Here is a 114,483-nt window from a genome sequence, read left to right as displayed (position 1 = left end):
AAACCAGCCTCCCATCCATTGACCCTGTCTACACTTCCCGCTGCCTTAGACAAGCAGCCAACATAATCAAGGACCCCACATACCAACCGACACCAGAACAGCTTCTTCCCTGCTGCCATCAGGCTTTTGAATAAACCTACCTCATATTAAGTTGATCTTTCTCTACACCCTAGCTATGACTGTAACACTACATTCTGCACTCTCTCGCTTCCTTCTCTATGAGTGGTATGCTTTGGCTGTCTCGCGTGCAAGAAACAATGCTTTTCACTGTAAACCAATACATGTGACAATAATAAATCAAATCAAAATCTTCTGACCCCATCGTGATTTCTCATTGAATGCACCCCTCGCCTCTGCAAAACCCAAGGAGGGGATTCACCATCGGCAGGACCATAAGAACCCACCAGCCCAAGTGGCCAGAAAATTCCACCCAATGTTTAACCAATTTATTGGAGTTGATGAAAGAAGTAAAATGTGCCGTGAATAAAGGGGAACCAGTGGATGTACGGTACTTAGATTTCCAGAAGGTATTTAATAAAGTGCCACACCAAAGGCTGTGGTGAAAAACCGTTCTAAAATAACTCCCCCTCACATTAGTTCTTCCAAAATGCATCATTTCGCATTTATCTTGTTTAAATTCCATCTGCCATTTCTCCGCCCAATTTTCCAGCCTATCTATATCCTGCTGTATTGCCCGACAATGTTCATCGCTATCCGCAAGTCCAGCCATCTTCGTGTCATCCGCAAACTTGCTGATAACACCAGTTACACCTTCTTCCAAATCATTTATATATATCACAAATAGCAGAGGTCGCAGTACAGAGCCCTGCGGAACACCACTGGTCACAGACCTCCAGCCGGATAAAGACCCTTCGACTGCTACCCTCTGTCTCCTGTGGCCAAGCGAGTTCTCTCCCCATCTCGCCACCTTTCCTTGTATCCCATGAGCCTTAACCTTCTGAACCAACCTGCCATGTGGGACTTTGTCAAATGCCTTACTGAAATCCATATAGACAACACCCACGGCCCTTCCTTCGTCAACCGTTTTTGTCACTTCCTCAAAAAACTCCACCAAATTTGTAAGGCACGACCTCCCTCTTACAAAACCATGCTGTCTGTCACTAATGAGATTGTTCCATTCTAAATGCGCATACATCCTGTCTCTAAGAATCCTCTCCAACAACTTCCCAACCACGGACGTCAAGCTCACCGGCCTATAATGACCCGGGTCACCCCTGCTACCCTTCTAAAATAATGGTACCACATTCGCTATCCTCCAATCCTCAAGGACCTCTCCTGTGTCCAATGAAGAGACAAAGATTTCCGTCAGAGGCCCAGCAATTACATCTCTTGTCTCCCTGAGCAGTCTAGGATAGATGCCATCAGACCCTGGGGATTTGTCAGTTTTAATGTTACCTAAACAACCTAACACTTCCTCTCTTGTAATGGAGATTCTCTCTAACGGGTCAACACCTCCCTCTGAGAAACCCGCAGTCAACAAGTCCCTCTCCTTTGTGAATACCGATGCAAAGTATTCATTTAGGATCTCCCCTATTCCCTTTGGTTCTGAGCATAATTCCCCTCCTTTGTCCCTGAGAGGTCCGACTTTTTCCCTGACAACTCTTTTGTTCCTGACATATGAATAAAATGCCTTAGGATTCTCCTTAATCCTGTCTGCCAAGAACATTTCGTGACCACGTTTTGCCCTTCTCACTCCCCGTTTGAGTTCTTTCCTACTCTCTCTGTATTCCTCCAGAGCTGCCTCTGTTTTCAGTTGCCTGGACTGAACGTACGCCTCCCTTTTCTTTTTAGAAACATAGAAAGCTAAAGCACAAAACAGGCCCTTCGGCCCCACAAGTTGTGCCGAACATATCCCTACCTTCTAGGCCGACCTATAACCCTCCATCCTATTAAGTCCCATGTACTCATCCAGGAGTCTCTTAAAAGACCTTATTGAGTTTGTCTCCACCACCACTGACGGCAGCCGATTCCACTCGCCCACCACCCTCTGTGTGAAAAACTTCCCCCTAACATCTCCCCTGCACCTTAAAGCTGTGTCCTCTCGTAGCAGCCATTTCCACCCTGGGAAAAAGCCTCAGAGTCCACCCGATCTATGCCTCTCAACATCTTATATACCTGTATTAGGTCTCCTCTCATCCTACGTCTCTCCAAGGAGAAAAGACCGAGCTCCCTCAGCCTATCCTCATAAGGCATGCCACGCAATCCAGGCAACATCCTTGTAAATCTCCTCTGCATCCTTTCAATCTTTTCCACATCTGTCCTGTAATGAGGTGACCAGAACTGAGCACAGTACTCCAAGTGGGGTCTGACGAGGGTCTTATATAGCTGCATCATTATCCCCGGACCCCTAAACTCAATCCCTCGATTGATAAAGGCCAGCACACCATACGCCTTCTTAACCACCTCCTCCACCTGCGGGGCCGATTTTAGAGTCCTATGGACCCGGACTCCAAGGTCCTTCTGATCCTCGACAGTACTAAGAGTCTTTCCCTTTATATTGTACTCCTTCATCCCATTTGGCCTGCCAAAGTGGACCACTACGCATTTATCTGGGTTGAAATCCATCTGCCACTTCTCCGCCCAGTCTTGCATCCTATCTATGTCCCTCTGTAACTTCTGACATCCCTCCAGACTGTCCACAACCCCACCAACCTTCGTGTCGTCGGCAAACTTACCAACCCATCCCTCCGCTTCCTCATCCAGGTCATTTATGAAAATGACAAACAGCAAGGGTCCCAGAACAGATCCCTGGGGCACACCACTGGTGACCGACCTCCATTTAGAAAAAGACCCATCTATACACACTCTCTGCCTCCTTTGGGCAAGCCAGTTCTGGATCCACAGGGTCAGTCCTAAATGGCAGAGCCATCAAGAGTATAGAACCACAGAGGGACCTAGGTGTGCAAGTCCACAAATCCTTGAAGGTGGCAGCACAGGTGGAGAAGGTGGTGAAGAAGGCACATGGTATGCTTGCCTTTATCGGATGGGGTATAGAGTATAAAAGCTGGAGTCTGATGATGCAGCTGTATAGAACGCTGGTTAGGCCACATTTGGAGTACTGCGTCCAGTTCTGGTCGCCGCACTACCAGAAGGACGTGGAGGCATTAGAGAGAGTGCAGAGAAGGTTTACCAGGATGTTGCCTGGTATGGAGGGTCTTAGCTATGAGGGGAGATTGGGTAAACTGGGCTTGTTCTCCCTGGAAAGACGGAGAATGAGGGGTGACCTAATAGAGGTGTACAAAATTATGAAGGGTATAGATAGGGTGAACAGTGGGTGGGAAGCTTTTTCCCAGGTCGGAGGTGACGATCACGAGGGGTCACGGGCTCAAGGTGAGAGGGGCGAAGTATAACTCAGATATCAGAGGGACGTTTTTTACACAGAGGGTGGTGGGGGCCTGGAATGCGCTGCCAAGTAGGGTGGTGGAGGCAGACACGCTGACATCGTTTGAGACTTACCTGGATAGTCACATGAGCAGCCTGGGAATGGAGGGATACGAACGAATGGTCAAGTTGGACCAATGAGCGGCACAGGCTTGGAGGGCCGAAGGGTCTGTTTCCTGTGCTGTACTGTTCTTTGGTGCGGCCGCATTTGGAGTATTGCGTACTGTTCTGGTCGCCACATTATAGGAAGGATGTGGAAGCATTGGAAAGGGTGCAGAGGAGATTTACTAGGATGTTGCCTGGTCTGGTGGGAAGTACTTATGAGGAAAGGCTGAGTGACTTGAGGCTGTTTTCATTCGAGAGAAGAAGGTTAAGAGGTGACTTAATAGAGGCATACAAGATGATCAGAGGATTAGATAGGGTGGACAGTGAGAGCCTTTTTCCTCGGATGGTGACAGCTAGCACGAGGGGACATAGCTTTAAATTGAGGGGTGAGAGATATAGGACAGATGTTAGAGGTAGGTTCTGTACTCAGAGAGTAGTAAGGGCATGGAATGCCCTGCCTGCAGCAGTAGTGGACTCGTCAACATTCAGGGCATTTAAAGGGTCATTGGATAAACATATGGATGATATTAAAGAGGAGATAGCAGGGCATCTGGATAGAAATGGTTCGATCAATCAGACGCAGAATGGATTCATGAGGGGAAAGTCGTGCTTGACGAACATGTTGGATTTTTATGAAGATGTGACTAGTGCGGTTGATGGAGGAGAACCGGTGGATGCGGTGTTTTTGGATTTCCAAAAGGCGTTTGATAAGGTGCCCCATAAAAGGCTGCTGAAGAAGATTAGGGCACACGGAGTTGGGGGTAGTGTGTTAAAGTGGATTGGGGACTGGCTATCTGACAGGAAGCAAAGAGTCGGAATAAATGGGTGTTTTTCCGGTTGGAGGAAGGTAACTAGTGGCGTGCCGCAGGGATCGGTACTCGGGCTGCAACTATTTACCATTTATATAGATGATCTGGAGGAGGGGACGGAGTGTAGGGTAACGAAGTTTGCAGACGACACAAAGATAAGTGGAAAAGTGAATCGTGTGGAGGACGGAGAAGATCTGCAGAGAGATTTGGACAGGCTGAGTGAGTGGGCGAGGATATGGCAAATGGAGTATAACGTTGATAAATGCGAGGTTATACACTTTGGAGGAAATAATAACAAATGGGATTACTATCTCAATGGAAACAAATTAAAACATGCTACCGTGCAAAGGGACCTGGGGGTCCTTGTGCATGAGACGCAAAAGCCCAGTCTGCAGGTACAACAGGTGATCAAGAAGGCAAATGGGATGTTGGCCTATATCGCGAGGGGGATAGAATATAAAAGCAGGGATGTCTTGATGCACCTGTACAGGGCATTGGTGAGGCCGCAGCTGGAATACTGTGTGCAGTATTGGTCCCCTTATATGAGGAAGGATATATTGGCATTGGAGGGAGTGCAGAGAAGGTTCACCAGGTTGATACCGGAGATGAGGGGTTTGGATTATGAGGAGAGGCTGAGGAGATTGGGTTTGTACTCGTTGGAGTTTAGAAGGATGAGGGGGGATCTTATGGAGACTTATAAGATAATGCGGGGGCTGGATAGGGTGGAGGCGGAGAGATTCTTTCCACTTAGTAAGGAAGTTAAAACTAGAGGGCACAGCCTCAAAATAAAGGGGGTCGGTTTAAGACAGAGTTGAGGAGGAACTTCTTCTCCCAGAGGGTGGTGAATCTCTGGAATTCTCTGCCCACTGAGGTGGTGGAGGCTACCTCGCTGAATATGTTTAAAGCGCGGATGGATGGATTCCTGATCGGTAAGGGAATTAGGGGTTATGGGGATCAGGCGGGTAAGTGGTACTGATCCACGTCAGATCAGCCATGATCTTATTGAATGGCGGGGCAGGCTCGAGGGGCTAGATGGCCTACTCCTGCTCCTATTTCTTATGTTCTTATATTGGAATAGTGTAGGTTCGATGGGCTTGAGATTGGTTCCACAGGTCGGCGCAACATTGAGGGCCGAAGGGCCTGTACTGCGCTGTAATGTTCTATGTTCGATGTTCACTACCCCCCACCCCCCCCCCCCCCCCGCCCCCTCCAGAGGAACATCTGCCCACCTCCTCCTCCCACCCCTCCCCCAACCAGACAACAATCTGGCCTCACTCCCCTCCCCCCTCCGCTCCCCCCCCCCCAACCAGAGAATGATCTGACCCGCCTCCCTCCTCCCCCCCACCACTGATCTGAGTCAGGGAGCCGTTGGAAGCTCGGAACGCGCTCTTCAGCAGCTGGAGCGCCCGATTCAGACTATTATTTAGCAGGTCCATTAGGGCGCGGTTCCGGATTGGCAAACGCGGTGGTGAAGGGGGAAATGCTGATAAAGTTGGGCGGGTAGTTCATTAATTCAATTTAAATGCATGGAAATGCGCCCGTTTTGGGCGCGAATCGAATTGCTGCCATTCCCGGGTTTCGGTAAAGTGGCAATCTGCGCGGATGTGGGCGTGGATCGCGTTAATGGCCTCACACCCGACTTTACCAGGTTTTCGCGCCCAATCAGGCCCTATGTGTCTGCGTGTGTGTTTCTGTGTCAGTGTGTGCTTCTGTGTGCCTCAGTGTGTCTGTGTGTGTTTACCTCTGTGTCTGTGCGTGCCGCTGTGTCTCTGTGTGTGTGTCTGTGTCAGTATGATTCTGTCTGTGTGTGTCTCTGTGTGTGTGTGTGTGTCGCTCTGTGTGCATGTCTCTCTGTTTCACCGTGTGTATCTGTGTGTGTGTGTCTGTCTGTGAGTGTGGGGCTGTGTGTGTGTCTCTGTGTGTGTGTCTGTGTCAGTATGATTCTGTCTGTGTGTGTCTCTGTGTGTGTGTGTGTGTCGCTCTGTGTGCATGTCTCTCTGTTTCACCGTGTGTATCTGTGTGTGTGTGTCTCTGTGTGTGTGTCTGTGTCAGTATGATTCTGTCTGTGTGTGTCTCTGTGTGTGTGTGTGTGTCGCTCTGTGTGCATGTCTCTCTGTTTCACCGTGTGTATCTGTGTGTGTGTGTGTCTGTGAGTGTGGGGCTGTGTGTGTGTATCTGTGTGTGTGTCTGTGAGTGTGGGGCTGTGTGTGTGTATCTGTGTGTGTGTCTGTGAGTGTGGGGCTGTGTGTGCATCTATGTGTCTCTGCTCGTGTGTGAGATTGTGTATGTTTCACTGTCTCTCTGTCCCAAAGTGTGCTTCTCTCTCCACAGATACTGTCTGACCTGCTCAGTATTTTTTGCATTTACGACCCCACTATTGAAAATAATCTTTTAACTTGCGTGTAATTTATCACAGAACACGGGCAGCATGGGCTTATCGAGAATGATGGGAAAGTGTTGGGGTGGAGAAGTTATTCCTTCAAGTGGAAATCAGTGTAGTTTTGAAATGTGTTGAGGGTTTCTGCCTCTCCCCATTCAACCCTCCCCAACCTCTCTATCGAGGCTCCTTATCATTTCCTACCCGGCAATTATTTGTGTTCTAGAGAGGGTGCAGAGCAGATTCAAATGAAACAGACAGACAGAAATGTGATGCATTTTGGACAATAAGTTGAGGAGAGAAAATCTAAATGAAATGGGAACAAGTTAAAATGTGCAGCAAAAGGGAGACCTTCTCAACCTCTCTCAATCTGTGTCTCGCTCTTTTTCTCACTCTCTGTGTCTGTGTCTTCTGTCCCTCTCTCCATCTCGCTAGTTTCTGCCTCAATTTAATTGGTTTTTTTCATGGTCATTTTAAACGATGATTGCTGTGACAATGTTAAAGATCTGTCCTGTGTCCAGTTTTAATGCTGCTTCTTGTAACCGTTTAAAAATATGTTTGTTGTTTCTGCTCAGCTGTTGTTTTGTCCTTTTCTGGACAATTGAATGAGAGTTTGTTGTGTTAAGCTGTGATGATAAACAGCATGATCATTCTCAGAGTTATTAGTTCTGTTCAGTTTTAGTGATATTTGCTTTCTACAACTGAAGTGATGTGTGCTGTGACAATTCTAAATGACATTTGTGGTGCACGTTTCAAACAATATCTGTTGTGTATATTTTAATTGACCATAAAGGGTGTAGATACGCAGAGGGACCTGGGTGTGCAAGTCCACAGATCCTCGAAGGTGACGTCACAGGTGGAGAAGGTGGTGAAGAAGGCATATGGCATGCTTGCCTTTATAGGACGGGGCATAGAGTATAAAAGTTGGGGTCTGATGTTGCAGATGTAGAGAACGTTGGTTCGGCCGCATCTGGAATACTGCGTCCAGTTCTGGTCGCCACACTACCAGAAGGACGTGGAGGCTTTAGAGAGAGTGCAGAGGAGGTTTACCAGGATGCTGCCTGGTATGGAGGGGCTGAGTTATGAGGAGAGATTGGGTAAACTGGGGTTGTTCTCCCTGGAAAGACGGAGGATGAGGGGAGACTTAATAGAGGTGTATAAAATTATGAAAGGCATAGATAGGGTGAACGGTGGGAAGCTTTTCCCCAGGTCGGTGGTGACGTTCACGAGGGGTCATAGGTTCAAGGTGAAGGGGGGGAGGTTTAACACAGATATCAGAAGGACATATTTCACACAGAGGGTGGTGGGAGCCTGGAATGCGCTGCCGGGCAAGGTGGTGGAGGCGGACACACTGGGAACGTTTAAGACTTATCTAGACAGCTATATGAACGGAGTGGGAATGGAGGGATACAAAAGAGTGGTCTAGTTTGGACCAGGGAGCGGCGCGGGCTTGGAGGGCCGAAGGGCTTGTTCCTGTGCTGTATTGTTCTTTGTTTTAAGAACACTCTTTATTTTAAATGCTATTTAATTTTAAAATTTTTGACTGTTATTTTTCTGATGTAATTAATTTGTACCTGCATTCCCCATTTGGAATTCAATTTGTGTCCATGTTGTTATGAAGTTGCACAGATCAGGTTAAACATGTGGTGTTTGACAAATGTACAGATTGAAAAGAAATGCTGAAACCAAAAGAAGAAATCACACAGCATTGTCTCTTTAAAAAGCCTGTGTCTTTGTGCTGGGGATTTTAAACTGCAGAAAGCAGGGCTGCAGAAGACAACTTTACAACATTTGTGTCCAGAGCAGCATCCAGAGTCCCAGCAGAACAAAACAGGCTTCTGAATTTGGAGCAATGAGTTTATAGCGAGGACTCAGAGACACGGAACCAATTGAATTCAAATCTGAGTGTTATTGACAGCCTCAAGCCTGTCTCACTGTATTTCTCACTGTATCTGCCTGTGTCTCTATGTATAAATACAGAGAAACAGTTTCAACAACACCAGGTTAAAGTCCAACAGGTTTATTTGGTAGCAAATACCATTAGCTTTCGGAGCGCTGCTCCTTCGTCAGATGGAGTGGAAATGTCTCTGTGTGCACTGTTTGAGAGCACATTTCCACTCCATCTGACGAAGGAGCAGCGCTCCGAAAGCTTATGGTATTTGCTACCAAATAAACCTGTTGGACTTTAACCTGGTGTCGTTAAAACTCTTACTGTGTTCACCCCAGTCCAACGCTGGCATTTCCACATCATAAATACAGAGAGGCAGGAGATACACAGAGAAATACAGTGAACAGGCAAACACAGAGATAAATACAGTGAACAGGCAAACACAGAGAGAAATACAGTGAACAGGCAAACACAGAGAGAAATACAGTGAACAGGCAAACACAGAGAGAAATACAGTGAACAGGCAAACACAGAGAGAAATACAGAAAGACTGGAAGATACACAGCTTACCCAAATCACTGATGTATTTTGTGAATAGCTGGGACCCAAGAACTGACCCCTAGTTATTGGCTGCCACTTAGAAAAATATACATTTATTCCTACTCACTTTACAAGGATGTTGCCTGGATTGGGGGGCATGCCTTATGAGGATAGGTTGAGGGAGCTCGGTCTTTTCTCCTTGGAGAGACGAAGGATGAGAGGTGACCTGATAGAGGTTTACAAGATGTTGAGAGGTATAGATCGGGTGGATTCTCGGAGGCTTTTTCCCAGGGCTGAAATGGCTGCTACGAGAGGACACAGGTTTAAGGTGCTGGGGAGTAGGTACAGAGGAGATGTCAGCGGTAACTTTTTCACTCAGAGGGTGGTGGGTGAGTGGAAGCGGCTGCCGTCAGTGGTGGTGGAAGCAAACTCGATAGGGTCTTTTAAGAGACTTCTGGATGAGTACATGGGACTTAATAGGATTGAGGGTTGTAGGTAAGTCTATTTATAAGCCTAGGTGGGTAGGGACACGACTGGCGCAACTTGTGGGCTGAAGGGCCTGTTTGTGCTGTATTTTTTCTATGTTCTATGTTCACCGTTTCCTATCTGCGAACCAATTCTCAGTCTGTGCCATTATATTACCCCCAATCCCATGCACTTTAATTTAGCGCACTAATCTCTTATGTGGCGCTGCTCCATCCATTAGTGTGCAGTGTAGATTTATCAGAATGATACCAGGATAGCACGGGTTAAATCACAAGGTGGTGAAATAACACATCGAGGATTGTAGTCCCCGGACAGACTGTTAACTTCAACGCTGAGAAACGTGATGCATTTTGGACAATAAGTTGAGTAGAGAAAATATAAACAAAATGGGAACAAGTTTGTGAAGGGCAAGTCGTGCCTTACAAATTTGATTAAATTTTTGAGGAGGTAACTAGGTGTGTTGATGAAGGTAGGGCAGTTGATGTCATATACATGGATTTTAGTAAGGCGGTTCATAAGGTCCCCCATGGTCGGCTTATGATGAAAGTGAGGAGGTGTGGGATAGAGGGAAAGTTGGCCGATTGGATAGGTAACTGGCTATCTGATCGAAGACAGAGGGTGGTGGTGGATGGAAAATTTTCGGACTGGAGGCAGGTTGCTAGCAGAGTGCCACAGGGATCAGCGCTTGGTCCTCTGCTCTTTGTTATTTTTATTAATAACTTAGAGGAGGGGGCTGAAGGTTGGATCAGTAAATCTGCTGATGACACCAAGATTGGTGGAGTAGTGGATGAGGTAGAGGGCTGTTGTAGGCTGCAAAGAGACATAGATAGGATGCAAAGCTGGGCTGAAAAATGGCAAATGGAGTTTAACCCTGATACATGTGAGGTGATTCATTTTGGTAGGACTAATTTAAATGTGGATTTCAGGGTCAAAGGTAGGGTTCTGAAGACTGTGGAGGAACAGAGAGATCTTGGGGTCCATATCCACAGATCTCTAAAAGTTGCCACTCAAGTGGATAGAGCTGTGAAGAAGGCCTATAGTGTGTTAACATTTAGTGTGTTAGCTTTTATTAACAGGGGGTTGGAGTTTCAGAGCTGTGGGGTTATGCTGCAACTGTACAGGACCTTGGTGAGACCACATTTGGAATATTGTGTGCAGTTCTGGTCACCTCACGATAAGAAGGATGTGGAAGTGCTGGAAAGAGTGCAGAGGAGATTTACCAGGATGCTGCCTGGTTTGGAGGGTAGGTCTTATAAGGAAAGGTTGAGGGAGCTAGGGCTGTTCTCTCTGGAGCGGAGGAGGCTGAGGGGAGAGTTAATAGAGGTTTATAAAATGATGAAGGGGATAGATAGAGTGAACGTTCAAAGACTATTTCCTCGGGTGGATGGAGCTATTACAAGGGGGCATAACTATAGGGTTCATAATGGGAGATATAGGAAAGATATCAGAGGTAGGTTCTTTACGCAGAGAGTGGTTGGGGTGTGGAATGGACTGCCTGCAGTGATAGTGGAGTCAGACACTTTAGCAACATTTAAGCGGTTATTGGATAGGCACATGTAGCTCACCAGGATGATAGGGAGTGGGATAGCTTGATCTTGGTTTCAGATAAAGCTCGGCACAACATTGTGGGCCGAAGGGCCTGTTCTGTGCTGTACTGTTCTATGTTCTAAGTTAAAATGTGCAGCAAAAGGGAGACCATCTATACCTCTCTCAATCTGTGTCTCGCTCTTTTTCTCACTCTCTGTGTCTGTGTCTTGTGTCCCTCTCTCCATCTCGCTCTCCCTCTCTGGGAATCTGGGAAAAATATCCACAAACATCAGTCAGCCATTTGGCGTTTCTTCACAGTGGCCATTTTATGTGAACGCAGCACTGAGATATTTCTGACAGAGTTGTCTCCTCACTAAGGTAACGTTAGGACTTTAAATGTGAGAGAGAAGCAACTTTGGAGACAAAAACGAGGGTTGTATATCTCTCTGTGTCTGTGTGTGACTATGTATGTGTGCGTATCTATGTGTATGTTTGTGTGTGTATCCGTGTGTATGTGCCTGTGTCGCTGTGTGCATGTCTCTCCCTGTGTCTCCGTGTGCATGACTGTGTGTCTGTGTCTCTATCTTGTTGTCTCTGTGTGCGTGTCTCTGTGTGCCTCCGTGTGTGTGTCTGTTTGTGTCTCTGTGTCTGTGTGTGTCCATATCGTGAGTCATGATTGAATTTTCTGTGGGGTGTTTTACTTGCAATTTGTTGTGTTTATTTGAATTCAGATTATCTGTGAGAGTTACTGTGGCCGTTTAAGGCGATGTGCTCTGTGGTCATTTTAGATAATATTTGCTGTGTTAATTTTATATGAAAATGTAATTTTATTTGTTCCGTCAAAGTCATAAGATGTGATCATTGATCATATTTTCTGTGTTCATGTTAATGGATAGTGTTGTGGATTACTGCATGTTTTCTCTTTTGCCGTTTTGAATAATCGTGTCCACCTCGATCAGGCCCCTCAGTCTTCTCTGCTCCAACAAAAACAACCCAAGTCTATCCAACCTCTCTTCATAACTGAAATGCTCGATCCCAGGCAGCATCCTGGTGAATTTCCTCTGCACCCCCTCCAGTGCAATCACATCCTTCCGATAATGTGGCGAACAGAACGGCACACAGTACTCCAGCTGTGGCCTCACCAAAGTTCTGTATAACTCCAACGTGACTTCCCTGCTTTTCAAATCTGTGCCACAATTGATAACTTCCTCTGTAAATTTAGAAACCCGACAGTGCAGAAGGAGGCCATTCGGCCCATTGTGCCTGCACCGACAACAATCCCACCCAGGCCCTATTGCTGTAACCCCACATATTTACCCTGCTAATCCCCCTGACACTAAGGGGCAATTTACCACGGCGAGTCAACCTAACCTGCACATCTTTGGACTGTGGGAGGAAACCGGAGCACCCGGAGGAAACCCACACAGACACGGGGATAATTCTCTCTGGACACTCAGTCCAGGTCTAAATAGTGTTTGATATAGCTCAAGCAGAACCTGCCCTGCTCTGGTATTCTATACATCGGCCAGTAAAGGAAAGTATTCCATCTGCCGGTCGAAACCACCTTATCGAGCTGTCCTGTTACCCTCAGGAATCACTGGACACTCACTCTATGATCCCTCTATTCACACACACAGGGAGATCGTATTAGAGAGAGAGGGGGGGATTGTTATGGGAGATTGAAAGGCCCAATGTGTCATATGGTCTCAATCTGATGTCTCTCTGCCTCAGAATTATTCAATACCGGCTCGGAGTGTGTGCATCACCAGAATCAAACACACGCCGCTGTTCTTTACATCCAACTCTGTAGCTCGGCCTGGTGTCCCCTTTGCCACATCAGGGTGTGGTGTGAGTTTGGATCTCTCCATCATATTGGGAGTCACCGGCAATGTCCAATTTCAGAATAAACTTCAACTTTGTTCCAATGATGTTTAACCTTGGACTGAGCCATTGTTTTAATGTGGACCTGGTCACCGACCATCCCTGAGATTGACCTGAACATGTCAATAAATGTTCCATTGTTTTGTAAATAGAGATTGCGACATTTGCAGCGTCTGTGCCTCTGGTTTGTGTCTGTGTTGGTTGTTCACAGTTGGCGATGGGGCAATGTTAAATGGACAGTTTAATGGGATTGGAGAACCATTTGGATTTATAAAAGTGTTGCCCCGGGGCTGGGGAATGGCGGCGATGGGGAAAGATTGGATTGGCCAGGGTTGTGTTGCTGGGAACACAGGAGGCTGAGGGGTGAGTGAACTGAGGTGTCCAGAATGGTGAGGGTGGGAGACAGGGTGGAGAGGAAAGGGCAGTTTTATAGAACATAGAACATAGAACATTACAGCGCAGAACAGGCCCTTCGGCCCACGATGTTGCACCGACCAGTTAAAAAAAAAAAAAAAAACTGTGACCCTCCAACCTAAACCAATTTCTTTTCGTCCATGAACCTATCTACGGATCTCTTAAACGCCCCCAAACTAGGCGCATTTACTACTGATGCTGGCAGGGCATTCCAATCCCTCACCACCCTCTGGGTAAAGAACCTACCCCTGACATCGGTTCTATAACTACCCCCCCTCAATTTAAAGCCATGCCCCCTCGTGCTGGATTTCTCCATCAGAGGAAAAAGGCTATCACTATCCACCCTATCTAAACCTCTAATCATCTTATATGTTTCAATAAGATCCCCTCTTAGCCGCCGCCTTTCCAGCGAAAACAATCCCAAATCCCTCAGCCTCTCCTCATAGGATCTCCCCTCCATACCAGGCAACATCCTGGTAAACCTCCTCTGCACCCTCTCCAAAGCCTCCACATCCTTCCTGTAATGTGGGGACCAGAACTGCACACAGTACTCCAAGTGCGGCCGCACCAGAGTTGTGTACAGTTGCAACATAACGCTACGACTCCTAAATTCAATCCCCCTACCAATAAACGCCAAGACACCATATGCCTTCTTAACAACCTTATCTACTTGATTCCCAACTTTCAGGGATCTATGCACACATACACCTAGATCCCTCTGCTCCTCCACACTATTCAAAGTCCTCCCGTTAGCCCTATACTCAACACATCTGTTATTCCTACCAAAGTGAATTACCTCACACTTCTCCGCATTAAACTCCATCCGCCACCTCTCGGCCCAACTTTGCAACCTGTCTAAGTCTTCCTGCAAACTACGACACCCTTCCTCACTGTCTACCACACCACCGACTTTGGTGTCATCAGCAAATTTGCTAATCCACCCAACTATACCCTCATCCAGATCATTAATAAATATTACAAACAGCAGTGGCCCCAAAACAGATCCCTGAGGTACACCACTTGTAACCGCACTCCATGATGAATATTTACTATCAACCACCACCCTCTGTTTCCTATCCGCTAGCCAATTCCTGATCCAATTTCCTAGATCACCCCCAATCCTGATCTACTTCACTCTCTCTGCGGCTGGAGCAATGTCCAGCAGGCAGCAGAGGATGGCAGTGTATCACTGTCAGCACAATATAGACAAACAGCCTTTAGCAAGAGAGGCTTTGACCCTTTTTCAAACCAAATCCCCAATTTGATGTTTCCAGCTGCGCTGTTTACAATGCTGCTGAATATTGTGTGTCTTTGGTAAACTGGGATGTGTAGCATTCAGTCACATTAAGTGGTGAATAAATACGTCAACACTGTGTATATCTTTCTGTGTGTGTGTGTCAGCGTGCATGTGTGTCAATGTATTTAAATCTCAAAGGAAAATAGGAGCAGGTGTAGGCCATTTGGCCCATCGATCCTGCGCCAGCATTCAAACAGATCATGGGGCACGTACGCACACAAAACACGCACACACCAACACACACAAAACACGCACACACACAAAGCACGCACAAAAAGCACACACACAAACACAATAAACACACACACAAACACACAGAAACACACACACACACATCAAACACACAGCATTGCTGCCTCACAGCGCCAGGGACTCGGGTTCCGTTCCCGCCTTGGGTCACTGTCTGTGCGGAGTTTGCACGTTCTCCCCGTGTCTGCGTGGGTTTCCTCCGGGTGCTCCGGTTTCCTCCCACAGACTGAAAGACGTTCTGGTTAGGGTGCATTGGCCGTGCTTAATTGTCCCTCCGCGTCAGAGAGACTAGCTCGGGTAAATGCATGGGGTTATGGAGATAGGGCCTGAGTGGGATTGTGGTCGGTGCAGACTCAATGGGCCAAATGGCCTCCTTCTGCACTGTAGGAGTCTAGGATTCTATGAAAACACACAGAAACAGATATTCTCACCCAGTAACACTCACACGCACACAGTAATAAACACACACGGAAACATGTCCACGCACACACACAAACACGCATGCACACACACACACGCACACAAACACACACACACAGATTCCTATTTTATTTCACACAATCGATTTGCGTCTTGAACATGCTGAATGACTGGGCTTCCACATCCCCCTGGAATAGAAAATTCCAAAGATTCACCACCCTCTGAGTGAAGAAATTCCTCCTCATCTCAGTCTTCAATGGTCTGCCCCTGATTCTGAGATTGTGTCCCCTGGTTCTAGTCTCACCAGCCAGGGGAAACATCCAATCTACATCCACCCTGTCACACCCTGTAAGAATTTTAAGTCTGTTTCAATGGGGTCGCCTCTCATTCTTCAAGGGTTCAAGGCCGACTTCCGGACTTGATGGCCATGGAAGGTGTGCTCATAACGGGGCCAAACAGCTGGATTATCAAACAGTAAATCCTGCCGGGATCATGTATCAGTAAACTCTGCCCCAAACCCCTCTCAGTTATTACAATCTGGGCCTGGTATCAGTAAACTCTGCCCGAAACCTCTCTCAGTTATTACAATCTGGGACTTGTATCAGTAAACTCTGCCCCAAACCTCTCTCAGTTATTACAATCTGGGACTTGTATCAGTAAACTCTGCCCCAAACCTCTCTCAGTTATTACAATCTGGGCCTGGTATCAGTAATCACTGACCTAAACCTCTCTCAGTTATTACAATCTGGGCTTTGTATCAGTAATATCTGCCCTAAACCTCTCTCAGTTATTACAATCTGGGCCTTGTATCAGTAATCTCTGCCCGAAACCTCTCTCAGTTATTACAATCTGGGCTTTGTATCAGTAATCTCTGCCCTAAACCTCTCTCAGTTATTACAATCTGGGCCTGGTATCAGTAATCACTGACCTAAACCTCTCTCAGTTATTACAATCTGGGCTTTGTATCAGTAATATCTGCCCTAAACCTCTCTCAGTTATTACAATCTGGGCCTTGTATCAGTAATCTCTGCCCGAAACCTCTCTCAGTTATTACAATCTGGGCTTTGTATCAGTAATCTCTGCCCTAAACCTCTCTCAGTTATTACAATCTGGGCTTTGTATCAGTAATCTCTGCCCGAAACCTCTCTCAGTTATTACAATCTGGGCCTTGTATCAGTAATATCTGCCCTAAACCTCTCTCAGTTATTACAATCTGGGCCTGGTATCAGTAATCTCTGCCCCAAACCTCTCTCAGTTATTACAATCTGGGCCTGGTATCAGTAATCTCTGCCATAAACCTCTCTCAGTTATTACAATCTGGGCCTTGTATCAGTAATCTCTGCCCAAAACCTCTTCTCTTAACTCTACTCCTACACCCCCTATACTCTTCAAGAGATTCACTTGATCCCTTCATTATCTTATATGTTTCTATAAGATCTCCCCTCATTCTTCTGAATTCCAATGAGTACAGCCCCAGTCTACTCAGTCTGTCCTCATAAACCAACCCCCTCAACTCCGGAATCAACCGAGTGAATCTCCTCTGCACCCTGTCAATATGTCCTTTCTCAAGTAAGGAGACCAAAACTGTACACAGTGTTCTAGGTGTGGCCTCACCAGCACCTTATACAGCTGCAACATAATCTCGCTGTTTTTAAACTCCATCCCTCTAGCAATGAAAGACAAAATTCCATTTGCCGCCTGAATTACCTGCTGCACCTGCAAACCAAATTTTGTGATTCATGCACAAGGACACCCAGGTCCCTCTGCACAGCAGCATGCTGCAATTTTTTACCATTTAAACAATAGTCCATTTTGCGGTTATTCATATCCAAATGGATGACTTCACATTTACCAACATTGTACTCCATCTGCCAGACCCTCGCCCACTCACTTAGACTATATATATATGCCTTTGCAGACTTTCAGTGTCCTCTGCGCACTTTGCTCTGCCACTCATCATAGTATCATCTGTGAATTTTGACACACTACATTTGGTCCCCAACTCCAAATCATCAATGTAAATCGTAAACAATTGGGGTCCCAACACTGATCCCTGAGGCACATCACTCGTCACTGATCGCCAACCAGAAAAACACCCATTTACCCCCACTCTTTGCTTTCTGTTCGTTAACCAATCCTCTATCCATTACATTACACGTAACACCGCACACCTTTATCTTATGCAGCAGCCTTTGGTGCGGCACCTTGTCACATTTCTTCTGGAAATCCGGATACACCACATCCACAGGTTCCTCATTGTCCACTGAGCACGTAATGTTCTCAAAGAATCCCACCAAATTAGTCAAACGTGACCTGCCTTTCATGAACCCATGCTGTCTTTCCAACGGGACAATTTGTATCCAGATGTCTCGCTATTTCTTCCTCGATGATCGATTGAAGCATTTTCCCAACTACAGAAGTTAAGCTAACAGGTCTACAGTTACCCGCCTTTTGTCTAACTACTTTTTTTAGACAGTGGCGTCACATTTGCTGTTTTCCAATCTGCCGGAATTACGCAGAGTCCAGCGAATGTTGTTAAATTACCACTAGTGCATTTGCTATTTTCCCCACCATCTCTTTTCGTACCTTGGGATGCATTCCATCAGAGCCAGGAGACTTGTCTGCCTGTAACCCATTAGCTTGCCCAACACTACCACTTTTGTGGTGATAGTTTCTAGGTCCTCCTCACCTGCCATAGCCGCCTTGTCATCAGTGATCTGGCAGCTATGTGCCCTGCCAGGTGTCCCTAAAATGGGAGAATGCGATATCTGCTTGAAACATAGAAACTTTCCTTACCTGGTGGGGACTGCGGGGACCAGACAGTGTTTGAACTCATTTCATCATATTTTGCTTTGTTTAACTTTTCTTTGAGATTCTGCTCATTTTTAAGAAGCCACATTTGAAGTTATCCCTTTGTTAATCTGGTCTATTTTGTTAAGATGCATGTTACAAGATGCAGAATATCACTGGCATTTCAATCTCTGAACTTTTCCCTCATGCCAGCGCTCCACAGTCTCAGTCACCTTGCAGAAATATCTCCCTCATTTTAGCAAAGCGCAGAAGGTTTTCCTGTGTCAGCAGCTGCTGCACCCCTGGGAGGGAGAATAGGGAGAGGGAAAAGGTGGGAGAAGAAGGGAAACGGTAAGAGGGAGTGAGAGGTGGAGGTGGGAACCAATTGTGGTTTTGAGCGGTTAGAAAAAACAAATTGTGCAAATTTATGGTTTCTGAAATTTGTAATAATTTTCAGCAAACTGAGCAGTGGATGTTCGGTGAATTATCAACCTGGTAGATTGTGTTCAGTAACGGGTGAACAATCATCTCATTGAATGTTCACTTACTCCTCTTCCTGTAAGTTTGTAAATACCTGGTGTGGTTCCTTGATGGGGTGAGGTTCCTCAATTAACTCCTGCTGATGTTGGAACAGAGTCTGATCAATGAAAAGTAATGTTGTCCCTCACAATTGGTCAGAGCAGTGGAGAATAGGAAAAGTGAATGGGGAAGATTGAAGAGAGAGGGAGGGAGTCAGTCACAAGGTGTTTGGAAGGAAAGGAGGGAGGAACTCCTTGGTGCCATGGACACCAATGGATCTTGGCACAAGGACAGTGAAAAGGTGAGGCTTTATCAATTTCCGTTTCACACTTTCCTCTTTGAACTGTTCTCTCTCTATCTCTCTCTCTCCGCCGGAACTGTTACTTGTTTCTTTCTCCTATTTTTTTTCTGTTTTTGTCTCTAATATTTTCTGGATTTTATTTTGTGTCAGTCAGTGACCAGAATGAGACTGAGCTTCCTCGCTGTTTAAGGGAGGGTGATTGACACCTAGATCCACCAATCAGAGAAGGGGAAGCATCGAAGCCCCGGCCTTGGTGTTAATGGATGTGCACGGACCATCATGACCAGCACTATGCGTGTGCATGACCAGAGTGCGGCTCCTCTCTCTGCGCATGCATCGGCCTGCCGCCTGAGCGCAAGAGGAAACAGTTAGAAAATAGACACACAAAAAAAGAACAAAGAAAATTATAGCAGAGACACAGGCCCTTCGGCCCTCCAAGCTTGCACTGACCATGCTGCCCATTTGAACTGTCCCCATCCTATTCATGTATTTGTTAAGACGCCCCTAGAAAGTCACTGTCGTCTCCGCTTGAACTACCTTCCCCGGCAGCGAGTTCCAGGCACCTACCACCTGTGTAAAAAAAAAACTTGCCTCGTACATCTCTTTTAAACCCTGCCCCTCGTACTGAAAACCTATAGCCCCGAGTAATTGACTCTTCCACCCTGGGTAAAAGCTTCCGACGCAGCATCAACACTGAGTATATCTGGGTGATTATAGAATCATAGAATCCTACAGTGCAGAAGGAGGCCACTTGGCCCATCGAGTCTGCACTGACCACTATCCCACCCGGACTCTATCCCCACAACCCCATGCATTTATACAAGCCAGTCCCTCTGACACTAAGGGGCAATTTAGCATGGCCAATGCACCTCACCCGCACATCTTTGGATTGTGGGAGGAAACCGGAGCGCCCGGAGTAAACCCACGTGGACACGGGGAGAATGTGCAAACTCTACACAGACAGTGACCCAAGCCGGGAATCGAACTCTGGTCCCTGGCACTGTGAGGCAGCAGTGCTAACCACTGTGCCACCGTGCAGATTCTGGTCTGAATACAGACAGCATTATTCCAGAGTACATCTGGGTGATTCTAGTCTGAATAGGCACAGCATTATAACACTGAGTATACCTCCTGTTACTGTTACACTTTTCAAACACACGCTGTTTCTGCACATCTATCCTCAGCTCGGAGAGCAAATAGCCAATTTCCACTTTTCACCCAAAATGTGAACAGACCCGGGACAGAAAAATGGGGAAAGTAGTAAAACATCAGGCAGTGTGTAACCCGGGGATGATGGAGTCAGTGAGATCAGACAGTGTGTAACCCGGGGGGGGATGGAGTCAGTGAGATCAGACAGTGTGTAACCCGGGGAGGGAGCCAGTGAGATCAGACAGTGTGTAACCGGGGGAGGATGGAGTCAGTGAGATCAGACAGTGTGTAACCCGGGGAGGATGGAGTCAGTGAGATCAGACAGTGTGTAACCCGGGGAGGATGGAGTCAGTGAGATCAGACAGTGTGTAACCCGGGGAGGATGGAGTCAGTGAGATCAGATAGTTTGTGAACTTGGTTAATATGTCGAATGTTAAGACTGTAATTGAAACATTTCCAACACTCCTGCTTCCCCTTCAGCATCTTTTGATGTTCGGTATGTGGCTAAATTGTCATTTTGATTCACACTGGCACTATTTGACTCTCTTTCTCTTTTGGCATAATCAGATCTCCGGGGGAGCGCTGGATTAATTGTGAAAATCCACAGTTGCAATTCAGCAGGGATTGTGACCTGAAGAACTATAAGAGGTGAACCAGCACAGTATTGTGAGAGCGCCAGCCCGAGAGAACCCTTCACATTCAAACAGCTTCCATATATTTTCTGGAGAGGAAGGTAAGAGGAAGTTCCATTTACTCTGGTCCTGTTGCAAGTACAAAAAGATGATAAGGTGAGGTTGGAAATGCTGAGTGAGATATGGAGTGTGTGAGCACCAAGCACCATTATCCAGTGTAAGGCTGTGTGATGTACCATGAAGTTGGAGCAGTTTGTGTCTCGTGAAACACCGTGCCTGAATTTCACAAGCCCCGACAGTGTCACGTTTTGGTCCGTAAAACACGCAATATTGGAATTGCAGTTTCATTGTTAAACAGAACTGGTTGACTGTTCTGGGTTAATCTTCCTCTGAACTGAACTGAGGGTGTGTTGTGGGAAATTCACCACTTCGGAGTCAGACTTGGAGGTTCAACAAACAGTTTTATTCAGACAAAGCTTTGGGAGAAGCGCTGGCACTCCGCAGTACAGGCACTCACCTTCTCAACTATACAATGGTAGATGAGCATCTTTTATACATTGTTAGATAATAGACAGTGTGGACATTAGCCGTTAGCACATCGTTACAAGTTGAGTAGACGGGTACGGACATCGACAGTTAACACATGGCGAAACATAGAGTAGATACATATCTGCAGTTATGTCTTCCATCAATGGCTGATCTTGTTATATACATTTATGCATTTATGTCCCTCATCAATGGCTGATCTTGTTATCAAACTCATTGTTCTGGGTCTGCTTTTATCTCGAGTTTAAGGTGCCTCAAGGTCTGACCTGTTTCCTGCAGTAATTTAAACACTAAAGGTTTTAACTCTTTAGGTAATGTCTGTGCCCAAAGTCAGTGCCTCTTAATGTCTTTTCCCAGAGTCCATTTTGTGTGCCGGGTAACCATTTTGTCTCCTTTACTTTGATTGCTCTCCAACAGGGTGTGTGATGGTGGTTTTGTTATTTCCGTTTTCAGTTATTTTTGCTGAGCGATTTCCTGTGTTGCCAGGGTAACGATCTGACTGATCTCAGTACCAGAGGCAGAGGTGTGGACACCAACCGGTGGAGAGAAAGCAGCTGGGTGGGGGGCCAGGCGAGGGGATCAGTCCGTGTGAGGCAGATTCTGGAGATAGACAGAGGCGATGAGATATGTTAATCAGAAAGGAGAGAGAGTCCAGGGGGAACCGACACTGAGACAGACGGGGGTCAGGGAGAAGAGGAAAAACAGTGAGCTGGAGAGAGACACACTGATACAGACGCAGGGAAGATAGAAATTGAGATGGGAAGTGAGGAAGCAGCAACGATAAAAAAACAGGGAGCCAGTGGTGGGGCAATTTGTGTATATCAGAGAGGGCATTAGTAGTGTCGTAAGAGATGACCCTTAGTTCTTGAAGATCAAAGTGTAAAATCAGTTGGGTGGCCCTGAGTAACAGCCAGGGACAGAAACCATTGGTGTGAATTGCTTGTGCTCCCAATTTCCTTCCAACAAGCGCACAGGTGAACTCATCCTATTGGCAAACCAAATAAATCAGATAAACTGAGGGACAAAATTAAAGCAGTGGCCCCTTAAAAAGTCAGGAACTGCCCTCTGCCAAATAAAGCAAAGTGTAAAGGAAACTTAAAATATCAGATCAGCACGTGATTAAAGGGATCGATAATGGACGCCAGCCCCCGCCGGGACTCAATGGTGCTTGTGGACTAAGCATGCTCCCTCTCCAGGGACACCCTGCCACGTATGTAGCTCCAGTCGAGGGGAAGACAGTCGTGTGGGACGATCATTTTGGTTGCCGTTTGCCTGGGCCTAATTATGGCCAATCTAGCCAGGCCCTGGAGCAGGTTCACAGGGAGGTCCTCTGCCTTCCTCACCCCTACCCCTCCGTACCAGGTGCCCGTAGATCAGGAGCGTGGGACTGAAATGCAAACAGAACATCAATGAAAGTTATTTGGGGGAACCAAAAGGGAGTGCAGCCGAAGACATTGAATGTAGACGTGGCCCACGGACTCCACAAGATCCCAAGAAGGGCAGGTTTCTTGTGAGCCAGTGAATCAGTACAATTTACGGTTGCGTGGTATCGCTGCGTGCACCAGCTTCCACCCCAGGTCCCCAATGTATTGGAAGAGGATCCCTTCAGAGGGGGACCTCCACTGGGAACCTCCGCCGCCAGACAGCAACAAGGCGAACCAAGGCGTGTGCGGGTGATGGGTGAGGATACAGTAGTGGAAGGTGTGCAGCAGCAGCCCAGACAGGAAACCCTTTGTGCTGAGGCAAAAGGCATGGAGGGCATTTCTGCAAGGCAGCTCAAACTATGGGGTGCAGATCCAGGAAGTGAGGTCTGGGTTTCGGGTCAATGTGAAGTTCCGCCCGAGCAGGTACATTTAGACGGGATCCCATCACGCAGTTGTGCCTCCTCGAGACCACGTGTGACGTCTTGTCCGAGCACGACTGTTCTCAGGTCATAGATTCCATTGGCCATGAGCTGAAAGTCCTCCACCACATACTCAGCAAGCTCGTGGGGTGTCATCCAGTCCACTCCACCACCAGCACGTCCTTTACCCTGTCACACAGCAGTCAGTCTTCCTCTCTGCCAGCCAACTGAAATGGTATTGGTGGAGGAGCAGATTCCACAGCAGCGGCTTCCGAACGACAGCTGCTACTCCAGACAGGGGAGAGATGTACCTCGAGGTGACCATGACCCAGACTTTCAGAAGGAGGGAGAGTAATTTCACACCTGGCGGAAGACGTACATCGCCAGGGCACACCATTGAGGAGGGGATTCAACGAGGAGGTATCCCTGCAGGGTCTGAAGGTGGAAGGTCACCAGTGCCTGATCACCCTCCCTCAGCAGGAGACTCCGAACCACAGCAGTGACCCAGTGCGGTCTTTTCTCCCAGAAGAACTCTACGAGTGTTCTCTGGATGTTTATGACAAAGGTGGGGAGGGGTCGAAGTGACCAGCCGGTACCACAGCATGGAGGCAATCAGCTGGTTTATGACGAGAACCCGCTCCCTGTAAGATAGCACTCAGAGCAGTCCTGTCCAGCTGTTCAGACGAGCGGAGACCTTGGCCTCCAGCTCTTGACAATTCGCCAAAATGTTATTCAAATATGTGAAGCCGTGTTCCATCTTTGGACGTGACTTATCAGGTGTTAATATCAAGTGGGATCGTAATGCTGTGATCATGTTGAATTCCAGAACACTTCTGAATGGCCCACGTCTGTTTAAAGTTGATTTATTAGTGTCACAAGTAGGCTTACATTAACACTGCAATGAAGTTACTGTGAAAATCCCTGAGTTGCCACGCTCCAGTGCCTGTGCGGCTACACTGAGGGAGAATTTAGCATGGCCAATGCACTGGACCATCATGTCTTTCGGACCAGGGTAGGAAACTGGAGCATCCCGAGTAAACCCACACAGACATGGGAGAAAGTGTGGACCCCTCACGGACAGTCACCCAAGCCAGGAATCGAACCCGAGTCCCTGGCGCAGTGAGGCAGTAGTGCTAACCACTGTGCCACCCGATTTGCCCCCTCTCCTCCCTCCCTGAGCCATTTGATTTATTATTGTGACGTGTATTAGTATACAGTGAGAAGTATTATTTCTTGCGTGCTATACTGACAAAGCATACCAGAGAAGGAAAGTAGAGAGTTGGGTGTTATAGTCATTGTTAGGGTGCAGAGAAAAATCAACTTAATGTGATGTCGGTTCATTCAAAAGTCTGGAGAGTTTAAAAGAGTTCGAATAGAGTTTTAGAACCATAGAGTGAGAGGTAGAATTAGAGTGTAGGCTGTGCACAGCTCGCAAGGAGTCTGTCGCACCATCTTGGATGAATTTTCATTTGCTCTTTCTCCTCCCTACCTGAAGCATTTGCTCTCTCTCTCTCTCTCTCTCACTCCTCCCTCCCTGAACCATTTTGTTCTCCCTCACCTCCCTGAACCAGTTGCTCTCTGTTGTTGAACCATTTGCGCTCTCTCTCTGTCTGTCCCTCTACTATTCCATCTCTTCTCCTTTCTCTAAAATAGCTATCACTGTCACATGACATTCTGAACTCTCTCGTTTCCTTCTCTATGAATGGTATGCTTTGTCTGTACCTTGTGCAAGAAACAATACTTTTCACTGTGTGCTCATACATGCGACAGTAATACATCAAACGTACTGGGTTTCTTTCTATCAATCAGTGACCATAATGAGGCTGAGCTCTCTATTGGCCAGGGACAGCTGATTGACATCTGGCTCCATGGATACGAGGAGGGGGGCAGCGTAATTCCTCCCTTGGGCTTCTCGCATGCCCAGGGACAGTCATGACCAGCAATGGGCCTGTGCAGAATCAAACTGGAAACAGGGCGCGGGACCACTCAACACGCATGCATCAGCATGCCGTCTGAGCATGCGCGAGAGGAAATGGTGACCGAATAACGGTGAGAAAGTGTTTGAAAAGAAACAGCCTCAGCACTGAGAAAATCTGGGTGATTCCAGTATATACTCAGTATTGATGGTCTGAATACAGACTATCAATACTGAGAATATCTGGGAGATTCTAGTCTGAATACAGACTATCAATACTGAGTATATCTGGGAGATTCTAGTCTGAATAAACAGCATTATAACACTGAGAATATCTGGGAGATTCTAGTCTGAAAACAGATCATCAATCATAGAAACCCGACAGTGCAGAAACAGGCCATTCGGCCCATCAAGTCTGCACCGACCACAATCCCACCCAGGCCTTACTCCTACCCAGGCCTTACTCCCATATCCCTACACATTTACCCACTAATCCCTCTAACCTACGCATCTCAGGACACTAAGGGTCAATTTTAGCACGGCCAATCAACCTAACCCGCACATCTTTGGACTGTTGGAGGAAACCGGAGCACCCGGAGGAATCCCACACAGACATGAGGAGAATGTGCAAACTCCACACAGACAGTGACCCAAGCCGGGAATCGAACCCAGGTCCCTGGAGCTGTGAAGCAGCAGTGCTAACCACTGTGCTACCGTGCCGCCCCATCCTGAGTATATGTCTCTCCACTTCCCTGAATTCTCATTCTATCCCTTCCTCTCTCTCCCTCTATATCTCCCTCCTCCTTCCCTGAACCAGTTGCGCCCTCCCTCTCGCTCCCTCTCTCTTTCTCTTCCTCTCCCTCCTCCTTGAACCACTTGCTCTCTCTCTCTCTCTCCTCCTTCCCTGAACAATTTGCTCACTCTGTTTGCTCCCTCCCTGAGCAATTTGCTCTCCCGCCTCCCCTCGATTTGATGTGTCCCTTGTCAATTATGAGGGCTCGGGTCAATTATGAGGTCTCCGTATCTCGGTTTGCAGGTGTACTTTGATAATATATTTCAGACAAGTAGATAAAGTTCCGCTAACCAGGTGCAGAAAGCCACCCGGAATGATCCGGTTATGAGGCAGGGAGTGCAACTTGTCCAGAGAGGGAGGATGAGTAGAAAGCACCCGGAGTTACGGCGATAAGTGTGGGGAAGCTGGGAGTTGTCGGTGTTGCTGGATGTTTATTCTGGGCTATGAGAGCCTCATTCCCCCATCATTCAGAGGAAAGGTGCTGGAATGGGAGCACCAAGAGCACCCGGGGGTGCTGCCATTGGAAGAAACAACAAGAAGCTGTTTGTGGTGCTGCCCAAATGGAAGAGAAAGTGGGATGGTGCGAATGCTGCGCTTGGGGACGGAAGGTGCCGCCCTTGCTGCCTCTTGCTGGCTGGGATTGTCCCCAATGGCAGTGAATCCACAGCGAGTCGCTGCTTCATCACAATCTGCCCGACTCCACCCACACTGGCTGTCAATCATTCTGCTGGAGCGGCTTCCTATTGGCTGTGTTCAGCTGATGGACAGCAGAATGCACCAATGGAGAATGAGGGTGCAGTGATGGATTGTGCAATGAATCAATGAGGCTTTTGACAAGGTACCACATGGCAGGTTGTTGCACAACCTCCATCATGGGACCCAGGGTGAGGTAGTTAAATGTGTACAAAATTGGCTTGATGACAGAAGCCAGTGGATGGTTGTCCAGGGTTGTTTTTCAAACTGGAGGCCTGTGACCAGCGGTGTCCTCTGGGATCAGTGCTGCGCCCACTGTTATTTGTCATTTATATTAATGATTTGGATGAGAATATAGGAGGCATGGTTGGTAAGTTTGCAGATGACACCAAGATTGGTGGCATAGTGGACAGTGAAGAAGGTTATCTCGGATTGCAACGGGATCTTGATCAATTGGGCCAGTGGGCTGACGAATGGCAGATGGAGTTTAATTTGGACAAATGCGAGGTGATGCATTTTGGTAGATTGATCCAGGGCAGGACTTACTCAGTTAATGGTAGAGTGTTGGGGAGAGTTACAGAACAAAGAGATCTCGGGTACGGGTTCATGGCTCCTTGAAAGTGGAGTCACAGGTGGACAGAGTGGTGAAGAAGGCATTCGGCATGCCTGGTTTCATTGGTCAGAACATTGAATACAGGAGTTGGGACGTCTTGTTGAAGTTGTAGAAGACATTGGTAAGGCCACACTTGGGATACTGTGTACAGTTCTGGTCACCCTATTATAGAAAGGATATTATTAAACTAGAAAGGTACAGAAAAGATTTACTGGGATGCTACCGGGACTTGATGGATTGAGTTCTAAGGAGGAGTTGGATAGACTGGGACTTTTTTCTTTGGAGCGTAGGAGGCTGAGGGGTGATCTTATCGAGGTCTATAAAATAATGAGGGCACAGATCAGCTGGATAGTTCATGTCTTTTCCCAAAGGTCGGGGAGTCTAAACCTTAGAGGGCAGAGGTTGAAGGTGAGAGGGGCAATTATTTCACACAGAGGGTGGTGAGTGTCTGGAACGAGCTGCCAGAGGGAGTAGTAGAGGTGGGGACAATTTTGTCTTTTAAAAAGCATTTAGTTAGATGGGTCTAGAGGGATATGGGCCAAATGTGGGCAATTGGGACGAGTTTAGGGGTTTAAAAACAGGGGCAGCCTGGACAAGTTGGGCTGAAGGGCCTGTTTCCCTGCTGTATGTAAATCTGAATGATGACGCAATGAGGTTCCGCCCACTCAGTGACGTGGCTGGAAGCGGCCGTTAAACGGTTTCCGCGCGCGGCTGGAGGGGGCGTTCTGACGTCACTGCCGACGCACAGCACGTGACCTGGATCTGGCCAATCGGCGAGCGGGACAATCAGCCCAGTGCGGAGTTCAGGCGCCGCGCCGTTTCTCACTGCGTGTGCGGGGCTTTCCCAGCGGCTTCACACCGAATCTTTGAGTCACGGTAAGGAATTAAATAAGAGAAAAAGTCTCCGCTTCAGCGGCGCCGACTCTCGCTGACTGGGATTGTCCCCAGTGGCAGCGAGTCGCTGCTTCATCACAAGCTGCCCGAGTGCGCCCGCGCACTGGCTGCCAATCATTCTGCTGGAGCGGCTTCCTATTGGCTGTGTTCATTTGACGGACAGCAGAACGCACCAATGGGGAATGAGGGTGCGGTGAGGTCCCGCCCACTCAGTGAGAGCGGCTCGCGGTCACGTGGCGCGGCTGGAGCGGGGGGTCTGAAGTCACTGTCCGCTCACAGCACGTGACCGGGAGCTGACCAATCGGCGAGGCGGAAACCAGCCCTCACCGCCCCGCGAGTGCGCCTGCGCCAACTTCACTCCGGGAAGGTGCGGCCCGCTTCCTACTGCGCGCAGGCGCACTGCCGTTTTTCGCTGCGTATCCGGGTATTTCCGGGTTTGTGAATCACGGGGAGGAATTAACGGCCCAGAAAAAGTTTCAACTCCAACAACATTCAGCTTGAGGATTAAAATGGCGGTTTCCTGTGTAAATACAGCCTGTCTTTGTATCATATTAACAGAGCGGGGACGGTCAGTTACATTGTGGGCGGCGCGGTGGCTCAGTGGTTGGTGCTGCGGTCTCACAGCGCCAGGGAGCCGGCTTCAATTCCCGGCCTTGGCTCACTGTCTGTGTGGAGTCTGCACATTCTCCCCGTGTCTGCGGCCCTTTCCTCACACTCTCCAAACATCAGCGGCACAGGGGCACTGGCCAGGCTCAGTTGCTGCTCAGTGTCAGGGGGGATTAGCAGGGTCAACACGGGGAGAGGGTCTGGGGGGGATTGTGGGCGGTACAGACTGGATGGACCAAATGGCCTCCTCCTGCACTGCAGCAATTGGATGATTCAATGTTTCACAGAAAGATCTGTTATTACAATCCAGGCCGTGTCTGTGTAAACACTGCTGCAGCATCTAAATTACTGCAATCAAGCGCTTGTCTGAGTAAACACAGCACCAGATCTCTCTTCATTATGGGCCCTGTATGAGCATCTGACAAGGTGATGCATAACAGGATGGCGCATCACAGTAAAGCCCATGGAATTGGAGGAAGTGCGTTAGCGTGGATTGAAACTGTCAGGCAGAAAACTGAGTTGGAATAAATGGCTCCTTTTCAGACTGGAAAGGTATAACTAGTGCAGCACCGAAGGCATCAATTCTTGGCTGACAATTGTTTTGTGACCTGGCAGAAGGAGGAGAATATAAGGTTTCCAAATTTGCCGATGAAACCAAGTTGGTTGGAAGGGCATGTTGTGATGGGGATATTGTGAAGCTGCAAAGGGATACAGATAGACTGGGTGACTAGGTGAAAATTTAGCAAGTGGAATTTAATGTGGGCAAGTGTGAGGTCATGCATTTCAAGTAGGTGGAATCAAAAGGCAGATTGTTGTCTAAAAGGAGAGAGACTGCAGGTGAGTTAAGTACAGAGAGATCCAGGTGTTTCATTGCATGAATCACTAAACGTTAGCTGGCATGTCCATCAAGGGGCAACACGGTTTTGTTTTGATTTATTATTGTCGCATGTATTAACATGCAGTGAAAAGTATTGTTTCTTGTGCGCTATGCAGACAAAGCATACCGTTCATAGAGAAGGAAACGAAAGAGTGCAGAATGCCGTGTTACAGGCATAGCTAGGGTGCAGAGAAAGATCAATTTAATGCAATGTAGGTCCATTCAAAAGTCTGATGGCAGCAGAGAAGAAGCTGTTCTTGTGTCGGTTGGTACATGATCTCAGTCTTTTGTATCTTTTTCCCGAGGGGAAAAAGGTGGAAGAGAGAATGTCTGGGGTACAGTGGGGTCCTTAATTGTGCTGGCTGCTTTGCCAAGGCAGCAGGAAGTGTAGGCAGAGTCAGTGGACAGGAGCCTGGTTTGCGTGATGGATTCGGCGATATTCACGACCTTTTGAAGTTTCTTGTGCTCTTCGGCAGAGCAGGAGTCAAACCAAACTTTGATATAATCAGAAAATGCTTTCTGAGGTGCAATTGTAAAAATTGGTGAGAGTCATAGCTGACATGCCAAATTTCCTTCGTCTTCTGACGAGGTGTTGGTGGACTTTCTTAACTATAGTGTCGGCAGAAGGGAACCAGGACAAGCTGATCTGGACACCTGAAAAATTGAAGTTCAGGATCCTTTCTACTTCGCCCCCGTTGCTGTAGACAGTGGTACATTCTCCTCTACGCTTCCTGAAGTCGATGACAATCTCCTTCGTTTCGTTGACATTGAGGGAGAGATTATTGTTGCTGCACCAGTTCACCACATTTTCTATCTCATTCCTGTACTCAGTCTTGTCATTGTTTGAGATCCAACCCACTGCGGTGGTGTCATCAGCAAATTTGAAAATCGAGTTGGAGGGAAATTTGTCCACACAGTCATAGGTGTAAAAGGAATAAAGTAGGGGGCCAAGAACACAGCCTTCTGGGGCACTGGTGTTGATGAAGATCGTGGAGAAGGTGTTGTTGCCTATCCTTACTGATTGTGGTCTCTTCGCTCAGAGGTTCAGGATCCAGTCGCAGAGGGAGGAGCGGAGACCCAGGCAACTGAGTTTGGAGATGTGTTTTGTAGGAATAATGGTGTTGGAGGCTGAGCTGTAGTCAATAAATAGGAGTCTGAGAAATATTCGTTATCTAGTGTTCCAGCGTTGAGTGCAGGGCCAGGGAGATGGTGTTTGCTGTGGACCAGTTGTGGTGGGAGGCGAACTGTTGTGATCCACGGAGTCAGGAGGCTGGAATTGATTAATGCCATGACTCGCCTTTCGAAACACTTCATAATGATGGATGTCAGAGCCACCGGATAATAGTCATTAAGGCATGCTGCTAGGCTTTTCTTTGGTATTGGGATAATGGTTGTTTTCTTTAAGCAAATAGGGACCACAGATTGTTGTAAAGACATGTTGAAAATGTCTGCGAATACCCCCACCGGCTGATCTGAGCATGATCTGAGTGCTTGTCCGGGTACCCCATCCGGGCCAGTCGCATTCCATCAGTTGACCATCGAGGAAGCTGCTCTCTAATCTGCAATGATGACCTCAGATACAGGTGGTACAATGGTTATAACACTGCTGTCTCATAGCACCGAGGAACCAGGTTCGATTCCCGGCTTGTGTGACTGTCTTTGCGGAATTTGTACGTTCTCCTCGGGTCTGCATGTGTTTCCTCCGAGTGCTCCAGTTCCTTCCCACACTCCAAAGATGTGCAGGTCCTGTTGATTGGTCATGCTAAATTGCCCCTTCGTGTCAAGGGGATCAGCAGGGCAAATACGTGGGCCTGGGTGGGATTGTGATTGGTGCAGACTTGATAGGCTGAATGGCCTCCTTCTGCGCAATTAAGTGAGGAGTTAAGAAGGAAAATGGCATTGATGCCTGTATTGTAAAGAGTTTGTTTAAAAATAGGGAACTTCCACTTTCATTCTGTCTAAGGTGGAGTGAGCAAGATCAGACAGTGTGTAATCCGGGGAGGATGGAGTCAGTGAGATCAGACAGTGTGTAACCCGGGGAGGATGGAGCCAGTGAGATCAGACAGTGTGTAACCCGGGGAGGATGGAGGCAGTGAGATCAGACAGTGTGTAATCCGGGGAGGATGGAGGCAGTGAGATCAGACAGTGTGTAACCCGGGGAGGATGGAGGCAGTGAGATCAGATAGTTTGTGAACTTGGTTAATATGTCGAATGATAATACTGTAATTGAAACATTTCCAACACTCCTGCTTCCCCTTCAGCATCTTTTGATGTTCGGTATGTGGCTAACTTGTCATTTTGATTCACACTGGCTCTATTTGACTCTCTTTCTCTTTTGGCATAATCAGATCTCCGGGGGAGCGCTGGATTAATTGTGAAAATCCACAGTTACAATTCAGCAGGGGTTGTGACCTGAAGAACTATAAGAGGTGAACCAGCACAGTATTGTGAGAGCGCCAGCCCGAGAGAACCCTTCACATTCAAACAGCTTCCATATATTTTCTGGAGAGGAAGGTAAGAGGAAGTTCCATTTACTCTGGTCCTGTTGCAAGTACAAAAAGATGATAAGGTGAGGTTGGAAATGCTGAGTGAGATATGGAGTGTGTGAGCACCAAGCACAATTATCCAGTGTAAGGCTGTGTGATGTACCATGAAGTTGGAGCAGTTTGTGTCTCGTGAAACACCGTGCCTGAATTTCACAAGCCCCCGACAGTGTCACGTTTTGGTGTTTAAAACACGCAATATTGGAATTGCAGTTTCATTGTTAAACAGAACTGGTTGACTGTTCTGGGTTAATCTTCCTCTGAACTGAACTGAGGGTGTGTTGTGGGAAATTCACCACTTCGGAGTCAGACTTGGAGGTTCAACAAACAGTTTTATTCAGACAAAGCTTTGGGAGAAGCGCTGGCACTCCGCAGTACAGGCACTCACCTTCTCAACTACACAATGGTAGTTGAGCATCTTTTATACATTGTTCGATAATAGACAGTGTGGACATTAGCCGTTAGCACATCGTTACAAGTTGAGTAGACGGGTACGGACATCGACAGTTAACACATGGTTATACATCGAGGAGATACATATCTGCAGTTATGTCTTCCATCAATGGCTGATCTTGTTATATACATTTATACATTTATGTCCCTCATCAGTGGCTGATCTCGTCATCAAACTCATTGTTCTGGGTCTGCTTTTATCTCAAGTTTAAGGTGCCTCAAGGTCTGACCTGTTTCCTGCAGTAATTTAAACACTAAAGGTTTTAACTCTTTATGTAATGTCTGTGCCCAAAGTCAGTGCCTCTTAATGTCTTTTCCCAGAGTCCATTTTGTGTGCCGGGTAACCATTTTGTCTCCTTTACTTTGATTTCTCTCCAACAGGGTGTGTGATGGTGGTTTTGTTACTTCCGTTTTCAGTTATTTTTGCTGAGCGATTTCCTGTGTTGCCAGGGTAACGATCTGACTGATCTCAGTACCAGAGACAGAGGTGTGGACACCAACCGGTGGAGAGAAAGCAGCTGGGTGGGGGGCCAGGCGAGGGGATCAGTCCGTGTGAGGCAGATTCTGGAGATAGACAGAGGCGATGAGATATGTTAATCAGAAAGGAGAGAGAGTCCAGGGGGAACCGACACTGAGACAGACGGGGGTCAGGGAGAAGAGGAAAAACAGTGAGCTGGAGAGAGACACACTGATACAGACGCAGGGAAGATCGAAATTGAGATGGGAAGTGAGGAAGCAGCAACGATAAAAAACAGGGAGCCAGTGGTGGGGCAATTTGTGTATATCAGAGAGGGCATTAGTAGTGTCGTGAGAGATGACCCTTAGTTCTTGAAGATCAAAGTGTAAAATCAGTTGGGTGGCCCTGAGTAACAGCCAGGGACAGAAACCATTGGTGTGAATTGTTTGTGCTCCCAATTTCCTTCCAACAAGCCCACAGGTGAACTCATCCTATTGGCAAACCAAATACATTAAGTCTGATAAACTGAGGGGCAAAATTAAAGCAGTGGCCCCTTAAAAAGCCGGGAGTCGCCCCAAACAAAATAAAGCAAAGTGTAAAGAAAACTTCAAACATCAAATCAAAAGGTGATTAAAGGGATGGATAATGGATGTCAGCCCCTGCTGGGCTTCAGTGATGCCCGTGGAGTTCGCATGCTCCCTCTCCAGGGTCGCACTGCCACACATGTAGCCGCAGTAGAGGGACAGACAGTCGGGTGGGACGACCCTCTTGGTTATCCTCTGCCTGGGCCTGCTTATGGCAAATCTAGCCAGGCCCGGGAGCAGGTTCACAAGGCGGTCCTCTGCCTTCCCACCCCCACCGCTCCGCACCAGGTGCCCGTCAATCAGGAGCGTGGGACTGAAGTGCAAACAGAACATCAATGAAATATTTTTTGGGTAATGAAAAGGGAGTCCAGCCTAAGACAGTGAATGTAAACGTATCCCACAGATTCCACAAGACTGCAAAGAGGGCAGGATACTTGGGAGCCCGTGAACTGGTACAATTTATGGTTGCGTGGTACTGCTGCGGGCATGAGTCTCCACTCCAGGACCCCAACGTATCGGAAGTGGATCCCTTCATAGTGGGACCTCCATTGGGAATCTCCGCCGCCGGACGGCAACAAGGCGCTCCAAGGAATGTCTGGCGAGGGCCAGTAGTGGAAGGTGTGCAGCAGCAGCCCAGACAGGAAACCCTCCGTGTCGTGGCAAAAGGCACAGAGGGCATTTTCACAAGGCAGCTCAAACTATGGGGTGCCAGATCCAGGAAGTGGGGTCTGGGCTTAGGGCCAATGTGAAATTCCGTCTGAGTACGTGCATGCTGAGATGGGATCCCACCGCAAGTGTGACGTCGGGTCTGGGCACGTGAACAGACTGGGAATAGAGGGATACAAACGGATGGTCTTGTAAGGAACACATGATCGGTGCAGGCTTGGAGGGCCGAAGGACCTGTTCCTGTGCTGTCCTGTTTTTTGTGCTTTGTTCTTTGACGGTTCTAAGGTCATAGATGTCATTGGCCATGAGCTGAACCTCCACTGGTGCATATTCAGCTAGCTCATGGGGTGTCATCCAGCCCACTCTGCCACCACGCAGCACGTCCCAGACCCTGGAACCCGGCAGCAACAGCCTTCCTCTCTGCCAGCCACCTGAAATGGTATTGGTGGAGGAGCAGATTCCTGAGCAGCGGCTTCCGAATGACAGCTGCTACTCCAGACAGGAGAGAGATGTGGAACAAGGTGACCATGACCCAGACTTTCAGAAGCTCCTTGTAAAAGATGGGCAACACTTGCAGGGAGCCAAGGAGACCGCTCAGGTCTGTGAACGGGAGCTGCATGTCATAGTTCAGGCCATGCACCTGGCGGAAGAAATACATGGCCAGGGTACACCATCGAGGAGGGGGTTCAAAGCAGAGGTTTCCCTGCAGGGTCTGAAGGTGGAAGGTCCCCATCTGGTTGTGAAGGCAAACCAGTGCCTGATCGCTCTCCCTAAGCGGGAGATTCAAACACAGCAGTGACCCAGTGCAGCCTGTTGTCCCAGAAGAACTCTCCGAGCGTTCTCTGGATCTTTGTGACAAAGGTGGGGAGGGGTCAGAATGAGCAGCCGGTACCACAGCATCGAGGCAATCAGCTGGTTTATGACGTGAATTCGCACCCTGAATCGCCCACTTCTGTTTAAAATTTATTTATTAGTCTCAAAAGTAGGCTTACATTAACACTGCAATGAAGTTACTGTGAAAATCCCCCAGTCACCACACTCGGGCTCCTGTTCGGCTACACTGAGGGCAAATTTAACACGGCCAATGCTCACAACCAGAATGTCTTTCGGACGGTTGGAAGAAACTGGAGCACCCAGAGGAAACCCACACATACATGGGAGAAGGTGAGGATTCCTGACTAACAGTCACCCCAGCCAGGAATCGAACCTGGATCCCTGACGCAGTGAAGCAGTCGTGCAAACCACTTGCCACCGTGCCATCCGATTTGCTCTCTCTCTCCTCCCTCCCTGAACCATTTATTATTGTTACATGTATTAGTGTACAGTGAGAAGTATTCTTGCATGCTCTTTGGACAAAAGCATACCATTCAGAGAGAAGGAAAGTGGAGAGTGCCGTGTTATAGTCATTGTTAGGGTGCAGAGAAAGATCAACTTAATATGACGTAGGTTGATTCAAAAGTCTGACGGAGACTTTAAAGGAATAGGAGTTTTAGAAGCATAGAACGATAGTGAAATGTAGATTTGGAGGGTTTGCTGGGCACAGCTCGCAAGAGGTCACCACACTCTGGCACCATCTTGGATTAATTTGCATTTGCTCTTTCCCCCTATCTGAAGCATTTGCGCTCTCTCGCTCTCCTCCCTCCCTGAACCATTTGCTGTCTCTCTGTCCTTGAACCATTTGCGCTCTTTCTCATTCTCTCTCTCTCTTTCTGTCTGTCCCTGAACTATTCTCTCCTCCTCTCTCGAAAATATCTATGACTGTCACAGTACATTCTGAACTCTCTCGTTTCCTTCTCTATGAATGGTATGCTTTGTCTGTATCTTGCGCAAGAAACAATACTTTTCACTGTGTGCTCATACATGTGACAGTAATACATCAACCTTACTGGGTTTCTTTCTATCAATTAGTGATTATAATGAGGCTGAGCTCTCTATTGGCGAGGGACAGTTGATTGACATCTCGCTGCATGGATACGAGGAGGGGGTCAGCGTAATTCCTCCCTTGGGCTTCTCGCATGCGCAGGGACAGTCATGACCGGCAATGCGCCTGTGCAGAATCAAACTGGAAACAGGGCACGGGACCACTCAATGCGCATGCGCTGGCATTCCGTCTGAGCGTGCGCGAGAGGAAATGGTGACCGATTAACAGTGAGAAAGTGTTTGAATAGAAACAGCCTCAGCACTGAGAAAATCTGGGTGATTCCATCCTGAATGCAGACCATCAATACTGTGTGTCTCTGGGTGATTCTAGTCTGAATAGACACAGCATTATAACGCTGAGTATATCTGGGTGACTCTAGTCTGAATAGACACAGCATTATAATACTCAGTATATCTAGGTGATTCTTGTCTAAATACAGGCAGCATCAACACTGAGTATATAAAGTTAAAGTTAATTCATTTGTCACAAGTAAGGCGTTGCATTTTAAATTCTACAAGAACAGTTTCAAGCCAGTATTTCTATTTCCCCGTTGAACTGGTGTTCCATTATAAAGTATCAAAGACTGATTCAGACCAGTATTCTTATTTCATCGTTTGAGTGGTTTTGCATCTTCAAGAATACCTGACAAGTTCAGAGTATTCTTATTCCCCGTCTTCCTGCTCTCCTTCTGGGTTAGGTAGAAAGCAATCAGAATTTAGGGAACTAGGTGGAAAATTAGCAGACAGGACCTCGCGTGTAATAAGACCAGGATTACCTGCGAGGGAGTACAGAAATAGCGAAATAAGACAGATCACCCTGTTACTCTTTATCCATCCAGCATGGCTGGAAAGATGGTGCAGGAGGGAATGCTTCAGATTTCAGGGACAGTGGGACTTGCTCTGTGGGGGATGGCATGTGTAGAAGGGGGACAGATTGCACCTGAATATAGTTGATCCCGAGTTCCTTGAGTGTCTTGCCAGTGTTGTTGTGAGGGCTTTTTCCTAAGTCATCTGGGGTATGAGAAATATGGAGGAATAATAGCGTGCGCAAAGAGACTGTGTCCGTCTCTGTGGCTTGGGAGGGTAAGGGGCAGAGCGGGAGGGCAATAGTTATTGGGGACTCGTTAGTTAGAGGGATAGATAGGAGGTTCTGTGGCAGCAAAAGAGACTCACGGATGGTATGTTGCCTACCAGATGCCAAGGTCCGTGACGTCTCAGACCGTGTTTTCTGGATTCTGAAGGGGGAGGGGAAACAGTCACAAGTCGTGGTACACATTGGTACCAATGACATAGGTAAGAGAAGGGACGGGGATTGAAAGCAGGAATTTCTGGAGCTGGGCTGGAAGCTGAGAGCCAAGACAAAACATGTGGTCATCTCTGGTACGTTGCCGGTGCCACGTGATAGCGAGTTGAGGAACAGGGAGAGAGTGCAGTTAAACATGTGGTTGCAGGGATGGTGTAGGAGGGAGGGTTTCAGATACGTGGATAATTGGAACACATTCTGGGGAAGGTGGGACCTGCACAAACAGGACGGGGTGCACCTGAACCAGAGGGGCACCAATATCCCAGGAGGGAAATTTGTTACGGCTTTTCAGGGGGGTTTAAACTAATTTGTCAGGGGAGTGGGAAAAGGAGTTGTAGTCCAGAAGTCAGTGAGGGTGGTGAGGTATTGGGGAAGGTATCAGGGTCAAGGGTGGGTACCGGTAGACAGGAAGGTGGGTTGAAGTGTGTCTACTTCAATGCAAGGAGCATCCGGAACAAGGTAGATGAACTTGGGGCGTGGATTGGTACTTGGGACTACGATGTTGTGGCCATTACGGAGATGTGGGTAGAACAAGGACAGGAATGGTTGTTGGACGTTCCGGGGTATAGATGTTTCAGTAAGTGTAGGGAAGCTGGTAAAAGAGGTGGAGGAGTGGCATTGTTAATCAAGGATAGTTTAACGGCTGCAGAAAGGCACTTCGAGGGGGATCTGCACACTGAGGTAATATGGGCTGAGGTTAGAAATAGGAAAGGAGCGGTCACGTTGTTAGGAGTTTACTATAGGCCCCCAAATAGTAATAGAGATGTGGAGGAAGAAATTGCTAAGCAGATTATGGATATGTGTGGGGGTCACAGGGTAGTTGTCATGGGGGACTTTAACTTTCCAAATATTGATTGGAACCTTTGTAGGTCAAATAGTTCGGATGGGGCAGTTTTTGTGCAGTGTGTGCAGGAGGGTTTCCTGACACAATATGTGGATAGGCCGACAAGAGGTGAGGCCACATTGGATTTGGTACTGGGAAATGAACCGGGCCAAGTGTTAGATTTGGTTGTGAGAGAGCACTTTGGAGATAGTGACCACAATTCGGTGTCTTTTGTTATTGCAATGGAGAGGGATAGGGCCGTACGGCAGGGCAAGGTTTACAATTGGGGGAGAGGTAATTATGATGCGATTAGGCAAGAATTAGGGGGCATAAGTTGGGAACAGAAACTGTCAGAGAAAGGAACGAATGAAAAGTGGAACTTTTTCAAGGAACAAATACTGGGTGTCCTTGATAGGTATGTCCCTGTCAGGCAGGGAGGAAATGGCCGAGTGAGGGAACCATGGTTCACGAAAGAGGTGGAATGTCTTGTGAAAAGGAAGAGGGAAGCTTATGTAGGGATGAGGAAACAAGGTTCAGATGGCTCGATTGAGGGTTACAAGTTAGCAAGGAATGAGCTGAAAAAGGGGCTTAGGAGGGGACACGAGAAGTCCTTGGCGGGTCGTATCAAGGAAAACCCCAAGGCTTTTTACTCTTATGTGAGGAATAAAAGAATGACCAGGGTGAGGTTAGGGCTGGTCAAGGACAGTAGTGGGAACTTGTGTATGGAGTCAGTAGAGATAGGCGAGGTGATGAATGAATACTTTTCTTCAGTGTTCACCAAGGAGAGGGGCCATGTTTTTGAGGAAGAGAAGGTGTTACAGGCTAATAGGCTGGAGGAAATAGATGTTCGGAGGGAGGATGTCCTGGCAGTTTTGAATAAACTGAAGGTCGATAAGTCCCCTTGGCCTGATGAAATGTATCCTAGGATTCTTTGGGAGGCAAGGGATGAGATTGCAGAGCCTTTGGCTTTGATCTTTGGGTCCTCGCTGTCCACGGGGATGGTGCCAGAGGACTGGAGAATGGCGAATGTTGTTCCTCTGTTTAAGAAAGGGAATAGAAATGACCCTGGTAATTATAGACCGGTTAGTCTTACTTCGGTGGTTGGTAAGTTGATGGAAAAGGTCCTTAGAGATGGGATTTACGACCATTTAGAAAGATGCGGATTAATCCGGGATAGTCAGCATGGATTCGTGAAGGGCAAGTCGTGCCTCACAAATTTGATAGAATTTTTTGAAGAGGTAACTAGGTGTGTTGGTGAAGGTAGGGCAGTTGATGTCATATACATGGATTTTAGTAAGGCGTTTGATAAGGTCCCCCATGGTCGGCTTATGATGAAAGTGAGGAGGTGTGGGATAGAGGGAAAGTTGGCCGATTGGATAGGTAACTGGCTGTCTGATCAAAGACAGAGGGTGGTGGTGGATGGAAAATTTTCGGATTGGAGGCAGGTTGCTAGTGGAGTGCCGCAGGGATCAGTGCTTGGTCCTCTGCTCTTTGTGATTTTTATTAACGACTTAGAGGAGGGGGCTGAAGGGTGGATCAGTAAATTTGCTGATGACACCAAGATTGGTGGAGTCGTGGATGAGGTGGAGGGCTGTTGTAGGCTGCAAAGAGACATAGATAGGATGCAAAGCTGGGCTGAAAAATGGCAAATGGAGTTTAACCCTGATACATGTGAGGTGATTCATTTTGGTAGGACTAATTTAAATGTGGATTACAGGGTCAAAGGTAGGGTTCTGAAGACTGTGGAGGAACAGAGAGATCTTGGGGTCCATATCCACAGATCTCTGAATGTTGCCACTCAAGTGGATAGAGCTGTGAAGAAGGCCTATAGTGTGTTAGCTTTTATTAACAGGGTTGGAGTTTAAGAGCTGTGGGGTTATGCTGCAACTGTACAGGACCTTGGTGAGACCACATTTGGAATATTGTGTGCAGTTCTGATCACCTCACTATAAGAAGGATGTGGAAGCGCTGGAAAGTGTGCAGAGGAGATTTACCAGGATGCTGCCTGGTTTGGAGGGTAGGTCTTATGAGGAAAGGTTGAGGGAGCTAGGGCTGTTCTCTCTGGAGCGGAGGAGGCTGAGGGGAGACTTAATCGAGGTTTATAAAATGATGAAGGGGATAGATAGAGTGAACGTTCAAAGACTATTTCCTCGGGTGGATGGAGCTATTACAAGGGGGCATAACTATAGGGATCGTGGTGGGAGATATAGGAAGGATATCAGAGGTAGGTTCTTTACGCAGAGAGTGGTTGGGGTGTGGAATGGACTGCCTGCAGTGACAGTGGAGTCAGACACTTTAGGAACATTTAAGCGGTTATTGGATAGGCACATGGAGCACACCAGGATGGTAGGGAGTGGGATAGCTTGATCTTGGTTTCAGATAAAGCTCGGCACAACATCGAGGGCCGAAGGGCCTGTTCTGTGCTGTACTGTTCTATGTTCTATAATACTGGGAGAGTCAGATAGCACTAGTCTGGAGAGTAGTAATAGGTGAAGGCGGATTAAGGGTGAAAGTAATGTTGTTGAAATCAGGGTTTCGACACATGTATGTGAATGTGCCGAGTATAACAAATGAGATTGGTGAGTTACGGACACAGATTCCGGTGTGGAAGTTTGATGCTCTGATGATGACAGAGACTTGGATCCAGGAAAGGCAGAACTGGGTACAAGGTGTTTAGAAAAGCTGGGACTGGAAGGAAAGGAGGAGGAGGTGGCGGTACTGGTTAAGGGAGAGCTTCGCAGTGCTGGAGAAACAGCATGTCCCAGCGGATTCAAGGACAGTATCAATTTGGTTAAAGCAAAGGAAGAAATAAAGGCGCATTTATATTGCTTCTGAATTCATTGCTGGAAAATGCAAAAATTATAGTTACAATTTCATTACCTGAATGTATACTTGGACAGTAGGAGTATAATGGGTGGAGGGGGGTCAGAGGATCCAATATATGAGCAATCTTCGACAATAATGAGCCTGCAGTTCACCAAGAAAGGCTGCACTGTCGGACCTGCTTCTCGAAAATGAGGTGGGCCAAGCAGATCAAGTGTCAAATGTCATTGAGCAGATAGTCATAGAATCCTACAGTGCAGAAGGCCATTCAGTCCATTGAGTCTACACCAACCACAATCCCACCCAGGGCCTATCCCCACAACCCCATGTGTTTACCCTGGCTACACCCTCTGACACTAAGGGGCAATTGCGCATGGTCTATCCACCTAACCCGCACTCTGTTGTACTGTAAGGTTTAGGGCGTTAATAGAGAAGGACAAAGGGCAATGCAGAGCATAAACACTTCTCTCAGGGGAGAGACACCTTCAGTGGAGCAGGCACAAAGCTGGTTTATTTAGACTGCAATGAAGGAATGGGGGTAAACTAGGTGAGCGATGGGTTACATTCAGAAAAGAAATGATCCGGGCACGGACAAGTTATATCCCCTCAAAAGTGAAAGGGCAAACGATACCAGAGATCCCTGGATGAAAAAAAGAGAGAAATTAAGATCAGGAAGAAAAAAAATGTGCGTATAACTAGTGTCATGTATAAAATTCAGTTGAGAACAGAAAGAGATACAAAAGGTTCAGAGTGGAGGGGAAAAATCACATTCGAAAGACGGAGACAACGCTGACAGCCAACATAAAGGTGAATCCCAACGTCTTCTATAGTCACATACATTGTAATATGGTGACAAGTGGGAAGTAAGGCGAATAGGTACCATAAAAGGGAATTTCTGCTTGGAGCCCAGGGCATGCTGAGGTATTAAATGAATACCTTGTGTCTGCCTTTACCAAGGAGATATATGCTACGAATGCCATGGAAACACGAGAAACCTCTGTCACAAGAGGGTTCAGAATTGATAAGGAGGAATAGATTGTCAGTACTGAAAGTTGACAAGGCACCAGTGGCAGATAAGATGTGTCCAAAGATATTGAAGGATGAGAATGGAAATTGCAGAGGGCCTGGCCATAATCTTCTGGTTTCCTTGGACTCCAATGAGGTACCAGAGGACTGGAGAATTGTAAATGTTACAGCCTTGCTCAAAGAAAAGGTTTTAAGGACCATCCATGCAAGCACTGGCTCGTAAGTTTAATATCTGTTTTATTATTGTCACATGTATTGGCATGCAGTGCAAAGTATTGTTTGTTGCGCGCTATACAGACAAAACATACTGTTCATAGAGTACATAGAGGAGAATATAAGAACTAGGATCGGGAGCAGGCCATCAGGCCCATCGAGTCTGCTCCACCATTCAATAGGATCGTGGCTGACCTTTTTGTAGACTCAGCTCTACTTACCCGCCCACTCTCCATAACACCCAATTCCTTTACTGTTGAAAAATCTATCTTTGCCTTAAAAACATTCAACGAGTTAACCTCAACTGCTCCACTGAGCAGGAAATTCCACAGATTCACAGCCCTTTGGGTGATGAAGTTCCTGCTCAACTCAGTCCTAAATCTGCTTCCCGTTATTCTGAGGCCATTCCCCCGAATTCTAGTTCACCCGCCAGTGGAAACAACCTCATGTCTCCTTATCTATTCCCTTCATTAACCCCCCCCCCCCCCCCCCCCCCCCAGTTCTTCTTCTAAATTCCAATGAGTATAGTCCCAGTCTACTCAGTCTCTCCTCATAAGCTAACCCCCTTAACTCCGGAATCAACCCAGTGAATCTCCTCTGCACCCCCTCCAGTGCCAGTATATCCTTTCTCAAATAAGGAGAACAAAACTGTACACAGTACTCCAGGTATGGCCTCACCAGCACCGTATACAGCTGCAACATAACTTCCTGGTTTTTAAACTCCATCCCTCTATCAATAAAGCACAAAATTCCATTTGCTGCCTTAATTACCTGCTGCACCTGCAAATCAACCTTTTGCGATTCATGCTCAAGGACACCCAGGTCCCTCTGCACATCAGCATGCTGCATTTTTTCACCATTTAAATATTAGTCCATTTTGCTGTTGTTCCCACCAAAATGGATGACCTCACATTTACCATCATTGTAGTCCCATCTGCCAGACCCTTGCCCAATCAAACTATCTATGTCCCTCTTCAGGTTCTAGTGTCATCTGCGAACTTTGACACACTACTCTTGGTCTCCAATTCCAATTCCAAATCACAGGAAGGAAATAATGGCCATGCCTGGAGAATTCGGGGGAATGGCCTCAGAATAACGGGAAGTTTTGTTCTCACTTGAGAAAGGGTGTACTGGCACTGGAGAGATGAGAGATTCATTAGATTCAGGATGTAATGTTAGAGTCATAGATTTTTAAAAGCATGGAATGTGAGTAAAATATAGAATTAGAGGCTATGTTGGGGATGACTTGGAAGAAATCAACACACTCCGATGCCATCTCGGGCACACTTCCAGAAGTAATGATTCACTACAGAATTAGTAGTGACTTGGAATCAAGTGGTTTGAATCGGAAAAGCCAGCTTAAAAAAAGTATCAGGAGGAAACAAACAAAAAAAGATCGATAAGAATAATGCGGTGTACATGGACTATAAAAAGGCATTGGATATAAAGCAATGCAGAGGACTTGTGAGAAAAGTTTCAGTTCATGGAATAAAACAGACATTAGCAACGTTGAGAGAAAAAAATGGCTGAAAATTGGAAGCAGAACGTGATGCTCAATGGATATATTTCGGGCAGAGAAAGGGTTGTAGGGATGTTCCCCAGGGATCGGGATTGTGACCCATGCTTTATCTGGAATATATTCTGATCTCGATCTTGATGTGCAGGGGACAATTTCAAATTTTGCAAACACATAAAGGTATGAAGTATTATAAACTGTGAGGAGGACAGTGTGGAACTCCAAATGGGTAATGACAAGTTGCTGAAGTGGGCATATAGTTGGCAGCAATAATTTGTGGCATTGAAGTGAGAACTGATGCATTTGGTTGGAAGAAAACGGAGAGACAAAAAATAAGGTGTACAATTCTCAATGAGGGCAGGAACTGGGGAACGTGTGCACATGCACATCGATCAAAGTACAAAGAAAATTACAGCACAGGAACAGGCCCTTTGGCCCTCCAAGCCTCAACCGACTATGCTGCCCGACTGAACTAAAACCCCCTACCCTTCCGGGGACCATATCCCTCTATTCCCATCCTATTCATGGACTTGTCAAGACGCCCCTTAAAAGTCACTACCCTCCCCGCTTCCACTACCTTCCCCAGCAACAAGTTCCAGGCACCCACCACCATCTGTGTAAAAAGTCTGCCCCGCACAAATCCTTTAAACCTCGTACCTTGAAGCTGTGCCCCCTAGTAATTGATTCTACCACCCTGGGAAAAAGCTTCTGACTATCCACCCTGTCCATGCCTCTCATAATCTTGTAGACTTCTTTCAGGTCGCCCCTCAACCTCCGTCGTTCCAGTGAGAACAAACCAAGTTTCTCCAACTTCTTCTCATGGCTAATGTCCTCCTACCAGGCGACATCCTGGTAAATCTTTTCTGAACCCTCTCCAAAGCCTCCACATCCTTCTGGTAGAGTGGCGACCAGAATTGAACACTATATTCCGAGTGCAGCCTAACTAAGGTTCCATAAAGCTGCAACATGACTTGCCAATTTTTAAACTCAATGCCCCGGCTGATGAAGGCAAGCATGACATCTGTACCTGCATTGCCACTTTCAGTGACCTGTGTACCTGTACACCCAGATCCCTTTGCCTATCAATACTGTTAAGGGTTCTGCCATTTACTGTACATTTCCTATCTGTATTAGACCTTCCAAAATGCATTACTTCACATTTGTCCGGATTAAACTCCATCTGCCATCTCTCCACCCAAGTCTCCAACTGATCTATATCCGGCTGTATCCTCTGATGGTCCTCGTCACTATCCGCAAATCCACCAACTTTTATGTTATCCGCAAACTTATTAATCAAACCAGTTACATTTTCCTCCAAATCATTTATATATATACTGCGACCCCGTTATAACGCGATGGTTGGGGTCCATAAAATGTTATCGCGAAAAAAGCAGGGTCGCGCTAAATCGGGGTCCTATTTCGGGGTCCAATCAGGGTTAAAAAAAATGGGTCCAATGATTCATCGCGTTATTTCCGAATTTGCGCTAAATCGGTTCCACTGTATTACAAACAGGAGAGGTCCCATCACTGATCCCTGAGGAACAGCACTTGTCACAGCCCTCCATTCAGAAATGCGTCCTTCCACTGCTACCCTCTGTCTTCTTTGACCGAGCCAGTTTTGTATCCACCTTGCCAGCTCACCTCTGATCCAATGCGACTTCACCTTCTGCACCAGTCTGCCATGAGGGACCTTGTCAAAGGATAGAAGCATAGAACCATAGAAAATTACAGCTCAGAAACAGGCCTTTTGGCCCTTCTTGTCTGTGCCGAACCATTTTATGCCGAGTCCCACTGACCTGCACTTGGACCATATCCCTCCACAACCCTCTCATCCATGAACCCGTCCAAGTTTTTCTTAAATGTTAAAAGTGACCCCGCATTTACCACTTTATCCGGCAGCTCATTCCACACTCCCACCACTCTCTGCGTGAAGAAGCCCCCCCTAATATTCCCTTTAAACTTTTCTCCTTTCACCCTTAACCCATGCCCTCTCGTTTTTTTCTCCCCTAGCCTCAGCGGAAAAAGCCTGCTTGCATTCACTCTATCTATACCCATCAAAATCTTATACACCTCTATCAAATCTCCCCTCAATCTTCTACGCTCCAGGGAATAAAGTCCCAACCTGTTCAATCTCTCTCTGTAACTCAGCTTCTCAAGTCCCGGCAACATCCTTGTGAACCTTCTCTGCACTCTTTAAATCTTATTTACATCCTTCCTGTAACTAGGTGACCAAAACTGTACACAATACTCCAAATTCGGCCTCACCGATGCCTTATATAACCTTACCATAACACTCCAGCTTTTATACTCGATACTCCGATTTATAAAGGCCAATGTACCAAAGGCACTCTTTACGACCCTATCCACCTGTGACGTCACTTTTAGGGAATTCTGTACCTGTATTCCCAGATCCCTCTGTTCAGCTGCACTCTTCAGAGTCCTACCATTTACCCTGTACGTTCTACTTTGATTTGTCCTTCCAAAGTGCAATATCTCACACTTGTCTGCGTTAAATTCCATTTGCCATTTTTCAGCCCATTTTTCTAGTTGGTCCAAATCCCTCTGCAAGCTTTGAAAACCTTCCTCACTGTCCACTACACCTCCAATCTTTGTATCATCAGCAAACTTGCTGATCCAATTTACCACATTATCATCCAGATCATTGATATAGATGACAAACAACAATGGACCCAACACCGATCCCTGCGGCACACCACTAGTCACAGGCCTCCACTCAGAGAAGCAATCCTCCACAACCATTCTCTGGTTTTTTCCATTGAGCCAGTGTCTTATCCAATTTACTACCTCCCCATGTATACCGAGCGACTGAACCTTCCAAACTAACCTCCCAAGAGGGACCTTGTCAAAGGATCATTAAGATCATTGAACGTGACGGAATGTGTCCGCTTTGCTATGGGTACGATTGTGAAAAGTCCGACTGTGATTTACTGCAAGGTGAAAGTGAATGGAAAATTTGGGTTTGAGGGTATAAAGCTACAGGAGGATGGAGTCAGTGAGATCAGACAGTGTGTAACCCGGGGAGGATGGAGTCAGTGAGATCAGACAGTGTGTAACCCGGGGAGGATGGAGTCAGTGAGATCAGACAGTGCGTAACCCGGGGAGGATGGAGTCAGTGAGATCAGACAGTGTGTAACCCGGGGAGGATGGAGTCAGTGAGATCAGACAGTGTGTAACCCGGGGAGGATGGGGTCAGTGAGATCAGACAGTGTGTAACCCGGGGAGGATGGAGTCAGTGAGATCAGACAGTGTGTAACCCGGGGAGGATGGGGTCAGTGAGATCAGACAGTGTGTAACCCGGGGAGGATGGAGTCAGTGAGATCAGACAGTGTGTAACCCGGGTTACACACTGTCAGATCTCACTGACTCCATCCTCCCCGGGTTACACACTGTCTGATCTCACTGACTCCATCTTCCTGTAGCTTTATACCCTCAAACCCAAATTTTCCATTCACTTTCACCTTGAAGTAAATCACAGTCGGGCTTTGCACAATCGTACCCATAGCAAAGCGGGCACATTCTTTCAATGATCTTAATGTTCCTTTGACAGGGTCCCTCATGGCAGACTGGTGCAGGTGTCAGATAGACATCGATCTGTGCACCTGGAAGCGTGCAGTGTCTGTAATACTCATCCAGCTCTTCTCCAGATGACACAATGGATAGATTTGATAGGGAATTGCACCCGCACTGTGAGTTTACCAAACAAACAGGTCCTTTGGAAACTGAGACCGGTTATTAATTGCGCAACAGATTACTTTGCTAATCTGATAATTGGAATCTATCCAACACACAAGTCTTTGCACGTGCAAGTGTCTGAATGAAGCAAAAAGCTCTTCTCCAGATGACTCAATGGATAGATTTGATAGGGAATAGAGCCTGGACTGTTAGTTTACCAGACAAAGAAGTCCTGAGGAAACTGAAACTACTTATTAATAATTGGAAGTAAAGCTATGTTTGGTTCCAGGAGAGATGCTGCATTTTGTGAGGTAAATATTTCTAGTGGCTGGGTAGAAAGAGGGAAGTGAGTGACATCAGCGTCACGGGTGAGGGAGTTCCTGAGTACTGGAATTGTCCTATAGATAGCTGGTATTGGGAACTGCCTATATTGAGCTCAAACAACTTAGCTTCTTGTCTGGAACTGAGCATAATTTAAATTATAATTATTAATAACTGGTTATTGAGGACTGACAGGGAATGTCAGCGGTCTCTAGCTGTGATGCTGCTGAAAGAAAGCCAAGCCCAATGGAGAAAGAACATTTGCAGATTGCCTGGGCTTGCCTGGACGCGCTTCAAATCAGAATACACAGGTCGAGTAAGAATGAAATACTGGAGATCTGGAACAAAAACAGAAAATGCTGGAAAATCTCAGTAGCTGTGGCAGCATCGTGGAGAGAGAAACAGAGATAACATTGGGGTTCGAACCAAGAGTCATCGTGGACTCAACATGTTTACTCTGTTTTCTTTCATTCAGATGCTGCCAGACCTGCTGGGATTTTCCAGCACCTTCTCTTTATATTTCAAGAATTGAACAGAATTAGCAGTGACTCCGTGTCGCAAATAAATTTTCTGAAATATTACATGTAAAAGGTATGGCTGTAATGAGGTGTTTCTCGGTGCAATTTTATGTGGAAACTTGTATTTATTACAGAGTGTCAGAATATGGGATCGTCTAACACCACCGTGGCTGAAGGATCAGATCCAACATCTTCAACAAGAGTGAAAATGGATGCGGGTAGGTTCAGAAAATAATTAAAATCGTAATTTCTTACAGGACAAAGTTCCAGATTTTGAGCAAGAATCAACGGTTCAAATACAAAGTTAAAAGAGAACAGGGTCTGAGCAGGAAGAGGAATTGAGTGACCATCTAGAGGTTCATCCCAGTCACAGATGGAGGGAGCTCATGAGCTCTGGTACTGTCCAATAGATAGCTGGGGGCTATAAGGTGAATCCAGACAGTGACGAAACCAGAAAATCCCACTCGAGATCAACAGACCTTTCCATGATCTGCCCCTCCCCCCGCTCTGATTCTCCAGCCATGTGGGACGGTAAAATACATCCCACCAAACTGCAGCACGGTTTAAACAGTCAGTTAAGATTCCAGCTGATACCACTGGACAAGTCAAATCTCAGGATCGAACCTGTCTTAATTGGTCCTAACTTTTATTATCCATGTAGTGTTCGGATGTTTACTTTGGATGGCAACTACTGAACTGAGCCACTGACTCCATCCTCCCCGGGTTACACACTGTCTGATCTCACTGACTCCATCCTCCCCGGGTTACACACTGTCTGATCTCACTGACTCCATCCTCCCCGGGTTACACACTGTCTGATCTCACTGACTCCATCCTCCCCGGGTTACACACTGTCTGATCTCACTGACTCCATCCTCCCTGGGTTACACACTGTCTGATCTCACTGACTCCATCCTCCCCGGGTTACACACCGTCTGATCTCACTGACTCCATCCTCCCCGGGTTACACACTGTCCGATCTCACTGACTCCATCCTCCCCGGGTTACACACTGTCTGATCTCACTGACTCCATCCTCCCCGGGTTACACACTGTCTGATCTCACTGACTCCATCCTCCCCGGGTTACACACTGTCTGATCTCACTGACTCCATCCTCCCCGGGTTACACACTGTCTGATCTCACTGACTCCATCCTCCCCGGGTTACACACTGTCTGATCTCACTGACTCCATCCTCCCCGGGTTACACACTGTCTGATCTCACTGACTCCCTCCCCGGGTTACACACTGCCTGATCTCACTGACTCCATCCTCCCCGGGTTACACACTGTCTGATCTCACTGACTCCATCCTCCCCGGGTTACACACTGTCTGATCTCACTGACTCCATCCTCCCCGGGTTACGCACTGTCTGGTCTCACTGACTCCATCAAAGAAAATTACAGCACAGGAACAGGTCCTTAGGTCCTCTTAGCCTGACCATGCCGCCCGAATTAACTAAAATCCCCAACCCTTCCAGGGACCCTATCCCTCTATTCCCATCCTATTTATGTATTTGTCCAAATGCCCCTTGAAACTCACAATCGTATCTGTTTCGACTACCTCCCCCGGCAGTGAGTTCCAGACACCCACCACCCTCAGTGTAAAAAAACTTGCCTCGTACATCTCCTTTAAGTCTTGCCCTTCGCACCTTAAACCTATGCTCCCTAATAATTGACTCTTCCACCCTGGGAAGCAGCTTCTGACTATCCACTCTGTCCATGCCCCTCATAATCTTGTAGACTTCTATCAAGTCGCCCCTCAACCTCCGTCATTCCAGTGAGGACAAACCAAATTTCTCCAAACTCTCTTCATAGCTAATGCCCCCCATACCAGGCAACATCCTTTCTGTACCCTCTCCAAAGCCTCCAGATCCTTCTGGTAGTGTGACGACCAGTATTGAACACTATTTTTCCCAGCGCAACCTAACTAAGGTTCTATAAAGCTGCAACATGTCTTGCCAATTTTTAAGCTCAATGCCCCAACCGATGAAGGCAAGCGTGCTTTTGCCTTCTTGACTACCTTCTCCACCTGCATTGCCACTTTCAGTGACCTGTGTACCTGTACACCCAGTTCCCTCTGCCAATCAATAATCTTAAGGGTTCTGTCATTTACTGTATATTTCCTATCTGTATTAGACCTTTCAAAATGCATTACCTCACATATGTCTGGATTAAACTCTACCTGCCATCTCTCCACCCAAGCCTCCAACCGATCTATATCCTGCTGTATCCTTTGACGGTCATCATCGCTATCCGCAAATCCACCAACTTTTCTGTCGTCCACGAACTTTAATCAATCTAGTTACATTTTCCTCCAAATATATTAGGAACAGCAAAGGTTCAAGCACTGATCCATGAGGAACGTTACTTGTCACAGGCCTCCATTCAGAAACACACCCTTCCACTTCTACCCTCTGTCTTCTTTGACTGAGCCAGTTCTGTATCCACCTTGCCAGCTCACCCCTGGTCCCATGCGACTTCACCTGCACCAGTCTGCCATGATGGACCTTGTCAAAGGCCTTACTGAAGTCTATATAAAGAACATCCACTGCCCTACCCTCATCAATCATCTTCACCACTTCCTCAAAAAACTCGATGAAGTTCGTGAGACACGACATCCCCTTCACAAAACCATGTTGCCTCTCGCTAATCTGTCCACTCTCCCCGGGGTACACACTGTCTGACCTCACTGACTCCATCCTCCCCGGGTTACACACTGTCTGATCTCACTGACTCCATCCTCCCCGGGTGACACACTGTCTGATCTCACTGACTCCATCCTCCCTGGGTTACACACTGTCTGATCTCACTGACTCCATCCTCCCCGGGTTACACGCTGTCTGATCTCACTGACTCCATCCTCCCCGGGTTACACACTGTCTGATCTCACTGACTCCATCCTCCCCGGGTTACACACTGTCTGATCTCACTGACTCCATCCTCCCCGGGTTACACACTGTCTGATCTCACTGACTCCATCCTCCCCGGGTTACACACTGTCTGATCTCACTGACTCCATCCTCCCCGGGTTACACACTGTCTGATCTCACTGACTCCATCCTCCTGTAGCTTTATACCCTCAAACCCAAATTTTCCATTCACTTTCACCTTGAAGTAAATCACAGTCGGGCTTTGCACAATCGTACCCATAGCAAAGCGGGCACATTCTTTCAATGATCTTAATGATCCTTTGACAGGGTCCCTCATGGCAGACTGGTGCAGGTGTCAGATAGACACCCATCTTTGCACCTGGAAGCGTGCAGTGTCTGTAATAATCAATGAGCTCTTCTCCAGATGACACAATGGATAGATTTGATAGAGAGGGAATTGCACCCGCACTGTGAGTTTACCAAACAAACAGGTCCTTTGGAAACTGAGACCGGTTATTAATTGCGCAACAGATACTTTGCTAATCTGATAATTAGAATCTATCCGACGCACAGAGGTCTTTGCACGTGCAAGTGTCTGAATGAAGCAAAAAGCTCTTCTCCAGATGACTCAATGGATAGATTTGATAGGGAATTGAGCCTGGACTGTTAGTTTACCAGACAAAGAAGTCCTGAGGAAACTGAAACTACTTGTTAATAATTGGAAGTAAAACTATGTTTGGTTCCAGGAGAGATGCTGCATTTTGTGAGGTAAATATTTCTAGTGGCTGGGTAGAAAGAGGGAAGTGAGTGACATCAGCGTCACGGGTGAGGGAGTTCCTGAGTACTGGAATTGTCCTATCGATAGCTGGTATTGGGAACTGCCTATATTGAGCTCAAACAACTTAGCTTCTTGTCTGGAACTGAGCATAATTTAAATTATAATTATTAATAACTGGTTATTGAGGACTGACAGGGAATGTCAGCGGTCTCTAGCTGTGATGCTGCTGAAAGAAAGCCAAGCCCAATGGAGAAAGAACATTTGCAGATTGCCTGGGCTTGCCTGGACGCGTTCCAAATCAGAATACACAGGTCGAGTAAGAATGAAATACTGGCGATCTGGAACAAAAACAGAAAATGCTGGAAAAACTCAGTAGCTGTGGCAGCATCGTGGAGAGAGAAACAGAGATAACATTGGGGTTCGAACCAAGAGTCATCGTGGACTCAACATGTTTACTCTGTTTTCTTTCATTCAGATGCTGCCAGACCTGCTGGGATTTTCCAGCACCTTCTCTTTATATTTCAAGAATTGAACAGAATTAGCAGTGACTCCGTGTCGCAAATAAATTTCCTGAAATATTACATGTAAAAGGTATGGCTGTGATGAGGAGTTTCTCGGTGCAATTTTATGTGGAAACTTGTATTTATTACAGAGTGTCAGAATATGGGATCGTCTAACACCACCATGGCTGAAGGATCAGATCCAACATCTTCAACAAGAGTGAAAATGGATGCGGGTAGGTTCAGAAAATAATTAAAATCGTAATTTCATACAGGACAAAGTTCCAGATTTTGAGCAAGAATCAACGGTTCAAATACAAAGTTAAAAGAGAACAGGGTCTGAGTAGGAAGAGGAATTGAGTGACCATCGAGAGGTTCATCCCAGTCACAGATGTAGGGAGCTCATGAGCTCTGGTACTGTCCAATAGAAAGCTGGGGGCTATAAGGTGAATCCAGACAGTGACGAAACCAGAAAATCCCACTCGAGATCAACAGACCTTTCCATGATCTGCCCCTCCCCCGCTCTGATTCTCCTGCCATGTGGGACGGTAAAATACACCCCAACAAACTGCAGCACGGTTTAAACAGTGAGTTAAGATTCCAGCTGATACCACTGGACAAGTCAAATCTCAGGATCGAACCTGGCTCAATTGATCCTAACTTTTATTATCCATGTAGTGTTCGGATGTTTACTTTGGATGGCAACTACTGAACTGAGCCACTGACCCCATCCTCCCCGGGTTACACACTGTCTGATCTCACTGACCCCATCCTCCCCGGGTTACACACTGTCTGATCTCACTGACTCCATCCTCCCCGGGTTACACACTGTCTGATCTCACTGACTCCATCCTCCCCGGGTTACACACTGTCTGATCTCACTGACTCCATCCTCCCCGGGTTACACACTGTCTGATCTCACTGACTCCATCCTCCCCGGGTTACACACTGTCTGATCTCACTGACTCCATCCTCCCCGGGTTACACACTGTCTGATCTCACTGACTCCATCCTCCCCGGGTTACACACTGTCTGATCTCACTGACTCCATCCTCCCCGGGTTACACACTGTCTGATCTCACTGACTCCATCCTCCCCGGGTTACACACTGTCTGATCTCACTGACCCCATCCTCCCCGGGTTACACACTGTCTGATCTCACTGACTCCATCCTCCCCGGGTTACACACTGTCTGATCTCACTGACTCTATCCTCCCCGGGTTACACACTGTCTGATCTCACTGACTCCATCCTCCCCGGGTTACACACTGTCTGATCTCACTGACTCCATCCTCCCCGGGTTACACACTGTCTGATCTCACTGACTCCATCCTCCCTGGGTTACACACTGTCTGATCTCACTGACTCCATCCTCCCCGGGTTACACACTGTCTGATCTCACTGACTCCATCCTCCCCGGGTTACACAGTGTCTGATCTCACTGACTCCATCCTCCCTGGGTTACACACTGTCTGATCTCACTGACTCCCTCCTCCCCGGGTTACACACTGTCTGATCCCTCTGATGAAGTTTCAACAAAATAATAAAATATTTATTAAACAAGGAAAGAGAAATTGTAATCAACTGCTGCACTCCAACTATACCTTTCTGAGTCTATAAATATTTACAAGGTAACATGTTCTGAAATCTATTTAACGCTTTGATGTTCTCGATGAGTAAACAGTACATGTAAATCAGTAGGCAAACTGTGGGCAGATACACTGCTCTCTGTGGCCATGTGACAGATGTCTCCCAAGCACCCTCTGTGGATTTTCTTTTATCAATCCTTCATTCTCAATGCTGATCTCACTGAGACAACTTTTTTTTATTCATTCATGAGACTTGGGCGTTGCTGGCTGGCCAAAGCGTTTATTGTTCATTCCTAGTTGCCCTTAGTGAGTTGCTAAGATATTTCAGAGGGCAATTGAGAGTCAACCACAGAGCTGTCGCTCTGGAGTCACATGTAGGCCAGACCACGTAAGGACAGCAGACTTCCCTCCCTAAAGGACATCAGTGAAGCATCAACAATGCTGACCATCAACACTGTTTCCATGGTCATCGGTAGATTCTTAATTCCAGATTTTTTAAAAAATTCAAATTTCGCAAGCTGCCATGGCGGGATTCGAACCCGGTCCCCGAAACATTAGCTGAGTTTCTGGATGAATAGTCTAGCATTAATAAAACTAGGCCATTGCTTCATTTGGACTCTGTTTTCCATATGAGTGATGCAATCTTTGCTGTTGAAGAGCACGCTTTGGAATCTTCTCCAATTGATGCTTCTATTGAATGTCTTCATCAAGAATACACTGCCAGGATTTCAGCCTCTCTTTATTGTGTTCATCTGCCCTGGATCACCACATAGATTCAAGCTTCACTTGCCGCAGACTCGCTATGGCACGTAGCCATGTCAACAGAACACAATGTAATCAGAAGTTGGTGATAGCTTATTGAATCCTATCGGCCTTAATAAGTTGTCACCAACTTCTGATTACATCCGAGGTCTGGCTTCTTGTAAAATGAATTTAAAATCGGCTTCTTGCAGTTGTCTGTACCTCTTGGGACTTTCACTGCTCCTTTCTGTAACAACACTGAACATGACCTTGTTCAGATTCCCACTGTTTGGTGGCACAGTAGTTGGCACTGCTGCATCACAGTGTCAGGGACCCAGGAATCGATTCCAGCCTTGGGTGTCTGTGTGGAGTCTGCACAATCTCCCCTGTCTGCATGGGTTTCCTCCGGATACTCCGGTTCCTCACACACTCCAAAGATGTGCATGTTAGGTGCACTGGCCATGCTAAATTTTCCCCAAAGGATTTGCAGGGGTGAATGACCTCCTACACTGTAGGAATTCTATGATTCTTTCTTCCTTTGAGACTACAATCTTCCTGGAACTTTCTTTTGTTCTATTCCCTGGTTTCCAAAGAACATTTTTTCTTCTTCTTGGGACCAGCCACCCTGCAATCCCTATTCATGTTTCCCTGTCCTAGCAGTTTACTTGAAAGCTGCTGACCCGTGAAAAATAATTTTTTTTTGTCAAATCTATGCCCATGAGTAGGCAGCACAATCAAACTCCGACCTGTCTCTATCCCCAGCCACGTTTTGTTCATTTTATTTCAGCTCGAACAGTTCATCCCGCCCTCGACCCTGGTTATAGCCAAAACATAAAGGCTGCCTGGCCAATCAGCTTGCCCAGTAAATGTAAAGGCAGGTGAGCCATGGAAAACTGCATTTAATTGGCCCCTTAATGGGCTAAATTGCCAGGTTGATTTGTGGCGAGAGTCAGAGGTGTGTCTGCCACTGGAATATTGCATGAGCAATAATGTTGAAACACGTGCCCAATGTCTTCTCCCATGATTTCACACACGTCTGAGTCAGGCACGTCCCCACCTGCTCAACATAAAATTCTGGCCAATGTTCATGGGTTATTGAAGTGATCACAGTGAGAAGTCTCACAACACCAGGTTAAAGTCCAACAGGTTTATTTGGTAGCAAAATCCACCAGCTTTCGGAGCGCTTGCTACTCCTTCGTCAGGTGAGTGGGAGTTCTGATCACAAACAGGGCACAAAGACAAACTCAATTTACAAAATAATGGTTGGAATGTGAGTCTTTACAGGGAATCAAGTCTCAAAGGTACAGACAGTGTGAGTGGAGAGAGCGTTAAGCACAGGTTAAAGAGATGTGTATTATCTCCAGACAGGACAGTTAGTGAGATTTTGCAAGCCCAGACAAGTCATGGGGGTTACAGATAGTGTGACATGAACCCAAGATCCCGGTTGAGGCTGTCCTCGTGTGCGGAACTTGCTATCAGTCTCTGCTCAGCGACTCTGCGTTGTCGTGAAGGCCGCCTTGGAGAGCGCTTACTCGAAGATCAGAGGCTGAATGCCCGTGACTGCTGAAGTGTTCCCCAACAGGAAGAGAACACTGTTGCCTGGTGATTGTCGACCGGTGTTCATTTATCCACTGTCGTAGCGTCTGCATGGTCTCCCCAATGTGCCATGCCTCGGGACATCCTTTCCTGCAGCATATCAGGTAGACAACGTTGTCCGAGTTGCAAGAGTATGTACCGTGTACCTGGTGGATGGTGTTCTCACGTGAGATGATGGCATCCGTGTCGATGATCCGGCACGTCTTGCAGAGGTTGCTGTGGCAGGGTTGTGTGGTGTTGTGGTCACTGTTCTCCTGAAGGCTGGGTAGTTTGCTGCAGACAATGGTCTGTTTGAGTTTGTGCAGTTGTTTGAAGGCAAGAAGTGGGGGTGTGGGGATGGCCTTGGCGAGATGTTCGTCTTCATCAATGACATGTTGAAGGCTCCAGAGAAGATGTCGTAGCTTCTCCGCTCCGGGGAAGTACTGGACGACGAAGGGTACTCTGTCCACTGTGCCCCGTGTTTGTCTTCTGAGGAGGTCGGTGTGGTTTTTCGCTGTGGCGCGTCGGAACTGTTGATCGATGAGTCGAGCGCCATATCCTGTTCTTATGAGGGCATCTTTCAGCGTCTGGAGGCGTCTGTTGCGATCCTCCTCATCTGAGCAAATCCTGTGTATACGGAGGGCATGGATTCTTTAACGTGTTTAGGGTGGAAGCTGGAGAAGTGGAGCATCGTGAGGTTATCCGTGCGCTTGCGGGTACAGTGAAGTGCTGAGGTGACCGTCCTTGATGGAGATGCGTGTGTCCAAGAATGCAACCGATTCCGGAGAGTAGTCCATGGTGAGCCTGATGGTGGGATGGAACTTGTTGATGTCGTCATAGAGTTGTTTCAGTGATTGTTCACCATGACTCCAAAGGAAGAAAATGTCATCGATGTATCTAGTGTATAGCATCGGTTGAAGGTCCTGTGTGGTGAAGAAGTCTTGTTCGAACCTGTGCATGAAGATGTTGACATATTGAGGTGCGAATTTGGTCCCCATGGCTGTTCCGTGTGTCTGGATGAAGAACTGGTTGTTGAAGGTGAAGACATTGTGGTCCAGGAACAAAGAAAAGAAAAACACAGCACAGGAACAGGCCCTTCAGCTCTCCAAGCCCGTGCTGCTCCCTGGTCCAAACTAGACCATTCTTTTGTATCCCTCCATTCCCACTCCGTTCATGTGGCTATCTAGATAAGTCTTAAACGTTCCCAGTGTGTCCGCCTCCACCACCTTGCCCGGCAGCGCATTCCAGGCCCCCACCACCCTCTGTGTAAAATACGTCCTTCTGATATCCGTGTTAAACCTCCGCCGCCCCCGCCCCCCCTGTCCCTCACCTTGAACCTATGACCCCTCGTGAACGTCACCACCGACCTGGGGAAAAGCTTCCCACCGTTCACCCTATCTATGCCTATCATAATTTTATACACCTCTATTAGGTCACCCCTCATCCTCCGTCTTTACAGTGAGAACAACCCCAGTTTACCCAATCTCTCCTCATAACTAAGTCCCTCCATACCAGGCAACATCCTGGTAAACCTCCTCTGCACTCTCTCCAAAGCCTCCACATCCTTCTGGTAGTGTGGCGACCAGAACTGGGCGCAGTATTCCAAATGCGGCCGAACCAACGTTCTATACATCTGCAACATCAGACCCCAACTTTTATACTCTATGCCCCGTCCTATAAAGGCAAGCATGCCATATGCCTTCTTCACCACCTTCTCCACCTGTGACGTCACTTTCAAGGATCTGTGGACTTGCACACCCAGGTCCCTCTGCGTATCTACACCCTTTATGGTTCTGCCATTTATCGTTTCGCTCCCCCTTACATTAGTTCTGCCAAAATGCATCACTTCGCATTTATCAGGATTGAACTCCATCTGCCATTTCTTTGCCCAAACTTTCAGCCTGTCTATATCCTTCTGTAGCCTCTGACAATGTTCCTCACTATCTGAAAGTCCAGCCATTTTCGTGTCGTCCGCAAACTTACTGATCATCCCAGTTACATCTTCTTCCATGACCATTTATATAAATCACAAACAGCAGAGGTCCCAATACAGAGCCCTGTGGAACACCACTAGTCACAGGCATCCCCTCCGAGACACTCCCAGTCAACACATCCCTCTCCTTTGTGAATACCGACGCAAAGTATTCATTTAGGATCTCCCCTACTTGTATGGGCTCGAAGCATAATTCCCCACTGAATGAAGCGGATGAGTTGTAAAATCTGGAGACTGGCAGTTGTCGGCGTTGAGTACAGAGGCAGTTGCAGCAATGCCATCGTCGTGGGCAATGCTGGTGTAGAGTGCTGAGACATCCATTGTGACCAGGAGTGCTCCTGGTTCAACTGCTCCATGTGTGCTGAGTTTCTGTTGGAAGTCCGTAGTGTCGCGACAAAAGCTGGGGGTTCTTTGTACAATGGGTTTCAGGATGCCCTCGACGTAGCCGGAGAGGTTCTCGCACAGGATCCCATTGCCCGATACGATGGGACGGCCGGGTGTGGTTGCCTTTTGTATCTTCGGGAGGCCAAGTTCCGCACACATGAGGACGGCCTCAACCGGGATCTTGGGTTCATGTCACACTATCTGTAACCCCCATGACTTGCCTGGGCTTGCAAAATCTCACTAACTGTCCTGCCTGGAGACAATACACATCTCTTTAACCTGTGCTTAACGCTCTCTCCACTCACATTGTCTGTACCTTTAAGACTTGATTCCCTGTAAAGACTCGCATTCCAACCATTATTTTGTAAATTGAATTTGTGACTTTGTGCCCTGTTTGTGAACAGAACTCCCACCCACCTGACGAAGGGGCAGCAAGCGCTCTGAAAGTTGGTGGATTTTGCTGCCAAATAAACCTGTTGGACTTTAACTTGGTGTTGTGAGACTTCTCACTGTGTTTACCCCAGTCCAATGCCGGCATCTCCACATTATTGAAGTGAGGTCAGGGGGAAGGGAGGGGACGGCCGCCATGGTCTGAATCTACCATCAACAACTCATTTACCGATAAGGTGGATAGAACAGTGTGAAGGGTATCAGCTGATGTGACTGGACAATAAGAAATATCCAGATTTGAGACGATAAGCAGCATTAACCATCCAATTGGAATAGAAACTAATGAGTACTAATTTACCACATGACTGTGGCCCTGTAGCACAAAAGAAACGATGATATATATCACTATTTGGAAGCTCTGTCACTTAATTGGAGATGATAGTGTCCCCATATTTTCCCCACTTGTCCTGGATAGTTGGATCTGTTAACTCGGGGGCGGCTAGTTTTCAAATGGATTGGATTAAAATAGCCCTCTTGACCTTTTCGGGAAAGCAAGAAATTTCAGGAACACTGAAATTAAAGAACCATAGAAACCATTGAATCCCCAGAGTGCAGAAGGAGGCCATTCACCCCATCGAGTCTGCACCGACTCTCAAAGAGCATCTTTCCCAGGCCCACTCCATCACCCTGTGCTCATAACCTTGTACGTTTACCATGGCAAATCCACCTAACCTACACATATTTGGACACCATGGGGTAATTTATCATGTCCAATTCATCTAACCTGCACATCTTTTGGACTGGGGGGAGGAAACCGGAACACCCGGAGGAAACCCACACAGACACAGGGAGAACATGCAAACGCCACACAGTTTCTCAAGGCCTGAATTAAACCTGGGTCCCTGGCGCTGTGAGGCAGCAGTACAAAGACAAAGAATTCCCAGTGTTACATCAAAATAGAAATCTATCTGAAGCCAATAAACTGAAGCTAGGTTGTGTGACAAATTGTACATTTTTAATGAATTGATGATACAGATTAATGGAAAGTAGCACATGTGTTGTATCTGCCTTTCCACACATTGTTTCTGGTTCTGCCATTCTGCTCTCTTCCCCTCTATGGAAGTGACCCAGCAGTGAGGACCTGCATGGAGAGTGGCAGAGAGAGATATGAGAAAAAGTTTGAATGAAGTGGGGAAATGGTAAGGATGGCGGGGGAAGTGCAAAGGCGAGTGGGGGAAGCGGCTGTCAGGAAACCATTTGGAAATTCCATTGAAACTGTTAGTTTTTCATTTGTATACCAATTACCAGTCCTTAATGCAGCATTGAGCTGGGACCGCGCCTGCATTGGGATTCTCCAGGTTAACTTGGAATTAAAGTGTTTGATACAGGATCTCCCAGGGATGTCACTCACTATGATGTCACAGGCTCTGATACCACATCTGAGCATGTGCAGGACGTGTTCCCCCAGGTGTTGTAGCAAAGCAAATAAACACAGCTTTAATAAGCTGGTTCACAGGAGGATTCGGTTGTTCGGAATGAGAGGAATGTGACCGTCTGGGTAAAAAATTGATAATGTGTTGGTATTTCTTTGCTTTCACAGATCCAAACTCTGCACTCACTGAGTTCTTCACAAATTGCGACGATTACCTGTTGTTCCGATTAACCAAATTTTACCGGGATAGACTGGAACAGGCGATTGAAGAAGGGGTGGAAGGTTTGGCTCTCATGTTAATCGGCGAGGACCATTTCAGTGGACAAGAATATCAGGTAAGATGTAGATTGAATTCCATCTCTTCACACATCACAGAACCTACAGAATAGAAACAAAGAAATAATGTGGAATAGATACCTCAGTCTGTCTACTACATCTTCCTACATGTTGTCGTTTGCATGATGTACTGAAAATTGAATTGTTGACTAATCATACCAATCGGTAGGTCTACAGCAGTCCCATGTTTGGAATGAGACAAACCCCAGTGTTTTAGAATCTTTGGAGCCATAAAAAGGCCAGAATTATTTTGTAAGTGACATGATCTCACAGACAGGAACCTTGCTTCAGCAGGTGGTGGGGATCCAGGAAGCTGCTGTCCTTATTAAAGGTGGCAGCTTCTACCCAAACCTGTCAGCCCAGTCAGACAGCCGGTACCTCAGCAGCAACGCCATAAGCTGCATCTGGAGGGTGAGTGCAGATCAATGGCCATGAGCCCTGAAATTCAGACAAGTTAGGTCTGGGGGCCAGAGAGAGACCAGACCCCAGAAAGACCGGGTTTCTTTGAGGGCAGGCAGCACCGATGCCTTGGCATATCTATTGCCCCAAAGGATAGGCCCATCTGTGCACCAAATAGTGTCCAAAAAAGAGGCCTTCCCCGAGAATAGATTTTGAGGCCACCATCTGGAATGCCATCAAATGCCTTCCTCTGCCATTTTGCCACCTTCCCGCCTGGCAGCCCATCTCCAAATAGCCTGTAAAATCCCAACCATAGAAACTTCCTTCCCCCAAACATCCTGAAAATTCGCTGGTCAAATTTCTGATATGTTATTATCTGAAATAAATCTAGATAACTTACTTTGGCATGATCAAAGCTGACTATCATTCAGTCTCACGAAGGATCTTCTTGCACAATTGGCCACTTGCTTATGAGATGTTGGAATTAAATTTCCAAAAGCGTACAATGTCTCGCTGCTCGGGGTCAAAACATGAGCCAACCCTGATTGGGTAGACCATATGGCCCTGGGCATCATTTTATTAACAGCAGTCAATTAAGAAGTCACTGCTGGGACTTGTATCCAACTGAGATTCGCTTCCCAGAGCTAATAGCTTAATCAATGGATCATTTGCACTACAGGCTCAGTAATGTCAGTGTTGGAATTGATCTCTGCTGTGACTGCAGGAAAAAGGAGATGGCACCTTCATGCTGAGCTTCCCTTCAAGGCAAGATTGCCTTTTGTTCAGCCATGCCAGGGCATGACAGGCAGGTCCCAGCAATTAGTGGGTTCACCTTCCATCGCTGATCATAGCTGGAAGCGCTAGTCATTGCTGCCAGGGTCCATCCATGAATCAAGGAGCATTCATAAAGGACGCCCTCTCCAAGCAGCCAAAGTTTAGCTGAAAGTTGCCGCACACAGGCATTGCCCAACTATTGTAAAGTTCCAGTGGGGCAGGAAGGAAGCTTCACAGGGGTATTTCATTGGTGTAATGGGATGCCCATCTGGGGGCCCCACCACAGAGATTCCGACCTCTTCTAAGGTCCCATAATCCTGTCACATGGTTCTCAAATTGTGAAAATGAGAGAAATAATGAGTACAGAAATAAACAACCATTCCAAGGTGGATCCTGCGTTTACTTTCCTCTCCAGCAATCACTTATTCTAACCCGAACCTTACGCTTACTATCTGTTAGTTAATATCCCATCCAGTTGGACCAGTCCTGCTTCTTGCTCTCCTTTGCTATTAATTTATTATCCAATATATCAACAAAATAAAATTAACTTCTACATCACAACAACATATTTTAACCATTTTACACTAAAACAATATCCAGTCTGACCCATAAGACTGTAAATGTGTGACCTCTGGCTGAATGTTGGAAACAATCCGTAAACATGTACTTCAGCGTACGGCCACAATCGATTTGCCATTTAATCTTCACAACTCTATTGTAACAAGTCCTAAATTCTCAAATCTCTGTTATAACATCAAACCATTCATCTTCAGTAACATCCGGATATATTCTCAGGACAGTTTTCTAATTGTTTTTATTTTCCTATAATGGAGGGTCCGAAATAATCCGTAACCGAGTGAAACTCTGACCATGTGCTCTTGGTTTGGATGGCACTCCTCCCCAGGGAAACATCAGCATCTTGAGCACATCTACTCTGTAGCCTTTTTCTTTAAACTGCTGAAGAACACCCTAAAGCCACAGGGCGTTGTGTGATAAAGTTACTGGAATGTTATGGATCACATCTATAAGGACTGTTGTCACCAAAAGAGGATTTTGCTCTGAGTTTATTCAAGCAAAGATCTTCAGGGGATGTTTAACAGTTAAGTGTATTCTTTCCCTTATTTGAATCATTTGTTAACCTCAATGCAATACCATCACAATTGGCCTGAGCTACTTTTTCAGAAAACCTTTGCAGAATAGAAAAATTTAAAAAAAACATTTTGACAGCTGTTTCAAGCTTCCCTTTGCGGTTCGTGCACCCTTCTTTGTGCACTACCTCATTCAGACCACTACTCGAGGCTGAGACTTCCGATGTCTTACTGTCCCTTCTGCCTCTCGACTTTCCTCACCTCCTGAAGACATTTCTGTGCACCCTGCTTTGTATTGGGTTCATGGTCCGATTTCTCCTCTTTTTGTGGGTTGTAAACTCTGAATGTAAACTGGTGATGAATGTTAAAACTTTGTGAACATGGTTAGTGACATTTCACACTCACTGTAAACATGCAAAATAATGGTTTCAGATATTTCAGTTAATGATGTGAAAATGATTGAATTGTTATCGTTGGTTGATTTTCGTGATTGATAAATCAACAATGTTTTGATTCATCTGTGGTCATTCCTGAGACAGCTGCAGCACGGGATCACTTGTGTGCCAAACTGAGAGCAGTATTCCAGCTATTAAATTTAGTTTATTCACATTCATTTGAAGGAATGATGGAATCAAGATGTGTGGAGAATATTCATCACTTTTCAGAATGACATTTCACCTAAAGAAGTCACTGCTTCCTTCCTCAAAACAACTGGGAAATCCCATCCCTGAGCAAGTCCTTTCCTTCCCTTTCCCAGTGTTTATCGTTCACGCCTCTCATCAATATATTCATTATTATTCTTCACAGAAAGTCAGTGAGCTCGTGCAGAACGGAAACAGGGCGGGCAGTGCCAAACTTCTCCTCAATCTGGTTATGGAGAAAGGACCTCGGGCTCGAAGGATGATGTGGGAATCCTTTGTGAAAATGCACCACAGCTTACGGAAATTGGGCACAATACTGAGAGAAATACAGGAACTTGGTATGGTAAAATCACACTGAATTCAGTTTCAGACCCAAACACTGCAAACTTTACTACAATATTACACAGACCTGATTTAATGGAAGTTAATTCTTTTCAACAGGTTCTGATCCAATTAATTATATGAAAGTTGGAGAAGAGTTATCAGAAATACCCAGCCACCTGAAAGGTAAGGGAGGAAATGGGGATTTCAGACAATTCATTTGACTTGTGAGAAGCTGGGTATTTGAAAATACATCTTTGCCTCGAGGTTATCAGAATTAGAGATACAGAAATTCATAGGGTCGAGAAGCAGGACTAAAACTTGTTTGGAAATCATCAATTCTTGTAAATTCAGCATCGATGTAAGATTCAATCCATGTGACTTCTGACATTTCTTGTAATTATAGGGATATTGCTTCACTTCCTTAAATTCACAAAACCCCGTACATGGCGGGACCCTGATACAGTTTTAAACACTGTACTCACCTGGCAGGATCCTGATTCACTGAGAAACCCTGTACACACCTGGCAGGATCCTGATTCACTGAGAAACACCGTACTCACCTGGCAGGATCCTGATTCACTGAGAAACCCTGTACTCACCTGGCAGGATCCTGATTCACTGAGAAACCCTGTACTCACCTGGCAGGATCCTGATTCACTGAGAAACCCTGCACATACCTGGCAGGATCCTGATTCACTGAGAAACCCTGTACTCACCTGGCAGGATCCTGATTCACTGAGAAACCCTGTACACACCTGGCAGGATCCTGATTCACTGAGAAACCCTGTACTCACCTGGCAGGATCCTGATTCACTGAGAAACCCTGTACTCACCTGGCAGGATCCTGATTCACTGAGAAACCCTGTACTCACCTGGCAGGATCCTGATTCACTGAGAAACCCTGTACTCACCTGGCAGGATCCTGATTCACTGAGAAACACCGTACTCACCTGGCAGGATCCTGATTCACTGAGAAACCCTGTACTCACCTGGCAGGATCCTGATTCACTGAGAAACCCTGTACTCACCTGGCAGGATCCTGATTCACTGAGAAACCCTGTACTCACCCGGCAGGATCCTGATTCACTGAGAAACCCTGTACACACCTGGCAGGATCCTGATTCACTGAGAAACCCTGTACTCACCTGGCAGGATCCTGATTCACTGAGAAACACCGTACTCACCTGGCAGGATCCTGATTCACTGAGAAACCCTGTACTCACCTGGCTGGATCCTGATTCACTGAGAAACCCTGTACTCACCTGGCAGGATCCTGATTCACTGAGAAACACCGTACTCACCTGGCAGGATCCTGATTCACTGAGAAACCCTGTACTCACCTGGCAGGATCCTGATTCACTGAGAAACCCTGCACATACCTGGCAGGATCCTGATTCACTGAGAAACCCTGTACTCACCTGGCAGGATCCTGATTCACTGAGAAACCCTGTACACACCAGGCAGGATCCTGATTCACTGAGAAACCCTGTACTCACCTGGCAGGATCCTGATTCACTGAGAAACCCTGTACTCACCTGGCAGGATCCTGATTCACTGAGAAACCCTGTACTCACCTGGCAGGATCCTGATTCACTGAGAAACCCTGTACTCACCCGGCAGGATCCTGATTCACTGAGAAACCCTGTACTCACCTGGCAGGATCCTGATTCACTGAGAAACCCTGCACTCACCTGGCAGGATCCTGATTCACTGAGAAACCCTGTACTCACCTGGCAGGATCCTGATTCACTGAGAAACCCTGTACACACCTGGCAGGATCCTGATTCACTGAGAAACCCTGTACTCACCTGGCAGGATCCTGATTCACTGAGAAACCCTGCACTCACCTGGCCAGAGCCTGAGACACTGAAATGCTGTAGACACCTGGCAGGATCCCGATACGTTGTACACACTTGGCAGGATCTGCACACGCTGTATGCACTTGGCAGGGTCCTGAAGCGCTGTACCCACCTGGCAGGGTCCGGATGCACTCTGCCCACCTGGCTGGGTGCTGAGGCGCTGTGCCCACCTGGCTGGGTGCTGAGGCGCTGTGCCCACCTGGCTGGGCCCTGAGGCGCTGTGCCCACCTGGCTGGGCCCTGAGGCGCTGTGCCCACCTGGCTGGGCCCTGAGGCGCTGTGCCCACCTGGCTGGGCCCTGAGGCGCTGTGCCCACCTGGCTGGGTGCTGAGGCGCTGTGCCCACCTGGCTGGGTGCTGAGGCGCTGTGCCCACCTGGCTGGGTGCTGAGGCGCTGTGCCCACCTGGCTGGGTGCTGAGGCGCTGTGCCCACCTGGCTGGGTGCTGAGGCGCTGTGCCCACCTGGCTGGGTGCTGAGGCGCTGTGCCCACCTGGCTGGGTGCTGAGGCGCTGTGCCCACCTGGCTGGGTGCTGAGGCGCTGTGCCCACCTGGCTGGGTGCTGAGGCGCTGTGCCCACCTGGCTGGGTGCTGAGGCGCTGTGCCCACCTGGCTGGGTGCTGAGGCGCTGTGCCCACCTGGCTGGGTGCTGAGGCGCTGTGCCCACCTGGCTGGGTGCTGAGGCGCTGTGCCCACCTGGCTGGGTGCTGAGGCGCTGTGCCCACCTGGCTGGGTGCTGAGGCGCTGTGCCCACCTGGCTGGGCGCTGAGGCGCTGTGCCCACCTGGCTGGGCGCTGAGGCGCTGTGCCCACCTGGCTGGGCGCTGAGGCGCTGGGCCCTGAGGCGCTGTGCCCACCTGGCTGGGCCCTGAGGCGCTGTGCCCACCTGGCTGGGCCCTGAGGCGCTGTGCCCACCTGGCTGGGTGCCGAGATGGAGGGGCATTTCCATACGGTCGCATGTGGCATACAGTTTTCTCCCTCCGAGTGTGCACAGCACCACAGGTAAAAACAGTAAAAATCTGCTATGATAGCCTTCAGCCGCTGAGCAATCTGTGCCCCAACTCCTCACAATATCCAGAACTCTGCTTCACAAACATCACTGAAGGATTCAAACGTTGAACGACTGGAATCTCCATTGTTGTACAATCAGGATCACGTGGGGGTTTGTACTGTGTACAATACACGGCAGCTTGGATAGTATTCACCATTAGAGAGAAAATATTACCTGCGTAGAAACCTGCATTCAGTAAATTTAGAATCAAGTGAGGATATGAAAATTTTCTCGGCTTTTGTTCACTTTCAAATGAGATTTCCATTAACTCTTAATGAATTAAATCTATCTTTTCAGCAAAGTGGTCTTGAGAATTTACTTATTAAAGCCAATAACAATAATAAACATTTTCTCTCTGTTCTAATTGAAGATGTTCAGCAGAAACACAAGGAGACACTCCGGGTACAAACTGAAACACTGAGAGTGAACACTATCCTCATAAAGGAGAAGGTTAAGATTTTCCAGCTGGTTGATCGATACGCTGAGCTAACGGTTATTTCTACTGTTCGAGATCGGACACTTGTCGAACATGAACTGCTGGCAAGAGGCCGAGACCATGAAGAATGGAGAGAGAAACATCTCCGGAGAGAACTGGAAAAAATCCGAACTGATCAAGTGTTTCAGAGCAGCTTTTCCCAGAGAAAATCCAAATCTGGGAATTCAGCAGCAGTGAGCGGAGTGCCGGGAATTGGAAAAACAACAATGGTACAAAAGATTGTTCATGACTGGGCCACTGGGAAAATATACCCACACTTTCAATTTGTTTTCAGTTTTAAATTCCGGGATTTGAACACTATTAACTGTAGAATAAACCTGAGAAATCTGATATTGGATCAGTATCCCTACTTTGGGAATATTCTGGGAGAGCTCTGGAAGAACCCAAAAGAATTGCTGTTTATATTCGATGGTTTGGATGAATTCAAGGACAGTATTGATTTTGCTGACAATCGGAGAAATACAGAACCTCAGTCCATGTGCACAGATCCCGAATGCTGGTGTGAAGTGTCTGACATTGTGTACAGTTTAATACAGCACAAGCTGCTCCCAGGATGTTCAGTGCTAGTGACCAGCCGCCCCACTGCATTACAGTTATTGGAAAAGGCTGACATCAGTGTCTGGGCTGAAATCCTGGGATTTGTTGGTGATGAACGGAAGGAATATTTCAACAAGTCTTTTGAAGATCAGACGGTGGCAGCAGCTGTTTTCAAACACGTGGAGGAGAACGAGATCCTGTACACCATGTGTTACAACCCTTCCTACTGCTGGATCCTCGGTCTGTCACTGGGTCCCTTCTTTACACAAAGAGACAGGAAACAGCAGCAAGTTCCCAAGACCATCACCCAACTATATTCCTACTATATTTACAACATTCTGAAAAACCATGGCCGAGAGATTGAAAACCCCCGTGATGTGTTACTGAAGCTTGGTGAGATGGCCTACACAGGAGTCTCCAAGAAGAAGATTGTGTTTAGAAATGGAGATTTGATTGAGTACAATCTACAATCTTCCCAGTTCCTGTCTGGGTTCCTGATGGAACTTTTGGAGAGAGATGTTTCTGCCCAGAGTGTGGTTTATACATTCCCACACCTCACCATCCAAGAGTTTGTAGCTGCACTCACACAATTCCTGACTCCAGATCCTGGGGAGATCGGGAAACTCCTCAGTGAAGCCCACAGCGAGGAAGATGGGCGATTTGAGATATTTCTCCGTTTTGTTGCTGGTCTGTCCTCCCCACAGTCAGCTCGACCCCTGGAGAAGTTTCTGGGTCCATTTCTTCATCAAACAACCTGCCGAGTGATTGACTGGGTGAAGGAGAAGGTTGAAGGGCAGATTGGAGACACAGAGACTGAAACTGGGAAGAGGAAGCTCCTGAACACATTCCACTACCTGTTTGAGACTCAGAATAAAGCACTGGCTCGGAACACAGTGGGATCTGTGGAAACACTTACATTTAGTGAATTGCGACTGACCCCGATTGACTGTGCGGTCCTGTCTCATGTCATTGGACACTGTGATACAATAAAACACCTCGATCTGGAGCGATGCTACATTCAGTGTGAAGGGCTCCAGCGGCTGGGACCCGTTCTGCACAAGTGTCAGGAGTTGAGGTAACTGTTTGGTCTCAGAGCGGATATTTTCATTGTTGAGAAGCCATTTCCTTTGTTCTAATAAAACAGAGGCATGTTCATTCGAGGACGTCAAGAGAGAAACAATGTCCAATGGTCACAAAGTGTGGGAGAATGGCACAAAGTAATAATGCTCATTTGAGAGCAGATGCAGATATGATGGGCCGATTGGCCTCCTTCTGAACCTGTAATAAATCCAGATTCTCTGATAAAACTACATCGTTTCAAGAAGGCAGATTCTCCTGGAATAGGCGTGGATAATAAATGTTGGCAAAACCAGCGGTGCCCACGTTCCATGAATGAATAAAAACATTATTGGGATGAATTTTAAATGATTAGAGCTGTAAAGGCCTCCCTCCAAAATCTGAAAAAGGATCTTTCCCTCTCCCAACAGAAACCATCTGATTCTGTACGATGCGATACAGAAATTAGTTTCTCTTGTTCGGTACAGCTTACAGTTTGTGTTTAATTATGATCAGGATTATTTTACTGCGCTCTCCCTGTGTTATGTATTACAGTCGGTGTGTGTTATATTGGGACAATGTCCCTTTATAAGTCACATGATCACTGGTGACATCATCAGTTCGGGTTGCTTTCTGAATGCCTGCGTTGCGCTGCCTCTACTGGCAGCCTCTGTGAACTCCGTCTTGCTTCTTGGATTAACTGGTTGTAACTGAAACTCAGAGCTTCTATCATTCATTGTGGGCCTCTGAATAGAAGCAACCATTTCTTTAAACCTCTATAACTCTTACAACGTCGTAAACCTTAAATTAAAATGTAGGGACAGTTTAAATTGAAACCAAAAACCCGCAGGCGGGCAGCTTTGTTTAACATGAAGTGAAATTAAAGTTTTGGCCCTTTCTGAGCTCACAAGCACAGAAACACAAATTAAACTTAAACTCATGAATTACTGTGTAATGCCCACAAACACAAGTTATTACATAACAGTGAAGCCCAAGATGCTGTTTTCTTTATTAATTGCTACCTACACTTGCCCTGCCAATGGCAATGATCGATGCACACATGTGTTCAGTCCCTCTGCTCCTGCAATCCGTGAACAATTCTACCGATTATTTTATATTGCTTCCTCATGTGCATGTTTCCTGAAAGTATCACCTCACCCGTCTCTGCATTGAACTTAATCTGCCACCTATCTGTACACTCCACCATAGTCTGTTTTTCAGTCCCAAGCTCTTCTCCTCACAGTTTACAATGCCTCAAACTGTTCTGTGATCAACAAACTTTGAAATTTTCCTCGAGACTGCAAACCATAGAAACCCTACAGTGCAGGAAGAGGCCATTCGGCCCATTGAGTCTGCACCGACCACAATCCCACCCAGGCCCTACCCCCATATCCCTACATGTTTTACCCTCTAATCCCTGTAACCTACACATCTCAGGACACTAAGGAGCAATTTTAGCATGGCCAATCAACCTAACCCGCACATCTTTAGACTGGGAGGAAACCGGAGCACCCGGAGGAAACCCACGCAGACACGAGGAGAATGTGCAAACTCCACACAGTGACCCAAGCCGGGAATCGAACCCAGGTCCCTGGAGCTGTGAAGCAGCAGTGCTAACCACTGTGCTACCGTGCCGCCCAAACACCCAAATCATTCATATATATCTGGAAAAAGCAAGGATCCCAATACCAACCGCTAGGGTTCTCCATTACCGACATCCTCCAGCCTTGAAAATATCCATTACTCTTTGTTCATCCAATTTTGTATCCACGTTGCTACTTTCCCATTTATTTTATGAGCTTATGCCACAAGTCTGTTGTGTCACTGCATCAGATGATTTTTGAATATCCATGTGCACCACATCAACAGCAGAACCATCACTGACCCTTTCTGTTGCTTCCTCCAATTCACAGCAATATAAAGCCAGTCGAAAACGGCATTTTCTTTACCAACCAATGAATTTAGTTTCCTCTGTGTCGCTATTAGATTCACCATTTCCCTTTTGAACTCAGCGAGGGCCGGCTCAGAGTAGCTGAATGATCAACTGACCCTCCAACCCTCAGCTAAGTTTAACACTACTGCTCCAGGCTGGAGCCGCAGACTTGACTAAATTGGATTGACCCACTCTTTTCGGTTGTGGTTACGACCTCCTGGCCCTCTCTTCATCCACTCCAACAAACTGAGATAGCTGGGAATTAAACCCGTATCAACTGCTTGGAAAGCAACTATGCTCGCTATTATATCACCATCGTTGCATTTAGGGACTCCTGTGGTGTAGGTGCACCCACTGTGCTGTGAGAAAGAGAGTTCCAGGATTTTGACCCGGTCACTGAAGGAACGGTGCTATATTTCCAAGTCAGGATGGTGTGTATCTTGGAAGGAAACTTCCAGGTGGTGATGTTTCCATTCATCTGCTGCCCTTGTCCTTAGGGATAGAAATCACAGACTGGACAGTGCTGTGTAACGAGCCAAGGTGAGTTGTTGCACTGCATCATGCAGATGGTCCAACAACCATAACTAACTTCCTTTGTGCTGGTGTTGCTCCAACCGGCAGATAGTTTTCATAGAAAGAAATCATAGAAACCCTACAGTGCAGAAAGAAGCCACTCAGCCCATCGAGTCTGCACCGACCACAAAGAACAAAGAAAGAACAAAGAACAATACAGCACAGGAACAGGCCCTTCGGCCCTCCAAGCCCGCGCCGCTCCCCGGTCCAGGATTGAATCCTGAATCCAGGATCCCCGCCCAATTTTCCAGCCTACCTACATACCAATATCCTATCCACCGAGCTGTCCCTCACAGCTACGATGCTTTGTTCATTACAACCTATTAACTCACCCCCACCCCCCTATTCCAGACCATGTGATCCCCAGGGAGAGGCGAAAACCCAGAGTGAAAAACCCCAGGGCCAATATGGGGAAAAAAAATCTGGGAAATTCCTCTCCGACCCCCTGAGGCGATCGAAACGAGTCCAGGAGATCACAATGGCCCTGATCGGAAAATGCTTCCCAACCCTAGTCATTTCCACTTCCACGAACACCATATGAATTCCCTGCCCCCGAGACAGGTTCCCAACTATCCGCAGTCTCGCTCTGTACTGGCACCAGCAAGATGATCATAGAATGAAGCCTTGAAACGAGAAACAAGGAACAATTAGCCCGCGCCGCTCCCTGGTCCAAACTAGACCACTCTTTTGTATCCCTCCATTCCCACTCCGGTCATATAGTCATATATTCCCACTCCGGACCACAATCCCACCCAGGCCCTACTTCCATATCCCTACATATTTTACCCACTAATCCCTCTAATCTACGCATCTCGGGACACTAAGGGACAATTTTTTTAGCATAGCCAATCAAACTAACCCGCACATCTTTGGACTGTGGGAGGAAACCGGAGCACCCGGAGGAAACCCACGCAGACACGAGGAGAATGTGCAAACTCCACACAGACAGTGACCCGAGTCAGGAATCGAACCCAGGTCCCTGGAGCTGTGAAGCAGCAGTGCTAACCACTGTGCTACCGTGCCGCCCATTTCTCATTTCCATTGACTTCAGTTTTTCTCTGGCTCCTTTTTGCTACATGTAGCCATATGCTGCCTTGATGTCAAGGGCAGACACTCTCCCCTCTCATCCTGAGTTCAGCTCTGTTGTCCGTGTTTGCATCAAGGCTGTAATGAGGTCGGGGACTGAGTGACCCTGAGTAAGCACAAGCTTCAAGTCAGACAGCAGGTCATTGCTAATTAAGTGTCACTTGTTAGTCTCGTTAGCCTTCCATTACTCTGCTGATGATCGAGAGTAGACTGATGGGGTGGTAAATGGACAGATTGGATTTGTTCTCTCCTTTTTGTGTACGGTCAGATCTGGACAATTTCCCACTATTTTGGGTAAACATCAGTGTTGTAGCTCTACTGGAACAGCTTGGCGAGGAACAGAGCAGCTTCTGGAGCAGTAATCTTCAGTACAGTTACTGGAATATTGTCAAGATCTGTGGTCTTTGTAGTATCCATTATCTTTAACTATTTCTTGACATCATGTGGAGTGAATGGAATGAGCTGATATCTGTGATGTTGGGGCCCTCTGGATGGTTTAGCCACTGAAGTTAGTTACTAATATTTGAGCCATATCTTTTGCACTGATGTGCGAGTCTCCTCCGTCATGAGGGTGGGATATTTGTGGAACCTCCTCCTTCTGTTGTTTCATCGTCCACTATCATTCACAACTAAATGTGGCAGGACTGCAGAGCTTACATCTGAGCCGAGGAAACCAGAATTTCCTGAATGAGGAAACCTGCTGCTGGAAAATCTCAGTCAAACTGTCAGTGATATGAAACAGGGTTTTCGCATCATCCTTTTCCTATGTGAGGATCTACCGGGAAGAGGGAACTCCCGGTAATTCCCGGAGATAGAACACGAGCCAGACCTGCAGAAAATGTAGAGCCTGTTTACTGTGGAATGTAGCGGGAGACACCCCTCCCCTATAAACTAATCAAACAGAAATATTTCAACTTTCTAATGGGAGAATAATCTTTCCTTGTTGTATCAAATCTAGGGGATGGATCTTAAAGCAACAGTTAGCACAGTTTCACACTTTAACTTGCCCTGAGATAGTATACAGATGATATAATGTCAATAGTTAAGCACAGGGAATCCCGAGCGATCCACTCTCACAGCTTTATCATTTAACCCTCAGTAAAATGTACAATTCTCATAAAATGCTGGATTTATGTAACAGCAGAAATGATTTGAATTTCCGGAAACTTAGCAGGGTCAGTGAGATTCAGGAGGGTAATTCTGATGATCAGGAAATGAGACCAGAATGTGGAACATGTTTAAAAATTACTTGCTTGTTCACAGGATGTCGGCATCACCTCCTCTAGGGGCCATTAGCAGTGGGAAATAAATGCTGGTCTAGCCAGCGACACCCATATCCCATGGACAATTAAACAAAATATACATTTTGAGAGGTGTAAAAGAGTTAATTGTTCATCATTTTTCAATGCTGACTATTGCCTTTTCCATTCAACAGAAAGGGCTTGATATTATTTGATTTAATATTGTCACATTTATTAGTGCCAAAGCATACCGTACATAGGGAAAGAAAGGAAAGTCCAGAATGCAGTGCTACAGTCACAGCTGGGGTGCAGAGAAAGATCAACTTGGATGAGATATAATATCGTAACTTGAATCAGGTCACCACTCGTGCTAAGTTTCTGACACAAAAATAGATCCAGCTATTTTTTCTGCTGAACATGAATCTGAATTTAATGTGTTTCTCACTTTCTCCATTTAGTCTGGGTGGCAATAAAGTGGGAGATTCAGGAGTGAAACTATTGTCTGCGGCTCTGAGGAATCCAGAATGTAAAATACAGAAACTGGAGTAAGTATCAGACTGTGAGAGATTGTGTTAATAATCAGTGGATGGTCTGACACTGTAAATTATTATCAGTGTCAGTAATCATGTCATTAATAACCATTCCACATCATTCCTGTCAGTATTCGTGTTAAACACCACGGATTTACTCTGATTCCTGAAATCTTTCTCTCTCTGATCTCCAGTTTGGAGAGTAACAGCCTCAGATATTCTCACCTCTGCTCTCAGTACAAACCAGTCAGTGATGTGTCTGAACCTGAGTTACAATAAACTGCGAGATTCAGGAGTGAAAGAATTAACTAATCATTTATAATTATTCTCAAATCCATTCATGAGAATAAAAAAGATGGACAAAACAATTAAATGTTTATAGAATTCCCAGATATGGCTGGTCGCATGTTCAATTTAGTTTAATTTGTCATTCAGATTATAGATGTTTATGTCTGTCGGCTTCTCAGTTTGATTAAATATAGAAAACTGCTGTATATCGGTAAGGCAGATTACAAACTACATGGAATTCTGATGAGTTTTATCCCGAGGGATCCACTCTCAAATTTACGTTAAACGGAGCTTAAGGAGCATCTGAAAAGAGAATGCAGAGATGGAGGTGGGGAGGGTTATGAAGAGAATTCCAGAGCTCACAGCCCAGCAGTTCAAGGCACAGCTCAGCTGGCAATGGCAATAATCACAGTGCAGAATAGTCTGAATGATGTCCCTATCAATAATGGACATTGTTTTTAAGAACACAAATAATGATACTAAATATACCATTGCTGTCAGTATTCGTGTTGTTAAAAACACTGTCCGCTATTAGTAGACACAAAATAAGCTTGGGAGCAAAGTTGGAGACCATGAAATAAAAGAGGCAAAAGCAGCCTGGATATGAAGTTATCTGAGTGACAGGAAACAGGCAGGAGAGGTGAACTGTACCGTTTCATTTATCGGAAGCTGACAGTGGCTTTCATGATGTGGAGATGCCGGCGTTGGACTGGGGTAAACACAGTAAGAAGTTTAACAGCACCAGGTTAAAGTCCAACAGGTTTATTTGGTAGCAAAAGCCACACAAGCTTTCGAAGCTCTAAGCCCCTTCTTCAGCTGGGCTTTCCCCAGCAACCAGTACTGTGTTACTACGACTAATTTTCTTTACATGTACTACCAAATGAGACTTGGGTTTATCTAAAGATGAGATGTGAAGCTCCAGCACATGGCCACCAGACCACAGAGCGGACGCAGCATATGATAGACCGAGCTCACTCACACCAAAACCAATGGATCAGATCAGAGATCTGCTGTCTTGCCATATCCAGTCATAAATAGTGTTAGACATGCCACAAAATGTTGGACATGCCGGTTACATTAGGCAACAAGGTGGCACAGTGGTCAGCACTGCTGCCTCACAGCGCCAGGGACCAGGGTTCAATTCCGGCCTTGGGTGACTTGATGTGTAGAGTTTGCACATTCTCCCAGTGTCTGTGTGGGTTTCCTCTGGGTGCTCCAATTTTCTCCCACAGTCCAAAGATGTGCAGGTTCGGTTGATTGGCTATGCTAAGTTGTCCCTTGGTATCTCAGGGTGTGTAGGTTACGGGGATTAGTGGGCCATATATGTGGAGTTACAGAGATAGGGCCTGGATATGATATTCTTTCAAAGAATTGGTGAAGACTCGATGGGCCAAAGGGCCTCCTTCTACACTGTGGGAATTCTATGATTCTATAAACATGCCACAAGAATTCCATCATTACTGATGAGGGAACCCAGAGCATCAGTGCCATCTTCAGCCAGAAGTGCTGAGTAGAATGATTAATCTCGGCCTCCTCCTGAGGTCCCCAACATGACAGATGACCATTTGATTCACTGCATGTGAGGTAAAGAAATGACTGAAGGCACTGCATACTGCAAACTCTGTCAGCCTGGCTGTACCCCAGCAATGGTACTGAAGAATTGTGCTCCATAACTAGCCATTCCCCTAGCCAAGCTGTTCCAGTACAGCTACAACACTGGATCTACCGGACAATGTGGAAAAAAACAGGGCAAATCCAATCTGATGAATTGCTGCTCCATCAGTCTGCTCTTGAACGTCAGAAAAGTGTCATCCTTCCAGTGCCTCATGAACATCACTGCAGGAGTTCCTGAGGGTGATGTCCAAATCCCAACCACCTTCAATTGCTTTATCAATGTCCTGCCTTCCATTATAATGTCAGTAGTGAGGATGCTCACTAATGATTGCACAATGCTCAGTACTGTTCACAATTCCTCAGAGACTGAAGCAGTCCATGCCCATAAACAGCAAGACCTGAACAAAACAGAAAATGGTGGAAAGGCTCAGCATGTCTGACAGCATCTGTGGAGAGAGAACAGCTAACCCTTCGAATCTGGATGACTCTTCAACAGAGCTGGCGTCTTAAGCTCTGAAGAACATTCAGGCTTAACCTGATGAATGGCAAGTAATGTTTCACCGCACAAATGCCAGGCAAGGACCATCTCCAACAGACGGGAATCTAACCATATTCCCTTTACATTGAATGGCAGCACCATCGCTGAATCCTCGACCATCAACATCCTGAGTGGTGGGGGCGCACTGGGACCATTGAACAGACACTGAACTGTAAACACTATGGCTCCAAGGGTAGATCACAGTCTGGGAATTCGGAGATGAGGAACTCGCCTCCTGTCTCCCAAATTTTTCCCACCATCTCCAAGGCACAAGTCAGCAGTGTGATGGAATCCGCTCATCTTGCTGGATTGTCTGCAGCTTCAAAAACACTGAAGAAGCTCATCCATGGAAAAGGAGCCCACTGGATCAGCTGGCCATTCACCAAACTAAACATTGGCTGTCTCTACCACTGACGCACAGTGGCAGTATTTTACCACATACAAGCTGGAATGTAGCAGCTCACCAAGGTTCCTGAGACAGCATCACCCAAACAGGCACTATCCATCACCGAGATGGCCAAGGATATCAGAAGGATGGGACACCAACCAGCTTCAGATTTCTTTCCAAACCACACACCATTCTGACTTGGAATATGTTGCTTTTCCATCACTGATGCGGGATCATAATCCCGGATGTCCCTTCCTAGCGGTTTTGTACCAGATGCTCTGCAGAATTTAAGAACATGGCTCACCACCTCCTTCTCAAGGGCAATTGGGGATGGGCTGCAAGTGTTGGCATTGCCAGTGATACCATCATCCCTTGAAAGAATTAATAAAGACAAGCGCTACCCACTGTAGAGGTGGGTAATTGTGCCTGTGTGTAACCCAAACACAGTCACGGAAGAGAGAAAAAACAGCTGCGACAGGACAAATAGTGTGACCATTGCACAGGCCAGAGGAATTCTAAAGATAGATCTGGTGGAACTATTTAATATACTCAGCGAGGGTCTCAAATGTCCAGGTGTTGTGCTGTGTTCCATACAACCTGGATCTAGAGTGGAGAAGCTTTGAACAAAGTGTGATGCAATACAATGTTGACCAGATGCTTCATGATGAGGAACCCCATGGACCACAGGCCAGGGACATGGGATATGTGTCAGGGAGGATGGAGATTCAGTGATGCAGACATGTTTTCCAAGAACCTTAACTCACACAGCCATTCAGTGTAATAAATCTTCACCATCTCCAGCACTGTTGCTGTTTCTGTGAATGTTTTATAATTTCCCTGGAGCCGTCACGACATGAAACAAAGGTATTGGAATTGTATTGACCTGATTCAGTGCTGTATTTCCCATCTCACATTCCCAGTGAACTGTTAAAGACCCAGTAATGTGGTGAAGGATTTTTTTAGTGGTGCTCCATCTCTGAATTTACTGAAAATACAGACATAACAAAGTGACCAGTAACAACAAAGTATAATCCTGTGAAACCCATGGAAGCAACCCCACCATAACAACAACCACCACCATCCCCGCACTTTCCGCTGAGCTGCAGGCAGCATCTTACCTCTCTCCTCTCCTCTGGGAATTTCGATGACCGTGGCCTTTGTCCTCGGATTTCCTGAGTCCTGGAAGGATCCGGCCAACTGCGGGTCCTCTGCACAGATGCTGGAGTTGTCTCTGTCATCATAGCTTCGTGAGGTGCTTGTGTCACAGTCGGAGCAGAAGGGGACCCACTGCCCACACCAGGGGCATCCTGAGAGGAGCTCCCGAATACTGCAGGCAGCCGCTCCTCTATCCATTCAGGGCAAACTGGACCCTCCCTGCTCAGCTGGGGAGGGCCTGACAGTTACTCCACACACATTTTCCCACCCCTCCCACAGCCCGTGTTCCACAGAGCTCATGGAGGTGGTGAGAACATGCAGGCTCATGTGTATTTCCTGTGGGTGAGAGGCTGGATGTGACTCTCCATGAAGGTCACCAATCTCTCTGTGGAGGATGCTATTTGTGCTCAGACCTGAGACATGGTAACACTGCTGGCCTGGATTGACTCCTCCATCCTTTGTGTATGGATACACACAGCCTTTGGAAACTCCACCAGATGTTAAAGTATCCTACGCTGCAGCTCCAGTATCTGCTGCATTGTTAAAGACTCCAGTCACATTTCATCTTCCTGAAGCTGACAATGACCTGTCCTCTCGAGAGTGTGAGTGAACTCAGCTATTGCTGCCTCCATCAGCTGCTCGGGTTTGTGTGTGCTCTCCTGTGCTGCCAGATTGTAACCCCTTTGCTAATCGTGAGAGACATTATCTGCTCTGGCGGACGTTATAGAGTATAATGTGACAATCCATCCTCTGACCCCTCCCCATCTTCAGAGCTACACGCCTGTCTCCCGCTCACCGCAGCTGTTGATTTGTGAGAGAGTGAAGAATGTTAGAGGGTAATGCACATTCCAACATGTCCTGCAGACTGTTCCTAACCCAGAGCTCCATGTGACCAATGGAAGACACACAAGCACCAGGTTTTGGACTCAGCAGCAGAGTCTCTCCTGTGCCCATCCATTCACTCACTCACTCTCTCTGGATCCACAACCCATCTCACCATCAGCGATTGCCCACCCAGCCTCCAGGTCTCCCAGCTCCAGCACTGCATCTTCCATTGGCATAAGGATGACACAATCCAGACACTGTCACTCTTGGCTCCTTCTCTGACGCTGTGTGCCCTCTTCTACAAGAACATAAATTTCCATTGATACTCACCCATCAAAGACACACACAAACCTGACGCTAATTTAGACTGCCCATCATGGGACCACCAGGATGGTCACTCAGTGTCGGCAGTGCAGCAGTCATCTCTGACTGACTCTTTACTCAGAGAGCGGTTGGGGTGTGGAATGGACTGCCTGCTGTCATAGTGAAGTTGGACACTTTAGGAACTTTCAAGCGGTTATTGGATAGGCAGATGGAGCACACTAGAATGATAGGGAGTGGGATAGCTTGATCTTGGTTTTGGACAAAGCTCGGCACAACATCGTGGGCCGAAGGGTCTGTACTGTGTTGTACTGTTCTATGTCCTATGTTCCATGTAACCCTTCACAGAGAGGCTGACATGTTCCTGAAGATTGATGCTGCTGTCTGGACATTGCCAGTGTCTGGGTGGAGACGGTCTTTCCACAATTTCTCTTTCATCCTTATTCACATATCAGCCTGTAGGCTTAACGCTCACCTTGTCAGAACATATCAGATTATTCATCTTTTGCCTCATTGCAGCCACTGCTCAGACCCTTGGCAGTGTCTATCCAGACTTGCTTGGGTTGATGTGACAGGTATCCTTCTCCAGTCCTGAGGGAACAGAACCTTCCTCCAAACCGAAATAGCCTTGAGAATTTCCAGGGAAGTGTCAGCGAATTGGGTTTAATCTGCCTTCTGCCATTTCAGCCCTTTGTTCATTAACCAGGGCTCCCTCACTGCTCCCTTCAGAGCCTTTAAAAGTGCTGCTGGCTGCCTTTAAATCTGGTGCCAGCATTGCCAGAATTGTGCTGTCCCCTGCAGCCAGTGGTTAAGCTCTGGAATGCACAGGGATTTGGGGGAAGGTGGGGGAATGCCACTTAGTGAATTGCTCATTCGGAGAGTCAGTGCAGACACGATGGGCCGAGTGGCCTCCTTCTGCTCTCTAACAATACTGTGATTCTGCCTGTGCTGCCTGAGTGGACGGATTTCCCGAACCTGTCAGACATTTACTGTGCCCGTTCTGGCTCTGTGTGGAGTTGGTTAGTTCAGTTGGTTCGGTGTCTCCAGCGTGATGTAGAATGACGCTGTTGTTGAGGGTTTGGTCCTCGTACTGGCTGTGGGGTTAATGGAGTCCCAACTCTTCCCATATCCCCACGTTTACTAAGTTGTGTCCCTGAAGCGACATGTACCAAATTGTGTCTCTTTCTATTGGAGAGATTTCATTGGGGAATGTGGCTACTAACACTGTCCACACGGCAACATCACCAACTTCCAGTTGAAATATCGATAACATTTTCAACCACTGTCTCCACAGAATTCTTACGGAGCACAATGAGGCCATTTGGCCCATCGTGTCTGCACTAGCTCACCAAATTGACATTCGAAATTCGTGTCATTCTCCAGCCTTTTTGTCGTATCCATTTTCGTAGCTCATTGCCTATCTTCAAAAAATCATCTAATTCCTTTTTGACTGCTTCGATGCAGCCGACCTCCACCACACTTCCCGGCTGTGAATTCCAGACCCGAACCACTGGCAGTGTGAGAAAGGTTTCTGTCGCATCATCTTCAACCCCACCACACACTCCATTCCTGAGCCCCAGTTAGAATACTCACTGTCTCCATCTCCTGGTGTCCCTGTCTAACTGCACTCAGTTAGAATACTCACTGTCTCCATCTCCTGGTGTCTCTGTCTAACTGCACTCAGTTACCCCCCTCACTGTCTCCATCTCCTGGTGTCCCTGTCTAACTGCACTCAGTTACCCCCCTCACTGTCTCCATCTCCTGGTGTCCCTGTCTAACTGCACTCAGTTACCCCCCTCACTGTCTCCATCTCCTGGTGTCTCTGTCTAACTGCACTCAGTTACCCCCCTCACTGTCTCCATCTCCTGGTGTCTCTGTCTAACTGCACTCAGTTACCCCCCTCACTGTCTCCATCTCCTGGTGTCTCTGTCTAACTGCACTCAGTTACCCCCTCACTTTCTCCATCTCCTGGTGTCTCTGTCTAACTGCACTCAGTTAGAATACTCACTGTCTCCATCTCCTGGTGTCTCTGTCTAACTGCACTCAGTTACCCCCCTCACTGTCTCCATCTCCTGGTGTTTCTGTCTGACTGCACTCAGTTAGAATACTCATTGAATGTCCCGCGCTGTACATTATTATTGTTAATGATCTTATTCTTAAAAACACTGTGGATTTACCCTGATTCCTGTTATTTTTTTCTCTCTGATCTCCAGTCTCTATGGTAACGATCTCACAGATTCTTGTGCCGAGGACCTGGCCTCTGCTCTCAGTACAAACCGCTCACTGATAGATCTGGATCTGGGTGTCAATAAACTGGGAGATTCAGGAGTGAAACTGCTGTCTGTGGCTCTGAGGAATCCGGACTGTAAAATACAGAAACTGGAGTAAGTAGCAGACTGTGTGAGATTGTGTTTATAATAACTGAATATTCAACAATATAATTTCACCACTGGTATTTGTATAAAACACAGTAAGAAGTTTAACAACACCAGGTTAAAGTCCAACAGGTTTATTTGGTAGCAAAAGCCACACAAGCTTTCGAGGCTCTGAGCCCCTTCTTCAGGGCTGAAGAAGGGGCTCAGAGCCTCGAAAGCTTGTGTGGCTTTTGCTACCAAATAAACCTGTTGGACTTTAACCTGGTGTTGTTAAACTTCTTACTGTGTTTACCCCAGTCCAACGCCGGCATCTCCACATCATTTGTATAAAAAACACTGCCCATTACGATTGGCGTCAGTTATGAATAAGGAAAACTGCTTTTCCTCTGACTCCTGTTGCTTCTCTCTCTGATCCCTGAGCAATGGGATGTCAGTCCCACAGATCCTTATGTTGAGGGAGTGGGGGAATAATGTTATGGTTCACCCTCTGAGGTCCAGTCATTGGCAACTGCAAACTGTATTGAATTTCTACCTTCGGGTGTGCTGACTCTCAGAATCCCCAACCTGATCCAGTCACATGACTTCATATTATAAGATCCGACAGCTTTGACAAATCAACAGAAAAGGCAATGAGGGACAATTCGCCTGGGAGCAAAGGTCGGCAGTCACAAATCTGATAGGTTTGTGGTCACAGCACAGCTGAAGTAACGTATATAGTTTTGGTCACCTTATGAACGTATTTTATAAACATTTGAGAAAATGTTGGCTTGAGTCTTTCATGGCATGCCAGGCTTATCTTATGAAAAAATATAGAAATTATTCGTTCGATACTCACTACAATTGGGACGAACCACGGCTGATCATGGTCGGCAGGGTGGTAGAGCTGTTAGCACTGCTGACTCAGAGCGCCAGAGACCCGTGTCAATTCCGGCCTTGGGTGACAGATTGTGTGGAGTTTGCATGTACTCTCCGTGTCTGCGCAGGTTTCCTTCAGTTACCTCCCACATGCCAAAGATGTGCACGCTAGTTTGAGCGGCGATGGTAAATTGACACTTAATGTCAGGGGGATTTGCAGAGTTAATATGTAGGGTTACTGTTATAGGGCCTGGGCGGGATTGTTGTTAGTGAAGGATTGATGGGCCGAATGGCCCACAGCTTGTCTGGGCTTGCAGAATCTCACTGGCTGTCCTGTCTGGAGACAATACACATCTCTTTAACCTGTGCTTAATGCTCCCTCCACTCACACTGTTTGTACCTTTAAGACTTGATGATCTGTAAAGACTGCATTCCAGTCATTATTCTGTAAATTGAGTTTGTGTCTCTGTATGCCCTGTTTGTGAGCATTTCTACACTCCACCTGACGAAGGGGCAGCGCTCCGAAAGCTAGTGGCATTTGCTGCCAAATAAACCTGTTGGACTTTAACCTGGTGCTGTTAAACTTCTGACTGTTCCTAACCCAGAGCTCCATGTGACCAATGATGAACACAAGCTCCAAGTTATGGACTCAGCAGCAGAATCTCTCCTGTGCCCATCCACTCACTCACTCACTCTCTCTGGATCCACAACCCATCTCACCATCAGCGATTGCCCACCCAGCCTCCAGGTCTCCCAGCTCCAGCACTGCATCTTCCATTGGCATAAGGATGACACAATCCAGACACTGTCACTCTTGGCTCCTTCTCTGACGCTCTGTGCCCTCTTCTAAAAGCACATAAATTTCCATTGTTACTCACCCATCAAAGACACACACAAGCCTATGATGCTGCCAGACTGCCCATCATGGGACCACCAGGATGGTCACTCAGTGTCGGCAGTGCAGCAGTCATCTCTGACTGACCGGAACCCTTCACAGAGAGGCTGACATGTTCCTGAAGATTGATGCTGCCGTCTGGACATTGCCAGTGTCTGGGTGGAGATGGTCTTTCCACCATTCCTCTTTCATCCTTATTCACATATCAGCCTGTAAGTTTAACGCTCTCCTTGTCAGAACATATCAGGTTATTGATCCTTTGCCTCACTGCAACCACGTGCTGCCTGCTCAGGCCCTCGGCAGTTTCTATCCAGACTTGCTTGGGTTGATGTGACAGGTCTCCTCCTCCACTCCTGAGGGAACAGAGCCTCCCTCCAAACCGATATATCCTTGAGAATTTCCAGCGAAGTGTCAGCGAATTGGGTTTAATCTGCCTTCTGCCATTACAGGCCTTTGTTCATTAACCAGGGCTCCCTCACTGCTCCCTTCAGAGCCTTTAAAAGTGCTGCTGGCTGCCTTTAAATCTGGTGCCAGCTCTGCCAGAATGGGGCCTTCCCCTGCAGACAGTGGTTAAGCTCTGGAATGCACAGGGTTTTGGGGGAAGGTGGGGGGATGACACTTAGTGAGTTGCTCATTCGGAGAGTCAGTGCAGACACAATGGGCCGAATAGCCTCCTCCTGCTCTGTAACAATTCAGTGATTCTGCCTGTGCTGCCTGAGTGCACGGATTTCCCGAACCTGTCAGATATTAATGTGCCTGTTTGGTTATATGTGGAGTTGGTTAGTTCATTTGGTTTGGTGTTTAGAGTGTGATGTAGGATGATGCTAAATCTGAGGGTTTGGTCCTCTTACCGGCTGTGGGGTTCATGGAATCCCATCTCCTCCCATTGCCGCACGTTTATTAAATTGTATCCCTGAAGCTACATGTAACAAATTGTCTCTCTCTCTATTGGAGAGAAACACAAAGGACAAAGAAAATTACAGCACAGGAACAGGCCCTTCGGCCCTCCAAGACTGCACCCACCATGCTGCCTGACTTAACTAATACCCCGTACCCTTCCGGGGACCATATCCCTCTATTCCCATCCTATTCATGTACTTGTCAAGACGCCCCTTAAACGTCACCACCATATCTGCTTCTACTACCTCCCCCAGCAACGAGTTCCAGGCGCCCACTACTCTGTGTAAAAAATCTGCCTCGTACATCTCCTTTAAACCTTGCCCCTCGCACCTTAAACCTGTGCCCCCCTAGCAATTGACTCTTCTACCCTGTGAAAAAGCTTCTGACGATCCACTCTGTCCATGCCTCTCATAATCTTGTCGACCTATATCAGGTCTCCCCTCAACCTCCGTCGCTCCAGTGAGAACAAACCAAGTTTCTCCAACCTCTCCTCATAGCTGATGCCCTCCATACCAGGCAACATCCTGGTCAATCTTTTCTGTACCCTCTCCAAAGCCTCCACATCCTTCTGGTAGTGTGGCGACCAGAATTGAACACTATATTCCAAGTGCGGCCGAACGAAGGTTCTATAAAGCTGCAACATGACTTGACAATTTTTAAACTCAGTGCCCCGGCCGATGAAGGCAAGCATGCCGTATGCCTTCTTGACTACCTTCTCCACCTGCATTGCCACTTTCAGTGATCTGTGGACCTGTCCACCCAGATCCCTTTGCCTATCAGTATTAACATTTTATTGAGGACTATGGCGACTAACACTGTCCACACGGCAACATCACCACTTCCAGTTGAAATATCGATACATTTCCAACCACTGTCTCCACAGAATTCTTACGGAGCACAATGAGGCCATTTGGCCCATCGTGTCTGTACCAGCTCACCAAATTAGCATTAGGAGTTTGAGTCATTCTCCAGCGTTTTTCTCGTATCCCCGCTCATTCTTTATATTCAAATAATCATCTAATTCCTTTTTGACTGCTTCGATGCAGCCGACCTCCACCACACTTCCCGGCTGTGAATTCCAGACCCGAACCACTGGCCGTGTGAGAAAGGTTTCTCTTTCATCATCTTCAACCCCACCACACACTCCATTCCTGAGCCACTGACCATCCCATGTCCCTCCCTATGACTCAGGGTAAGGACATGGGAATCCTGTGCTCTTCCCTTTCACCATCATCCTTTTTGTCGTTTAATCAGTCCGGCACTTCCATTTTGTTCTTTCCTTGTCACCCGCCCATCCCCAGCTCCCTGTCACTTAAAACAATTTAATTCACCGCTATTTCCAATTTCTAAGTTTCGCGAATTGAACTGAAACTAAATCTGTTTCTATCTTCACAGATATTGCCTGACCTGATGAGAGTCTGCAACATATTTATTCATATTTCAGATTTACAGCATCAGTAGAATTTTGCCTTCTGTATGAACTGAAGTTGTGTTTCTTGAATGTCCCGCGCTGTACATTATTATTGTTAATGATCTTATTCTTAAAAACACTGTGGATTTACCCTGATTCCTGTTATTTTTCTCTCTCTGATCTCCAGTCTCTGTGTTAATGGTCTCACCGATTCTTGTGCCGAGGACCTGGCCTCTGCTCTCAGTACAAACCGCTCACTGATAGATCTGGATCTGGGTTCCAATAAACTGGGAGATTCAGGAGTGAAACTGCTGTCTGTGGCTCTGAGGAATCCGGACTGTAAAATACAGAAACTGGAGTAAGTAGCAGACTGTGAGAGATTGTGTTTATAATAACTGAATATTCAACAATATAATTTCACCACTGGTATTTGTATAAAAAACACTGCCCATTACTATTGGCGTCAGTTATGAATAAGGAAAACTGCTTTTCCTCTGACTCCTGTTGCTTCTCTCTCTGATCCCTGAGCAATGGGATGTCAGTCGAACAGTACAGCACAGAACAGGCCCTTCGGCCCACGATGTTGTGCCGAGCTTTATCTGAAATCAAGATCAAGCTATCCCACTCCCTATCATCCTGGTGTTCTCCATGTGCCTATCCAATAACCGCTTAAATGTTCCTAAATTGTCTGACTCCACTATCACTGCAGGCAGTCCATTCCACACCCCAACCACTCTCTGCGTAAAGAACCTACCTCTGATATCCTTCCTGTATCTCCCACCACGAACCCTATAGTTATGCCCCCTTGTAATAGCTCCATCCACCCGAGGAAATAGTCTTTGAACGTTCACTCTATCTATCCCCTTCATCATTTTATAAACCTCTATTAAGTCTCCCCTCAGCCTCCTCCGCTCCAGAGAGAACAGCCCTAGCTCCCTCAACCTTTCCTCATAAGACCTACCCTCCAAACCAGGCAGCATCCTGGTAAATCTCCTCTGCACTCTTTCCAGCGCTTCCACATCCTTCTTGTAGTGAGGTGACCAGAACTGCACACAATATTCCAAATGTGGTCTCACCAAGGTCCTGTATAGTTGCAGCATAACCCCACGGCTCTTAAACTCCAACAACCTGTTAATAAAAGCTAACACACTATAGGCCTTCTTCACAGCTCTATCCACTTGAGTGGCAACCTTTAGAGATCTGTGGATATAGACCCCAAGATCTCTCTGTTCCTCCACAGTCTTCAGAACCCTACCTTTGACCCTGTAATCCACATTTAAATTAGTCCTACCAAAATGAATCACCTCACATTTATCAGGGTTAAACTCCATTTGCCATTTTTCAGCCCAGCTTTGCATCCTATCTATGTCTCTTTGCAGCCTACAACAGCCCTCCACCTCATCCACTACTTCACCAATCTTGGTGTCATCAGCAAATTTACTGATCCACCCTTCAGCCCCCTCCTCTAAGTCATTAATAAAAATCACAAAGAGCAGAGGACCAAGCACTGATCCCTGTGTCACTCCGCTAGCAACCTGCCTCCAATCCGAAAATTTTCCATCCACCACCACCCTCTGTCTTCGATCAGACAGCCAGTTACCTATCCAATCGGCCAACTTTCCCTCTATCCCACACCACCTCACTTTCATCATAAGCCGACCATGGGGGACCTTATCAAACGCCTTACTAAAATCCATGTATATGACATCAACTGCCCTACCTTCATCAACACATAAGAACATAAGAAATAGGAGCAGGAGTAGGCCATCTGGCCCTTCGAGCCTGCCCCGCCATTCAACAAGATCATGGCTGATCTGAAGCGAATCAGTTCCACTTACCCGCCTGCTCCCCATATCCCCTAATTCCCTTATCGATCAGAAAACTATCTACCCGTGATTTAAACATATTCAACGAGGAAGCCTCCATCACTTCAATGGGCAGAGAATTCCTGAGATTCACCACCCTCTGAGAGAAGACGTTCCCCCTCAACTCTGTTCTGAACCGCCCCCCCCCCCCCCTTATTTTGAGGCTGTGCCCTCTAGTTCTGGTTTCCCTTCTAAGTGGAAAGAATCTCTCCACCTCTACCCTATCCAGCCCCTTCATTATCTTATATGTCTCTATAAAATCACCCCTCATCCTTCTAAACTCCAACGAGTACAGACCCAATCTGTTTAATCTCTCCTCATAAGCCACACCCTTCATCTCCGGTATCAACCTGGTGAACCTTCTCTGCACTCCCTCCAAGGCCAATATATCCTTTCGCAAATAAGGGGACCAAAACTGCACACAGTACTCCAGTTGCGGCCTCACCAGTGCCTTGTACAGTTGCAGCAAGACCTCCCTGCTTTTATATTCTATCCCCCTCGCGATAAAGGTAACACACTTAGTTACCTCATCAAAAAATTCTATCAAATTTGTGATGCACGACTTGCCCTTCACGAATCCGTGCTGACTATCCCGGATTAATCCGCATCTTTCTAAATGGTCGTAAATCCCATCTCTAAGGACCTTTTCCATCAATTTACCAACCACCGAAGTAAGACTAACCGGTCTAGAATTACCAGGGTCATTTCTATTCCCTTTCTTAAACAGAGGAACAACATTCGCCATTCTCCAGTCCTCTGGCACCATCCCTGTGGACAGCGAGGACCCAAAGATCAAAGCCAAAGGCTCTGCAATCTCATCCCTTGCCTGCCAAAGAATCCTAGGATAAATTTCATCAGGCCCAGGGGACTTATCGACCTTCAGTTTATCCAAAACTGCCAGGACATCCTCCCTCCGAACATCTATTTCCTCCAGCCTATTAGCCTGTAACACCTTCTCTTCCTCAAAAACATGGCCCCTCTCCTTGGTGAACACTGAAGAAAAGTATTCATTCATCACCTCGCCTATCTCTACTGACTCCATACACAAGTTCCCACTACTGTCCTTGACCGGCCCTAACCTCACCCTGGTCATTCTTTTATTCCTCACATAAGAGTAAAAAGCCTTGGGGTTTTCCTTGATCCGACCCGCCAAGGACTTCTCGTGTCCCCTCCTAGCTCTCCTCAGCCCCTTTTTCAGCTCATTCCTTGCTAACTTGTAACCCTCAATCGAGCCGACAGAGGCTACAGAAGGATATAGATAGGCTGGAAATTTGGGCAAAGAAATGGCAGATGGAGTTCAATCCTGATAAATGCGAAGTGATGCATTTTGGTGGGAATAATGTAGGGAGGAGCTACACGATAAATGGAAGAACCATAAAGGGTGTAGAGACGCAGAGGGACCTGGGTGTGCAAGTCCACAGATCTTTGAAGGTGACGTCACAGGTGGAGAAGGTGGTGAAGAAGGCATATGGCATGCTTGCCTTTATAGGACGGGGCATAGAGTATAAAAGTTGGGGTCTGATGTTGCAGATGTATAGAACGTTGGTTCGGCCGCATTTGGAATACTGCGTCCAGTTCTGGTCGCCACACTACCAGAAGGACGTGGAGGCTTTGGAGAGAGTACAGAGGAGGTTTACCAGGATGTTGCCTGGTATGGAGGGGCTTGGTTATGAGGAGAGATTGGGGAAACTGGGGTTGTTCTCCTTGGAAAGACGGAGGATGAGGGGAGACTTAATAGAGGTGTATAAAATTATGAAAGGCATAGATAGGGTGAACGGTGGGAAGCTTTTCCCCGGGTCGGTGGTGACGTTCACGAGGGGTCATAGGTTCAAGGTGAAGGGGGGGAGGTTTAACACAGATATCAGAAGGACATATTTTACACAGAGGGTCGTGGGGGCCTGGAATGTGTTGCCGGGCAAGGTGGTGGAGGCGGACACACTGGGAACGTTTAAGACTTATCTAGACAGCTATATGAACGGAGTGGGAAAGGAGGGATACAAAAGAGTGGTCTCGTTTGGACCAGGGAGCGGTGTGGGCTAATTGTTCTTTGTTTCTCGTTTCAAGGCTTCATTCTATGATCATCTTGCTGGTGCCAGTACAGAGCGAGACTGCGGATAGTTAGGAACCTGTCTCGGGGGCAGGGAATTCAGATGGTGTTCGTAAAGCAGAAGTGGAAATGAATAGGGTTGGGAAGCATTTTCTGATCAGGGCCAGTGTGATCTCCTGGACTCGTTTCGATCGCCTCGGGGTCGGAGAGGAATTTCCCAGATTTTTTTTTTCCCCATATTGGCCCTGGGGTTTTCACTCTGGGTTTTCGCGCCTCCCTGGAGATCACATGGTCTGGAATGGGGGGGTGGGGGTGAGTTAATAGGTTGTGATGAACAAAGCATCGTAGCTGTGAGGGACAGCTCGGTGGATAGGATATTAGGATGTAGATAGGCTGGAAAATTGGGCGGGGATTCAGGATTCAATCCTGGACCGGGGAGCGGCGCGGGCTTGGAGGGCCGAAGGGCCTGTTCCTGTGCTGTATTGTTCTTTGTTCTTTGAGCCATCTGAACCTTGTTTCCTCATCCCTACATAAGCTTCCCTCTTCCTTTTCACAAGACATTCCACCTCTTTCGTGAACCATGGTTCCCTCACTCGGCCATTTCCTCCCTGCCTGACAGGGACATACCTATCAAGGACACCCAGTATTTGTTCCTTGAAAAAGTTCCACTTTTCATTAGTTCCTTTCTCTGACAGTTTCTGTTCCCAACTTATGCCCCCTAATTCTTGCCTAATCGCTTCATAATTACCTCTCCCCCAATTGTAAACCTTGCCCTGCCGTACGGCCCTATCCCTCTCCATTGCAATAACAAAAGACACCGAATTGTGGTCACTATCTCCAAAGTGCTCTCTCACAACCAAATCTAACACTTGGCCCGGTTCATTTCCCAGTTCCAAATCCAATGTGGCCTCACCACTTGTCGGCCCATCCACATATTGTGTCAGGAAACCCTCCTGCACACACTGCACAAAAACTGCCCCATCCGAACTATTTGACCTACAAAGGTTCCAATCAATATTTGGAAAGTTAAAGACCCCCATGACAACTACCCTGTGACCCTCACACATATCCATAATCTGCTTAGCAATTTCTTCCTCCACATCTCCATTACTATTTGGGGGCCTATAGTAAACTCCTAACAACGTGACCGCTCCTTTCCTATTTCTAACCTCAGCCCATATTACCTCAGTGTGCAGATCCCCCTCGAAGTGCCTTTCCGCAGCCGTTAAACTATCCTTGATTAACAGTGCCACTCCTCCACCTCTTTTACCAGCTTCCCTACACTGAGTGAAACATCTATACCCCGGAACGTCCAACAACCATTCCTGTCCTTGTTCTACCCACGTCTCCGTAATGGCCACAACATCGTAGCCCCAAGTACCAATCCACGCCCCAAGTTCATCTACCTTGTTCCGGATGCTCCTTGCATTGAAGTAGACACACTTCAACCCACCTTCCTGTCTACCGGTACCCTCCCTTGACCCTGATACCTTCCCCAATACCTCACCACCCTCAACACTGACTTCTGGACTACAACTCCTTTTCCCACTCCCCTGACAAATTAGTTTAAACCCCCCTGAAGAGCCGTAACAAATTTCCCTCCCTCAGTCCCACAACTTCCTATGTTGAGGGAGTGGGGGAATAATGTTATGGTTCACCCTCTGAGGTCCTCTCCTCCTCCTCAGATGTGCACAGCTCTCCCCGGACACAGCATCCATTGATTTGTGAAAGGGGGGAGAGTGAGTGGATGACAGTAAATGGAGGACAGGACATGGTGGTCGAGTCTCGCTGTTAGATGTCAGTACAGCAGCGAGAGCTGAACTTAGTTCCAATTATCAAGATGCAGAATCAGTTTGGGGAGAGATAAGAATTAACAAAGTTAAAAGATCACTTGTGGGAATCATTTATATCCCCCTAACAGTATTCAGAATCTCCGACACAGGACAAAGGAATATTAATAGGGTCTCGTAAAAACATACTGCAATAATCACGGATGATTTTAACATTCATGTACAAAGAAGAACAAAGAGCCATGCAGCACAGTAACAGGCCCTTCGACCCACCAAGCCTGCGGCGACTCCTCATTCTTATTCAGACCCAGTACTTATTGCTCAGACGCAGCTTCTATTCCTCTGTTCATCTCCCGTTCATGTTTCCATCAAGATAAACCTTGAACATTGGGAACGTTCCTGCTTCCGTCAACTTCAGTGGCTGCGCATTCGAGGCACCCACCACTCTCTATGTGAAATCTTTCTCCGCACGTCTCCTCTAAACTTTCACCCTCTTTCCTTCAAACTGTCCCGTCTTGTAGTTGACATTTCCACCCTGGGGAAAAGACTCCAACTATCAACCATATATCTGCCTCTATCAGGTCGCCCCTCAGCCTCCGTCTTTCCAGGGAAAACAATCCGAGTTTATTCAACTTCTCTTCATACCTTAACCAGACCGGGCAACATCCTTGTAAACCTTCTTTACACCTTCTCCAAAGCAGCCACATCCTTCTGGTTGTCTGGTGATCAGCACTGCACGCAATATTCCATGTTGGGCCTAACTAAAGTTTAATACAGCTGTAACATAACTTGCCAACTTTTATACTTGATGCCCTGGCCAATGAAGCAAGCATGCTGCATGCCTTGTTGACCAAGTTATCCACCTGTGTTACCACTTTCAGGGATCAGTGGACAAGTACGCACAGATCCATCTGTATGTCAATGCTCCTGTTATTTTTTAGAGACAGGGAAGGCTGGGGGACGACCATGTGGAGTTGTATCAAATTATAGAAATAAACCTTTCCCCTTTGTTTTAGGAGACAATAACCAGGGGCATAGATTTAAGGCATTGGGGAGGAGTTTCAGAGGAGAATTGAAGATGGCACAGTGGTTAGCATTGCTGCCTCACAACGTCAGGGACCTTTGTTTAATTCTGGCCTCGGGTGACTGCCTGTGTGGAGCTTGCATGTTCCCCCCGTGTGTGCGTGTTTCTGTCAGGTACTCTGGTTTCCTCACACAGTCCAAAGGTGTGTAGGTTAGGTGGATCGACCATGCTAAATTATCATTTCATGTCCAAAGATATGTAGTTTCAGTGGATTTGCCATGATAAATGTCCAGTGATAAGCAGTTGTGTGGGCCTGGCTTTTTCGGACAGACAGTGCAGAGTCGATGGGGCGATTGGGAGCCTTCTGCACAGTGGGGATTCTATGGTTCTGTGGAAAAGTTTTTTCACCCAGAGGGTGGTGGGAATCTGGATCTCACTGTCTGAAAGGGTGGTGGAGTCAGGAACACTCGCAACATTTAAGAAGCATTCAGACAAGCACTTGAAATGCCGCAGCAGACAAGGCTATGGAGCAAGTGCTGGAAATGGGTTAGAATAGATTGGTGCTTGATGGCTGACACAGACACGATGGCCCGAAGGGCCTCTTTCTGTGCTGAAAAACTCTATAAAGTCCCAGGGGTTGGAAGTTATGAACCAGAACCTGAATTTTCACTGATTCCTGTGATTTCTCTCTCTCTGATCCCAATGCAGTGGAATGTCAATCACATTGATTTCTGTGCCCTGGGTGGAGGGGAATAATGTGACGGTGACTCTGAGGACCCGTTCACATGCTTACAGGGGGACACACGTCACCCAGTCACACAGCCCTTGATTTGTGAGGAAGAGTAAAGAGTGAATGGAGGCAATTGTTAAGATGCAGACCAGAAACTCCAAGGTGTTTTGTGAGGTTAGCCTGGACCCTTGGTTTTACATTTGATTTTGGCATTGATGAGCATGAGGTGTTTCACTCCAGGTATGAATCAAGTGACCCACTAGGATGCTTTTATCAAACACACTTTATTTAAGAATGCAGTTAGAATATAACAACAAGAATTAGCATAACCTTCACCAATTGCAAGACTTAAACATGACACAGTATAACTCTTAACAGCTAGCTATCTCTGTTGTTCCAATATAAAGCAATACCCACAGACATACACCCTTCTCCAACATTAGTTAGCACAAAAACAAGTAAGCTCACGTGATGCCGATTTCCAGCTTTCTACCACTTCCGGAGAGCAAACAGACAATTGTTTTCAGAGAAGGATGTCGCCTCCGAACAGCCCAACCGCAGAGAGGTAACCCCAGTCTCTGACAGCTTCCAACACAGCAACACTTAAACAGCAAAAACTCCAACTTCAGAGAGGGAAACAGCACTGCTGTTTGTCTTAACTTCAAGAAGCTTCTGAAAGAAGAATTGAAACTAGAATGTTCTGTGAAAAATAGCTGTCCCTCAGTCACATGACAACCTGTCAATCACCCGCAATCAAGCTCTACTCTGCCACCCCAGGGGAAACACTGAAACAACAGAACACTGCATTAGTTCAGATTAAAATCAACATGATGTCAATTATACTGCTTCAGTAACAATAAAGGAAACCGGCTCCAGACAGCACGGTGCCGACAACATAACCTGCAGAGAAACATGATTAAAATAGAAACTAGAAGCAGGAGTCGGCCATTCGGCCCTTCGAGCCTGCTCCACCATTCATTTTGTTCATGGCTGATCATCAAATTCAATATCCTTCAATATTCAGTATATTTCTTCAAGACATAGTTTGTAACAAAATGTACATTCCAACACGTCCTTCAGCCGGTTCCATGTGACCGGTGATGGGCACACAGGCTCTATGTGTTGCAGGTGCCAGAGGGTCTCTTGTGTCCATCCATTCGACCGCTCGCTCTCAGCTCCACAACCAGTATCGCAATCAGCGATTTCCCACACTATCTGTTGATCTCCCAGCTCCAGTGCTGCTGCTTCTCGGTGTAAGGATGGCAACATCTGGACACTGCCACCATTTGTAGTTCATTTCCTGACGTTTCGTGCTCTCTTCTACAGGCACATAAAGTTCCATTGTTACTCTCCCATCAAAGACACAAGCCTGTGCTGGTTAGGTGATAGAAAATAGGAAGACTTTTCTATCACCAAGATGGGCAAGAATATCAGAAGAATGGAACACCAACCACCTTCAGATTCCCTCCCAAGCCAGACACCAACCTGACTTGGAATATATTGCTTTTCCATCACTGACGTGGGATCATAATCCTGGATGTCCCTTCCTCACGGCATTGTACCAGAGGGTCTTCAGAATTTAACAAGATGGTTCACCATCCCCTTCTCAGGGACAATTGTGGATGGGAGCAAGTGTTGGCATTGCCAGTGAAACCATCATCCCATGAAAGAATTAAGAAAGACCAGTGCTACCCACTGAAGGGATGGGTAATTGTGCCCAAACATAGTTACAGATGAGAGACACACACAGCTGCTCCAGGGCAACTTGAGTGACCATTGAGCAGGCCATAAGGTTTCTAAAGATAGATCTGATGGAGCCCTTCAATATACTCAGCAAGGGTCTCAAATGTCCTGGTGTTGTGCTGTGTTCCATACAACCTGGATCTAGAGTGGAGAAGCTTTGAACAAAGTGTGACTTTGAACAAGTGCGATGTTGACCAATGCTTCATGATGAGGAACCCCATGGAACACAGGCCAGGGACATGGGATATGTCTCAGGGAGGGTCGAGATTCAGTGATACAGACATGTTTTGCATGAGTCACACTCTCACAGCCATTCAGTGTAATAAATCTTCACCATCTCCAGCCCTGTTGCTGTTTCTGTGAATGTTTTATAATTTCCCTGGAGCCGTCACGACATGAAACAAAGGTATTGGAATTGTATTGACCTGATTCAGTGCTGTATTTCCCATCTCCCATTCCCAGTGAACTGTTAAAGACCCAGTAATATGGTGAAGGATTTTTTTAGTGGTGCTCCATCTCTGAATTTACTCAAAATACAGACATAACAAAGTGACCAGTAATAACAAAGTATAACCCTGTGAAACCCAAGGAAGCAACCCCACCATGACAACCACCGCCATCCCCGCACTTTCCGCTGAGCTGCAGGCAGCATCTTACCTCTCTCCTCTCCTCTGGGAATTTCGATGACCGTGGCCTTTGTCCTCTGATTTCCTGAGTCCTGGAAGGATCCGGCCAACTGCGGGTCCTCTGCACAGATGCTGGAGTTGTCTCTGTCATCATAGCTTCGTGAGGTGCTTGTGTCACAGTCGGAGCAGAAGGGGACCCACTGCCCACACCAGGGGCATCCTGAGAGGAGCTCCCGAATACTGCAGGCAGCCGCTCCTCTATCCATTCAGGGCAAACTGGACCCTCTCTGCTCAGCTGGGGAGGTCCTGACAGTTACTCCAGGCACATTTTCCCACCCCTCCCACAGCCCGTGTTCCACAGAGCTCATGGAGGTGGTGAGAACCTGCAGGTTCATGTGTATTTCCTGTGGGTGATAGGCTGGATGTGACTCTCCATGAAGGTCACCAATCTCTCTGTGGAGGATGCTATTTGTGCTCAGACCTGAGACATGGTAACACTGCTGGCCTGGATTGACTCCTCCATCCTTTGTGTATGGATACACACAGCCTTTGGAAACTCCACCAAATGTTAAAGTATCCTACGCTGCAGCTCCAGTATCTGCTGCATTGTTAAAGACTCCAGTCACATTTCATCTTCCACAAGCTGGATCTGCCCTCTCCCCTCGAGTGTGAGTGAACTCAGCTATTCCTGCCTTCATCAGCTGCTCGGGTTTGTGTGTGCTGCTCTGTGCTGCCAGATTGTAACCCCTTTGCTACTCGTGTGAGACATTATCTGCTCTGGCGGACGTTATAGAACATAGAACATTACAGCGCAGAACAGGCCCTTCGGCCCACGATGTTGCACCGACCAGTTAAAAAAAAACTGTGACCCTCCAACCTAAACCAATTTCTTTTCGTCCATGAACCTATCTACGGATCTCTTAAACGCCCCCAAACTAGGCGCATTTACAACTGATGCTGGCAGGGCATTCCAATCCCTCACCACCCTCTGGGTAAAGAACCTACCCCTGACATCGGTTCTATAACTACCCCCCCTCAATTTAAAGCCATGCCCCCTCGTGCTGGATTTCTCCATCAGAGGAAAAAGGCTATCACTATCCACCCTATCTAAACCTCTAATCATCTTATATGTTTCAATAAGATCCCCTCTTAGCCGCCGCCTTTCCAGCGAAAACAATCCCAAATCCCTCAGCCTCTCCTCATAGGATCTCCCCTCCATACCAGGCAACATCCTGGTAAACCTCCTCTGCACCCTCTCCAAAGCCTCCACATCCTTCCTGTAATGTGGGGACCAGAACTGCACACAGTACTCCAAGTGCGGCCGCACCAGAGTTGTGTACAGTTGCAACATAACGCTACGACTCCTAAATTCAATCCCCCTACCAATAAACGCCAAGACACCATATGCCTTCTTAACAACCTTATCTACTTGATTCCCAACTTTCAGGGATCTATGCACACATACACCTAGATCCCTCTGCTCCTCCACACTATTCAAAGTCCTCCCGTTAGCCCTATACTCAACACATCTGTTATTCCTACCAAAGTGAATTACCTCACACTTCTCCGCATTAAACTCCATCCGCCACCTCTCGGCCCAACTTTGCAACCTGTCTAAGTCTTCCTGCAAACTACGACACCCTTCCTCACTGTCTACCACACCACCGACTTTGGTGTCATCAGCAAATTTGCTAATCCACCCAACTATACCCTCATCCAGATCATTAATAAATATTACAAACAGCAGTGGCCCCAAAACAGATCCCTGAGGTACACCACTTGTAACCGCACTCCATGATGAATATTTACTATCAACCACCACCCTCTGTTTCCTATCCGCTAGCCAATTCCTGATCCAATTTCCTAGATCACCCCCAATCCCATACATCTGCATTTTCTGCAGAAGCCTACCATGGTGAACCTTATCAAACGCCTTACTAAAATCCATATATACCACGTCCACTGCCTTGCCCCCATCCACCTCCTTGGTCACTTTCTCAAAAAACTCAATAAGGTTAGTAAGGCACGACCTACCTGCCACAAAACCATGCTGACTATCACCTATCAATTCATTACTCTCCAAATAACTATAAATCCTATCCCTTATAATTTTTTCCAACATCTTGCCGACAACAGAAGTGAGACTCACCGGTCTATAATTCCCGGGGAAGTCTCTGTTCCCCTTCTTAAACAATGGGACAACATTCGCTAACCTCCAATCTTCTGGTACTATACCAGAGGCCAACGACGACCTGAAGATCAGAGCCAGAGGCTCTGCAATCACTTCTCTTGCCTCCCAGAGAATCCTTGGATAAATCCCATCCGGACCAGGGGATTTATCTATTTTCAGACCCTCCAGAATATCCTGCACATCCTCCTTATGGGCAATAATATGACAATCCACCCTCTGACGACCCCTCCTCATCTTCAGAGCTGCACGCACATATCCCGCTCACCGCAGCTGTTGTTTTGTGTGAGAGAGTGAAGAATGTTAGAGGGTAATACACATTCCAACATGTCCTGGAGACTGTTCCTAACCCAGAGCTCCATGTGACCAATGGAAGACACACAAGCACCAGGTTTGGGACTCAGCAGCAGAGTCTCTCCTGTGCCCATCCATTCACTCACTCTCTCTCTCTCTCTCTCTGGATCCACAACCCATCTCCCCATCAGCGATTGCCCACCCAGCCTCCAGCTCTCCCAGCTCCAGCACTGCATCTTCCATTGGCATAAGGATGACACAATCCAGACACTGTCACTCTTGGCTCCTTCTCTGACGCTGAGTGCCCTCTTCTACAAGCACATAAATTTCCATTGTTACTCACCCATCAAAGACACTAACAAGCCTATGATGCTGCCAGACTGCCCATCATGGGACCACCAGGATGGGCACTCAGTGTCGGCAGTGCAGCAGCCATCTCTGACTGACCGGAACCCTTCACAGAGAGGCTGACATGTTCCTGAAGATTGATGCTGCTGTCTGGACATTGCCAGTGTCTGGGTGGAGATGGTCTTTCCACCATTCCTCTTTCATCCTTATTCACATATCAGCCTGTAAGTTTAACGCTCACCTTGTCAGAACATATCAGGTTATTGATCCTTTTGCCTCACTGCAGCCACGTGCTGCCTGCTCTGACCCTCGGCAGTTTCCATCCAGACTTGCTTGGGTTGATGTGACAGGTCTCGTCCTCCACTCCTGAGGGAACAGAACCTCCTTCGAAACAGATATATCCTTGAGAATTTCCAGGGAAGTGTCAGCGAATTGAGTTTAATCAGCCTTCTGCCATTTCAGCTCTTTGTTCATTAACCAGGGCTCCCTCACTGCTCCCTACAGAGCCTTTAAAAGTGCTGCTGGCTGCCTTTAAATCTGGGGCCAGCTCTGCCTGAATGGGGTCTTCCCCTGCAGCCAGTGGTTAAGCTCTGGAATGCACAGGGTTTTGGGGGAAGGTGGGGGGATGACACTTAGTGAGTTGCTCATTCGGAGAGTCAGTGCAGACACAATGGGCCGAATGGCCTCCTTCTGCTCTGTAACAATTCAGTGATTCTGCCTGTGCTGCCTGAGTGGACGGATTCCCCTCACCTGTCAGGTATTAATGTGCCCGTTCTGGCTCTGTGTGGAGTTGGTTAGTTCAGTTGGTTCATGTCTCGAGTGTGATGTAGAATGACGCTAATGTTGAGGGTTTGGTCCTCTTACCGGCTGTGGGGTTCATGGAGTCCCACCTCCTCCCATTGCCTCACGTTTACTAAGTTGTGTCCCTGAAGCTACATGTAACTAATTGTCTCTCTCTATTGGAGAGAAATGTTAATATTTCACTGAGGACCATGGCTACTAACACTGTCCACACGGCAACATCACCAACTTCCAGCTGAAATATCGATACATTTCCAACCACTATCTTCACAGAATTCTTACGGTGCACAATGAGGCCATTTGGCCCATCGTGTCTGCACCAGCTCACCAAATTAGCATTAGGAATTTGAGTCATTCTCCAGCATTTTTCTCGTATCCTCACTCATTGTTTATATTTAAATAATCATCTCATTCCTTTTTGACTCCTTCGATGCAGCCGACCTCCACCACACTTCCCGGCTGTGAATTCCAGACCCGAACCACTGGCAGTGTGAGAAAGGTTTCTGTCGCATCATCTTCAACCCCACCACACACTCCATTCCTGAGCCACTGACCATCCCATGTCCCTCCCTGTGACTCAGGGTAAGGACATGGGAATCCTGTGCTCTTCCCTTTCACCATCATCCTTTTTGTCATTTAATCACTCCGGCTCTTCCATTTTGTTCTTTCCTTGTCACCCGCCCATCCCCAGCTCCCTGTCACTTAAAACACTTTAATTCACCGCTATTTCCAATTTCTAAGTTTCGCGAATTGAACTGAAACTAAATCTGTTTCTATCTTCACAGATATTGCCTGACCTGATGAGAGTTTCCAACATATTTATTCATATTTCAGATTTACAGCATCAATAGAATTTTGCCTTCTGTATCAACTGAAGTTGTGTTTCTTGAATGTCCCGCGCTGTACATTATTATTGTTAATGACCTTATTCTTAAAAACACTGTGGATTTACCCTGATTCCTGTTATTTTTCTCTCTCTGATCTCCAGTCTCCGTAGTAATGCTCTCACAGATTCTTGTGCCGAGGACCTGGCCTCTGCTCTCAGTACAAACCGCTCACTGATAGATCTGTATCTGAGTTACAATAACCTGGGAGATTCCGGAGTGAAACTGCTGTCTGTGGCTCTGAGGAATCCGGACTGTAAAATACAGAAACTGTAGTAAGTAGCAGACTGTGTGACATTGTGTTTATAATAACTGAATATTCAACAATATAATTTCACCACTGGTATTTGTATAAAAAACCCATTACTATTGTTATCTGTTCCTCTGTTCCTCTCTTGTTCATGTGTCTATTAAGATACACCTTGAACATTGGGAACGTGCTGCTTCCACCACCTCCATTGGCAGTGCATTCCAGGCACCCACCACCCTCTGTGAGAAAACTTACCCCACACATCTCCCCAAACTTTTCCCCTCTCACCTTCATCCTGTGCCCTCTTGTAGTTGACCATTCCACACGAGGAAAAAGTCTCTGACTATCCACCATGTCGATGCCTCTCATAATTGTGTATCCTCTGTCAGGTCACCTCTCAATCTCCCTTCTTGTCGTGAAAACAATCCGTGATTATCCAACCTCTCCTCATACCTTAACCCTCCTTGATCAGGCAACATTCTGGTAAACCTTCTTTGCACTCTCTCCAAAGCACCCACATCCATCTGATAGTGTGGCGAACAGAACTGCAAGCAATATTACAAATGTGGCCTTATTAAAGTTTCATACGGCCGTTACATCACTTGCCAACTTGGATCTCATGGGATAAAGGGGGAGGTGGCTCGATGGGTGGAGAACTGGCTTGGTCACAGAAGACAGAGGGTGGTAGTGGAAGGGTCTTTTTCCGGCTGGATGCCTGTGACTAGTGGTGTTCCGCAGGGCTCTGTATTGGGACCTCTGCTGTTTGTGATTTATATAAACGATCTGGAAGAAGGTGTAACTGGGGTGATCAGTAAGTTTGCGGACGACACGAAAATGGCTGGACTTGCAGATAGTGAGGAACATTGTCAGAGGCTACAGAAGGATATAGATAGGCTGGAAATTTGGGCAAAGAAATGGCAGATGGAGTTCAATCCAGATAAATGCGAAGTGATGCATTTTGGTAGAACTAACGTAGCGGGGAGCTATACGATAAATGGCAGAACCATAAAGGGTGTAGATACGCAGAGGGACCTGGGTTTGCAAGTCCACAGATCCTTCAAGGTGACGTCTCAGGTGGAGAAGGTAGTGAAGAAGGCATATGGCATGCTTGCCTTTATAGGACGGGGCATAGAGTATAAAAGTTGGGGTCTGATGTTGCAGATGTATAGAACGTTGGTTCGGCCGCATTTGGAACACTGCGTCCAGTTCTGGTCGCCACACTACCAGAAGGACGTGGAGGCTTTGGAGAGAGTACAGAGGAGGTTTACCAGGATGCTGCCTGGTATGGAAGGGCTTAGTTATGAGGAGAGATTGGGTAAACTGGGGTTGTTCTCGCTGTAAAGACGGAGGATGAGGGATGACCCAATAGAGGTGTATAAAATTATGAAAGGCATAGATAGGGTGAACGGTGGGAAGCTTTTTCCCAGGTCGGTGGTGACGTGCACGAGGGGTCATAGGTTCAAGGTGAGGAGGGGGAGGTTTAACACGGATATCAGAAGGATGTATTTTACACAGAGGGTGGTGGGGGCCTGGAATGCGCTGCCGGGCAAGGTGGTGGAGGCGGACACACTGGGAACGTTTAAGACTTATCTAGACAGCCATATGAACGGAGTGGGAATGGAAGGATACAAAAGAATGGTCTAGTTTGGACCAGGGAGCGGCGCGGGCTTGGAGGGCTGAAGGGCCTGTTCCTGTGCTGTTTTGTTCTTTGTAACTTTTACACTCGATGCTGCGGTCGATGAAGACGAGCGTGCTGTCTGCCTTCTTGACCACCTCATTCACCTGTGTTGTCACTTTCTGTGCACTTGTACACACAGATCCCTCTGTAGGTCAATGTTCTGATGGGTTCTTCCATTTACTGTATAATTCGCTTCTGAATTAGGTCTTTTGCCAGAATCAAATTGTCAAAAGTTGAATAGAAGATTAGTTCACAGAATGTATTCAAGCAAATTCCTGGAGAAGCACGTTCCAGTGCCAATCACACAACAAGCTGTTTTAGACATGGTGATGTGCAAATATGTGGCGTTTCCAACAAAAATAGATTCCTTTCATTTGAAAAACAGCAGCAGAAGTGTTCCAGCCGTTGCTAATTCAAGGAGTGTATTAGATTAAGTGAAGATGTGGCACCGGGGTTGGCACTGCTGCCTCACAGCGTCAGGGACCCGGATTCATTCCAGCCTTGAGCGACTGTCTGTGGAGTTTTCACGTTCTCCCCGTGTCTGTGTGGGTTTCCTTCGGCTGCTCCTGTTTCCTCCCATAGTCCAAACAAACTGTGTAGGTTGGGTGGATTGGCCGTGCTAAATTGCCCGTTAGTGTCCAAGATGTGTAGTTTAGGTGGATTAGCGGCGTAAATATGTGGGGTTACGGGAAACCGGGCAACTGCAGATCTATTAGTCTGACATTGATGGTATGGAAATCCTATAATAATCTATAATAAAGGAAGTGATAACAGAACACTTCAAAATTAATGGCAGGATTAGACAGGGCCAACATGGATTTATGAAAGGCTGGCACGGTGACACAATGGTTAACATTGTTGCATCACAGCCAGGGGCCCGGGTTCAATTCCAGCCTTGGGTGACTGTGTGGAGTTCCCACATTCTCCCCGTGTCTGCGTGTGTTTCCTCTGGGTGCTCCGGTTTCCTCCCACACTCCAAAGATATGGATGGTAGATGGATTGGCCATGGTAAAATTGCCCTTCGTGTCCCAAGATGTGTAGGTTCGGTGGATTAGCCCCAGTAAATTTGTGAGTTTATGGGGAGCGGACCGTGATAAGTTTCTCTGTCAGTGTGTCTCGATGGGCCGAATGACGATTCCTACACTAGGGATTCTATCGTTGCATGATTCACACACGAGGTTATTAAATAAAATTGGAGCACGTGGGATTGGGAGGAATATACCAGCATGGATTGAGAACTGATCAATGGACAGAAACAAGGAGTTGGAATAAATGGGTTACTTTTGGGTTGACAGCCTCTAACTAGTGGAGTACGGCAGGGATCAGTGTTTGGGTCTCAGCTATTCAGAATCTACATCAATGATATGGATGTGGGGATCAAATATAATATTTCCAAATCTGCGAATAATAGAAAACTAGGTGAAAATCTGAATTGTGAGGAGGATGCAAAGATGTTTCAAGGGGATGTGGAGAGGCTCAGGGAGGCTCCACAACTGGAGTAATGTGTACAGTGTTGAGCTCTTTACTTAAAAAAGGATAGAATTGTATTGGAACCAGTTCAGAGTAAGTTCACTCGGCTGATTCCTGGGATGGAGAGGTTTATTTTACGAGGGAAATTTGGGCAGATTGGAGCAATATCTATGAAAGTTCAGAAGATTAAAAGGTGATCGCATTGAGGGGATGAGACAGGGTGGTTGCTGAGAGGCTGTTTCTTCTTGTAAGAGAGACCAGAACAAGGGGACAGATTTTAAAATGTAATTGTTAGTCCCTTAAGACTGAGATGAGGAGAAATTTATATTTTTAGATGGTGGCTGGTCAGTGGAATTCTCTTCCCTGGAGACTAGTGGCGGCAGAGTCATTGAATATATTCCAGGCTGAGTTAAGAATGATTTTGGATTGAGAAGTGAATCAAGGGTTACGGGGAAAAGAGTTGAGACTATAATTAGATCAGCCGTGATGGAGTATGCTCGAGGGGCTGAATGGCCTTCTGCTGTTCCGAGGTATTTTGTTCCTATCCCAATACGTCCTTCAGACTGCTCTCTGTGACCAGTGATGGATAAACAAGCTCTATGTTTTGTCCTCACCAGACGCTCTCCTGTGCCCATTCATTAGGCCACCCACTCAACCCATCTCACCAGCAGTAATTACCCACTCTGCCGCCAGGCCTTCCTGATCCAGCACTTCATCTTCCATTGGCGTAAGGATGGCAAGACCTGGATGTCTCCACTCTTCTTCACTCATTCCCTGATGATGTTTGCTCTCTTTCCAAACACACAAATTGTTACTCACCCATCAAACACATGCAGTAGCCCAGGGTTGTCCAACGTGTGGACCAAGGGGTGAATGTGACCCTCGAAGCCCCTCAATGCGGCCCCCGGAGCGAGTTTCCAGAATCTCAGTCTCACAGTTCAGTTTGAATGGAAGAATCTGCATGGAGCTGCTCCTCCAATCACATCCCGTTTCTTTCCCATGTTTGCTGCTGCTGGGTTTTTGAGCCAATCTGCAGCAAATGTGGGAGAGAAACAATTTGTGATTGATGAGGATTAAACTCTAATAATCATCTTTATTTATTACTCATTATTGTGCTCAGCAAGTTGTTTCTTTTCATATCTCAGTTCAGTTTTTAATTGAAATTTCTGCTGTGCCAAACTTTATCATTCTGAAATTTACTCACCGGCCGCTTGAGTGAGAAAAACATTGACGTGTGTTTGCCCAGTGAATATGTTGGTCAGCCCTGCTCCAGCCTATGCTGGTGCCAGCCTAACGGACATGTCTCTGACAGTCAATGCTGCTGCCTTTGCATTGTAAGAGTTTTAACACCAGGTTAAAGTCCAACAGGTTTATTTGGTAGCAAATACCATTAGCTTTCGGAGCGCTGCTCCTTCGTCAGATGGAGTGGAAATCTGCTCTCAAACAGGGCACAGAGACACAAAATCAAGTTACAGAATACTGATTAGAATGCGAATCCCTACAGCCAACCAGGTCTTAAAGAGACAGATAATGTGAGAGAAGGCAGCATTAAGCACAGGTTACAGAGATGTGTATTGTCTCCAGACAGGACAGCCAGTGAGATTCTGCAAGTCCTTTGCATTGCCAGTGTCTGGGTGGAGATGTTCTTTCCACAATTTCCCTCTCATCCTTATTCACATATCAGGCTGTGCTGCACTCACCGTGGCAGAACACATCAGGACATTGATCCTTTTCCACTCTGTAACCACGTGTCTGAAACCTGCTCACCTCCCAGCAATCTCCATCCAGACTGGCTTGTACCGATGGGATAATCTCCTCCCATCCTGAGGGAACAGGACCTCCCTCTGAGCCTGAGCAGCCGGGAGGAGCCCCTCCTGGGAGGGGGGGGGGGGGGGGGGGGGGGGGGGGGGGGGGGGGAGGGGCGCAAGCCTTGCTCTGCTTTCTGACATTTCAGTCCTTCATTCAGTAAGCAGAGCTCCCTCGCTGCTCCCTCCAGAGCTGCTGTGTTTGAAAGTCCTGCTGCCTTTGGAGATGGTGCCAGCATTGCCTGAACCGGGACTGCCCCCTGCCCGGGCTGCCTCAGTGGGCAGCTCCCCCTGCCTGCCAGCCGTTAATTGTCCCCCTCTGACAATATCACCTTCATAACTCTGCCTATCCTGCCCACACGGACACACCACCCATTTCCAATCCCCATGCTGGCACTTCAGAGCTTCTGGTAAAATCACAGCCATTATCTTCAACCTCACCACAAACTGCATTCCCAAACCACTGACCATCCCATGTCCCTCCCGAGCCACTCCGAGTAAGGACATGGGGATCCTGTGATTGTGGTCCTGTCCCATCATCACTTTTATCATTTAATCACTCCTGTAATTCCAGTTTGTCCTTTCTTTGTTTCTTCCCCAGCCACCCACCGCTGTCACTTCAAACCTGTCAATTCACTGCCCGTTCCCAGTTCCAATGGAAGCTCAAACTTTACCCCTGTTTCTCTCTTCACATGTATTTAGCGAACCTGCTGAGCATTTCCAGTTTATTTATATTTCATTTTCAGCATTGAGTATTTATTCATTCTACAGAAATGCAGGTTGTGTTTTTGGAATGTCTGATACAATACATTATTATTGTTATTAACAGTATTATTTAAAACACTGGGGATTGAGCCTGATTCCTGTTATTCCTCTCTCTGGTCTCCAGTCTGTATAAGAACGCTCTCACAGATTCTTGTGCTGAGGATCTCGCCTCCGCTCTCTGTACAAACCAGTCACTGAGGATTCTGAACCTGGTATCAAACTCCTTCACAGATCAATCTGTCCCTGCTCTCCGCCGCCTCATACTGACCTGCAGCAGTCTGGAGGAGATCGAGTGAGTGTTTGTGTGAATTTTTAGTGTAACAATTAAAATATAAATCGATTTAAAGTATAAATGGGCCTGAATCTTCCAAGCAGCAGCAATGGTATGTGTGAAAATTCTCCCAAACTGAAACTGCTGCATATTTCTCCCAGGATCTTCGGTACTGCGACCCTGGGAGCTCCATCAGAGCAGACAAGAGTCGGGGAAGAGACAGCACACACCCTATTTACAGCACAGTAACCCCGGGGAACTCCATCAGAGCAGAGTAGAGTCGAGGAAGAGAGAGCACACACCCTATTTACAGCACAGTGACCCCGGGGAGCTCCATCAGAGCAGAGTAGAGTCAAGGAAGAGAGAGCACGCACCCTATTTACAGCACAGTGACCCCGGGGAACTCCACCAGAGTAGAGTTGGGGAAGAGACAGCACACACCCTATTTACAGCACAGTGACCCCGGGGAACTCCACCAGAGTAGAGTCGGGGAAGAGAGACCACACACCCTATTTACAGCACAGTGACCCCAGGGAACTCCATCAGAGCAGAGTTGGGGAACAGAGAGCACACACCCTATTTACACCACAGTGACTCCAAGGAACTCCATCAGTGCACAGTCCTAGAAGAGAGAGAGCACACACCCTACTTACAGCACAGTGACCCCGGGGAGCTCCATCATAGCGGAGTAGAGTCGGGGAAGAGAGAGCACGCACCCTATTTACAGCACAGTGACCCCGGGGAGCTCCATCATAGCGGAGTAGAGTCGGGGAAGAGAGAGCACGCACCCTATTTACAGCAGTGACCCAGGCGATCTCCATCAGAGCAGAGTGGAGTCACGTAGAGCGAGCACACCTTATTTACAGCACAGTGACCCCGGGGAGCTCCATAAGTGTTAGTTGATTGTGGGAGTGAATGGGTTGGTGTGTCGCTGGATGAGTGGTTAGTCAGGGAGCTGGGGAGAGGTTCAAGGATTAGTTCTGGGTGTCGGGAGGGTGGTCGAGTTGTGTTGTGTTGGGTTGGAGGGTTAATCAGCAGTTTGGATGGTGGCTGGGAGTTGGTAATGCTGGGTGTCTAGTTAGATTTGGTTGCGTGGTCGGAGGTTGGGATTGGTTAATAGCTTTGGAGAGTAGTGGGTTGGGGTTGGTTCTTGAGTCATCAGTTTAAGTCAGAGATATAGTCAAGAATGTATTCAAGAGGCGGCTGCATATAGCACTTGGGGCGAACAGGATCAAAGGTTATGGGGAGAAAGCAGGATTAGGCTTTTGAGTTGGACGATCAGCCATGATTGTGATGGATGTTGGAGTCGGCTTAAAGGGCCAAATGGCCACCACCTGCTCCTATCTTCCATGTTTCTGTGTCAGGTCAGGAGAGGGTGGGACGGATGAGGCCAAGTTGGGAGGTTTAGTCAGATTTGTTCAAGGGCTAGTGGGAGGTAGTCGGGCTGGAGGGGAGGGGGAGATGATTTACGGGAGTGACAGCCTGTCAGGGGGAGATACCAGCAGTAGCCAGGCCTGTGACACCACAGCTGGTTCTGCTGTGGGACAGGGTCGGGCAAAGAGCAAGCGAGCAGTAGTAATAGGGGACTCGCTAGTTAGAGGCACAGACAGGCGTTTCTGTGGCTGCAATCGAGACTCCAGGATGGTGTGTTGCCTCCCTGGTTCCAGGGTCAAGGACGTCTCTGAGCGATTGCAGGACATTCTCAAGGGGGAGGGTGAGCAGCCAGAGGTCGTTGTACATATTGGTACCAACGACATAGGTAGGAAAAGGGATGAGATCCTGAAATGTGAATACAGAGAGTTAGGCAGAAGGCTAACGTGTAGGACCTCGAAGGTAGTAATTTCAGGACTACTATCGGTACCACGTGCTAGTGAGAGTAGGAATAGGAGGATTAGGCAGATGAATGACTGGCTTGAGAGCTGGTGCAGGGGGCAGGGATATAGATTTTTGGATCATTGGGATCTTTTCTGGGGAAGGGCTGATCTGTTAAAGAGGGATGGGTTACATTTGAACTGGAGGGGGACTAACATCCTGGCGGGGAGATTTGCTCGAGCAGCTCGGGAGCGTTGAAACGAGGTTGGCAGGGGGGTGGGATCCAAAGCAGTAGGGAGACAAAAGAGAAGTTTGAGGACAGCACGGAAGTTAAAGAGAGCACATTAATTAGTAAAGGCAGTGTCAGTAATCCTAGTACCAGACAGATCAGACAGAAGCAAGACAGAGAGCAAGGGAAGTCCAGATTAAACTGCATTTATTTCAATGCAAGAGGCCTGACGGGCAAGGCAGATGAACTCAGGGTATTGATGGGTACATGGGACTGGGATATTATAGCAATTACTGAAACATGGCTAAGGGAGGGACAGGACTGGCAGCTTAATGTTCCAGGGTACAGATGCTATTGGAAAGATAGAACAGGAGGTAAGAGAGGAGGGGGAGTTGCACTTTTGATTAGGGAAAGCATCACGGCCGTACTGAGGGGGGATATATCCGAGGGTTCAGCCACTGAGTCTATATGGGTGGAACTGTAGTTTCGGGTGTTTTTTAAAAAAGGGTGGCATGGACAAGTTGGGCCAAATGGCCTGTTTCCATGCTGTAAACCTCTGTGACTCTGAGTGGGTCTAGTCAGACTGTGGGAGGTGGAGTATGGGGATCAGTGGGAAGTGATTGGGGGACTCGGTTGTGCTATTCAGGTATTAGCCCAGGTGGTGAGCTGTCTAACATTACCTGAGTAACTATCCCGGTAAACTTTGTGGATCTGTCCCAAGTATCTGACTCTAACTGCAGCAGGGGAGTTCCCCAATAGTAGTTAATACCTCTGGGACAATTCCCAGGTAGATCAGTGCGATCCAGAGACCAGAAGATTTGTCCCATTAACTCCAGTCTCCTGTTATTTACTCTGTTGTTCAATCTGTTTATTTCCTGTTTCATCTTTAATCTGTTTCAGGCTGGGGTGGAATCAGTTCAGTCCAAATGGGAAGAGACAGCTGAAGTCGCTGGGGGGATCCAGACGGGGACTGACAGTGACAGTGGGAACATTTCAATCTATAAACATTGCTGCTCCACCGGTTACAGTGAAATCCTGAATTGTGAAGATCTTCGACAGCTCCTTCCAAACCCTTCATTCCTGCCCCTCTCCCTCCCTATTCCATCAGCCCCTCCAGCCTGGCACTGATTTCCCTGCTTACCTGGTTTCCCAGCTGGAAAACTGTTGTAGTTTTAGTCTCCACATTGAAGGAAAGATTGCTGCAAACCTTTGTTTAAGCAGCAATGTGTTGTCAGTGTTCTCAGCAACAGAGACTTCAACCTCCTTTCAAAATGGAGCAGCAGAGATCATTCTCCAGAGAGAGAACAGTGTGTGTGTGATTCTGACAGTACCCAGCAGGGGGCAGATTGGTCAATCTTGTCAGAGTTTCCTCTCTGTCTCTGTGAATGAATTAAAGGCTCCACCAGCCTCTCCTCAAAACCTCTTTCACTATCTGGTGATTAAAGTGACACAATGCCACCATCTGCTGGTGGCTCACAGCTACTGCAGGCGCTGCTCTCTGTGAGCCTCAGACAAGTTCAGTAAGTCCCATGTCTGCATCGAGGAACCGATTACTGCAGCGTGAATATTGAACAATATTGACAGGGATTGGAGTTTGCAGCAGGAACCCCGGCTGGAGAATTAACCCTTTTATCACCAGACACTGTACATGAACTCTGTTCCCTCATTCCCTATGGGAGATATTGTCTGGAGATTGTAGTTGGGGATGATCTCAGACTGTAATGTGTACATTTGGTGCAGTTATCAGACACTGATCCCATTCAGAATGGGAGTGGGTAAACTCTGCTGCACTCTGTAATTCCTGTTTCCAAGATAACACACCTGCACCTATTTCCAGACACACAGGCCCAAACTGACACCCACACACTCACAAACACAGACAATTGTACACTCTTATCCACGTACTGACACAAAGAGAAACACAGAATCTCTCTTAAATACTCTCAACACGCAGCCATAAACCCACAGAAACGCACATCACAAACCACTATCAAGCAACAAACCCACGCATTGCAGCGGTTAATGAAACCGCAGCGCCCTGTAACCAAATAACATTTCAGTTGGACAACAAGTGATAACATTTCCTCTGAAACCGACATCCCTCGAACGAAAGCAACACAGGAACACTGGCGCAGCATTGCACAGGATCAGAGCCTCGGAAATGCAGTTTCCTCTTTCCTTGTTCCTTATATCTCACTGAGCAGATGCAGAGCGAGAGCATAGAAAGGTAGAATCACAATTTCACTCTGTTCCTGCACACTCACCTCAGCTTTATTTAATTTCTGAATGTATGATTTATTTTGGATTATCCCAAAGATCTCAGGACAGATGCATGATGTCAGATATTACCATTATTTATCAAACTGTTTATTTTACCATGACAGATATTACCTGGTGTTTGTCAGATTGTTGCTTTTCATCCATCTACAGTTGCAGATGCCGGCGCTGAAAAGTGGGTAGAAATTCTACACCATTAAAAGCATCACATTGGATCGGGGAAATTCTTCAAAGACTATGAATTAATCACTTTCAAATTAGTATCATTTCTTCAGAACAATCTCCTCGCATCACCTATTATTTCAATTTAAATTAACTTTGTGTTGTCTGGTCTGGGCTAGTTTTAACTGAATACTGCTCAGTTTGTGACATGATCTATGTTATTGAGTCTTGGAAGAGAAAGGGTTAATGCTGCTGCTCTGTAATTGTAATGGATATTCCTAATTTTATAATATGTATAACTGTAGTTATTTACAATTAAATGCTTATTGGTTAATTAGTTAAATGCTAATTGTGAATCATTGGAATGCTGAAACTAATACATACACAAGCTAATAAAGAGCGGGGGACTGGTGTAAATAATTGTGTAATAAAAATAGTGTAAACGCTAACAGTGAGCGTGAAACTGAAAAGACCATAAGATACAGGAGCAGAATTCAGCTATTCTGCTCATCGAGTCTCCTCCACCATTTAATCACGGCTGATAAGTTTCCAACACCATTCTCCCACCTTTCCCCCATAACATTTGATCCCCTTACCAATCAAGAACATGTCTATCTCTGTCTTAAATGCACTCAATGAGAGAGTGAGTGAGCAGAAAGAGTGAGGGAGAGGGTCGGTGAAGAGCGAGTGAGGGGGAGAGAGGTTGAGGGCAGATGGTGTGAGGGGAGAGCGCGATGGGAGGTCGAATGAGGGGGAGAATAGGTGAAAAGTGAGGGAGAGAATGGGGGAGGGAGAGTGACGGGAAGATAGCGCATGAGGGATAAGAGAATGAGAGGGGAGTGCGGGGGACGCAGGGGGAGGAGAAGGGTGAAGCGGAGAGATAGAGGGGACGGAGTGAGGGGGAGAGAGTGGGGGATGAAAGTGAGGAGGAGAGAGAAGAGAATGAGAGGTAGAGTGAAGGGGAGAAAGTGAGCGTAGATGGAGTGAAGGGACGGAGTGAGGGGGAGAAAGGTGAAGAATGAGGGAGAGAGTCAGAGGAGGGAGAGAACGGGGAGAGGAACTGACGGGGAGAGAGTCAGAGGAGAGAGTAAGGGGGAGAGTAAGTGAAGAGCAACTGAGGGGAGAGAGCATAAGCGGGAGAGAGGTTGATGGGACGGATAGTGAAGGGGAGTGTCTGAGGCGGGATAGTGTGACGGAAAAGACTGAGGGGGAAGAGAGTGGAAGGTCTGAGGCGGGACAGTGTGACGGAAAAGACTGAGGGGGAAGAGAGTGGAAGGTCTGAGGCGGGATAGTGTGACGGAAAAGACTGAGGGGGAAGAGAGTGGAAGGTCTGAGGCGGGATAGTGTGACGGAAAAGACTGAGGGGGGAAAGACACTGAAGGGGAAGGGAGAGAGTGAAGACCGAGTGAGGAGGAGAGAGAGGGGAGGGCGAGTGGGGAAGTGTGAAGGGAGAGAAACTAAGGGATGGAAAGTAAATGGGAGAGTGTGAGGGCAGAGACTGAGGGGGAAGAGAGTGAAAGGGAAGGAATTGAGTGAGGGGGAGGGAGAAATTAAGTGAGGAGGAAGGGAGTGAGGAGAAGAGAGGGTGAGGGGAAGAGAATCAGTGGGAGAGGGAGTGGAAAAGAGGGGAAAGTGTGAGGGAGGCAGATTGTGCAAGGGGGAGAGATCAAAGGTTCTAGAATGTGGGTCGCGAGAGGGAGGGCAAGAGTAGGGGGAGAGAATGAGGTGGAGGAGGAGGGAGGGGGAGAGAGAGGGCGAGGGCGTTTTTTCACTCACTTTCCTGCAATCCTTCCCCGTTGCTCCACCTATTTGCTTCTGTGTTGCATCTTGTAATAAAGTCGAGGAAAACCCCAACGTGATTTGTTGTTTTAATGCGGGGGGGGGGCGGGGGTGGAAGGGGCAGGGTCTGGGGATCACTGGCTCCACCCTCATCCCCACTCTCCCTTTTCCCTCTCACTCCTTCCAGTCGTGTCTGGGGCTGGAGAGGATTGTCCTCATTCACTGGGGGAGGGGGGGGGAGAAAACTGTTCTCTGTCCCCGAGGTTTAATGCAGCCTCTGTGACTAGGCCTCAATTCAAGGCCTAATCTCAGAGGGCCCTCAGAATGTCCTTTTGTATTTGCTTCATCCCCGAACAGTGTCAGTGCTGAAGTGGGAGAACTCGATGGTTAAAAACAAAATAATGCATTTAATTCAGGATGTGATTGTGGGTTTTCCTGCTCTCTCTCTCTCTCTCTGTCTCCCATCGTTCTCCTTTGATTGCGAGTTATCAGTGAGAGAAATGGGAAATGGAGGGTAACAGTGAGGGGCGGGGGGAACGGGAGGGTAACAGAGCAGTTTGCTTGTGGGATCTTGCTGTGTGTATTTTCCCTGCAGCCTATCCTGCTGGGAGACCGTTGTTCTGCTCCCCAAGTTCAGTGCACGGACAACTGACTGTGATTGCTTCCATCTCCCACCACTGCCCCCAGCCTCATTTCTCAATGTGAATCAGTGATCAACACAAACAGTGGTCACAGGGTGACATGATTTAAAATGGTCAGACAGACACCTTTCAGAGAGCATTTCAATCCAGATTCATCGTCAGAGAGAGAGAGAGATTATCCAGAGCAGGCGAGAGAGAGAGAGGAGGGCGATGGGTACGCACAGAGATAGGGGGAGATAAACAGGCAGAGAGAGAGAGAACAGAGATAGATCATCAAGTGCAGGAGAGAGAAGAGGGGGGTGGATAGGGGCAGAGATGGTGGAGGTAAAAGAGAGAGGGAATCAGAGAGGAGTGACTGTGCTAGAAGTGGAAGGTTCCCTGTTCATGTCAAATGTACAAACAGCACCAAAACAGGAGTGATGTCCCCTTATTTTAACTGGGGAGGGGTGGAAGGAAGAGGGGCGGAGAGAGGGAGAGGTGTGGTCCCTCATTCCCACTGACTTCACCTCAATCCTCACTTAAATATCACATTGTATCTGGCCATGTTCAGACTGTGTGGGATCTTGCTGTGCACTCATGCTCTGTGCCTCCTCCCTGCCCCATATTCCTAACACTATATCAGTGTCCACATTTTAAACATAAAAGATTGAGGGAAAGGAGGGTGGGATATGGAGAGGAACAGGGTAAGGCAGAGCTGCAGAGAGGGCGTTTCGATCGAGTTCTCACAGGGGATTGGAATGAAAAAGGCTGCGTTTGGGACCCGGTTTAATTGGCCAATTGGACAGTGCCTGTGTTTTACTCTCAGTAATGTCACGGTGCTGTGTGAGAGCCCAGGGCAGCG

General features: G+C 47.2%; 1 protein-coding gene across 1 annotated transcript; it reads left to right on the top strand.

Moving 5' to 3' along the window:
- Nucleotides 1-18,971: 18,971 nt before the first annotated feature.
- Nucleotides 18,972-111,562, top strand: LOC144486000 (NACHT, LRR and PYD domains-containing protein 3-like). Its single transcript, XM_078204110.1, has 17 exons — nt 18,972-19,005; nt 20,722-20,887; nt 24,985-25,224; nt 31,915-32,080; nt 42,096-42,383; nt 48,560-48,643; nt 52,728-52,811; nt 60,848-61,014; nt 64,084-64,255; nt 64,359-64,424; nt 67,517-69,254; nt 74,527-74,613; nt 81,941-82,111; nt 86,351-86,521; nt 100,608-100,778; nt 106,596-106,763; nt 109,684-111,562. Exons 5-17 carry the CDS (start codon nt 42,368-42,370, stop codon nt 109,820-109,822), a joined length of 3,234 nt encoding a protein of 1,077 aa, XP_078060236.1. The 5' UTR covers nt 18,972-19,005; nt 20,722-20,887; nt 24,985-25,224; nt 31,915-32,080; nt 42,096-42,367; the 3' UTR covers nt 109,823-111,562.
- The last annotated feature ends 2,921 nt before the right edge of the window (nt 111,563-114,483 follow it).

Source organism: Mustelus asterias, unplaced genomic scaffold (assembly GCF_964213995.1).
Source record: "Mustelus asterias unplaced genomic scaffold, sMusAst1.hap1.1 HAP1_SCAFFOLD_263, whole genome shotgun sequence".
NCBI classification, from domain to species: Eukaryota; Metazoa; Chordata; class Chondrichthyes; order Carcharhiniformes; family Triakidae; genus Mustelus; species Mustelus asterias.
This window is presented reverse-complemented; position numbering and strand designations above follow the sequence as displayed.

Bases quoted from the DNA above. Each gene is read 5' to 3' on its own strand.
- LOC144486000 (XM_078204110.1), top strand. The intron at 48,644-52,727 runs GTAGGTTCAGAA...TATTTATTACAG, and splicing joins AAGAGTGAAAATGGATGCGG to AGTGTCAGAATATGGGATCG. The intron at 64,256-64,358 runs GTATGGTAAAAT...TCTTTTCAACAG, and splicing joins GAGAGAAATACAGGAACTTG to GTTCTGATCCAATTAATTAT.